The 144,179-nt window shown below is 41.3% G+C and overlaps 2 protein-coding genes across 4 annotated transcripts in view; one reads left to right on the forward strand and one right to left on the reverse strand.

Annotated features, from left to right (window-relative positions):
- Positions 1 to 5,225: 5,225 nt before the first annotated feature.
- On the reverse strand, positions 5,226 to 62,865 carry zgc:162331 (CCP domain-containing protein). Of its 3 annotated transcripts, XM_036132414.1 has the most exons (6): positions 62,778 to 62,831; positions 62,146 to 62,691; positions 15,792 to 15,983; positions 15,451 to 15,604; positions 15,186 to 15,371; positions 5,226 to 7,264 (listed from the first exon to the last, which is right to left on the reverse strand). In XM_036132414.1, the coding sequence occupies exons 2-6, from the start codon at positions 62,444 to 62,446 to the stop codon at positions 6,934 to 6,936; spliced, it is 1,164 nt and encodes a 387-aa protein (XP_035988307.1). In that variant the 5' UTR covers positions 62,447 to 62,691; positions 62,778 to 62,831; the 3' UTR covers positions 5,226 to 6,933. The 3 variants fall into 3 exon arrangements, with proteins under 3 accessions (XP_035988307.1, XP_035988308.1, XP_021167656.1); XM_036132415.1 differs by having other exon boundaries at positions 15,186 to 15,365; positions 62,146 to 62,865; XM_021311981.2 differs by having other exon boundaries at positions 62,146 to 62,865.
- Positions 62,866 to 96,715: 33,850 nt separating this feature from the next.
- slc13a4 (solute carrier family 13 member 4) overlaps positions 96,716 to 144,179 on the forward strand; it is a 47,688-nt gene continuing 224 nt past the window's right edge. The window contains exons 1-15 of the mRNA XM_012854931.3: positions 96,716 to 97,179; positions 112,845 to 112,973; positions 123,487 to 123,623; positions 123,750 to 123,925; positions 125,820 to 125,883; positions 126,934 to 126,973; positions 127,645 to 127,731; positions 127,830 to 128,014; positions 138,552 to 138,671; positions 138,841 to 138,942; positions 140,587 to 140,688; positions 140,841 to 140,950; positions 142,295 to 142,416; positions 142,569 to 142,730; positions 143,857 to 143,994. Of these exons, the coding sequence (XP_012710385.2) occupies positions 97,057 to 97,179; positions 112,845 to 112,973; positions 123,487 to 123,623; positions 123,750 to 123,925; positions 125,820 to 125,883; positions 126,934 to 126,973; positions 127,645 to 127,731; positions 127,830 to 128,014; positions 138,552 to 138,671; positions 138,841 to 138,942; positions 140,587 to 140,688; positions 140,841 to 140,950; positions 142,295 to 142,416; positions 142,569 to 142,730; positions 143,857 to 143,994 (1,797 nt within the window). The 5' untranslated portion in view covers positions 96,716 to 97,056. The remainder of the gene's footprint in view (positions 97,180 to 112,844; positions 112,974 to 123,486; positions 123,624 to 123,749; positions 123,926 to 125,819; positions 125,884 to 126,933; positions 126,974 to 127,644; positions 127,732 to 127,829; positions 128,015 to 138,551; positions 138,672 to 138,840; positions 138,943 to 140,586; positions 140,689 to 140,840; positions 140,951 to 142,294; positions 142,417 to 142,568; positions 142,731 to 143,856; positions 143,995 to 144,179) is intronic.

A 144,179-nucleotide genomic window follows, 5' to 3' on the forward strand; every position in this document is an offset into this window, starting at 1 on the left:
AGAGCTCTGATATATGATGGAGTTTGATTATTAAGGGCTTTATACGTTAGAAGAAGAATTTTAAATTCTATTCTTGATTTAACAGGAAGCCAATGAAGGGAAGCTAAAATTGGAGAAATATGATCCCTCTTGTTGATTTTCATCAAAACTCTTGCTGCAGCATTTTGGATCAGCTGAAGGCTTTGAACTGCATTTTGTGGACTTCCTGATAGTAAAGAATTACAATAGTCCAGCCTTGAAGTAACAAATGCATGGACCAGTTTTTCAGTATCACTCCTGGACAGAATGTTTCTAATTTTGGCGATATTCCAGAGGTGAAAAAAGGAAACTCTGGAAACCTGTTTAATATGGGATTTAAATGACATGTCTTGGTCAAAAATAACACCAAGATTTTTTACTTTATTACCAGAGGCTAGCTTTTGATGTCATCAAGACATGACTGCAGTCGAAGTAATTGATTGGATTCATCAGGATTTATGGATAAATATAGCTGAGTATCACCAGCATAACAGTGGAAATTAATCCCATGCTGTCTGATAATTTTGCCTATCGGAAGCATATATATAGTAAAGAGAATTGGTCCAAGGACTCAACCCTGTGGTACTCCACAGGTGACCCTAGAGTTTGAGGAAGATTTATTATTAACATGAACAAATTGGAATCTGTCTGACAGATAAGATTTAAACCAGCCTAATGCTTTCCCCTTAATCCCTACAGTATGTTCAAGTCTTTGTAGGAGAATATTGTGATCAACTGTATCAAATGCAGCACTGAGATCTAACAGGACAAGTATAGACACAAGTCCATTATCTGAGGCCATGAGAATATCATTAGTGACCTTCACCAGAGCTGTTTCAGTGCTATGATGAGCTCTGAAGCCTGACTGAAACTCCTCAAGTAGGTCATTACTTTGTAAATGTTCACATAGTTGATTAGCAACTACTTTCTCAAGAATTTTAGATAAGAAAAGAAGATTAGATATAGGTCTGTAATTTACTAACTCATCTTGATCAAGAGATGGTTTCTTAAGTAAAGGTTTAATAACAGCTACTTTAAAAGCCTGTGGTACATATCCATTTACCAAGGATAGATTAATCATGTCTAAAATAGGACCACTGATCAGAGGGAATACCTCCTTAAACAACTTGGTTGGGATTGGGTCTAACATACAGGTAGAAGGTTTCGAGGAAGCTAAAATTTTAGATAGCTCAGAAAGCTCTACTGCTTTTAAACAGTTCAGACACTGCGCAGGTTCTAAGGATTCCTCCAATGCTGCCTCACTTACTGAGGACGAGGTAATCATGTTTGGGAGGATGCCAATTATTTTATTTTTAATGGAATCAATTTTATTTATGAAGAATCCCATAAAATCATTACTGCTAAGAGCTAAGGGAATGGATGGATCAACAGAGCTGTGGCTCTGGGTAAGTTTGGCAACTGTACTGAAGAGAAATCTAGGATTATTCTTATTCTCCTCAATTAATGATGAAAAATATGCTGCTCTAACTCTGCGAAGGGTCTTGTTATACAACAATAGACTGTTCTTCCAGATTAGGTAGGATTCCTCTTGGTGTGTAGAGCGCCATTTTCTCTCCAATTTCCTAACATTGTGCTTCAAGGAACGCAGCTCTGAATTAAACCAAGGAGCCAGCTTCCTGTGAATAATCACCTTCTTTTTCAAGTGAGCTACATTGTCTAATGCAGAACGCAATGACAAAGTCATACCGTTTACAAAGACATCTATTTGTGAATTGGAAGAAACAACATTGCTGCCATCTACAGGGCATTTCTGCAATACGGAGGATATTAAAAAGGGGACAGACTCTTTAAGTTTTGATACAGCATTATCCGATAAAGATCTACTATAATGGAACCCTCTTTTGGGGGTGGAGAACTCAGTTAGATTAAACTCAAATGTTATTAAAAAATGATCAGATAGGACAGGGTTGTGAGGAAATACTGTTAATTCTTCACAATCAATGCCATATGTCAGCACAAGGTCTAAAGTATGGAGCCAAGAGTGCGTCGGTTTGTGCACATTTTGAGCAAAACCAATTGAATCTAGGATAGTTTTAAAGGCTACACTAAGGTTATCACATTCTGTGTCAACATGGATGTTAAAATCACCCACTATAATAGCCTTATCAGTATTTAACACCAAATCAGATAAGAAATCTGACAACTCATCCAAAAACTGAGTGTAAGGGCCTGGTGGACGATACAAAACAACAAACAGAAGAGGTTTTATTGCTTTGCAGTTTGGATGAGGGAAACTGAGGGTTAAATGTTCAAAAGAACTGTAGTTATTAATTGGCCTGGGACTAATTAATAAATCAGACTGAAAGATGGTTGCCACTCCTCCTCCTCTTCCCACAGATCTGGGAATGTGGAAATTTGAATAATTGGAGGGAGTTGACTCATTTATACTAACGTAGTCCTCTTGTAGCCAGGTTTCTGTGAGACAAAACAAATCAATCTGTTTATCAGAAATCAATTCGTTAACTAACAAAGTCTTTGGAGGGAGAGACCTTATATTTAATAGACCACATTTAATTGTTTTATCTTTAGGTTCAAGGTGAACCGTATTGATTTTTATTAGGTTTTTATGATTTGTTCCTTTTAGATAAGTTTTTGATCTGTTAAGTTTTGGCCGTGGGAAAGACACCGTCTCAATAGGATAATGGATGGGTAACAGTACAGAAGCTGCAGAGAGGTGTGTTAAACTACGGCTCTGCTTCCTGGTCTGGACCCTGGGTTGTCAGCATTTAGGAGGACTAATAAATCCGGCCAGATTTCTAGAAAGAAGAGCTGCACCATCCAAAGTAGGATGGATGCCGTCTCTCCGGATCAGACCAGGTTTTCCCCAGAAAGTTCTCCAGTTATCAATGTAGCCCACGTCGTTTTCAGGACACCACCTAGACAACCAGCGGTTGAATGATGACATGCGGCTAAACATGTCATCACTGGTCAGATCAGGCAGGGGACCAGAGAAAATTACGGAGTCCGACATTGCTTTAGCAAACTCACACACCGAAGCAACACCAACTTTAGTGACCTCCGATCGGCGTGATCGGGTGTCATTACCGCCAGCGTGAATAACAATCTTACTGTATTTACGCTTATCCTTAGCCAGCAGTTTTAGGTAAGATTCTATGTCGCCCGTTCTGGCCCCTGGCAGGCATTTAACTATGGTCCCTGGTGTCTCTAGTGCCACGTTTCTGACTATTGAGCTCCCAATAATCAGGGTCGGCTTCTCAGCGGGTGTGTCGCTGAGTGGGGAAAATTTGTTTGAAACGCAGACGGGTTGGTGGTGAACTGGGGGCTGAAATCTAGAGCTATGCTTCCTACGAACTGTCACCCAGCCGGTCTGCTTACCCGGCTGCTCGGGTGCTTCTGGAGGATCACTAAGTGAACTAACGCTAGGTCTATGTGGCTCCGCGCTAGCAAAGGGGCGGCTATCAGCTGGTCTTTCCATAGCACGGAGCCGGGACTCTAATTCTGACACCCTCGCCTCCAAAGCTACAAAAACACTACATTTATTACAAGTACCATTATCACTAAAGGAGGCAGAGGAATAGCTAAACATCTGACACAGAGAGCAGGAGATAAGGGGAGACTTAGTCAGAGACGGAGAAGCTGAAGTAATAGTAGGAGAGGAAGCCATTGTGGAGCTAAAGCTAGGCTAGGCTAAAGCTAGGCTAGCGCCCTTCTACCACGCCAAGAGAGCAAACCGTGAAACACGAGGAGTTCCCAAGCGTGATGTGCAGCAACAGAAAATGTTTTAAAAGTGCTTATGTGTTAGAAACAGATGTTACAGCAAAGAGATTAAAGATAAAAGCGAGAGAATCTGGAGCAACAAACCGTTGCTCACGCAGTGAAAACAGGAAGTGATACAATACGCCTTACCGCAAACAGGAAGTTTGAAAGGATAATTTCTGATTCTCATGGACTTGTAAGAAGAGTGTTTGTTAAGAGCAAAATTAGTGTTTTGGAAAAACAGTTATGTGTTTTGCTTGAGATGTAGGTGCATAAGTATGGTTACATTATTTTTCTCACTCTACTGATTTCTACTGTTCTCCAGTTTTGCATTGCATTACATTGAAATGACTGTTGTCATTTCAGCTTTTAACTTTCTGTTCTCTCTCTTTTTCTTCATAGTAGGTACACCTGGTCTGACGTTCTGTTTTCTGTGACATCATCCAGAGAAGACAGATCACCCGCTATTACCATCTAATGTAGAACAGATTACTGGATCAATGTGTGCTTCTGTGCTTTTTTGTCTCTCTTGTTGTGTCTCTGCTCTGTCTTCTGTAACCCCCAGTCGGTCGAGGCAGATGACCGTTCATACTGAGCCCGGTTCTGCTGGAGGTTTTTTCTTTCTGTTAATGGGTGGTTTTTCTTTCCACTGTTGCTTCATGCTTGCTCAGTATGAGGGATTGCTGCAAAGCCATGGACAATGCAGACGACTCTCCCTGTAGCTCTACGCTTCTCCAGGAGTGAATGCTGCTTGTCGGGACTTTGAAGCAATCAACTGGTTCCCTTATATAGGACATTTTTGAGCAATCTATGATTGATTTTGACTTTGTAAAGTGCCTCAAGATGACATGTTACATGAATTGGCACTATATAAATAAAATGTAATTAAATTGAAAAATTGAATTTCCAGTAATGTTACTGATGTAAAAGTTCCAGCCAAATAAATCATTCAGTATTGTTTATTTTAAGACTCGTTTAGTTGCTATTCAGAAATCCAAGCTCTACGATGTATGTAAATGATGTAGCAATAGTAATTGCCGTTTTTATGTTTTGAGAAGTAATTGTTTGCTGCACAGTAACAATTAGGGGTTGGAATGTAAGCACCATTTGATAGGCTATTGGTTTAATTAAGATTTAGTTTAGTTATCTTGCGTATTTTGAGTAGGATTTTTATTGTGGCAGCCAATGTGGCTTCCGTAGTTCAAACAGGAAGTGATGTTGGAATGTCAGAAGTTCCTTTAATAAATAAGCAGATGACGGGGCCACACATTTTTTTTATTTTTACCGTTGTCGCTATTATTCAACACGTAAGACATCGTCTTGTCATCCTTTGAAAGAATTGAGATTGAAGGTAAATAGTATGAATATAGACATCTTTATGATTCGGCCAATAAAGATCACTGTGATCAACAAATGAACAATTTCTGGACAGTAATTGCCATCACTCTTGGAAGAAAGGAAGAGGCTTTAAAATGTTGGAAACAGAAGACCATAAACACACGTGTATAGAAACAAGCAAACCGAGTTTTATTTTTTTGCAACTGATTGGCCAGGTAAGAAAAATATCAATCATAGAAGCAGCCGAAAGGCCCTTGGTATCTTTGGAGGAGTTGCAGAGATCCACAGCTAAGTTGGGAAAATCTATATGATTATGAGCCAGCATGGCACAAACAGAACTTTATGGAGGAGTGGCAAGAAGAAAGGCTTTTTCACAGCACGTGTAGGGCAGACAGGAAACGATGAATAAGTTACTCTGGTTAGACTGCAGAAAACTAATACTGCACATCAGTCTGAGTAGCCCCATGCTGGTGGGATGACCTTATTTTGCAGGGACAGAGAAGCTGCCACATTTAAAGGAAAGATGGATGGAGCTAAGCACAAGAGACTGCTAAAGACCTGAAACTGGGTGGAGTTTCACATTCCAGCAGGACAATGACTCTGAAAACGCACCCAGAGATACAATGGAATGATTTAGATCAAAGCATTTTTATTTCTTAGGTCAGTTAAGTCAAAGTGCACACCTAAATCCAGCTGAGAATTTGTAGCAAGAGTTGAAAACTGCTGTTCATGGACGTTCCCAATCAACCGAACCGTCTTATGCTCAGAAGAACAGACAAATGGCTGGTAAACACCCCAAAAGTCTCGCTGGTGTAAACTTGAACAGTGTTTCGTTGCAGCTTTACACACAAGCTCAGGTGAGTTTACAATGCATCAACAATAGATTTGCATTCTTTTATACAACTTGAATTATACAAAACCAGAAATTTACTTAAAACAAGTATTCCTTTAACATAAAAGTTACACTTTAAACCCTGGTCCAATAGGACCCGCTGAAGGCTCTGTGTAGTGGAACCTAAGCAAATCAGTAGCCCTTGTCGGACAATGCTACAATATCTAGTCAGCAAAACGCTCGACCACAGACTTTTGTAAGATAACACAAAGAGAAAACAAAAACAGAACTGTTTTGTTGTTGAAGATCAGTTGGGAAGCATCTCTATTTTTCAAAATCCATACAAACAGTACAATATTGACTTGTTTTTGTGCCTGGAACAACAGCAGCATTTCAGTCGGTGTTTGTGCCAGTCAGGTCCCAAAAGTAACAGAATTTGATAAAAAAATAGCTCTAGTCATGTACATGCTCACAGTTCTGCTCAAAATGGCCTTTACTTCCAGAGGTTAAGTCAATACTCATTTCATTCAGTTAAAACTTTATTAGATCAGCAACACCTAGAAAAGGTAGATTAAATGGCCGAGAGCTGCCTAAACACATCTACTATGGCAGGTTTCTCTTAAGAATGAGGTTAGTGCACAAACGGTAACCCAACCCAAAGTTCTTTGTTCGCTGGCTTGATAGAGCATGTAGAAAGCAGAATTTTCTCTGATGACCTTCTATTTATGCAAATATTGCAGCAGCAATTCAGGAAGAACTAAAAAAACTCAATTGTTCTAGCGACTGGAGAAGTGCATCAAATATGCAGTAAAAGGGAGTGTTTTGTCGTTCTCTGCATGTCCTTTATGTCTGCATTGGAGCGAGCTATTTTCAGACTTCTGTGGAAGAAAACAGGGATAAGATAGATTGAAGGGACCTCTCCAGAACATGACTCTGACCTTTTCTTTCTTTGCGCTTCTGTATATTCGGCTGGAAAACCCTGAAGAACAGGAAAATGGATGGCAAAGCTACTGCCACGGCCTCTGAGGTGGAGGATTAGGGTTGGGGTAAATGGGAGCTGGTGTTGGGTGGGGGTAAGCAGGCACACCTGAGTTGGGTGGATATGTTGGCGTGGGGTACTGTGTTATGATCCGTGGCTGGCTTTGGTTAGTGGTGTGGGCGGGGGAGGAGCCTGCTGAAGAAGATGGGGGAAGGTGGAGATACAGAGGAGCCGATGGAGCAGAAGGAAGAGAGGGCGCAGTCGGGGTCGGGACTCTCTGAAGAACGACATGTGGGTACAGCTGCGACTCAGAACGGTAAAGTCCGGGCAGAGAGCTCTTCAGCAGACTCTCCTGACTCCTGAACAGGACAAAGAAAGAACAACGAGAAGAAAACTGTCAGATACATTGTTGAAACAAGCAAATGCTGGTGAAGCTTCTCAGTCATCCAGGTCATGATCAATTGAAAAAAAAGCTTAAAAAACAGAACAACTGGACTTCAATTCTGAAGCTGAAGACGATTTGCTTCCCATCCAGGAAGCTTTCTCAATTCAAAACGTCTGGAGTAGTGTGGAGTTCCAAGCTTTACAGACCTGCCGGCGAGGCCTCATGAGAGCTTGGACTCGCATGTAGATCCACCTGATCGCCCCTCTCAATGGAGAGTTGTTAGGCTCATCGTATGCCTGGCTCACAGGAGAAATGTTTTGGTGGCATGTTTTGGTGAATCAAACCTATTGTTGTGTTTTACATTTTTAGGTTATTTTTTCTCGCTTTATGTCAATGGCTTCCTTCACCCCTCTCTCAAACCATCTGTCTTCTCTGTCTAAAGAGTGTCCTTTATCCTCGGGTGCAGGTGGACGGCTGAGTCTTGTCTTGAAGAGGTAGCTCTCCACTCTGGTTTCTCCGTTGTGAGGGGTGATCAGTTTGAGGTTAACCTACATGCGAATCAAAGCTCTAACAAGGCCTTGCCTGCCTATAAAGCTTGGAATTCCACACTACTCCAGATATTTTAAATTGAGAAAGCTTCCTGGGTGGGAAGCGAAATAACTTCAGCTTCAGAATAGAACTCCAGTTGTTTTTTTGGAGTTACAAGAGAAAGTTGCCCAGGTTCCAGCATTCAATAATATTTGAACATAGAGTCTCATTGGCATTTTGAGGCCCCACCACTGTGACATTCCTTCCAGTTCAAGCATCTGCCCAGGAATTTACAGTGATGGTGCCTTAAAAGCATTAACCCTAAAAGGTGCACAACCTAAGCACTTAATATCTATTGTGTGCAACTTTTTTTCTCATTTACAAAACAATGAAATTGGCTACGATCCTGGGGACAGGTTGTCCAAAGCAGGACCTGTACCTGGAAATCAGGGATGTCACCCTAGTTAAGGTGTTGGAGCTATGATGATAATAGGGCTTGGGCGTCATGACGTATTACTTTGCGTGGCCGCCATGTTGATTGCCTCCGCCGCCGCTACTCAGACTACTGCCTATGACTACCGCGTACTGTACTCCCTCTCTCAGCCGTGTTTTAATTTGATTAATTTCACCTTAACTTGATTTCAACCATGGTAAACCGTTGCTGTATTGTGGGCTGTAACAGCGCAATACATGATCGCCATGGGAAAAACATAAAAAATGGGTTAACTTTCCACCGCTTTCCTGCCTGGAGGCGCAACCACGGAGTCGTCGGCTCGCTTGGATCGCAGCTGTAAGACGACCGAACATAACTTTCCACAGTATCCCGATGTCAATGAGAGTGTGTTCCCTGCATTTTCATTCTGGTGAGTTAAAGATGCACGGTTTTATTTTATAGCCTACATTGTTTCTTTCCTTCAACCGCAACACCAAATTCATGCACATAAATACTAAAACGGCAGCGGGAAAAGGCTCAAATACCTGAGAAACCCGGAGGGTTTAGGGAGGGTTGGCAGTTAACGTTACTAACTAAACCTTTGAAACACATAGCAGCTAGTTAAAAGTACATTAAATGCTTGAGTGGTTGTTAGCACTAACGGTTAGCAGGTGCCAGAGCCCGTCTGAGCACAGCTTACCTTTGTACGAATTACTGTGTTCCCACTGTTTGCTGGCTTTATGATCTGCAGCTCCTGAACCCATCCATTCATGAACTGCACATGAGACTCCAAGGACTTGTAGCTTAGGAACTGTTCTGAAGTTTAGGCGCTCACACCACAAACAAGGTAGCCGAAGACGTCCGATATGCAAAACAGTGGCAACAAGTCGTCGTCGACGCTCCACTCATTGTTTGGAACTTCATATGGATCCAAATTATTAATAATGCTGATTTTTGTCAACATACCGGTCCCTGGCTTCTCTATTTAATGCAGACCTCTCAACTTTTATCAAAAGTTAAGAGTGAGATTATGCTAATTTGGGGGCGGGGCTTGTTTGGGGGCGTGGCTAACAGGACCCTGGAAGAGCCGGTGGAGCCATCTCCATCTCATTTTTATCCCACCAGACAATGAAGTAGACATGTATTACTTTTGTTAAAAAGAGAAAGAGACGTATTAATACTTTATTGTTCAGTTAATGGATTAAGACATAAAAAAAAATACACAATTGTTCAAATAATACTGAATAAAATTAAGTAGTTTTAAGTTATTGACCGAATTATTACACTGTTACACATTCATCTATGGGTTGTTTATCATTGTAAATCTATAACCTGATTGGTGAATCCGGCTGAGTTTCATCAAGCCTTTATGGTCAACAATTTCCCCTTTAGCAGCAACACTGAAGCACACAGAGGTTCACGCTGCGTCTTTACGCACGATCCAGCTGCTGATGTATCCCTCTGTTCAGCTCAATGCACTTCTAGACTGTTACAGTTTATAACATTCTCATCACCTTTCACAGTGACAGGTTTCTCAGTCAGTCGCCGCGCTGATCAGACGAATCTCTATTGCTCTCGTCAGTGCGCTCTGGGCGGTGAGGTGGGCGGATTTTACCTCCGTGCGCTGCGTGCGACGGATAAAGAATGGGGAAAATGCATAATTACTGTAAAGGGCTCCTATAAAGGGAACAGGGGTACTGACAGGTCTAAGATGAAGCCACTGATGTTACAAGTTCTTTAAAATGACCCTTAAAAGTGCGCACCTGAATTAAAGCGCGAGGCAGCACGCCCACCGAAGCGCCACTGATTCTATGTTGTTAGAAAAAATAGCATAAAACACAGCTACTAACTCTCCTATTGACTTTAACTGGCACACGTTGCTACCGATGTGAGGACATTAAACGTAGTGATTCACGTTTTGAATGGTGAACGGTGATAAAAGCACCTGCTCCGAGGGAAAGGAGGGGGGAGAGGAGCAAGCGCGGAGGCACAGAAATACGGTGCATGTAGTTAAAAAATGCAGAATTAATAAAAACGAAACTTATAAACAGACCAAGTGGCGTTTTAAACTGCATCTGGTTAGCAGAACTGTTTTATGATCCAGCATGCAGCCATGACTGGTTCTGAATGAACAGGTCATCTCGCAGCAGCTCCGCCCCCTCCCCTCCTGTGTACGCGGTACAGGACCTTACCGGCTCACTTTCACCACTGTTAAGACTAAAATTATTCATAACTCTGATCGCTCTTCCTGCTGCTCTGTTAACATGAACTGCAGCAGGAATTACTGATGGCCACAAACTGTGAAAGAAGCCGAAACATCTCAGCAGGAGGCGGAGTTTTTATCGTCCGCAGCCCAGATGGGCTATGTGATTTTTATGCGTGAGAAATTCCATGTTTGCGTGTGAAATGTCATGTGTTGCGTGTGAGCGTGTGAAGTTAGTGAAATGCGTGTGTCACACGGTCAATGCGTGAGAGTTGAGAGCTATGATTTAATGTGTCCCGGTAAATTTCAGATCCTTTTCGGGATTTTAACATATTTTTTCTATCTATTATTTCTCAACTCTACTTCTACGTCTCTTTGTTCAACAGCGTTATGTCAGAGGTATTTTAACGTTCGCGTTGCCATTAACATGGCCGCCACGTCCCACAATGCAACGCGGATCCCAAGCCCTATATCAAGAACAATGCAGCCTGACATGTCATTCAATATGTGTCAGTACTCGCAATTAACACACAAAGGACATATTAGGTTGAAATGAACCGGGACAAAATTAAACACTTGATCAGGGCAGTCATAAGTAGCCGGTCAACGGCAGCAAATCGCCGTCTATAGCAGCTCTTGCCGACGCCTACTTTTCCCCGATTATACATCCCAAAAATCAGCTTAGCATCTGTCTCCACTGAGAGCAACATTAACGATTGATTGGGTTCCTTGTTCCAACCGAGATGCTACTTTTCCGATCAAAACACAGATCGGTGTTATGCCGAAAAGTGCAATAAAACCGTGAGAGCCGACGTGAGTTTTGAAACTGCAAAGCTTTGTCTTAAGCGGAAGATCCAACGTGCACAGCACCGCGTTCATAGACCAGTGTGATGCATTCAGAAGCGTCAGAAAGCTATGGTGCATTCAGGAGCATGGGACATTTCAAACTTACAAGGAAAGAGGCATAAAACGGAATAGAACTTAACTCATACAATAATGTATTTATCCAGAAACACTGTGGGCTTTCTTACAATACCGAATGCTCTATAATTGTATTTCTGAAATTTTTTGATTATGCACATCTGTTAGCTTTTTATTCTGAAAAATCTATAATATTACATATAATATAATATAATATTACAGCAGCAAATTATTAAAGTTTTTCAGGGGATGCATTTTGTGTTCATCTCTAGAATCCTCGGCAATGATATGATATTGTGTGTGATGAGTGCAAGTGAAATTAAACTGAGATAAGAGATTTCGAAAGAGCGATATGACTGAAATAAATTCAACATGTAAATTCAATTTCAAATTCCAACCCTGTATTTTTATTATAAAAATTTGACTTTGTTTGTGAAGACATGTTACGATCGTTTTTAGAACAGAACTGTGAATAATCATAATAAGATGACTAGACCTCACCTAATCTGATCTGTTTTATGTGGTGCTAGTAATTCAAATTAAACAAATTTTATGCAAATGGAGATTACCTTTCCTTGTTAAAACATGATGATAACATCATGTGAAAAAATAATGTTTTAAGAATAATAATAAAAAAACAAAGGTTGTTTTTGAAGAATTGATCATTCACTTCTTTTTTCGCCTTTTATTCAATTTAAAACATGCACTCTGATGCTATTGTTTAAATAATCACCTGTCTTAAAAGCTTCTAAAATACATCAGGGAGACTCTATTTTTTCAAAATTCTCCCCTCCAGGGCTCGGGCACCGGCATAAGTGCACCCTCCTACGTGATAGCGTGTGGCCTGCTACTGTAAAAAAGTTTGACTGCCCTGCTTGATCTCAGCCTTAGGTAGTTTTACCAGAAGCTAATGTCACCTTATTGAGTTGCAGCTAATAGGCAGAAAACTGCAGTTTAGCTTGTTATAAATGAAATCAGTAGGAACACATTTTTTGGAACAAATTCTGCATTGCCAAGGGTTTTTGGGCTTTAGGAATCAAGGAGGTAAAGGTAATATTTTAGCAAATGCAAGAGATTGGTGGGCCCTGAAAGCCGTACCCTGATATTTCTCCACATTGTGATCAGAATTGTAAGATTTTCTGGCCAGCATATGTAACATACATCATCTTGTTTAAAAAACTGAAACAAGGATTCAAACTACCTTAACGACTAAATGAAAGCAGTACCACTTTACTGTTTTAATCAAAACATTCCTAAAATCTGGATTATAGCATCCAAAATCGTCTATAATATTAAAAGTGGCGACACATTAGCAAATTGGATCAGTAGGCAAATTGTTCAAAAAGCAACTCATAAGTATGCTTTAGTTGGTTGACATGTTTGCTAACTCTTTCGCAGTCTGGTAACCCTGATGGCTACATTATGACTATTCCTTCGGGTCAATATTTATGAGCCTCTGATAGGGTAGCAAGCTTTGTGTATTCACAGGTAACATTTTTATTACACAGTAAAACCTATCCCTTCAATACAGATGATTTGGAGATCAAACCTCAGCCCTGATCCCTAACTAAGACAAGGAATAACCAGTACGAGTCCGATCTGTGGTGCTTCTGACAGGAAATGCAATTGCTAGTTTAATTTGTAGTCAGTACTCTGGTTGACTCCTATGTCAATAATCGTCTAATGCATACATGCCAGTGGTTTTAATTCGCTTCAAAAGTAATGACATTTTGAGAGTTTTTTGCGATAGTAAAAACCTGCCGTGGTCTGGGCCTCACTCTGTCTGACCATTAACCACACTGAGTGGGTTAAAGGGTATTTGATACGAACTGCTAATAACCTCATTCATAGCCCTACAAGCTCAAATTTTTAATGTCTTGTTTATAAATCTTACTGTATGCAGAAAATAGTTGACAGAAATAAGCATAAAACATAGGCTAAGAACTAGCACACAATCATATTGTAAATATTGTAAATGTCTTTTTTTCAGCGTCATCGTAATTTATTTGACAGCTGCAGTCAGGCTTTATAATCTCTGCTGCTCACAACAGACTCAATAACTGTTTTCATCATGCTAATGGTTGCACAGCTCTGATGCGATCATAAACCGTTTACACTGTCCCCAGATGCTAAGTTAACTTGCACATGCATTAGCTACTTTGGGATGCTGTAGCAATATCATGAGCATTGCATATCATAGTATTGTGTATGGAGTCTTTTCCCCTTTTGAAATAATTTATTTGATCACTGTGCAATATTTATATTTACAGTGCCCTTCACAATTATTGGCACCCCTGTTTAAGATGTGGTCCAGGACTTCTAAAAATTCTCCTTTTTTTTTTGAAAAACATAGAACCCAAATGCAAAAAAAGAGAGAAAAATCCAAACTTTGGACTTTGAGTTTGTGACTGCTGAACCATTTTTGAGTAGATTTTTCCACGTTTTGGATCATTATCCTGCTGAAAGACCCAATGACGACCCATCTTCAACTTTTTGGTAGAGGCCATCAGGTTTTCATTTAAAATGTCCTGGTATTTCAAAACATTCATAATGCCATGCACCCTAACAAGATTCCCAGGGCCTTTGGAAGAGAAACCGGCCCACAGCATAACAGATCATCCACCATACTTCACGGTGGGCATCAGTTGCTTTTCGGCATACTCATCTTTTGTTTTATGCTTAGAGTGTTGCCAAAAAGCTAAATCTTAGTCTTATCTGACCAAATCACACAATCCCAGTTTAAGTCCCAGTGCCGGTTAGCAAACTCCAGACGTTTAAGTTTGTGAGTGTTAGTGAGAAAAGGCTTTTTCCTTTCATGCCTTGCATTGCAGCTTGTTGGTATATAGAGAGCGTCTGATGGTTGTTTTGGAGACTTTGTGACCCCAAGATTCCTCTCTTTGATGCAATTCTGTGACAGTGAGCTTAGGAATTTTTTATACTTCTCTTACCATCATCCTCACTGTGCGTTGTGTCAAGATAAACTTGGGACCTCTTCCAGCCTTGTTTGTCACTGTTCCAGTTGTTTTAAACTTCTTAATGATTCCTCTGACTGTAGATATGGGCAAGTTAAGGAGAGTGGCTATTTTCCTGTAGCCATTGCCTGACTTAGGAAGGTTGACACATAATCTGCCTTACTGAAATGGTGTGTTCTATTGTCTTTGCCATGTGACAAATAGGTAAGAGAATTAGGCCTCTGTCATGTCATATTTATACCCCAGGGAAACAGGAAGTCATGAATTACTAATTAAAAGTTCCTAGATACCCTGACCAACTTTAGCAACTATAGAAAAATATATTTATAGGAAATCAATAATTTTTTTTAGCAGAATTGATAGGGGTGCCAATAATTGTGGGACATGTGATTTCATGTTTTTTTTATTTTCTAAATGTGTGGTTTTATTTTTACCGCCAAAGTAATGTACTTAAATAAAAGGTTGAATTTTTCTCTTTTTTTGCATTTGGGTTCTATGTTGTTTAAAAAAAGGAGAATTTTTAGAAGTCCTTGACCACATCTTAGACAGGGGTGCCAATAACTGTGGAGGGCACTGTATTTACTTTGGTATTTTCTTTTTATGTTCTTCTCTTAGTGTTTCTTTAGAGCTAATTTTATATTAGACTAGTTTGTTCTATGTTTCTTCTTTCATTGCTGATAACTGCATCTAACTATCTGTGTGTTTGCCACTGTCACACCCAAATCTCCCCGTTGTGGGACAATAAAGGAATTCTTATTTTATCTTATATCTTTTTCTGTAATCTTTGCAATACAAAGCAATTCCTCTGTCCTTGATTTGGTTTATTATGACGATCTACCTTTGATATCCTCTGTTCTCATAGCCACCGAGGCCTCCTGTTAGGTAGAGTGGACTGTCGGGAGCCAGACGGGGGTTCATTCTTTGAGACAGGTGGAAGATCTTGGGTGGAGGGAAAGCTTCCCACTCTCCTTCTTCTGTCTCCAGCCAACACTCACTGCGGCGGCTGGATCGCTTCTCTCTGCGTCTGACCAAGATAAAGCCTTATCAGCCCACTGCAACTAAAGAACAACCAACGGGTCTCGCAGCCCTGTTTTCCGGCCCACCTGCTCCGGCACTCTTTCTTGGCACGGTCCTGGCTAGATCGCTCCTGCAGGCAGCAGACAAGGAAGGACAAGGACATGGCAAAAATGACGATGCCACTCACAACTGATGCCAAGACAGCCACCCTCAGTCCACGATCCTCTGGTCTGGGGATTGCTGTGATGAGGTAAAACATGTTCATATTAACATGTCTGATTATTTTCTTCCAAGCATTTTTCCACCTGAGCTATAATTTCTGAACACAGAAAAAGAACCATCAGCGTCAAGCTTAAGATATAAGAAAAAGCTATAACATGGTCTACGCATGACTAGATAAAACCCATTCAGAGATAAATCTATACACCTTCACAGACGGGGAGGTAGTTGCTCCACTGCGCTTTGCCTCTTCTGACATGGCAGGAAATTCTGTCGCTGCCGACCAGCTGGTATCCCTCTCTGCACCAGAAGGCCAGCACACTGCCAACCGACATGCCTGTTCCACTCTCCACATAGAAGGAACCCCGACGAGGGGGCAGGACAGGGACGCAGGACAGACCTGGTCAAGAAGGGACAAAAACAACTAAGACTAGGTGTCATCAAATGGATTTATCCTAATCCTGGGAATTATTAACTTTACTACGCAAGATACACCGGGGTCCTCATAGCATGATATGAGAGAACATGCAGAGATTTTCAAAGACTATTTCAAAAGTATTTCTTTGAATATAAAAGCTAAGTTTAAGTTCATAACAGAAACATTTCAATATGTCAACATGTACTGAGGTTGCTAAGCTAATTTAGAGAGAATTTATAGAGCAGGGTCCCTCAATTCCAGTCCTTGAGGTCCGGTGTCCTGGAACTGTCAGATGTGTCCCTGATCCAACACACCTGAATCAAAGTATCAGCGTTCATGTAATTCAAATCAAACAAGCTAAGGTAAGAACGAACCAATAACTGAAAATAATACAAAGTTAAAGCCCAAACATTTACAACTGTCTTATTTTTCACGAGGGAACAATCTGGACGAAGAGACCGTGACGAGCCTGGAGTGCTACCTGGACGAGTGTTTTGATAGCATCGTGATGGGGAAGGCCCAAAAGCCTACGGCTGCTAGCACACCGTCACTTAAGCGCACTCGTTCTAATTCCACCAGTGCGTCATCTTCATCCACTCTGTCTCCCGACAGGAACTTCAGTGACATCTTGGAATCCATCGACAAGAAGCTTACCAGCCTTGACGCGCGTCTCGCCTTGGTAGAGGTTCTACATAAGGAGTTTCAGTCTCTGAGAGAATCGGTGGAGTTTAGCCAAGCCCAGCTAACAGCTATGGCCGCCGAGAATGACGCGCTGAGGGGGAAGGTTACGGAGCTGACCGAAGGGATTATCCAGCTTTCCGGTGAAAATAAGAAAATGAAGGAATTCATTCTGGACATACAGTCGCGAAGTATGAGAGATAATCTCGTCTTTGCAGGCATTCAGGAGCAGCAGGGAGAGATAGCCGAAGAAAAGGTCCGGAACTTTCTCCAGCAGAAGCTAAAAATCCCGGCGGATCAGGTAAAAAACATCACTTGTCATCGAGTCCACCGGCTCGGAGGTAAGAAACCCGACAAAACCCGTCCTCGCCCGATCATAGCTAAATTTGAGCATTATAAACAAAAAGAATTTGTTAAAAGTTGCGGCAGGGAACTGAGAGGGACAGACTTTAGTGTTAATGATCAGTTTCCTAAGGAAATCCTAGATCGCAGGCGAGTGCTGTTCCCAATCAGGAAGAAATACATAATGGACGGCGTTAAAGCCACCATATCGGTTGACAGACTTTATATTAATGGACAGTTGTTCAGGGATCAGAAGATCACCCCTTGGCTTTATTAGTTACACCACAGGTGGACTTAAAGCATGTTTCAATGACTTAAAATAAATAAATAAATAAATAAAAAAGGCGCACAGATCGGTACACGGTGATAAATGAAATACACGCACAGCTCAAGAACACGTTGGTATGTTTGTTGTTCACGGTTGGGTACACAAGGCACGGGCTATGGTTTATCCCTTTTCACACTCTCTTACTCTTTGCACTTTTTTATTTTTTTGTGTATTTCTATCTTATTTGTCTGCTTCTTTCCTGATCATCAGTCAATCACAAGCACATCATATGATGCTACCTGGGTCTATGTATGACTATTTTCTCAAGGGCATGCACCTTCTAACTTCTCACTCACATCTATGGCGAATGTAAAGTTTGTGACATGGAATGTGCATGGGGCTGGCACCAGAGAGAAAAAAATAAAGATCATTAACCAGCTTACTAGATTAAAGGCAGATGTTGTCTTATTGCAAGAAACCCACAAATCAGCTACAAATGCAAGTGAGCTTAATTCACCTGAGTTCCCTAATGTGTTTGCGGCCTGCTATAACTCTAGACAGAGAGGTGTAGCAATCTTAATCCACAAAAACGTTAGTTTTAAAATATTAGATAAAACTATAGATCCTGAAGGTAGATACATAATAATTAAAATAGCTATCCATAACCAGAAGCTATGTATTGTCAGTATATATGGTCCAAATGTTGATGACCCCTCTTTTTTCCACCAATTCTTCCTTGCACTTTCAAAACACGGGGCGTGTTCACTAATTATAGGAGGTGACTTCAACTTTGGTTTAAATAACGATATAGACAGGTTGAATAAAACAGGGGCTCAGCGTAGTTGGCAGTCAGTAAGTGTAGTCAAACAATACATGAGTGATTTTGGTCTTTGCGATGCATGGCGTTCTCTTCATCCTATTAGTAAAGAATACACTTTTTTCTCAAATGTTCACCATTCGTACTCTCGTCTGGACTACTTTCTAATAAGCAGCTCAATGCTGTCGGTTGTTTCAGAGACGGTAATTCATCCTATTGCTATCAGTGATCACGCTCCTGTTACTCTCACCTTAATTAATAAAAAAATAACCACACAAAACAAAAGCTGGAGATTTAATACATCACTGCTTAAAGATGAAGAATTTATAAAATTAATTAAAGAACAGTGGGCCTCATACTTAGAATACAATGATCAACCAGGTACATCGGCATCGATATTATGGGAAGCTGGAAAAGCAGTGATGAGAGGTAAAATAATTTCTTTCTCATCTCATAAAAAGAAAAAAGAAAACAAAAAGATTTAGGAATTAGAAGAAAACTTAAGTTACTAGAATCATCTCAAGAAGAAGGAAAGTTAGGTAAAATCCGTGAAGTACAATTAGAACTAAACCACTATATTGAAAAGCAAAATAGATTTCTAATACAAAGGCTCCGAATAGAAAATTTTGAACATGGCAATAAGTCAGGAAGCTTTCTAGCTAATCAGCTTAAAATTAATAAGGAAAAAACTACTATATTTGCAGTTACAGATTCAATTGGTAATACAGTAAGTGAACTGGAGTGTATAAATAATACCTTCCGCGATTTCTACAAATCTTTATACACACCACAGATAAATCCATCAGAGAAGGATATTAAGCAATTTCTGGATAAAATTACACTTCCTAAATTATCAGATAACCAAAGAATGACACTGGATTCCCCGATGACAACAGCTGAAACCCAGGAAGCTCTTAAAAGCATGCCTAATAAAAAGGCTCCAGGTCCAGATGGATTCCCCACTGAGTTTTATAAAGAGTTCTGGAATATTCTAGCTCCAACGTTCCACAGAATGTTGCAGGAAATACAGGAAAAAGGTAGATTTCCAGCTAATATGAACTCTGCCACCATCAGCCTTCTGCTCAAGCCAGACAAAGATCCTGTGTTGCCCACTAGTTATCGTCCCATATCCTTAATTAATGTGGATATTAAGATAATCTGTAAAGCTTTTGCAAAAAGATTAGACAAAGTAACTCCTCTCATAATACATCCAGATCAAACTGGTTTCATCAGAGGAAGGCAGTCATCCACAAATACACGCCGATTACTTAATTTAATTGATTATTCCTACAGTAAAAACATTAAAACCAATATATTGTCTTTAGACGCAGAAAAAGCATTTGATAGAGTAAATTGGAAATTTTTATTCGCTACTCTTCATAAATTCGGTTTTGGCGATTTATTCATAAACTGGTTAAAAAGCTGTAAAAGGTATAAAATGCATGAAAATAGAGCACAAGATTAGTCTGTATGCGGATGATGTATTACTTTATCTCCAGCATTCAAATAATTCTCTTTTACAAGTAATTAGAATACTAGAATCTTTCTCTAAAGTATCAGATTACTCGTTAAACTGGTCTAAATCTACGGTACTGTCAATTAATTGCTGTCTCGAAAACTCCCTAGATTTACAAATGCAATCAGGAAATATTAAATATTTAGGTATTACTGTGTCGAATAAATTAACGGATTTACTTAAACTTAACCATGCCCCACTTTTAAACAGGATAGAAGAGGACCTTGAAAGATGGAAATCGCTTCCAATCACACTTATGGGTAGGGTAGCTTCAATAAAAATGATGGTCCTACCTAGAATTAATTATTTATTTTCAATGGTCCCCAATAAACCATCATCTGACTGGTTTAAATCTCTAGACTCTGCCATTTCTAAATTTCTTTGGAAAGATAAATCCCCACGTATTAGCTTAAAGACAATACAGAAGACTAAAGACAGGGGAGGAATAGATCTGCCTAACTTCCATAACTATTACTTAGCAAATAGGCTACAATACATCTCTAAATGGATAAAAAATAGTCTTTTAGATGAGCCTTGGTTAGATATAGAACAGGAAATGTGCAATAATATCATGATTTCAGATCTGCCGTTTATTAGCTCAAATATAAAACGCCATACATGCTTCAAAAATATCAACATTAGTTCTACTCTGACAGCATGGTGGGAGTTCCTTAAAATGACAAAGTCATCCCTTATCCCATGCAGTCGTACACCTATCTGGAATAACCCTGATATCCTACAAAATAATAAAATGATAAACTTTACATACTGGAAGAATAAAGGTATTAAATATCTGGAACATCTACTTGACGGAACCGAGTTCATCAATTTTGCTAAACTAAATATGCAATATGGCATTAGTAAAAATAAATTCTTGGAATATGAACAACTTAAATCTATAATTAAAAATAAATATAAGCATATTAATGGTGGTTTACAAGTCCCAACTAATATATTAGAGTTCCTAGATTTAACCCCCCCCCCCCAAACTACTGTCTAAATCATACAGGACACTGACTAAAATAGATGATTCGATATCTCTTCCTATAATGAAGTGGGAAAAGGATTTATCAGGCACCTTTGAACAAAATTTCTGGGCTCAGACATGTCTAAGAACTTTCAAATTGACTAGAAACACCAATTTACAACTAATACAATACAAAATCCTTCACAGAGTACACTACACAGGACAAAGATTATTCAAGATGGGGTTAGCACAATCTAATATCTGCCCACACTGCATAGGCAATCATCCTGATAATTATTTTCATGCGTTATGGTTATGCACACCAGTCCAGAGGTTCTGGACACAGATATGTAAGGACTTATCAAAGTGCTTGAGCTGTAAAATTACACCTTCCCCATCAGTTTGCTTGCTCGGTAATTTTGAGGAAAGTCCTCTGAAAAAAGAAATAGTTTACATGGTTTTCACTGCTTTATGTATCGCAAAGAAAACTATCCTCATGAATTGGAAAAGTAAACAAAATCTCAGTATCAATCAGTATAGAGATCTTTTGTTGGATCATATTAATCTAGAGACAGCATCTGCTTCCACATCTGATTGGTCTCTTTGGGCTCCTCTGATCAACACCATTACTTAGTGGAATAGGGGGCGGTGGGTTGCTTCCTGCAGGGCGCAGTGGCTGGATGGAGGGGTTCCTGGGGCCCTGGGGGCACTTGGAGTAGGGCGCCTGGTGGATCCGGCTCCGGGGTCTGTTGCCCCCATCTGGGAGGAGCTTGGGAGGCCTACGGGTGGCCTACAGCAGCCGCTTGCGGCGCTCTTTGGGAGCTGCGTATTGACGGACGTGGGTTACTGACCTGGTAGCTGTGCTGCCGCTGGGTGGGGCCGGGGTGGGTCTGGGGTCCCTGGGGCGTGCCGCCCTCGGGCGGGGGCCCCAGCGGGGCCTCGGGGGTTCCGGTTCCGGGGGGTGTGCCGCTTTTGGTGTGGGCCGGCGCGCGCCCGGGTGTCCGCCCCTGCATGGGGCCTCGGGTGCGCTGGGGGGCCTCGGGGCCCGTTGAGCTGGTAGGGGGGCATGGTCATTAACATCTCTGGGCAGATGCTCTTCTCCTTCATTGGATAGGCACTCTGCCAGTGGGGGGAGGGGGAAGGAGGGGGAGTAGGGACCTACCCAGCCTGGATGTCTAGTGTCGAATGTATGGTGAGTTGTTTGAACGTTAGTGTTGGGGAGGGACTAAATCTACGGGTGGGGGGGTGGGGGGGGGGTGGACGTTCTGGTGGGCTTGTGTCCGGCCCCCTGTCCTGGTCCGGGTCCGTGTCGTCTTCCGGTGCGGGTTTCGCTTGGGGGGTGGGGTTTGGGGTGGCTCGTGCGGGCCGGCTGGCCAGGGTCCCCCCCTCTTATTTATTTATTTATTTATTATTATTATTAATATTATTATTATTATTATTATTATTATTATTATTATTATTTATTTATTTATTTAGTTTTTTTTTTGGGGGGGGCCAGTAGGCTTGGTGGGTGGGCTGGGGGGGGTTGAGGTGTTGGTCCTGGTGGGTGGTTGGCTGGCGGGCCCTGCGGCCTCTCCCTGGCGCCCGGGCTACGATGGTGCCGCTGGCGAGGCCCCCTTCTCTGGGTGGGGCTTTCGGGGAGCGGGGGTGCCTATTGGAGTCAGTAGGGGAGCTGGCTCCCTGGGATAGCTTCCCAGTCATTTGCTCCCCATCCCCGGACTCCTCCCTCTGCCTGCTCCATCACGCCGCCACACATGTAGGTCCTGGGGGAGGGGGCGTTACTGGAGGTTGCCACTTTCTGGTGACGCCCTTCTCCCCAATTTTATCATGCATCTTAGACACTTTCACTTCAAACATTTTTCACATCGCACACTCATGTAGGCCATGGTAGGGGGGGTGGGGGGAAGACGTCTGGGGGGAGGCTTATGTTGTGTGAGCCTCACCTCGGACGGCTCCCTTCACCTCCTCTCCCACTTAGACATTGAGGGTTCTGGGCAGTCGCCCGGAGGGGGTGCGCTGGCAACAGCTTCCTTCCGGAAGGGGGGTGGGCTGTGCCGTGCATCCCCTTCGGCGCTCCCAGATTTTAAACGCACTTGAGAACAACATGCAACAACACAACATCTGAGCAGGCGTAGGGAGGATCGGGGTCTTCTGCACACCCCCGTTCTCCGATGGCGGCGGAGTCTGGGGCCTGGTGGAGGTGCGGGCCACTGTGTCCGGGGTCTTGGCGGGGGGCTGAGGTGTGTAGTCAGCGGCTTGCCAGGTCTGGGGCTGATGCCTTCGCTCCCCCCAGGAGGGGCGGGGGGCAGGGATGGCAAGGGTAAGGTGGGGGTTTATTAGGTATTTAGGGGTTGAGGGGGGCTCTGGCCGGGTGGCTCGTGCGGGTCGTGTTGGCCCGCCCTCTTGGGGGGGCCCGGTCCGGGGGGCGTCTGGTCCGGGGCCGGGGGTTGGGCACAAGCAGTCGTATAGTCGATTTGGGGGGACCCCCCCTCTGGTCAGTGTTGGATGTGAGTGTTATGTGGGAATGTGTGTACAGCGTCTTTTTTTTTTTTTTTTTTTTGTGTGGTGAGTGGGGCACAAGGGAGGGATGGTGTGAATGAGTTTTCTATTTTATTTATTTATTTATTTTTTCCAGGTATGGGTGTGGTCCGCTCCCTCTCCCAAGAACATCTCAAGTCTCCGCTAGGTGCGGAGCCCATCCCCCCATGTCCTGCCCTCCTCCACTTCGTTGGCGGGCGCCTTGGCCCTCTGGCGCATTGGTTGGCTTCGGGTTTGGGGCGGGTTCCCGGGCGTGCGCCGGCCCACTCCCGGCGGCCTCTTCACGGGGCCTGGCCCCCCGGGGGGCGGCCGGGGCCCCCGTCGCAGGGGCGGGGCGCCCCTGGGGCCTCTGGCCCTCAGGGCCCATGGCCGGGACCACTTCAGCGGGGCTAGCTGCCGGCGGAGCCCACGGGCAGCCCATTCCATCAAACATGTAGCTGCTAAAAAATTTCACATCCATGAAATGTTTAACAAGCAATTTGTCGAAAATTTTGCTTCAAGGAAGGTTTTGTTAATAGAGGCATTCGAGTCACTCCAGGAATAGTTTTAGACCGGATGTAACATTCTCAGTTGAACAACAAAGATTTTCCACACTTTACATGAAAATTGCAGGCTTTTTAGACACATATTTCCAGAGTGTGCTGGTCGTTCTTAGGCCATCTGTAATAACAAATTTGAACAATCTCTGTAAATCTATGGCAGATATTCCCACAGTATTGGCAATGTGTCCAGGGTATAACTAGGGGTAATTTGCAAAACATGCCATTTTATTTTTATTTTATTTTGCAATCAATTTTTCAAACAAAAATAAAATTGACACATTAATATGAGATATACCAATGCAACTGTGGCTAAAAAACATTTGTTATTCAAGGTTATTTGAACAAATCGTGATATATATCGTGTATCGTGATATAGCCCAAAAATATCGGGATATTAGATTTTCTTCATATCGCCCACCCCTAGGTATAACCTGAGTCTCTTCCAATGACCACTGGAGATTGGCACCAGCTGCCCTGCAACACTAGATAGAAGAGCAGGTCTGGACAAATGGATGGGTATTTCCACAAACTTTAAATATGCAACCTGAAAAAACTCTGTTTAGAAGGAAGGAAGGATGGATCAATGGACAAAAAGATGGATAGATAAGAAGGGAGAGATACATGGATGATGGACAGGTATCATGAAACAACGAAGAGCTACACTCAATTTCGGGGAGGAGACAGGAAGCAGACAGGTGAAATGAACAGTTTACTGTATAAAGTAAATTCAAAAACTAAAGTCCAGGGCGATTGAAAACAGTCAACCACAAGAGCAACACAGGGAAACAAGCTGATTGGAATAATGGGATGATCTGACCTTGAATAAAAAAAAACAAGATGGATTTAAACTAGGCAGCTTGATTACTAGAACGGCAGACAGGTGAGGTAACAAGCAGATAGGTGGAGGCAGCTGAGACATTGAAGGACGCTTCAGGAGACGAAGACACTAACAGAGATAAAAGCCAGAAGTACACAGAAACACAAACACTACAGATTGTGACCCAAGAGCTAACAAAGAAACAGGAAATCAAGAACTAATACCCATCAAATGCAACTAAAGTCTCAAAACAGAATAGAAAGACATATGAAATAATAAAGTACAAAATAAAATAAAGCAAAACACACTACTCAAGTTCCAAAGATTATAACAATGAATGGATGGATGGATGGATTGAAATCCATTTATTAAGCCAAGCTGGCCCACCTAGCTACATTGCAGACATTACAGTTTTGTTAAATTTGTTTATGAACAACATCTGTAAAAGTAAAATCTAAAACATTTCAAAGCTGCGCAAAATGTCCTTATTTCTGGTAGAATTTGTTACTAAAATCTTTCTTGTGTTTTCAGATGTGGTCATAATGAGAAACTGCCAGAGGGGTGCAGGATACGGCTCTGTGATTTACTGTCAGCATTGGTGTAATCTGTGTGTCTGTTTGCGTGTGTTTATGTGAGTGTGTGTGTGTGAATTTGTACTTGCGGCTGAGTGAGTACATATTTATCGTATTTTACCACCAAAATGAGGACTTTGGGCTATGGCTTAGATTAAGGACTAAAGTGTCAATTAGGGTTAGGTTCGGGTTTAGGGCTAGGGTAAGCCCATAGAAAGGGTTGAAAATTAATGATAGTCAAAGGAAGTCAAGGAATGGCCCTCACTAAGTATTTAAAACAAGGATGTGTGTGTATGTTTAGTTGGGGGGAGGGGCGTTGATGTCATCCCAGTGTAAGACCCTGTGAACAGGCAAGCTGCTCTCTGCTGATTAGGAGTGACAGATGGGTGGATTTCTGCAATGGTAGGGACAGTGAGAGAGGCGATCCTGTGATCTTGTGCAAAGATGATGACATCCACATCAAAGCAGACACGTGAATATAGGGATACAGGGTACTATTCAATTAAATTTTATTTATATAGCACCAATTCACTACACATGCCATATCAAGGCTCTTTACAAAGTCAAACTCAATCAAATCCTCCAGACAGATTGTTCAAAAACTTCACAATGTGATTGGTGGTGAACCTGGGGACGCAGTCGTGTGTCATCAGATTGAACATCAGGGGGCTCAGGACGCAGCCCTGAGGGGACCCCGTGCTGAGGGTGATGACATCAGAGGTGTTCTGTCCGACCCGGACCGACTGAGGTCTGTTGGTGTGGAAGTCTAGCAGCCAGTTGTGAAGGGGTGTGCTGAAGCCCAGATGTTCCTGTTTTCCACCAGATGCTGTGGTATGATGTTTTTTTGTTTTGTATGATGGTATGGTATGATGGTATGATGGTTTTGAACACTGACCTGAAGTCCACGAGCATTAATAACTACTTGCAATTCTAGTTTTGATGTTGTTTCTTTTTTTTCTTTAGGTTCTGAAAATCAAACAACTTTAATTAAAAAAAAAAGAAAAGGAAAAACAGTTGCTTTGAAAGCCTTTCCAGACCTATACGTCAACTTGATTGCTTTCGCATAGAAAAAAAAATTAACTACCTTTTGTGTGTTGACAAGTTTTCTATCTCAAATGTGTTAGCAGAACTGTTTCAATCAATCAATCAATCAATCAATCAATCAATCAATCAATCAATCAATCAATCAATCAATCAATCAATCAATCAATCAATTTTATTGTCAACTACAATTCGCATTGCAATCGAAAATTCAGTTCCAGTACAACCGTCCATCACATACACTTAAACATTTTGGGGGAACGATTGACTGAGGCCTTGCGTTGCCAAGGAACGCAGCCAGTCAGCCGCTGCTATCAGCGCAGCCGTTAGGTGCGTTCCTCCAAACTGCCCCGGACCTCGCCTTACATGGAGTCGAGGCCCTTGAAATCTGTAGAAGAAAGATTTTACTTGGGGGAAGTGGAGGGACATAAAACAAGACAGGTGCTTCACAATTTATGTTTCCACATATACTGTGGAGCATCCGACAAAAAACCTCATTGCACGAGAAGCACAAATAATTTCGAGACACATATATCAGGGCAGTCAAACTTTTTTACAGTAGCATGCCACACACTATCACGTAGGAGGGTGCACTTATGCTGGTGCCCGAGCCCCAGAGGGGAGAATTTTGAAAAATAGAGTCTCCCTGATGTATTTTGGAAGCTTTTAAGACAGGTGATTATTTAAACAATAGCATCAGAGTGCATGTTTTAAATTGAATAAAAGGCAAAAAAAGAAGTGAATGATCAATTCTTTAAAAACAGCCTTTGTTTTTTTTATTATTATTCTTAAAACATTATTTTTTCACATGATGTTATCATCATGTTTTAACAAGGTAAGGTAATCTCCATTTGCATTAAATTAGTTTAATTTGAATTACTTGCACCGCATAAAACAGATCAGATTAGGTGAGGTCTATTCATCTTATTATTATTATTCACAGTTCTGTTCTAAAAACAATCGTAACATGTCTTCACGAACAAAGTCGAATTATTATGATAAAAATACAGGGTTGGAATTTGAAATTGAATTTACATGTTGAATTTATTTCAGTCATATTGCTCTTTCGAAATCTCTTATCTCAGTTTAACTTCACCTGCATTCATCACACACACGATATCATATCATTGACGAGGATTCTAGAGATGAACACAAAATGCATCCCCTGAAAAACTTTGATAATTTGCTGCTGTAATATTATATTATATGTAATATTATAGATTTTTCAGAATAAAAAGCTAACAGATGTGCATAATCAAAAAATTTCAGAAATACAATTATAGAGCATTCGGTATTGTAAGAAAGCCCACAGTGTTTCTGGATAAATACATTATTGTATGAGTTAAGTTCTATTCCGTTTTATGCCTCTTTCTTTGTAAGTTTGAAATGTCCCATGCTCCTGAATGCACCATAGCTTTCTGACGCTTCTGAATGCATCACACTGGTCTATGAACGCGGTGCTGTGTGCTGTGCACAGTGCACGTTGGATCTTCCGCTTAAGACAAAGCTTTGCAGTTTCAAAACTCACGTCGGCTCTCACGGTTTTATTGCACTTTTCGGCATAACACCGGTCTGTGTTTTGATCGGAAAAGTAGCATCTCGGTTGGAACAAGGAACCCAATCACTCGTTAATGTTGCTCTCAGTGGAGACAGATGCTAAGGTGATTTTTGGGATGTATAATCGGGGAAAAGTAGGTGGCGGCAAGAGCTGCTATAGACGGCGATTTGCTGCCGTTGACCGGCTACTTATGACTGCCCTGCAAATATGCAGAAAGGTAAACATTTGGGACTGGTCGCTTGTTCATCTGTGTTATGCCATAAGCTGGTTGAATATGCTTATTATTATTATTAATTATAATTTGGTATTATAATTTAAATAATAAATCATTCAACTCAAATTTCCGCTATAACAAATATAGTTCAAATGGTGGTGATGTTAGCTATAAGCTTGTAAGTATTTATACCACTAATGCATTAGTTAATTTGCTGTTATGAACTCATTAATGCTGGAATAAATGATGTGGTCGGACTGTTAACCGACCAGGTTTATCCAGCAGGCTGTGAGAACCCCAATGTAACTGCAATTAGAGTTTAAATCCTTATTCCTTATCACCATCCAATGATATTGTCTCTGTATTAATATCAGATGTTAACTCCAAAGGAGGTTAGCTCTGAATTCTAAATACCCAGGCAACTGTGAATTGGACTGAACACAAAACAATGTCTATTCCGCAGTCGTTGGTTTTATTGAACCAAAAGCAATTCCCTGTTACAGTAATTCTCTGATTCAACAACTTTGCAATTCTTACTCATTACTAAACTAAAACATGCAAAATATATGTGGAAATAAAGAACAAAACAAAAATAAACAATGGATTAAAATGAGCGGTTAGCAGATCTTAACTTAACTCAAAGTTGTTTAACACCGCCCTCGAAACACCGGCATTCCACGTATCAGCATTGATAGACAGAACAGCTTCGGGAATCTCACTGGACGCTTTGATGTCTTACACAAAAGCTAGTTCAGCTAAGCTCCCTACAGTCCAGATACACGTCACCCTCCCAAGATGGCTGCTACGATGACGTATGAGGGGAGGTCCTAATGACGTAACCACGCTTACGCTGATGGGATAATGCCTCGCTTCGACAGGGCGCCGCTAACTGGGAGTTTAAAGCAAAGCCCGCGACTTGAGCTCGGACAAAGAGATTAAACTGATAAGAAGAAGCGAAAAGAGAGAGGGGGGAAACAGGGAAGAAGATGAAAGAAATGAAGCAGTAACCCACGGCGGGGTTCTTGATGGATCACAAATCAACACAGTAAAATCAATTGTAAAATGCATGCACATACAAAGAAAATGTTCAGCAAAATAATTCCAACTGCGTCGTGGAATAAAAGCATTAACCAACACCTACAAAGTTCTAACGCCTGCCCAGGCACTTCTAAATACCCTGTTGGTGAGACAGAAATAAAAGGGGAGACCCCGTTACTTTGAGGTGCCTCGGGGCTGGTCCGGAGCGCTCCGAGTGTGGCTTTCTGGACGCGTCTTGACGAGCGCAGTTTTCCGCAGGCTGCAGCGGGACGGGAAAAAAAACTCCTTCGTTTCTTCCACCGGGTTCACAGTCGCTTTGTTGGCCAGACAAAGCGGGGTCCTCTTCGATCACTGGGAGATACGGCGTCTCTCAGTCTTTTGATCAGAGGGAATTTAAAAGTACTTATTTTAGTCGACCTCCTGTTATACAAAGCAGTGAATAACCGTTGCGTCGAAAAATCTCGGTCCAGCGAGCAATCGAACACGTGGCGTGGGATCACCCCAACGGAAACAGCTGTGTCTTCTCGGGTTGGCTAAAAGCCAGGGAAGAAGGAAGATTGTCGTGTGTGATCGGCTTTTATAGCCATCACCATAGCAACCTTATCTTGATCGGCGGCCATTTTGCCGTGTTGCGTGATGGGAGTTGGTGGCCATTTTGACCACATTGCATCATGTGTAACGCAGTCCGTTACGTCCCGAATTGATGCCCGCTTTTTTGTCACGTATGAACTGGCACAACATCTGTATTTGTGAGCATCAGTTTATGTGCTTGGGTGAAGTGTTTATATTTCTGTGGAAGTTCTCCAGAGGCCATTTGTCCTTGATGTTATCAGCCGCCCAACAGTTCAGAAAACATCCACAGATGTCAGCGGAGAAGGAGGGGGCGGGGGTTGTGCGATCTCGCCATAACAACTCAGGGGAGAATTTAGATTGTGGGAAGTCTGGTTAAAAACAGAATTTGTTGTGAGAACAAGCTTAACCCAACTTTTTCTTCAGCTTTTAGAGTCTTTTCGTTGCTGGCTAGTTAACGTTCACACTTCCAGGTTTTATCCCATCTCACCTCTGTGTACTACAACCGTAGTCAGCTTATCAAGCCGTCCGTTTTGTTCATTCATCGCCTTAATGATCAGGTTGACTGCCGCCAGCAGCTTCTGAAGGTGTTGATACATTAGATATCCTCCGAGACCAAAAAAAAGGAATCCAAGTATCGTAAATCCAAATAAGTAGACATCTTCGACGTCCTCAACAGAAAGAATTGAGAGGCACAACGTGGACCATTTCTCCCACGGGTCCAAGATGTATCCTGCAAAAAAAGTTCAGTCGGGACAGGCACGTTCCCCGGTCCTTTGCTTTCCAGTTTAAAATTTTTTATCAATAGCGTTGATCAGACTTGAGAAAACTTGTATGCATATCGTTAGGGTTACATATGGACGCCTTTCCTGAACTTAAATCAATGAACAAGATTAAATTCAGTTTACCTTCTCCTTTGTGATTGTCCTGCAACTGTCCCAGATTTTCAATCAACACTGTATGTGTGCTGACAGCACGTAACCAGGAAATACATTTCATCATGGGTCACATAAGGTAACCTTTTATCCATTTTTTATGTTTGCCAAATGTTAGAAATTCATTTTTTGTCACATGTGCCACCTTCATCCAAAACCACAGGCTTGCCTTTGTAATAAAACCTTGTTTAAACCTGGTTTTTAATAACCTGACAACAGCCAGCTGTATGTCTCGCTCCGCCTAGCTCCACTCACATACATCTGGGACACCGCTCATTGAAAGTGATTTCCCCAACCAAATTTATGGTCTGGCCAATCAGGACGCAGGGCGGGTGTTTCCTGGATGTGACGTAGTGGAGAAGTTACCGTGAGATTCCAACAACAATGGCGGCTCGCATCGAGGAAGCAAGCGTTAGCATTGATGCTGCTATTTCTTCTGTGTTGTCCAATCTATCTGATATTGTTTCATTAAAAGAACATCAGAGAATGGCTCTGAAGGCTTTTGTTGGTGGAAACCATGTTTTCGCCCTTCTCCCGACCAGATTTGGCAAGTTTTGTCCGCTGCAGACGCGGACGCGCCCCGGAGCGGTTAGCGCGAACCATATAAGGAGGCTTATTAGTCCTCAACGCGGTCGGCCCGGGATCGACTCCGACCCGCGGCGCTTTGCCGCCTGTCTTCCCCCCTCTTCCTGTCAGCTCACTGTCAATAAAATGCGTGCCACTAGAGCCGCAAACACATAAAAAAATAAAAAAAGTTTTTTTTTTCCTGCGTCGGTCTCATCAGCGTCACGGGTTAGCTTCGGAGTGAGTGGTTAAAATAGCACGTCGATAAACATGACAGACAAGTGGCTTATCCAATCATATGCAAGGAGTTTTGATAAGGCCCAGCCTTCAGTAAAGGCAATTCCTATCGCGGTGTCCCAGATGTATGTGAGTGGAGCTAGGCGGAGCGACATGCAGCTGGCTGTTGTCAGGTTAGGTTTTTAATGCTTCTCATGGGGATCATTGATCATTCTTTCATCATTTCAGCAAGGGTGTTCAGCCTGCATCCTGTATGTTGAACAATGCTTTTAGAAATGGTGATTTATAAGTGTTTGCACAGGTACATGACATTACCAGGAACACGGGTTAAATGGGTAATAAAACATCATGACATCAAGAGTTACACGTTCCTAATTCATTTTCAAGGGTTATGCTGTTATTTTTAAAGTGAAAAACATTTCATAATGTTTTCCTTTTTAAAAAAATTAAGATGAGAAATAATCAAGATGATTATGTGTAGATGTCAAAAATCTTTCTTCTTACTCAAGTAAAAGTTGAGTGTACTTTTTGCCTCCATAACTGTTGCTGCCAAAAAAAGATTAGGACTGTCTTTCATGCGTTTGGCCATAGGGATTGCCTTTACTGAAGGCTGGGCCTTATCAAAACTCCTTGCATATGATTGGATAAGCCACTTGTCTGTCATCTTTATCGACGTGCTATTTCAACCACTCACACCGAAGCTAACCTGTGACGCTGGTGACGCTGATGAGACCGACGCAGGAAAAAACCCCTTTTTTTTTTTTTTTTTTTTTTTTTATGTGTTTTTTTTTTTTTTTATGTGTTTTTTTTTTTTTTATGTGTCGCTGCGCGAGCCGGTTCGCGGAAAACATGTCGTCCACCCCCCGCTCCGCGAGCCGGTCCGCGGAAAACGTGTCGTCCCTCTCCCCCCCCCCCCCCCGCTGCGCGAGCCGGTTCGCGGAAAACATGTCGTCCACCCCGCTCCGCTCCGCGGTCCGCCTCGCATAAGCAAATTCCTGCGGGAAACACTTTAGTGGCACACCTTTTATTGACAGTGAGCTGACAGGAAGAGGGGGAAAGACAGGCGGCAAAGCGCCGCGGGTCATAATCTAAAACCAGTTCAAAGGAATAAAAGTCGGCAGAAATCTGCCTCTGAATCAGATCAGGATTAAACTGAAGACAGTGATCTGAGCGAGTTATAGGCCCACTCTTTGGCATTTAGAGATCTCATGTATTCTTATCTGATTGTGCAATGAATTCCCCTTTATTGTTACTGTCATGTAGACTTTTTTTGGATCCATCATCAGAATGTTGCATCTAACAAAGAACAAAACCAACAGAGATAATTACATTTAAAGTCATGGTTGTAAAAAAAACCCACCCTATTAAATTCTATGGTTTTACGTCTTTTGTTCATATGGGGTGTACTTAGGTTTTTTTACATTGGCTTAGAGTATTTTTAATAAACATTCACTTGATGGAATCTGTTATTTAAATTAACATATTATGATCTTTTTTAATCATACTTTGAATCATACTCTACTTATCCCTAAGCTGCTGCCATGATATTTATCTTGCCACATTTTATATGGTAAATGGTAAATGGCTTGTACTTGTACAGCACTTTAACTAGTCTTGACGACCTCCAAGGCGCTTTACACTACAGTTCAGTCATTCACCCATTCACACACACATTCACACCCTGACGGTGGTGAGCTATGTTAGTAGCCACAGCTGCCCTGGGGCAGACTGACAGAGGCGAGGCTGCCATGCACCGGCGCCACCGGTCCCTCTGACCACCGCCAGCAGGCAATGCGGGTTAAGTGTCTTGCCCAAGGACACAACGACAGACACAGACAGAGCAGGGAATCGAACCGGCAACCCGCCAATTGCAAGACAGACTCCCTAACCTCTGTGCCACATCGCCCCACAAAGGAATATTTTGTGAAATACTATAGGTGACATCACCATGCCATTGTTCTTATGCTTTCTGTACTTAATCATTGCCTGCAGATTTGGGGTTGAAAGTTTGATTCTTTAGAAGCAGTGATAAGGGATTCCACGTGGTTAAATAATTATTTGCTGAATCAAAAAGCAGGGTGGACAATATAGAAAAAAAATATATCGATAAAATAGAAATCATATTGATCTATATTGATAATTATCAACAAATTCAAAACATATTTTAATTGCAGTCCTGGTCATTTTAAGCTGTTTCCTAGCGACCTATTTCTATATACAGAACACACAAACACTGAATCCAAACTCAATCATTTACTCAACCAAATTTTGATCAAAACTGAAACATTTTAAAAAGAGAAAACATGCTCTCTGAACTCTTTGAAGAGGGTGGAGCTTGGTGACGGAGTGATCCTGGGTCTGCATTGTGATTGGATGGATTTAATGACTGTAATAAAACATTAATATATAATATTAATTTACATGACTAGAAAGCAAAAGGAAGGAAAACTGTTATTCTGTTGAAGTTTTTATTGACCATTTTTTTGTATCGTCGATATACATCTATCGTTCAATATATATTATTGAATTATCGTCCAGCCCGAAATGGACCGCTGCCAGTTGATGGACTTCAAGGGCTCCACTTGTCGAGCTGAGTGAATCTTCATTGATACAGACAGAGCATCTACATTCCATAGCATGAGATTAGAAATGCTTGTATCAAATAATTGCTGTTGCTTTGAGTAGCAGTTACACCAGTTATGTAGTGGATTCTGCTGGAGCCTGGCTCAGACAGAAGACACATTAGGCATGATTCAGCATCAGATGCATTGGAAGGCAACAGTTAAGCTTTATTTACTTGGAAATAGGGCTCTTCTAGCCAGATAGTCTAGTTTTCTGTTTGCTATTTGATGTACTGTTAATAGCAACTGAAATAACTAAGTTTGGGAGAAATTAACAATCGTAGAAAACAATTTTAAGTGAGAACATAAAAAGCTGTGTTTTATTACGTTTTTCTTTATAATTAAAGTTAGTCTTTAAACACTCTGTGCCCAATTGTCTCATGACAAGGTTTTACATAAAAAAAACAGAAACAAAAATAACAAGTTGGTTTGGTTCGCTTTTGCTATCCTCTTTTAAAGCAGATTAATCTGGATAGAAAGTACCATGCATTTGCAACAACTGCTCATTGGGTGTGCAGTAAGATGTTGCTCTGCACATGAGACAAAAGCATCCGTTCTGAAAAAAGTACTGCAGCCAGACACAGGAAAAGAAACTTAGTCATATAGAAGCTCACTGTAGAAAACTAGGTTCAGCAAGGTTCTGGAGGCAGTGGAAAAGGATGTAGGGGTCCAATGTGTTGCAGGCTTCCGATATGGGGAGAAGAATTTGTGACCATAGCTGTTTCAGTGAGCAGTCAGAAAACCAGACAAAGACTTGTCCAGAATTCTATTGTCCTGTAGGTTTCTTGGATAGAGACAGAGACAAATTGCTACAATAATTGAGCCTCAGTTGAGTTGATTATGTAACAGTGGTGCACGTGTGCAACACATGGTGCAGGAGAAATCAATACCTTTGCTAACAGTGTGACTTCCTCATTGCGTTCTGCATTAGACAATGTAGTTTCCTTGAAAAAGAAGGTGATTATTCACAGGAAGCTGGCTCCCTGGTTTAATTCAGAGCTGCGTTCCTTGAAGCACAATGTTAGGAAATTGGAGAGAAAATGGCGCTCTACACACCAAGAGGAATCCTACTTAATCTGGAAGAACAGTCTATTGTTGTATAACAAGACCCTTTGCAGAGTTAGAGCAGCATATTTTTCATCATTAATTGAAGAGAATAAAAATAATCCTAGATTTCTCTTTAGTACAGTTGCCAAACTTACCCAGAGCCACAGCTCTGTTGATCCATCCATTCCCTTAGCTCTTAGTAGTAACGATTTTATGGGATTCTTCATAAATAAAATTGATGCCATTAAAAATAAAATAATTGGCATCCTCCCAAACATGATTACCTCGTCCTCAGTAAGTGAGGCAGCATTGGAGGAATCTTTAGAACCTGCACAGTGTCTGAACTGTTTAAAAGCAGTAGAGCTTTCTGAGCTATCTAAAATTTTAGCTTCCTCTAAACCTTCTACCTGTATGTTAGACCCAATCCCAACCAAGTTGTTAAAGGAGGTATTCCCTTTGATCAGTGGCCCTATTTTGGACATGATTAATCTATCCTTAGTAAATGAATATGTACCACAGGTTTTTAAAGTAGCTGTTATTAAACCTTTACTTAAGAAACCTTCTCTTGATCAAGATGAGTTAGTAAACTACATACCTATATCTAATCTTCTTTTCTTCTAAAATTCTTGAGAAAGTAGTTGCTAATCAACTTTGTGAACATTTACAAAGCAATGACCTACTTGAGGAGTTTCAGTCAGGCTTCAGAGCTCATCATAGCACTGAAACAGCTCTGGTGAAGGTCACTAATGATATTCTCATGGCCTCAGATAATGGACTTGTGTCTGTACTTGTCCTGTTAAATCTAAGTGCTGCATTTGATACAGTTGATCACAATATTCTCCTGCAAAGACTTGAACATACTGTAGGGATTAAGGGGAAAACATTAGGCTGGTTTAAATCTTATCTGTCGGACAGATTCGAGTTTGTTCATGTTAATAATAAATCTTCAAACTCTAGGGTCACCTGTGGAGTACCACAGGGTTCAGTCCTTGGACCAATTCTCTTGTGATGGCCACACCTGCAGCCACACAGTCGGTAACCCCTCAAACCACTTTTTCATTTTAAGTTTTCACATACCGAAGTATAAATACATTGATTTGTTTGGTTTTTAGCGTAACAATGTTAAAGTACATTAGTTCCAATTGTAGCGCGCACATTTGGTTAACTTTTGTATATTTAATTTTGTTACATGCTTAACATCTGTTTGTTTTCTTTTTTTTGGTGTTGTGGGGAGTGCCTTCAACTGGGTAGAAGCAGAGGACTCTGGCTGGCACACTCCAATCCCTGATTGACTCACTGATTGGGTGGTACCATCTGGAGTTCCACTAGGGGGGAGAAGACCATGGAGTCCTTATTTTAATTCTTTGGCATAATCTTTCTTTTGCTTTTGCGATTTATTTATTTTGTTAATTTTTAGTTATTAGTCATTTAAGTTTAATCCTTAAACCAACTGTGTTTAGTTATCTTTGTTGTTGCGTAGATGTTCCCTTTCCCTCTTCCTCAGTGTGTTAGTCTGGTCTGATCAGCCAGTATTTAAGCCCCCTTTGTTTGTTGTATGTCAGGTCAGTTTGTTTGTTTGAGCAGTTAGTTTGAGGTTTTTGTTATGTTTAACTTTGATATTTTTGGCTTGAGTTAGCTTCTTTATTTGACCTCTTTTAAGGGCCCTATAATTATTGTTTGGAATCTTTGTTACTTTGGGGAAATAAAACCCAGTTTTTTGAAAGTTATAACTGTGTCCTCATGCTTGACCGGCTCGGTCCCTCACATCTCTTTACTATATAAATGCTTACGATCGGCAAAATTATCATACAGCATGGGATTAATTTCCACTCTTATGCTGATGACACTCAGCTATATTTATCCATAAATTGTGATAAATCTAATCAATTACTTCGACTGCAGTCATGTCTTGATGACATCAAAAGCTGGATGACTTTAAATTTCCTGCATCTAAATTCTGACAAGACCGAAGTTGTAATCTTTGGGCCAGAGTCCTCAAAAAATAAACTTCTTAACCAATCACTTAATCTGGGTGGCATTAACTTGGCCTCTGGTAATAAAGTAAAAAAATCTTGGTGTTATTTTTGACTAAGACATGTCATTTAAATCCCATATTAAACAGGTTTCCAGAGTTTCCTTTTTTCAACTCCGGAATATCGCCAAAATTACAAACATTCTTTCCAGGAGTGATGCTGAAAAACTGATCCATGCATTTGTTACTTCAAGGCTGGACTATTGTAATTCTTTACTATCAGGAAGTCCACAAAATGCAGTTCAAAGCCTTCAGCTGATCCAAAATGCTGCAGCAAGAGTTCTGATGAAAATCAACAAGAGGGATCGTATTTCTCCAATTTTAGCTTCCCTTCATTGGCTTCCTGTTAAATCAAGAATAGAATAAAAAATTCTTCTTCTAACGTATAAAGCTCTTAATAATCAAGCTCCATCATATATCAGAGCTCTGATTACCTCGTATGTTCCTAACAGAGCACTTCGCTCTCAGACTGCAGGTCTGCTGGTGGTTCCTAGAGTCTCTAAAAGTAGAATGGGAGGCAGATCCTTTAGCTATCAGGCTCCTCTCCTGTGGAACCAACTCCCAGTTTTGGTCCGTGAGGCAGACACCCCGTCTACTTTTAAGACTAATGTTAAAACTTTCCTTTTTGACAAAGCTTATAACTAGAGTGGCTCATGTTACTCTGAGCTACCTTTATTGTTTTACTGCTATAGGCTTAGGCTACTGGAGGACATCAGGATCTAATTTTCTCACTCTATAGAGTTCTACTGTTCTTCAATTATGCATTGCGTGTCGTCATTTCTGCTTTAACTTTTTGTTCTCTCTCTTTTTTCTTCATAGTAGGTACACCTGGTCTGACGTTCTGTTAACTGTGACATCATCCAGAGAAGACGGCTCACACGGCTCTTCATGCTTGCTCAGTATGAGAGATTGCTGCAAAGCCATGAACAATGCAGACGACTCTCTCTGTGGCTCTACGCTTCTCCAGGAGTGAATGCTGCTTGTCGGGACTTTGAAGCAATCAACTGGTTTTTCTTATATAGGAAATTTTTGACCAATCTGTAAAATACGATTGAACTTGACTTTGTAAAGTGCCTTGAGATGACATGTTTCATGAATTGACACTATATAAATAAAATTTAATTGAATTGAATTGAAATTGAATTGAGAACTATGGCGCTCATGCAGCTGAACATTTCGACGTGTCCGAAGTGATCCATGGCAATCAGATTTATCTTAAAGCAAACATGCAGTAGTGTGAGCAGGGTATGAAGGCTTAAGGTGGATTGCAACATGGAGAAATCTATGTATTTAAAATCAAGAAAAAATATTCAGTTCACATCATTGATTAAATTAGCTATCACATTACCAATTTCATAACTCTACCTTCAATGAGGTACAAAGACCTCATTATAGGTAGAGCAAACAAAACATTCCTGTTGGGGAGCAGCAGTAATAAAAACTAAACTTCATGCCAAAATCAGTTAAAGACTTAAGCAGGGAAATACTGTATGTTTGTGTCAGTGACAATAGCAAGTAGCCGAAATCAGCTCAGCTCAGTGATAGGCATGTGTTTAGTTATGTGTGTGTGTTGACTTTGCTCTATTTGGTTAATCCTCCCTGCTCCACTAATACAACTCTGACACATCTGACCCTGGCAACCCAGCCGTACCAACCAAGCATTCACTGTGTTTTCTTTCATCAATCACCCTACTTCTCTCTCTCAGTGGAATCACTTGGAATGGTAGGTGATTAAATAAAGATTAGTCCCTTTTCCCACACACCTTTTACATGTAAACCCAAGGTTTTGTCAAACCCACAGGACCTTTTTTAAATTTCTTGCATGTAATTTTTTTACATGTACATTTTATGATGTTAGCCCACCAATAACTTTTTTAATGTTGGTGGGCTTTTATGTGACAAACCAACAAAAAATGGGGGATCTTTCTTAATTTGAAGGGAAATTATAGTTTTCAAAATCTCTTACAAAAAAAAATGTGAAAGGCATGGTTTGCCAGTTGACAATGTATTGGTATATATCATGAAGTCCTGCAACTTGTACTGTAATTATGTCATTAGGAAAACTCTTTAAAACTTGACTGCATGTTAGGGAGGCAATTCAGCCACATGAGTAAGGTATGATGGACTAAGGGACACGTCTAAAAGTTGTAGGACACTTGCAGTTTAACACTCCTGGTTTTTCTCAGATATTAGAATGGTCCGGTCAAAGTGCAGACTGAAATTCTTTAAAGAACATGAGGCAAGACTTAAAGATTGCTTTTCAGTTATTTCTATGCATTCTGTCTGAACCTGGGTTATTTTGCTGACAAAAAAGGGCAAAAACAATTATTCTGTAGCTGAGACAAACCCCAAAATGCTATCTGCAGCGAGGGGGCTGAAAATGTATGCATGTTTTCAGGTTTTGTTTATGGGTGAGAAGGTTTGAAATGTATGCAATGTCACCCTTCCAATTTACAGTTATGAAACAGTTTGTATTGGTCTATCATAAAATCCTCCTGACATCCATGGAGTCCTGCAATTGCAACATAAAACAGTGAAAAACCTAAGCAATGTACCTTGGCTTACGCAGCTCTGTCATCTTTTTTTGTTTTGCTCTACTAGAACATGTTTATATCCAGTTAAAGTTTTAATAAATGTGGCGTATTAGATCAAATGCATTCTAAAACGTTTAATTACCTTTTCTCTGAAAGAACACCAAAGCTGTCAAGTGGTTTCTCGAACTTCGACGTCAGACTGCAGAAACCACTGAGCTATACAATACACTGGAGTGCTGATTTTGCCGAAAAACTGAAGTCACTGGCCGTCATCTTGCTACTCCCTACTCTCACAGAATCCCATAGGATTTGCTTGCAACAACAAGCAGTTTTCTGGCTGTGGGAAAACGTTTCACAGGTAATCCTACAGTCAGTGGATGTACTAACACTATCAACTACTAGGAAATTAGGTGCTGAAATATTTTACATGTTATTCAAAATAAATATATATATATATGTATATATAACTATGTGTATATGTATATATGTATATATATGTATACATATATGTAAATATGTTTTTGTATATTGTTATTTATATATTTATAAATGTTCTATATATATATTTAAATAAATAAAATGCAAAATATTTCAGCACATGACTTTTTCAGTACTTAACAGTTTTAGAACATAACATAAAAGTATATGGCATTTGACATTTTAAAAGTTTTAAGCCCCCTGAACATGAGAAAATCCTCGTTATTCGATGCTGTAGCGCACATATTCCCTAGTAACTGGGGGAAAATAGGGAGTACCAATACGGCGGTTGGTGGCTTCAAAGCGACTTGTTCTAACAGCGGGCGATTAGCACTCCAGTGTATAATATAGCTCAGTGGCAGAAACACACTACGTCTTATGTGCTTGGTCTGTTTTCCCTGATTAAACAATGCCCTAAAATACGCATCATCTGAGTCAGTCTTTACTAGATGCTGAAAGTCGAAGCTCAAGTTAATGAATAATGGCATTTGTGGCTGATGGTTAACGTGCCCCATCCATGTGACTCTCTCCTTTGCTTCTTGAGCTTTCGTTTTCCCTCTGCTCCAGATGCTCTCTTGTGCGATCTGACCTCAAACATCATTCCTCCGTGTCCACTCCATCCTCATATCTATTTCTGTTGCAACTGGCTGATGCGCTGTACGTCAACTGATTACCTAATCCCCTCAGCTCTGTCTCTTCTTGTGTAGTAGTTGCTGTCAGCTCTACAATTTCTCCTGTTTTCATCGTTGAAAATCAAGCACCATTTAGCAAAAACCTAAAACTTCTTGTAGTTTGCCTCCTTTCATACACGGAAGTAAAAAGGTACCTTCTCTCTCCATTAACAAACAGCTTTGGCTTCAACTAAAATAAGATAATCTGCCTAGGTAAATAGAGCACGGCCTAAAAAGCCAACATCACAGTTGCAGCAGAATGGAAACATGACCTGGAGCTTTAAATTAAGAGTAACCAGTAGGAATATGGACTAAGTTTACCCAGGACCCCCTCCAACAATGATTTGTAAGCTAACCAAAGTCCTCTGAATCTACTCTGCATACTCAGAACCAAACATGGAGAAGCAACATTTAGTTTTTATGCTCCACATATCTGGAACAAACTCCCAGAAGACTCCTTTAAACCAAGGTTAAAAACCTATTTGTTTGGAGTTGCCTTTGAATGTTAATGTTGAAGTTTGTAGTCCAACTTGTTTTACAACGCAAGTTTGTTATATACTCCACAAGAACAGAGAAGTATTTTTCTTGTAGTTGGGCTGGAAAGAACACAAAAAAAGTTTGTTTTGGCTCTGTCTATTCATACTGCACAAAGGACATTAAAAAGATCTTTAGATCAATAACCATTTGACAAAACAGTCCAGACTAACCTACATTTCATGAGAAAGCAAGCAAAGCTGTTGCTAGCATTCAGTAGCAACAGCTATTGGATACGGATGCCATACTTCTGTACATTCGGGTGGAGTATAGGGGTATATAGTCAGTAGCCTTTTTTACAAAACAGTTTTGTCATACAGCCGTAAAAATTAACTCATCTCTTGGCTGCCTCTGGAGGTCGGTATGTCAAGTCAAGTCAAGAGTATTTTATTGTCACCGTGTTACCGTGGCGGAATTTCTCTTCGGCCAGATTGGTCACATTGTACACATTACACATAAAGAAAGCAAACTGACAAACAAACAGACAATGAACAATAAAACAATGGTTACAGTTTTTTGTAGTGTTCAGGAGAGTCACAAGATAACAGGTAATGAGGTAGTAAGGTGCTTATTGTGCAGTGATGATTTGAGGCGTCGTTTACAACAATGTGCATTTAAATATTCTGAGATGATAGTGGGCTAGTAGGCAATAACATTATGGTGATTGTAACATATGAAGGTGTTAGTAACAGTGAGGTGATTTTAAAGCATTGGACTACAGTCTCCCATCAGGGGGCGACTGCCCTCACAGCTCTTGGGAAGAAACTGTTTCTAAGTTTATTTGTTTTGGCTTTGATGCTTCTGAAGCATTGACCTGATAGGAGAGGGGCAAACAGCGCATTTTTGTCTCGGTGGGTGGGATCAGTGGATATGCGACTGGCCCTTCTTAGAACCACTCTGTAAAATGTTATCAACCCTTTTGTTGCATAATAAATTTACAGTGATTAAACTCCTTTTTGGTTCAATTTTCCTCACCTGAATTCTGCTGGGCCTGTAAAATGATGAACTTACTAGAACCTGTCTGACAACATGAAATAGGATAAAAGTTGTCTAAAAGCAACACATCATGACCCGAAACAAAGTCCCTGATAACTATCAGTCTTGTAAGGGTTACAAAGTAATTTCTGAAGCTTTGGAACCCCATCAAACACACCAAGAACCATTATCCACAAATGGAGAAAACATGGAACATGGGTGAACTGATTAAACCAGCTTTTATTGTACTAGAAGACCAACCTGTTTGTTTCATATAAAATGCCGTCGGTGGATAGCAGAGTGCTAGAGTGGGCACCCCGATACAAAAACTATCAATTCTCAACCTTGCCATTAATAAAGTATTTTTGAATTTGAATTGAATTTGGGGTTGGATTCCAGACCGTGGCCCTTTTGCTGCATGTTACCTATCTGAAAACTGTGAAAAAAAGGCCACTAGCACTACCAAATCTTACAATCACACATATGGACCTTTATCGCATTGTGCTGTTTATAAAAGTTTTTCGAGAAACTGTTGCACTAGATTCCTCGCCGGTCACTGCCACCCAAGAAAAGATTATCAGCATTAGTAAAAATGTTGGACATAAATTTAGGGATGATCCCACAGTTGCTGCAACTGTTGTGTACATTCAGTCCATCAGCCTAACTCAGATAGCAGAGGACAATATATTTGCTAAGGTAATTTTGTCCAGTATGTGCTGTGGCATTAAACAGAACTATTTACATATTTCTACGTAAATATGTGTTTAGTGTTCCATAACTTTACTTTCCTGGACACAGCCCTACATTTAATTTCTCACTGCTTCACCTAACTGAGGAAGGGCAAGTCTCGTTTTTGTCCCTCATTAAATGTCTTTGTTCAGCAGCCACTTTTAAACTGTGGGAAGGTAATAATGAAGTGGAGTCACTGCCAACACTTGTATTGGATTGACAGACAGCAGACAGAGGGAAGTCTTTGTCCGAAGCTCTCCAGCCTTGCAAGGCCCTGAAGTTGGGCCAGAGTTAGCCGCTGACAGAAATACCTCTGGCTTGGTTGGGGTATTTACACCGGTGTGTATTTGTATCCAAAGACATTCTACCCACCATTCATGCTGGGAGAAATCCCCACTTATGTACCTGTATGTAGAAAATTTAGCTATTTTACTAAAAAACATATTTGTAGGAATACTAACTTACTAAAACTCACAATACATTGAACTGCCACTAGGGATGTCCTAATTAAACCCGTTGGATAACAGGCCACTATCTAAATTCAATGTTTTGATTCTTGCTGATGGATTTCATTTGCTGCTCCCCAGTGAGCCATCTGGATATCTGTCTATCTTAGCATGCAGGGCTTCCAAAGTTATAGACATTATACATGGTATTTTGTCAATCTAACCAATGAGGGTTTGGCTGCTGCAGCTTTCTGTCTGTCTGGGTCATGTCACCTACTCTGTAGTGTGCAACAGGATATGTCTGCAAAAATATACACACCACACTACGGACCAACAACCCTCAAAGCCTCAGTTCAAAATCCCTGTGTGCATGATCTTTCTTACTCTTCTGGTACATGGATAGGATAATTAACAATTTATTAATTCAAAACTCAAGGTTAGGCTTAGATATACCTGTGTGCGACAGTTCACTTAAGGGTAAACGAAAAGTTTGCATGTCAAATTGTCCACGTAGATCAAATCTGCCGCTGTTTGAATATGATTATTATTATTAATTATAATTTGGTATTATAATTTTTAATAATAGGTCATTCAAACTCAAATAGTAGCTATAACAAAATATGGCTCAAATGGTGGTGATACCAGCTGTAAGCTTGTAATAATTTATAACACTAATGCATTTATTAATTGGCTGTTATGGACTCATTTATGCTGGAACAGGAGGCCTGATCTGATTGGTTCCTGGCCGATGTGATTTATCCAGCAGCGTTGATAACTCAAATTACAACTGCGATTAGAGCTTAAACCGTTACTCCTTTATCACCAATCCAATGATTGTGCCTCTGTTTTAATGTCAGATGTTAACTCGAAAGAGGTAACTTCATATTCTGAAAGACCATGCAGCTCTGAATTGCAATGAACACAAACAATTACTGGTAATGAGGTAGTAAGGTGCTTATTGTGCAGTGATGATTTGATGCTTCAACTTGTGCAAACAATCATTGCACAAGTTGTTGCTTTTATTGAACCAAAAGCAATTCCCTGTTACAGTAATTCTCTGATTCAACAACCGTGGAACTCTTCTCACTACTAAACTAAACATACAAAATAAATGTGAAAATAAAGGTAAAAAATGGATTAAAATAAGAGGCAGCAAATCTTAGTTCACTCAGTTGTTTAAACATCACATTCAAGACGTCGACACTGACGCAGCAGCATTGAAAGACAAACAGCTTTGAGAATCAAGCTAGACGTTCTGTTTTCCAACAAACTAGCTACACCTTAGCTAGCTGCACCTTCCCAAGATGGCGACTATGACGACACGTGACCCTTACGCATCACCTTGCGTGATACATAAAGGAGGAGGTCTTAATGGCGTAATTAACGCTTACGCTGATGTGGGGTGGCGCCTTGATTAAAAGGCGGCCTGAATGAGAAATGCAGCGTGAACCAAGGTTCACAAAGAGATTTAACTGATAAGAGGACCGGAAAGATAGAAACAGGGAAAAAGATGGAAAAATCGGCTCTCGGCGGAGCCACTTATAAGAACCACAAATAAACAGCCAAAATCACTTACAAAATGCATGCACATACATCAAAAAATATTCAGCAGTTAAAACAAACTCCGTCTTGGTGTAAACAAGCATTAAACTAAAATCCTATATCTGCCCAGGCACATTTAAATAACATCACCTTGTGGATGAAAGAGAAATAAAAAGGGGAAAGTCCCCTTGTGTTGTTTCAGGGGTGTCCCAGCTCCAAATCCGCGGGCGTCCTGGAGTGCTTCGGCGAGCGCAGGTCCGTCAGGCAGCAAGGAAAGGGGGGTCCCCGAAGTCTCTGGGCTCTTCTGGTGCTTTGTTTGGCCAATACGAAAGTGTGGTCCCTTTTACGATCACTGGGAGATAAACGGCTCTCAGTCTTCGATCGAAGTGGGTTTGAAAGTACTTCTATTAGAGTCGACCTCCTGCATCTGCAGTGCAGGGATGAAGTTGCTTCGGTAAATCTCGGACCAGCGAGAAAGTCGACCAAAGTCGGGGGTGACCCCCCCCCCCCCCTTTGGTCAGTGTTGGATGTGAGTGTTATGTGGGAATGTGTGTACTTTTTTTTTTTTTTTTTTGTGTGTGGTGAGTGGGGCACAAGGGAGGGATGGGGTGAATGAGTTTGTTTTTTTTTTTTTTTTTTCCAGGTATGGGTGTGGTCCGCTCCCTCTCCCAAGAACATCTCAAGTCTCCGATAGGTGCGGAGCCCATCCCCCCCACGTCCTGCCCTCCTCCACTTCGTTGGCGGGCGCCTTGGCCCCCTGGCGCATTGGTTGGCTTCGGGTTTGGGGCGGGTTCCCGGGCGTGCGCCGGCCCACTCCTGGCGGCCTCTTCGCGGGGCCTGGCCCCCCGGGGGGCGGCCGGGGCCCTCGTCGCGGGGGCGGGGCGCCCCTGGGGCCTCTGGCCCTCAGGGCCCATGGCCGGGACCACTTCAGCGGGGCTAGCTGCCGGCGGAGCCCACGGGCTCGTCTCCGCGGCTCTTGAGGGCGTCGGCATTGCGGTGGCTGGGGGATTTCCTCGGGGTCGTCTCTGCTCCTTCCTTGGGGGGGGGGTTGCAGATATCCTGTGTCGGCCCCTCCTGGGCGACCTGCTTTAGGGACCCCTTTGGGAGTCTGGGGTTACGGGTCCCCTGACGCCTGCATCTGTGCTCGGGGAAGGTGGGTCTTCGGTTCTCCACAATCACTATCAAGCTATTTCTGGATAATCTTCACCTAAACTAGTGCACTTTCACATCTCCCACAGGTGCTGGGTCCCAGGTATTAAGTGTTCACTTATATACAGTAATCTTATAATTTATTTATTTATTTATTTATTTATGTTTTTTCACTTTCTTTTTTCAAATATCACATTACACATGTCAGCTTACATAATATATATGATTTAGCAATGGCATCTAGGTGTTATTCGAGTGTATCTGTTGCTTTATGTCTGTTGGTTGTGCTGTTCTTTTTGTGTCTCTTTCCAGGTGATGGAGCAGACAGAGGACGTTTTATCATTCTCTTCCTTTTATCTCCTCTTTCTTTCACCTCTACTCTTTTTTTTCTTTTCTTTCACTCTTTGTTCTTCCTTTACTCTCCCATTGTCATGTCCATATAATTTGAAATTCTCCTTGCAGGAATCATAATAAAGCTATTTACAAGCATAAATCAAGTGGAGCACTATGGCGAAAGCTGTTTGCTCCACTTGTAAAAGCAAAATCTGTCGAGCTCTATCTGGCATTGAGATATCAATTCATATTGCCATATTGCTAGACAGGACACTGGGAAAAAAAAAAAAAGAAAGTCGAGCACGTGGCGCATGGGGTGGAAACCCACGGAGTGAAACAGCTGTGGTGTCTTCCCAGTCTGGCGGGGTGCCAAAGAAGAAGGCAGAATCCAGCATGCGGCTGCGTTATATTTCTTTCCATAGCAACGTTATCTGGTAACTTCGTCGTTAGGGTCGGCGGCCATTTTGGGCCATGTTGCATGATGGGAGTTGCTGGCCATTTTGACCACATTGCATCATGGTAAATGTAGTCTGTCACGTCCTGAACTGGCGTAACAACAGGCATACACTTGGTGTTAGATGTTAAGATTAGGGTGAGGGAATAGCGCTTTTAAGAAATTTATAAACTAGAAAATGCCTGAAAGTGCTCTGAGAACAACAGATACTTGTCAAGGTGGATCCAGATATCTGCAGCTACCCATGAGAGAGCATCTGAAAAGCTAGTCATTCAATTTTAAGATGTTCAAGTCAAATCACAGAGTTCATGAAACAGGGGATAACCTTCACTTTAAGTTTTGCTGTACACAATGAATTTGAACAACATTGAGATATGTTAGGAGCTGAGAATGAGTCATATCTGAACTAAGAGTAGAATGCTAAGAGTTCAGAAGTTCAGCTAACTGATCTGCATAAAACACCATCAGCAAGAGCAATGTATGAGCTTATTGTAGAATGTAGTTGTTTCAAGTCAGATTGACATTATAGTTTTCCCAACCTGTAGTGGTTAACCAGCTGCAAAAACTCAGGGTGGGAAAAAATCTAGGGTTGGAGAGACTGCAATGTTTGGGCCGTCCTGCACTAACGCAGAATATGCAATAATGATGAAATGTATCATTGTTTTAAGGTATTCTAAAGCAGCTGAGGTTTCAAGAATATGCATAGCATTGATTTTATTCATTTTAAAGTAGTACTGGACTGAAACTGTAGAAAAGGTGCCATATTGGGGACAAAAAATCTTTATTGAACCGTCCTTGATTTCAGCTTGTGAATGGGACAGAAATAATCTCCTGATAGGCTTTGATCTCTGGAACAAACTTTTATTAATCAAAGGAAATGGCTACAAGTTCAACTACTCCCAGCCAGTAGATGGCACACTCGCCAGCTCTCATTCCAGCCATCAGTTGTACCGTTTGCCAGCTGGTTGTCAGGTCCTTTTTTTAGCATTAGCAAACTTTAATTTACATGTCCAGAAAGAAAGCTGCAACCTCTGCCTTATTCTTATTCTACACCACTCTAGATGTGCTGTGAAAGTATTATATTTCAAAAATAAATTGTTTTTCTGAAAAAGTTGCAGTTATGACCTTTGATTTTAAATAGGCATTTTGAGTTATGTTGCAACAAAATTGTTAGTTTCTTATTATGCATGCACCACATCTTGCCTCAGCAGCAAGAATAGAAAACCTGGAATGGACAAAAGTAATTGGCTTTAGCATACATCTGCTTCCAGAGACAAAATCCCACCTGCTGTGTTTAAGCATGTCAGCAGGATTGGTAGTACTAGAAATAACCTGGAATAGAGAAAGCTAATTGGCTTTACACATAAACTAATTAGACTGAAAGCCTAGCATGAGGTTAAAGTCTACATTTTAGGCTTTTGGCTGACGATCTTAATGGATTTGGAGTGAAAATTAAGTAGCTTACTGTTATGCGGATGTGTCTAAATCTGAACTCTTTTATTTTTACTAAGTATGCGTGGTACGACTAAAGCATTCAGCTCTTAGCCGCAGAGCTGCCAATTGTATGATTTGTCATGCTTAGAGTCTATTGGATTGGCATCTATTAGAAAGGAGGAAGGTGGTTAATATCTGGAAACAGAAAAGTACTGTCTCAGAAAACCTGATTGTAAATATAAAGTAAAAAGTACAAGATAGATGAGTTATGAGTAAACTGCTGCTTGGACAGATTGAAGATAGTTCAGTTAGTGAGAGTCCTCCTGTGGAATTACAATGTAAAGGTCAATAGGTCGTGTTACCGTGTTACTGTTGCAGCTTACGGTGTCGCTAAAGCTGAAATAAATACTACTTATCAGAAGTTTGCCAGCTACTAATCTCGTACAACAAGACACCAAGCAAACCACCACTGCTCCTCACTCTGTAAACAACCAAGCCTTCAATGAAGCAGGTATTCACAAGAAACTTCTACAGAGTGATGCAAAATAAAGAAACATGCCAAAAGACTGGAAACCCTACAATACCTTGCTTTTCGCATTTGTGCCAAGTTTCTGCTCCCTTAAAGATTTGAGCTTGACATACAAGATTTTGGGTGTTCATTACCACGACATTGGTCAACAAGAGAGGTCTCCCACTCCAGTCTTCAAGAGTTGCTGTCAAGAAACCTTTGAATGCATCCCTTCTCAAATGAATTTGAATAGTATGGCCAAATCACCTCTCTAACATCTTGTGTCGCTCTGCTCAGGCCTGCTAATAAGCCAGAAACAGGGATGCATCTTCTGAGTTGCATGACAGTGCCTCTTGAGGAATTTTTTTTTGGAGACCCCAAGTCCATCTGCCCATCCGTCAATCTCAAGGTTATCAAAGTCAGACATCCAGATGTGGTACATTGTTTTTCCTGTGAGTTCTGGGTCTGCTCACAGTGGGATGTGCCTGGAAAATAAGGTGACCAGATTTCTAAAATCAAATCTGGGGACATTTCTTGCTCGTGGATAAAAATCAATACATCTAATCAAGATGAAATTAGGAAACGGGGACAGTAATGGTTTCATTTATTTTTACATGTTTATTAATATTTAAACAATAAAAATCAAGTGTAAAAGACAGGAATGTGCCTCTCCAGACCTTTAGTGCATCCTAAGATTAATAAAATCAATAAATAGTGTTATTAATAGAAACTAGAACTGTGTCTCTGGGTTGGGGCAAAGTGGTGGGAGTGGAGGGGTCCAGAGTGGTTAGCAGGGTTTTCCAATTTTGTGGGGCTCAAAGAGCTCTGCCACCCCCTAAGGGGAAAGTGACATGAGAAAAAGAAAAAACAGTAAATACAAACATTTAGCCGGTGGCTCTCTGTGAAGACAGAGCCCCCCAAATTAAAAAAAACTGCAACAAATACTCATTCTGTTCACATCTACATACCTATGAAAAATAGGTTTTTCTGCGTTAACATCAAAAAGTAGCAGTCAGGTCCGCTGGTAAAGGATGATATATGTTTCTTACTGTCAACTGACCACATAAGGGTTCTGTGCATCACAAAGCAGATTTATTTCTCCCATAATGGGCTATAAGCACATAGAGCACATAGTGCATAGAGCCTGTTTGGAACAAGACATTGTCCAATGGATTGTGGTGATGTGAGGTGAAACAAAGGCACAGACTTGGAAAACCCCTTGACATGGATGCCAGTGATTTTGTGTGTAGTGCAGCATGAGCATGTATAAACTTACATAAAGTGTGTATAACTACATTATATGTATGTGTATGGTAGTAGCTGATGTGTGAGTATGTTGTTTGCTCCTTTAAGGTGAGTTAACTCCGGTCAGTGAGTCGCTAACATGAGATCATCTCTGGTTTCTTCAAGGCCTTCTGTGTCTGAAGAGCATCAGCCACGGTATCCAAAGGTCTGGATAGAATAAGAGGAGAAGAGGATATATTATGTGCACAACAGAAATTTTTAAAACACAAGAAAAAAAATAAATAAACTAAACTGCCTCTTTATTGTGCCCCAGCTAGGGAAGTGCAGTGAAACTCATGTTCAGTGCAGAGACTCAGAAAGAGTTTATATCCTCAGAATATTGGGCTTCTCAGCTCAAACCTGAGTATATCATGTCAGAGCTTTATCACTTGAACTTTATTAATACTCTAAGTAAATATTTCTCCCTTCTCCTCAATCATTCTTTACATCAATATTCCTATTTTCCTCCACTCTCATTTAATCTCCTTTCTGTCTTCCTATCTTTTTCCTCTCTCCTCTTGTATCAATCTTACATTATTCTAAAACAGAGACATTATATATTTAAAATCACTTCCAAAAACATTAGAATGTACAACATGAAAACGTCCTATTATTATTATTATTATTATTATTATTATTATTATTATTATTATTATTATTATTATTATTATTATTATTATTATTATTATTATTTCCTCTGATTAAATACAAAAAATGCTAATTACCACAATACTAGGAGCTACAAGCAAAAACAACATAATAAATTAACATTAAACAGGCAGTTATCTCTTCCTCCATCATTCTCAGATCATGCAGATCTTGTTTCATTCAGTTTTCCTGTTACTGACTCCTATTTTTTCATGAGGAACTTTCATAAATCCAAACTGAGCAGTAGAAAAGCTAAACCTAAGCCTGGAAGTCTATGCTCATAAATCACAACCATAAATCAGCAAAACAACTTGAAATAACTCTACTAATAACTAACTATCTGAAATATAAACTAAAGGTCACCAATCAGTTCTAAAACATCTTTAGACGAACCCTTGTTGATCCATGGAGAACCACCGTACCAGATTAGCGCCTTACAAAGAGTTTTCAATCATTCTGTTACATTTTATCTGAGTGTCTTTTACTCATGTGAGCAGCAACTCGTGGTCTTGTCTTACTTTTTATTGATTATTTTTTAACCTGGAAAAAAAAAAACATTTCTCACAGGATCAGCTTGATCCAAATAAAATGAATCGATTAACACACTTACCATAACACAGCAGCTCCCCATCAGTTGCCACCAGTTGACGGCTTTTCACTTCTTCTTCTTCTGTTTTAAAAGTGGTGCGCTCGTCTTCTTCTTCTTCCTCTTCGTGTTTTAATGGCATCTGACATCCAAAAGGATCATTACCGCCATCTAGTGGTGCGCTCTGTTCCTAGTCTTTATATTATCAGCAGCGCAACCAGCTACCGCAACACATATTCCCCTTCGGTAAAATCGGGGACATTTCCGGGGACAGCTTTAGCCGGGGACAGGTGGTCCAAAACGGGGACAGTCCCCGGAAAACGGGGACGTCTGGTCACCCTACTGGAAAACCTCCAAAGGGTGGAACCCAAGAAGCAACTTGTTCACACGTCCAAACTACTTCAAATTACTTATTTTGATGCAGAAGAGCAGCAGCTGCGCTCTGAGTCTCCCCCAGATTATGGATATCACCTGTCTCTAAGGATGAGTCCAGCCCCCAAGTGAAGGAACCACATTTTAGCTGCCTGTATCTGGGTTTTCATTCTTTCACTTATGATCCATCTCTTGTGACCATAGGTGAAGGTCAGACCACAGACAGACCAGTAAATTGAAACGTTACTTTTAGGCTCAGCTCATTCTTCACCATGACACATAGCAAGTGCTTGCATTGGTGGAGATGACACTACAAACTGCCTGAGGCATAAACTAATTCTCAGCCAGGAGGGCAAGGTGTAGCTGTTCAACGATTGAGAATCATGGCCTGACACAGGATCAGGATTTTTACTGACAAGTCAGAATGGCTGAGTTCTAAATTGGTAAATTAACCAGCAGCCTCTGTGAAGTCTGTATTCACACTTGGAAAGGTGGAAGTTTCTCAACAATTCATCAGTGTAGCTACTGTTGTTATGAGGCATAATAATAGCATTAGAAACAAAAACTTTATATGCAGTTCTGTTAGGTTGTATCAAGGTCTATCAGTTGCACACCTAGCATTGAACCATATGGACTCAATATATTGTATACAGAAAAAAAAATACTTTCAGTTTATAGTGCCAATAGTTGCTTCCCTAATTGCTGAGCCGGCAAATTGAAAATAATCTCATTTCTAGATCTATGTTTAAATTTCCAATTCTCCCCAAAAAGCGTTTTATATCTGAGGTACATTTTATGTAAGCTGACTCTGCCAGATAGATTTGCTTCGCATATCCATCTGGAAACCTTCCATTGAAGTAATTTTGGGAAGGGGCGAAAATACTGGTTAGCTGATTGGCCTATGTTGGTGATAGACAAGCCAAATAAACCAATCAGATCAACGAAGCATATGACGTACTCGTCAACATTCAAAACACAACCACAAGCCAAGCTACTCTTGCTGCTGCAGGTAAAGGCTCGTTAGCTCAGCAAAGAAATACTCTGTAATTCCGATAAAACTTGCTCGATAGCCACGCTAACGCTAGTTTCATCGGCTGAAGCCGCCATGTTCTTTAGACTGAACTGTCGCGCTTCCCGTTGCGTCACCTCAACCTGCCTCAAAGCCAACGCTGATTGGACGTTCGTTTGGTGAACTGCTCCAAATTTTCTTTAACGGAGAGTAGCCAGACTGATCTGCGAGTGAAACCTTGAAAGCTCGCGAGATCAGGATGGTCTCACGAGGCTACATTTTATGTGAGTTCTTGTGAGAACTCTGACATGGTTTAATCCACAGGACGCACAAGCCCTCACCTCGCCCATCCCTCCTCCTCCATCCTCCTCCAGCAGCCAAACCCTTGCATGTTTTTGTGAGCCTAGTATTCATTTAATTTGATCACCCTATTTGATGTGTATTACTTTTAGTTAGTTCAAATACTACTGCATATCTTACTACGTTTTTTAATCTTATGGATAAATTTGGCATCAGGTGCCCGTTTTCTCACATGAACACCTAACCCCAAAAAATGTCTGCGCGTGCCTGTGCCTCACTATCGTCAATCGATGGATTCTATGACTTTGTTTCTTAGCAGCTTATGAAATTCCTTGGATCAGAAGATTTGTTGCTTCTTGAAAACTCTGAGCCTAATTCATGCTGTTGGACAGGCTCGTTTAACTGATCTGGTAATTCTATTGGACAGGCAGTAGGTTTGGTCAATCACACTTAATTCATTTTTTAATAAAGGGAAGCTATTTCTTTCCAACAGGTCCAGATTGGAAAGCCCTTGTGAGAGATTTTTTTTTTTTTCAATGGTCTGAAACATTAACCCTGACATACAAAAGAACAAAATAAATCTACAAGGGAGCAATTGATCGATTGACATATGGCCCTATGAAGACTTTTTTTTTTTTAAAGCTTAGGGTTATTAAATAAAGTAGTTCCCTCACTTGGGCTTGGAAAGACAATGCTCAGACTGCCTTTCATTTATTCACAGAATCCCTGGGATCCAGGGGTGAAAAGGCTTTTCTGACAGCCTATTTAATTGGACCGAAATGTTCTGTACATGACAATTATGACCGCCGTTCTACTCAGAAAGCCAAATCACAAACGACAATGATGTCCAAAACACAAACACAACGTTGCTGCTGTAATCCAACTCTAACGGCAAAAGTCAAACAGGATCAAACAAAGCAAACATAATCTGGTGTGCCGCCTTTATTCATTTTAGAACTGGAAGAAGTCAAGGCAGTTTGCTGTCATGCAAACACTTTGATATTAATCACACCTTCACGGTTTTAAGCTTTTGGAAATGCTCTCACAGCAAAGCCCTGGTCTGGCGTAATTCATACATGTGGGGCAATGTGGCAAGCCAGCTGATCCCCTGTGTGTTGTTTAAGCATAAAGTACTTACTCTGGCTTGGTTAGACGAAGAGCTGCCGTTATGAAATAAGCAACTGTGTTTAGGCTTTAAACCTTTAAGACGATTGGTACATTTTGGGCCAGGTGCGTCCATTTCTTGCGGTTGTGTAAGAGTGGGGGGAGTAATGTGTGTACCAGCCAGGCACGTGAGGGTCGCATTTCTTTTGATCCGTTCAACCCATTCTTGCAGATACGTGACAATGTCGCTGCTGAAAAGGAGGCTATGATCAAAAAAGGAGTAAACAATGAAAGAACAGAAAGTGGGAAGATGACACAGTGACAGAGATGGGAAAAGAGAAAGAGGGATGTGCGTTGGGAAAAGGAAGGAAGGAGAGTGGCATCTCACGCTCCAGTGGAAGTGAAGTCATGCGAGCAACGCTGCAGCTTTCTCTTCAGCATGAACAGCTCTAGTTAGAACGTAATGAATTGTTTTTAACAGCAACACCTGAAGCACACCACCACTGACACGAGCACGATAGAAGCACGCAAGCCCCAGCCCCTCACCAACCCCAACCGGCTTTCAGCTGAGCGAAGATGCCAGTCCAAGACTAAGACAGAGCTTCATTAAGAAATAAGAAGAACTCTGGTTTGATTCCACGCTAACTTGTTATTTGCACACAAAGCTGTCCCATTTAGTGGGTAAGCAAGTGCAAGAGCAAGTGTTCTTACATGTCCAACATTAATCTACTGACATGAATGGTTGCTCATGGAAATTAAACTCACTTTGCTGTCAGGTTTTGATGGGAGGGTCAAGAAGCTGTTTCATATTGTACATGTATCATTATGACAGCATTAAAAAGTAAAGGAGGTGTTTTAAAAACAGGCATATCTCCTGAGCCTCTTACAAGATATGCTTGATTTACTTTCACGGACAAGAGTCATTTTAGCTAAACTCTTATCTTTCTGAGGCATTCTTTGTTTTTAAAGAAATCCACGTTCCCAGATTTATCAATCATTTCAAGTTAGATTCGTGGTTGGGTTCTTAGAAATATGCAAGTTTTTATATAAAACTTCAGTTTGTGTTTCACTTGTATAGTTTTGATAAAAGCCTCTGTTGTTTCCAGGCCAAGATAAAAAAGACATAAAATAACAAAATGTTTATGTTTATTTCCATCTCAACACACACCAAAAAATAATTTTTTTATGGGCTTATGGTATATGTAGTACCTATTGTTGTGCTCAGGAAATCAGACACCCCGAAATTCAAGCCGGACGTGGTGTTGCTTTTAAAGACTTAGACTTAGACATCTTTATTTGTCATTTTGTATGTACAGAGTGCATACAGAACAAAATTTTGTTGCATACAGCTTGTAATTAAAAGTAAACAATTGAAATGTAAACAATGCAGGAAAATTGCAGCAGTGATTAAAAAGTAAACAATTGAAATGTAAACAATGCAGGAAAATTGCAGCAGTGATTAAAAAGTGAACAATTGAAATGTAAACAATGCAGGAGAAGAGAACAAAGAAAACCGTTTGTATGTGCAGAAATTATGGTGCAAAAATGCATTTGGAAACAGCATTTGTAATGCCAGATAAAGATGCAATGGTGCAAATGTGCATCAAGCCTATGGTGCAACATTTTTCCCTCAGCTGCAACACTTAAAGCACACAGGGGTTCGCGCTGCGTCTTTACCCTGATCCAGCTGCTAGTGACGAAAATTCATAAATGAAGACTGTAAAGGGCTCCTTTAGAGGAGAGAGACGGAAAAATGGGTCTGAGCTAAAGCCCCTGATGTTACAAGTTCCTTAAAATTACCCTTAAAAGTGCAAACCCAAATTACATGTAACGTAATTTTGCGCATCTGAATTCAAGCGCAAGGAACCACGCCCCCCGAACTACCGTTGGTTCTGTGTCGTTAAAAACAAGAGAGCATGAAAAACAGCTACTGACTCTCCTATTGATTTCAATTGGGACATTTTGGTACGACTGGAAGGACATTAAACGTAGTGATTCACGTTTTGAAGGCTGGCCGCTGATAAAAGCACCTGGCTCCGAGAGGGCGGGGGGCGCAGTAAGAGCGGTGAAGCACAAAAACACAGCGCACGTAGTTAAAAAAATGCAGAATAAATAAGAATGAAACTTATAAACAGACTAATTGGCGTTTTAGTCTGCTTCTGGTTAGCAGAACTGTTTTCTAATCCAGCGTGCAGCCATGACTGGTCCTGAATGATGGCTTTATCTGGGAGCTGCTCTGCCCTCATGCCTCCTGCTCCGCAGAAGGCGGAGTTTAGACTGAGCTCTGGATGGGTTTTGTTATTTTTATGTTATTTTTAATTTATTTGGTCCAAACATTTACTCGCCATGTGGCAGCTAGCCCTCTGAAATTCACTCGCCAAATGGCGAGTTTACTCGCATTTGGCGACTGGTGAGTGTTAATTTCGGACCCTGCTGGTGGACCTGCAGCGGATGCTGCGGAACCTCTTCCAACAGGGCAACAGCAAGAATAGTCCATGGTGGGGGTGTGAGGGGTCCCTGATGATGTTACGGGCTAGGGCCATGCAGCGCTCAGATGAAATGTCCTTAATGGAGGGAAGAGGAGCCCCGGTGATCCCTTCTGCTGTTCTCACCACTCTCCTCACGATTCTTCCAGTCTGTGGCATTGCAGTCTCCACACCACACAGAGAGACAGCTGGTCAGAGGTCAAGCAGGGCTGTAGACAGGGATCTGGTCCTGGAAGCAGGCAGGCTGATACAAGGTGGGGCAGGCAAGAGATGGCTGACAGGTCCGAGGGGCTTGCCTAGGATCGTGGGTCATGCAAACAGTTCAGGACGTGTCCAGAGAACAGAAGCCGATGAGGTGTTTGAATGACGGCAAGGTCAGAACAGGAAATCCAAAGAACAAGAATTTGATCCAGAACAAGGCAGGGCAGACAAGGCTGGCCATTTACTCACAACAATGGTTTGCAAATATCCTGGTGTTGACTGAAAAGCTGGAGTGTATAAGTTAACAGACACAGTTCATTGTTTTTCAGTATGGTGGATAACAGGGTAAGGGCTTGATTGGTCAATTAAAGGAGAATTACATTTTAGGATTGCTAATGTGCTTCTTCTCAAGGATTGCGCATTAGTTGGCGTCCTATAAAAGTGTGCTAAAACAGGATGGATTAGTGGATTTCAGCAGTGGCTACTTTTATCAGAAGTGTTGACGTTTCTGATGAAAACATTTCCATTACTGAATTTTTAAGAAGATAACTGGGTACCACAGTGTTCAGTGTCATCTGGTGGCCCAGCAATGTTGGTGTGGATTACTCTAAAAGTGATTGTGGTGTGTTTTCTGACATGTCTGCTGTTGAAGATGTGTGTTGTTCTTTGGAGTTCCTCTGAGCAGAACCGTCCCACCGTCCCAAGAATAAAATTTAACTATCTGGAAAAAAACCCACTTTGCACTATATATATATATATATATATATATATATATATATATATACATACACAAACACAAGGGGTAAGACAACCTGCCCAGTTACCGCAAATATGCATGACTGTAGAGTTTTCACCAGCAACAAGTTTGGAAGTCGAGCATCTTGCACCATGCAATGTGATAGTAGTTATAATCATATCAAGCTCATTCAGTGTGCCATGTTGAAGTCTTGTATTATTTTAGATATCAGACAAGATGTGCTGGGCTTTAGACAGCCTTTAGCCATCCCTGTGTGTTTCCTGAAAGATGACAAGCCGGATTATAGTCCACTTGTCACCTCTGACACACAAGGTAAACCATTACCATATTTGGTAATTTATGTAACAGTTATGGCTACAATCAGCTGGCCAGTAAATAAGAGGTAAAGCACCTTGGGATGGTCTGGGAGTGGTGCATCACACTCATCATTTCTTAACATTAACACATATCTGACTGGTTGCACTGAAGTATGCTGAGACCAAACAGACATGTAGACCTGGTCACCGAGTTTCACTGTGTTCTATCTTTTAGCCATGATAGATGTTGGTTTCACAATTAATGCATAAAACTCTGTATGGGCCCTGTTGAGTAGATTGTTTTCTGTATTTTGTTCCATGAGACTGGCTACAATACAGATTTATATATACTTGCTCAGTGTTTTTATGAACATCAGTTCACAATTTTTCAGTTCACAATTTTTTACCTTTGCACAGCAGCTATTGAGATGGAATTCGGCTGTTGAGAATGCCCTTTTTAACTTTTATATCTCTGCTCGAGGCACAGCTGAGGTGCTGCAGTTATTTTTTGAATTGTGGATGGTGCTTCAGGTAGAATCTACCTTTAATCAACAGCTGGTAGAGGAGGAGACTTACAGAGGAGGATCTATTACAACCCCAACTTCAAAGTTTGGCCTCAGAAGTCAGAAATCTGTCATCTTGCAATACCGAAACAAAAACAGACAAACTTTTGGACTCTATCTAGCAACTCTTTTGCAAGTGAGACTCACAGTTAGGACCATAAAAAGAATGGGGATGTGCGAGGCCAGCTGAAATGACAGGACCCTTTTCTACAAGCAATGCATGTCAGTGTTAACCTGACCCAAGCCAGATTGATATCTCTCCACCTAGCTTCACTCACATCCATCTGGGACCTCTCCCATAGAGAGTGATTTCTCCAACCAATTTTATTTTCCAGCCAATCAGGACGCAGGGCTGGAGTTTCATAGATGTGACGTAGTGGAGAAGCGACCGTGACGTGAGGCTGTTTAGACAGCAATGGCGGCTTGCATCGAGGAAGCAAGCGTTAACATTGATGCTGCTATTTCTTCCGTGTTGTCCAATCTACCTAATATTGTTTCATTAAAAGAACATCAGAGAACGGCTCTGAAGGCTTTTGTTGGTGGAAACCATGTTTTCGCCCTTCTCCCGACCGGATTTGGCAAGTTTTGTTTTCCGGGGCGCGCCCGTGGCGGAGCGGTTAGCGCGAACCATGTTAGGAGGCATTTAGTCCTGGACGCGGTCAGCCCGGGATCGACTCCGACCCGCGGCGCTTTGCCACCTGTCTTCCCCCCTCTTCCTGTCAGCTCACTGTCAATAAAATGCGTGCTACTAGAGCCGCAAACACATTAAAAAAAAATAAATAAAAAAGTTTTGTTTTTTCCTGCGTCGCTCTCACTGCGTCACGGGTTGGCTTTGGTGTGAGTGGTTGAAATAGCACGTCGATAAAGATGACAGACAAGTGGCTTATCCAATCATATGCAAGGATTTTTGATAAGGCCCAGCCTTCAATAAAGGCAATTCCTATGGATCAGTCCCAGATGGATGTGAGTGGAGCTAAAGAGACACAGATCAAGGCACAAGTGAATAATGTGAGGAGGTAACAAGCTGGGGTAAAGTGCAACAATGTCTGTATGGGCAACACTATACAGAGGACAGACTGCTAGTTGGCATTGGAAATGGCCAGTGTTGTTTAGTAATGGGAATGGCAGTTATTTTGAGTGTACACTGAACTGAGTGTACTTTTTCTGTTCTCGCTCGTTTCTGTTCTCTCTCTCTTCGGAGATGGTCGCTTTTCTCTCTGCTCTGGCTCTGCCACCCCCCTCCTGCTGCTGCTGTGTCTTGTCTTTCTGAGCACTGTCTTCATATCACCCGAACTCTGAAACTATGGATTTAGTCAGCTGGTCTCTCAATGCTATTGATCAAATTTTTTCAATGGGAAGTCAGGGTCCTGCCCAGATGGGACGTCCTGTCCAGATGGGACACATTTCATGGGATACACCCTAGATTCTTGGAACAGGTGGAAAATGGTGGTTGTTCGATTTTGTCAGTCGAGGACGTGGAAGACATGTTTGGATTCATGATACTTGGATTTCTGCTAATTGGATTCTGTGGATTTTTGATGTATCAGCAAATTCAGCGGATGTCGGTAGCAATTATGGCCTTGATTAGGCTACCGGCCGCATATGATGCGATCACTAAGGCCGTGAACGAGCTGACCCGTAAGTTGGAGGAGCAGAGCCGCAAGCTGGATGCGCTGGAGTGCAGACTGGCTTTGGTGGTTGAACTCAAAGGGGAGATGGGATAAAATCTGGATGTGAAACGCAGAAAAAAGCCCAACAAATGTGGGATATTGGTTCGCCACATGAAACCAGCGATGAAAGGACTTTAAAGCTGACAGAAAAGTTGGTGCAGCTTGTTCACATATCAAATTGTGTATTTGGATTATGCCTCTCCTATCAGTAAAACTCCCCTGGATGTTACGGCGAGAGGGCTCAGAGGTGCTCCCCTGCTCCCTCCTCCCCCGAGGTCATCTGTTGATGTCCGCGGGGGAGGAGGGAGCTGTTCTGAACTGTGGCGCTTTTCCATCATATCAAAGACAATGGCCCTTCTGGACAGCGTTCATGGAAAAAAAAAACTTTCACCCACACACACAACCACACATAACTAATGCTCACAACAACATACAAAGTTCATGCGACTAGTCTCCAAGGTTAACCCCCTGCATAAAGGTCTCGTATTATGTGCTTTTCTCGTGTGAGGTTTTTTTGATATCTCAAACTGTATCCTGGAATAGGATAAAGTGTGAAATATGTTTTTTTTCCTCTTCCTCCCCAAATGTGGCTCCTATCTTTCCACAGAGTTAAAGGCAGCACCCTATGGTAACAGCGTCAGATGGGGTCCTCGGCAGCAAGGCCTCAGTCAATCGTTCCCCTGAAATGTTTGTGATGTATGTATGGTTGTGCTGGAACTGCAATTTCCCTCTGGGATTATTAAAATATTTCTGATTCTGATTTCTGATGCTCTAAATCACTAATATCAGTTCATATAAAATGATTTGTTACAAAAGATTTGTTCACCAAATCATTCAGTTCATTCAATTACATTTTCATGGCTTAGGTCACAGTTTTTGTGCTATTTAAAGAGCTCTAAATGGAAATAGAAACAGGAAAAAATATAACTATGACTTTTGGGGCAAAAATCTATCACTTGTATCACGTTTCATACAATGTGTCACATTGTATGAAACGACAACAGTTAACAATGTGTCACATTGTATGAAACACTGTAATACCAGATTATATCAGAAAAAAATCTATTGCATACATCATGGTATTATCTATCTCAAATCACGTCCGTCCTATCTTAGTCCATTAATGTAGTATGTGAGTAAATGACCGCCACTTTCAATACGATTTTTGTACTGCACAAATCAGGGCATGATTTGTTCACGCTGCAACACAGTCTTAGTGACAGTGCAACCGAATAATGACCCGTTTCGTACAGTCTTATAAACTGCATGAATCTGTCAGAGCGAACTAATCAGGTCCTGACTCTTGTACTGCACACATCAGGATGAGTTTCATTCGCACTGTGACACAGCACCACTGTCAGCAGCAGCACTGCACTAGTTGGCAAATCACTCAGTGGTAGTACTTAGTTTGTTCATTAGGTTCACACATCTTGACTCAACAACAACGTGAACAAATCATATACTGATTCGTCCAGTATCAGAGTGAGTTAATCAGCACCATTTCTGGCACAGTATTAGTTGTTGAATCACTCCTCATTCCTTTTTCTGTGTCCTCTAAATAGGTGGACACACGGCTAGCTAACAGCTAAGGTTTGCTTTGAGAGGCAGATTGTGTAAGTCAAAGAATGTGAAAAGTTCAACTCCTGACCAACTCACACTGTCTTTAACTGAGAAAGTAACAGATCAGTCGGTGAAGTGATTTGATTCAGTTTGTTCACACAAATTATTCATTCATTTGAAAGGAACACTTATAAACGACACAACACTAGTGTTGTTAGGTTGAAGAAAAAGTCAAAATATAAAGAAATGTTCTTTATGAATGTAAATGTGTATCAAAATTTCATATAGGGTTTGTTTGCAATGGTAGAAAGCTTTTTTTCTTTGCTCAACTCTCTAATTAGTACTTCCTTGATTTTCCAAACTGACAAAGTGTCTGCTGTCTGCTGCTGGTTAACAATTTGTCACATCAGTACCATCTTTTTTGTATGTGAGACTCAAAAGCCATGACACATTTTAAAGTAATCTTAAGGTAAGTTTTCAAAGTTAGGTCATTATTCATCCTAAAGTTTATTTCAGTCTAAACTTTTAACTCATAAGTAAAAGTTACACACTCTCAAAAATAGTAAGAGAAAACACAAAATGAGTGGTTGAGTGGTAAATGGCCCAACCTGTATAGTTGTTGGTGAAGACCTGAGTCTGCAGCTCTGTCAGAATCTCCATCTGATCTTCTGTTGGTGCCTCCGCTGGCTCCTCTGTGGGTGTTTGAGCTACAGTCTGCAGGTCTGGTTGCAGTGGGACTGTGGTGCTGCTGGTCCAGTCCTCTGGCAGCATCGTGGCAGCGGTGGACTGTGAGTCCTCTGTGCTCAGAGTGGAGACCCGTGCCAGGAACAGAGAGCAGAGCAGGGGGAGTAGCATCACCCAGAGGTGGCAGCCAGAGCTGTTGTTGCTTGATCTAACCCTCAGTGACATGGTGTCAGGATATGAAGAGCTCTTCAAGAGGACGAGGACAGGTACTCACAGCCTCAAAATCGGGCCACAAACAAATTGAAAAATCCTTTAGAGGGGAAGTTTGTTGCGTTCTTCTTATTGTCTTTCCTACAGTCGTTCCCTTGTCTTTTGTTTCCCACTGTTTCTTTATATTCTTCTTAATTTACTTCTCTTCATACCGTTTGTAGATGGAAGAAAATAGTATCTCCCCTCATGATCTTGCAGTGCTGCATGAGAGAGATAAATTATGTGAGACAGTTGTACGTACGCGTATGGGCTGCATCCAGCTGTAATCTGCCTGCTCTCAGCTCACTTGCTGTTATTCTCTCTCCAGCCTCCTCCTTTCCGTCCCTCAGCTCACTCATTCACTCGACTGCTTACTCTCTCTCCCTGATCTCCAGCTGGGCGGACTGAGCTCTTGCGTAACACCTACTCATTTGCTGAGCTCATGTAGCCTTAAATCCAGATATTCCTGGTCAATGCGCTTTCCCTCTCTAGCCTTACAATTGTTCTCTCTTGGAGTTTGAAAGCAGGGACTGCTGCTTGTAAGAAATATTTTAGATTCCTCAATGAAGATGCAATCTCACCTGGTAGAAGGAGGTTTTTAAAACTTGTATTCAGAAGAAAACTATGGTGGCCCTGAAGTGTAAACTACATCAATAAGTCTACAATCATCTACAAATTAAAAGTGACAACATTAACTAAGCACATATACAAATTAAAAAACAACATATTTTAAACCACAACAGCAAATTTAAAACACAACATTAACTTGAAACAAATACAAAGTAAAAAAAAACAACTAACTATTGAAGTACACAATAACATAATGAAAACACAACAACATATTAAAAAAACAGGACTACAAATCCAGAACACAACATAAAAAACCATAATGACATTAAGATATCAGAAATATCAGACTTCGCTAATTGGACGACAGCGCCATTTGGCTTTTGAACTGGAAGTCACCGATAATATTCATTTTTTTTTTTATATTTCAACAAATGGCAAATATACAACAAAAAACAATTAAGTATACAGAAGAACACAACATTTACATAAACAAACATCTAGGGGTGTAAATTAGACAAATATATGCAAAGCCTGACACATGGAAATAGTCTTGAGAGCTTTTTCATTGGTAGAGTCCATTATTGATTTACGTAACATAACACATTCATGTAACATTCATGTTTTCAAATACCCACTAAAGGCAGAATAACTTACGGTTCAAAAGTCAAAGACTTAGACTTAGACTTAGACTTAGACTTAGACTTTCTTTATTGTCATTTTGTAGCACAGAGTGCATACAGAACGAAATTTCGTTTTTTCATACAGCTCAGAAAGATTGCAGTAACTCTACAGGATACCTTGCAGTGAATTTACAGTACAGGATAAGAAAAATGCAGTGGTAAATCACAGTCGAATACAGGATAACTTTCAATTAACTTTCGGATAAAGTGCAGCAGTGAGCAGTAGGCAGATTGAAATGTAAAAACAATGTAAGCAATGTAAACAATTATGCAGTAAGGTGCAGCAGTGATTTAACAATAGGCAGTTGCATTGTAAACAGTTTTGCAGTACGTTTCCGGAAAAAGTGCAGCAGCGATATGATACATACAAATGTGCAAATTAGCGGGTCGAGTGTGGTACACAGTCCGTTTTTATACTTCAGCAGTTCAACAGTCTGATGGCAGCAGGGAAAAAGCTTTTGCAGAACCTGGTGGACCTGCAACGGATGCTGCGGAACCTCTTTCCAGAGGGCAGCAGGGAGAATAGTCTATGGTGGGGGTGTGAGGGGTCCCTAATGATGTTACGGGCTCGAGACACACAGCGCTGCGATGAAATGTCTTTAATGGAGGGAAGAGAAGCCCCGATGATCCCTTCTGCTGTCCTCACCACTCTCCTCACGTTCTTCCAGTCGGAGGCACTGCAGCCTCCACACCACACAGAGAGACAGCTGGTCAGAATACTCTCTATGGTGCTTCTGTAGAAAGTCGTGAGGATGGGCGGGGGCAGGCGGGCTCTCCTCATCCTCCGCAGAAAGTACAGTCGCTTCTGTGCCCTCTTCACCAGTGACATGGTGTTCATAGTCCAGCTGAGGTTGTCCGTGATGTGCACCCCCAGGAACTTGGTGCTGCTGACCACCTCCACAGCTGAGCTGTTGATGAGCAGTGGAGCATGGTGAGGCCGGTTCTTCCTGAAGTCGACGATGATCTCCTTCGTCTTCTCCACGTTCAGGATCAGGCTGTTGTCTCTGCACCAGCCCACCAGCTGCTCCACCTCCTCTCTGTAGTCCTGGTCGTTGTCGTCTCTGATCAGGCCCACCACCGTTGTGTCGTCCGCAAACTTCACAATGTGATTGGTGGTGAACCTGGGGACGCAGTCGTGTGTCATCAGAGTGAACAGCAGGGGGCTCAGGACGCAGCCCTGAGGGGAGCCCGTGCTGAGGGTGATGACATCAGAGGTGTTCTGTCCGACCCGGACTGATTGAGGTCTGTTGGTTAGGAAGTCCAGCAGCCAGTTGCGAAGGGGTGTGCTGAAGCCCAGATGCTCCAGTTTTCCCACCAGATGCTGTGGGATGATGGTGTTGAACGCTGAACTGAAGTCCAGGAACAGCATCCGCACGTGCGTGTTCTTCTCCTCCAGGTGTGCCAGGCTCAGGTGAAGAGCAGAGGAGATGGCGTCCTCAGTGGAGCGGTTCCGTCGGTAGGCAAACTGGAACGGGTCGAGTGTTGGGGGGAGACTGGAGACGATGTGTTCCTTTACCAGCCTTTCAAAGCACTTCATCATGATGGGAGTCAGTGCAACAGGCCGGTAGTCGTTGAAACAGGTGACTTGAGGTTTCTTCGGCACCGGAATGATGGAGGCAGACTTGAAGGATGCTGGCACTGTGGCTTGGTCCAGCGAGGTGTTAAAAATGTCTGTGAGGACACCAGCCAGCTGACCTGCACACTCCTTGAGCACCCGCCCAGGTATGTTGTCGGGGCCTGGGGCCTTTCGCGGGTTGACTCTCCTCAGAGTCTTCAACACGTCGGCAGTGTCAAGGCAGAGGACCTCCTCTTCCTGATGGGGAACAGCTTTCACTGCTGGAGTGCTGTTTAGTGCCTCAAACCTCCCAAAGAAGTTATTTAGTCCATTGAGGAAGTCAGCATCAACTTCACCCACCGGGGGGGAGGGCGTGTTGTATTCAGTGATCGCCCGGATGCCTTTCCACATGCTCCTGGTGTTGCTGGCATCGTGGAAAAGCTCCTGGATTTTCTGGCTGTGGTTCCGCTTTGCAAGCCTGATGGCACGGTTCAGGTTGGCTCTCGCTGTCCTCAGAGCCTCCTTGTCACCAGACTTGAAGGCTGAGTTCCGTGCTTTTAGCGCTTGACGGACCTCCGCAGTAATCCAGGGTCGTTGGTTGGCTCGGGTGATGATGGTCTTGGTGGTGCTGACGTCCTCAATGCATTTGTTGATGTAGGCTGACACGGTCATGGCGTACTCATCAATGTTGATCTTGTCCTCATAAGTTGCTGCAGCTTTGAACATGTTCCAGTCAGAGCACTCAAAACAGTCCTGGAGCGCCTCCATTGCTCCTTCAGTCCACACCCTCACCTGCCTCGCTGTAGGTTTTGCTCTGATCAGCAGGGGCCTGTATGCAGGAATTAGCATCACAGAAAGGTGGTCTGAAGAGCCCAGGTGGGGGCGGGGGGCTGCTCTGAATGCTCCTTTTATGTTTGTGTAAACTAGGTCTAGAGTGTTCTCTCCCCGAGTTGCAAAATCCACGTGTTGGTAAAAATGAGGAAGAACAGTTTTCATATTTGCCTGGTTAAAATCCCCAGCAATGATGAAAACACCCTCTGTGTGTGCAGATTGCAGCTCAGAGATAGTCCGATAGAGAACAGTCATAGCCTCTTTAGTATCAGCGCTGGGAGGGACGTAAACCGCTGCGATGATAACAACAGTGAACTCTCTAGGCAGATAAAAAGGTCTGCAGCTAATAATCATAAGCTCAATGTCCGGAGAGCAGAGACTTGTGACTAATCTAGCATTTTTACACCAGGTGTTATTGATGTAAACGCAGAGTCCGCCCCCTCGGGTCTTACCGCAGAGTTCTGTCTGTCTGTCGGCGCGGAAAGTAGCTAGCCCCTCCAGGCTAACGGCGTTGTCTGGGATTGATGATGAAAGCCATGTTTCGGTCAGAATGAGAGCGCAGCAGTCCCTGAACTCTCTCTTTGTAGAGAGCTCGAGTTGTAAATGGTCCATTTTGTTGTCCAGTGAGCGAACGTTGGAAAGCCAGATGGATGGTAGCGGCGGTCTGAATGGGTTAGCCTTTAGCCTCGCTGCTAAACCTCCTCGGCACCCGCGCTTCTTCAGCCGGCTACACCGCTTCCGCGTCGCTCTCCTCCGGCGTGAGCTGCTCGTCGAGGCCGCCGCTTCACAGGCCTCCGGGGCTGGTCTCCGTAGGACGCCACAGTCACGTAAGCAGACGAGCGTGGTATTTAAAAGTCCAAAAACACAACTTGATCGCAACTCCAACAGGCGCTCGCGGTCAAGTACTGATCGGCTGGGTAGATGAGTGGTTTCCAGCGAGTTTGGCGGCATTTTTATGCATTTTTATGCAAAAAGTCCGCGAGTTGGTACAGAGCTGTGTTCGGCTGCTGCCGCCAGGGGCGCCGCCGGAAGTCTGTGTCCGGCGGCGCGTGCTTCGGTGGCGCATTGGTTAGCTCGCATTACCCAAGGCCTTAGCACTTGATGCGGCCGACCCGGGTTTGACGCCAACCTGTGGTCTTTTGCCGCATGTCTCTCCCCCCCTCTTGTACCCCCTTTCCTGTCAGCCCTCTATACAAAAAACTAACCACTAGTGCCGATAAAAAAAAGTCAAAGGGTGGTGTCCAATTAGCGATGTGTCATGTTTCCCACTGGCACAGGGGTCGGGAACGTATGGCTCGCGAGCCAGTTGTGGCTCTTTTGATGATTTCATCTGGCTCGCAGATAAAACAAAATATTTAATTTGGATGGATTAAAACCTGTTTTAATCCATGCATCGATTTTCCACTGCTCATGTCCTGTTCAGGGTTGCTATTGGCTGCAAGAGCAGTCCATTGTTTTAATTGGATGATAATAGCCTACATTGGCTGTTGCTGGGTAAACAGGTGCCCCCTTTTGAATCAGTCTGCTTGGGCATTAGCTCAAAGCTAACCCTTCAACGAAGAAGATGGCAAAAAGAAAAAAAGGCGAGGAGTATCGTACATTTCAGGACGAATGGACCGAAGAATTTGCCTTTGTGGAGAGAGCAGGTTCTGCGGTGTGTCTAATTTGCAATGACAAAATTGCATCGATGAAACGGTCAAATGTAAAGCAGCACTTCGACACACGCCATGCTACCTTTGCGTCAAAATACCCGGCGGGAGACAGCAGGAAGAAAGCGTGCCAAGAGCTACTGAGCAGCGTGCAGGCTAGCCAGCAGCAGCTCCGCGTATGGACCCGACAAGGTGACTATAATTCCGCTAGCTTTGCTGGATCTTTAGCAATAGCGATGAACCAAAAACCATTCACAGATGGCGAGTATGCTAAAACGTTCATGCTGGATGTAGCCAATGAACTTTTTGATGATCTTCCGAACAAAGACAAGATAATCAAACGGATAAAAGACATGCCTCTGTCAGCAAGAACTGTTCATGATGGCAAACCAAGTGGATGAAACGCAGGTGAAGGACATAAATGCAGCGCTGTTCTTTTCCCTGGCTTTGGACGAGTCAACAGACGCAAGCCATTTGTCACAGTTCAGTGTGATTGCAAGATATCCTGCTGGTGACACACTGCACGAAGAAAGTCTTGCTGTTCTGCCAATAAAAGGGTCCACAAGAGGTGAGGATTTATTCAAGTCTTTCATGGAGTTCGCTCAAGGAAAAAATCTACCTATGGATAAACTTCTCTCAGTGTGTATTGATGGTGCTCCGTGTATGGTGGGAAAAAACAAAGGATTTGTGGCGCTTTTCCATGAACATGAAAACAGACCCATCCTAAGTTTCCATTGCATTCTACACCAGGAGGCACTTTGTGCTCAGATGTGTGACGGGCAGCTTGGCGAAGTGATGTCGCTGGACATTCGTGTGATCAACTTTATTGTTGCCCGAGCCCTAAATGATCGCCAGTTTAAAACACTGCTGCATGAAGTTGGAAATAACTATCATGGTCTGCTTTTGCACAGCAATGTGCGTTGGTTGTCAAGAGGGAAGGTACTTTGCCGTTTTGCGGCTTGCCTGGACGAAATCCGGACTTTCCTTGCAATGAAAGGCATCGAGCATCCTGAGCTAGCCGAAACTGAGCGGCTCCTGAAGTTTTACTATCTCGTGGATATGACTGAAAATCTGAACCAGCTCAACGTGAAAATGCAAGGAATTGGAAATAAAGTCTTATCCCTTCAACAAGTTGGTTTGCTTTTCAAAACAAGCTGGAGCTCTTTATCATGGATCTTGAAACATGTCGTTTACTACATTTTAAAAAATTTAGACATTTTAAAGATGTACGCACAGCAAGTGAGCCCACTCAAAACTTTGATCTCCGCCAGCTAGCTGGCTTCACATCCAGTCTGCTACAGTCATTCAAAACACGCTTTGGAGAATTTCGTGAGCACACTCGTCTTTTCAAGTTCATCACCCATCCAGTCTTCACTGAACAATGCCGACCTGAGTTACATTCCTGGTGTCTCCGTCAGCGATTTTGAAGCAGAAGTGGCTGACTTGAAGGCCTCAGACATGTGGGTGAATAAATTCAAGTCACTGAATGAAGATTTGGAAAGAATTGCACGACAGAAAGAAGAGTTGGCGAGCAAGCAAATGTGGGCAGAAATTAAAAAAACTTTAACCCGAAGACCAGCTGATTATCAAAACTTGGAAAGTGCTTCCTGTCACATACCACACACTGCAGCGTGTGAGTATTGCTGTATTGACCATGTTTGGATCTACGTATGCATGTGAGCAGTCATTCTCACATCTTAACAACATCAAGTTCAACCTACGATCACTTTAAAGGATGAAAGCCTCAATGCTTGCATGAAGCTTAACCTTACCAAGTACCAACAAGACTACAAAGCCATCAGCAAATCCATGCAGCACCAGAAGTCGCATTAATGGTGAGTATTATAACAACATTATTTAAAAGAATAAATTCAGAGGCTTATCATAGTCATATTTAGTTGAATTCAGTCTCAAAATATGTTATATGGCTCTCACTGAAATAAATTTCCAGATATTTTGCTTTCATGGCTCTCTGAGTCAAAAAGGTTCCCGACCCCTGCACTGGCACCTACCTCTTTTGACAGGTTGATTTGATTGTGTTTTTAAGATGTTCTTGTGGGTTTGAAAATTTTGTAATGTATTTATATGTTGTTATGCTTTTAATTGTTGTTTTGTTTTTTTTAGATATGTTGTGCTGTCGTTACGTCATTACACACAATATTTTGTTGTGTTTTTAATTTGTATTTGTTTTAAGTTAATGTTATGTTTTTCAAGATATTGGTGTGGTTTTCAGGGCCACTGTAGAAAAAAAAGCTGATATTCACATATATTTAAGTTATTGTGGCTGGGAAGTCTGAGGCAGTTTCTGTTTCCAAATACGATGACTAATGACATAAAACACAAACATTTATTTTTCAAAAATACATTTTTTCAAAAAAAATTTTTCCAACTTAGCTCTAAGTGAAAATTTGAGAAGTGGTAACAAGTGTTTTTTTACATCACATCACATCACATCATATCACAGGAATTTTGGCCCACTCTTCTTTGCAGAACTTTTTCAAATGAGCAACAGTGAAGTATTTTCCCAGCATGAATGACCTGTTTAAGAGTATGACACAATTTCTTTGGTTGAGAGCAAAACTCATGATGGCATAAATAACAGCAAGTCATCCAAATCCTGAATAAAAACAGCAGTAGACCATTTCACACTACCCACATGTTTGGCTGTTGGTACAATCTTTTCTACTGAAATGCTATGTTACTTGAGGTTTTTTTATGCAAATGTGAGACCAGTCTATGTGTTCCTTTTGGTCAGCAGTGGCCTTGGAACTCTGTGACCATATACATCCATCCATCGTCTTCCACGGAGTCGGGTCGCTGGGTAGCAGCTTCAGTAGGGAGGCCATGAACAGAATGAACAGAATCGGTGAACAGAATCGGTGACAAAGGGCAACCTTAGCGGAGTCCAACTTTCACCGGAAACGAGTCCGACATACTGCCGGCTATGCGGACCAGACTCTGACACCGGTCATACAGAGACCTAACAGCCCTTATTAAAGGGCCCGGTACTCCATACTCCCGGAGTACCCCCGCAAGATACCTCAAGGGACACGGTCGAATGCCTTCTCCGATCCATAAAGCACATGTAGACTGGTTGGGCAAACTCCCATGCCCCCTCCAGGATCCTGCTGAGGGTGTAGAGCTGATCCAGTGTTCCACGGCCAGAGTGCAAACCACATTGCTCTTCCTGAATCCGAGATTTAACTATCCCATGGACCCTCCTTTCCAGAACCCCAGAATAGACCTTACCAGGGAGACTTAAGAGTGTGATTCCTCTGTAGTTGGAACATACCCTCCAGTCCCCCTTTTTAAATAGGGGGACCACCACCCCAGTTTGCCAATCCAGGGGAACTGCCCCCAATTTCCATGCAATGTTGCAGAGTCACGTTAACCAACACAGCCCCACAACATCCAGAGCCTTAAGGTACTCAGGGCAAATCTCACCCACCCCCGGGCCTTGCCACCGAGGAGCTTTTTAACCAACCTCAGCAAAAGAGATGGGAGAACCCGACCCAGAGTCCTCAGAGTCTGCTTCCTCAATGGAAGACGTGTTGGTGGGATTAAGGAGGTCTTCCAAGTATTCCGCTCACTGACGCACAACGTCCCGAGTTCAGATCAAGTAAGCCGTTCCTCCCAACCACGCCCCTCCAGGTCCCACTGGAGGGTCTCCAAGTCCCCCAGCAAAACGATGGAGTCCCCAGGAGGGGCACTCTCCAGTACCCCCTCCAAGGACTCCAAAAAGGGTGGGTAATCCGAACTGCTGTTTGGCGCATAAGCACAAACAACAGTCAGAACCCATCCCCCCAAGTATGCGGAGGGAGGCCACCCTCTCGTTCACTGGGGTGAACCCCAATGTACAGGCACCGAGATGAGGGGCAACAAGTATGCCGAGTGCAAACCACATTGCTCTTCCTGAATCCGAGATTTAACTATCCCATGGACCCTCCTTTCCAGAACCCCAGAATAGACCTTACCAGGGAGACTTAAGAGTGTGATTCCTCTGTAGTTGGAACATACCCTCCAGTCCCCCTTTTTAAATAGGGGGACCACCACCCCAGTTTGCCAATCCAGGGGAACTGCCCCCAATTTCCATGCAATGTTGCAGAGTCACGTTAACCAACACAGCCCCACAACATCCAGAGCCTTAAGGTACTCAGGGCAAATCTCACCCACCCCCGGGCCTTGCCACCGAGGAGCTTTTTAACCAACCTCAGCAAAAGAGATGGGAGAACCCGACCCAGAGTCCTCAGAGTCTGCTTCCTCAATGGAAGACGTGTTGGTGGGATTAAGGAGGTCTTCCAAGTATTCCGCTCACTGACGCACAACGTCCCGAGTTCAGATCAAGTAAGCCGTTCCTCCCAACCACGCCCCTCCAGGTCCCACTGGAGGGTCTCCAAGTCCCCCAGCAAAACGATGGAGTCCCCAGGAGGGGCACTCTCCAGTACCCCCTCCAAGGACTCCAAAAAGGGTGGGTAATCCGAACTGCTGTTTGGCGCATAAGCACAAACAACAGTCAGAACCCATCCCCCCAAGTATGCGGAGGGAGGCCACCCTCTCGTTCACTGGGGTGAACCCCAATGTACAGGCACCGAGATGAGGGGCAACAAGTATGCCCACTCCAGCTTGGCGCCTCTCACCAGGGGCAACTCCAGAGTGGAAGAATATCCAAACTCTCTCAAGGAGACTGGTTCCAGAGCCAGAGCCATCCGTTGAGGTGAGTTTGACTATCCCTAGTCGGAACCTCTCAACCTCGCGCACTAGCTCAGGCTCCTTCCCCACCAGAGAGGTGACATTCCACGTCCCAAGAGCCAGCTTCTGCAGCCGAGGATCCAAACGCCAAGCTCCTCCTGGCCCCTCCTATTGGTGGTTAGCCTATTGGAACCGGGACCTATGTCTCCTCTTCGGGCTGTGTCCGGCCAGGCTCCACCTGGTGCTCGCCAAGGTGCCCCACCTCCAGGCCTGGCTCCAGTGGGGCCCCGGTGACCCGCGTCCAGGCGACGGAACACGGCATCCATTTTTGTTGCTCATCATAAGGGGTCTTTGGGCTGCTCTTTGTCTGGTCCCTCACCTGGGACCTGTCTGCCTCTGTGACCATAGTACCAACTAAATGTTGTAGCTTTTAAAAAGCTTATTGCAAAAATATTAAATATTTTTACTGCTATCCTCTTTAAAGAGAAAAACATTTCTAACAAGCTTATTTCAGGTGGGCAATTAGTCATGCGTCCTGTCAGTCTACAGTCAGCTGCTTAACAGGCATGCATCTTGTAACCAGCTGGCAGCAGTTTTTAATAGTATTGATGGGTGAAAAGAGAATGACAGAATGACATTCCTTGTTTTTATACCTGAAAACATTTCCAAACTTTCTTTTCTTATAAGCAAAAGGCTTAGTAGCTTCCCTTCAGGCAGCTGACCAATGGTGCTCAGCAACAGGTGGGAGAGGGGCAACGTGGCTCCCCACAGCATAAAGGTGGAGAAAACTGAACACTCCAGCTCCTACTAAGGCATTACTTTAAAATAACTTTAAGCCATAGCTGCAGTATGATAGACATTTTTAGTGGTTTGAGACTGTATGTTTTTAAAACTTTCCTTTATTTTAAAACTGTAAATTTGCCTAGTTCCATTATAGGCCCACTGCAACATTTGTACACCCAAAATTCCAGGGAAAAGCAACTTGGATCAGGAATACTTACAGTTGGACTCCATATTAGTTGGATCAGCAATCTGATAGCTCCCTAAAATGTGTACATACACCTCACTGTACTAAATTACCTCCAAATTGGACCATTTCTTCTTCCTTTTGTCAGACACTGCTGTTTGACAAAGTGTCTGAACTTCTTGAGACAAGTAGCCGTTCAGAGAGGGAGGTATTTGGTCACTGTTTTTGTGAATTTTTCTTGTTTTGGTATCTTTGGCACTAACAGATAGCATGTAGCTCTGGAAAGTCCTTCCTTGGCACATCACCTTCAAATTTCAACATTTCATTGAATTTAAATGCATCTTTTAGTCGTTTTTGGAGTGTACTTCATTTTGCTCCATATTTTCCATTTTAACTTCATACTTGTTTAATAAAAAATTAATGGTGGAAACTGTAGAGTGTGGATTTGTAGACCTTTAAATAATTTAAGAACCTGATGACGACCACATTTATTAAAATTCTGTAGCTGTGCTATGGTGTGCCTTCTTTTAGCATGTTTTTAAAAATCACAATAAAGTGATGAAAATTAATTTATCATTACCAATTTATAAAAGCTTATTTTATTTTATCCATGTGGTGAAAAACGTGACTACAGCACTTTACTTTCTCTGGCGTCCCTGAGGGTGCACGCATTTTGCATTTCCCAGCTGCAGTGTAGCTTTATATGAGCCTGTGAGTACCAGAGGTGGATGTTCAAGTGTAATGTGATGACCCACAAAGCTTATGTTGATAGCTTTCCAGCCTGAAAGTCCGCGCAAAATTTGTCAATAATTTATGCATCTTGGACCAAAAATAGAAGAGAGACGGACGGAGCGAAAAGGAGGCAGTCACAGAGCGAGAGGAGCAAATATAGTGAGCGTCAACACAAGAGCAGGGGGAAGACTACAAGAGGGGAAAAATAAGACAGAGCAAGATGTTTAAAAAAAGATAGGCAGATGAAGAGAGAGCTAACTCTTTTACACTGGAAATAAAATACCCATCTGTTACGTTAGGCCTGTAAATGGGGATGAAGAAGGATCTGCTGAAGCAAACTACATTATTTACATCCATAGCCTTCCCAAAGTGGACTTTGAAAAAACCACAAAGTAGTGATTCAGGGTTTTATTTTAAGCCCTCAGATGACAGTTTCTTGGACGTTTTCACATTTTGCATGGCTATGTCTGAAGTGTCTTACTTTTGTTTTCAGCTCCTTTTACTTTAAAGAGGACATATCATGCTTTTCAGTCGTTCCCTTTTGCATTGAAATCATACAGTTTTGGTTTAAATAAAGTGAAATACTCTGGTCTGAATCCATTGTTAATTTACCCCCACATTCCCCCTTTTTACCCCTGTTCTTAGGTGCATCTGAAAGCAACTCGTTTTGGTGCTGTTTCTTTAAATGTAAATGAAGCACTTCAGACCTCGACCCCCTGCAGGTTGCAGAGCGTTACTCTTCACCCCATTCGGACATTTTTGCTGTCCCTTGTAGGCCTGTTGTAGCTTCGGCATGAGGAATAAAAATGGCTTGATTCGTGATACTGATATGCTGGAAGTTCGTGACCTAGAGTCTCCAAGTACACAGGAAAATTAATTTAGGGGTTAAAAAATGGGATTTTGCACAATATGTCCCTTTTAATATACCTACAGATGATATAAAAAGTTCAGGAGTGTCATGCAGGTTTAGATATTTTCTCTCCCTTATATATAATGATAATAATATAATCATTTATAAACAGCATTTTATTTAACTTGTGTTGTCTTTGATTAATATTTAAAGGTGCATAGCCACATTATTTGACTTTTTTATTTCTTTACCTAAGAGGAACAAGACTGGATTGTTGCTGGGAATACGGTATGTTCACTGAAGTAGATACTAGACCTGCCGATTGCTCAGATGTGACAGCAGAGTTGGTTGACGTGAGTAAATGTTCTGATATGAGGCTCTTAAACTTGCTGTAGGTAATAATGGTTGGTCCTCGATCACACTGAGCTGCTGCTTTACTGCAAAGCATTTCAGAGAGTCATGCTCACATTATTTAATTTTGATTTATTAATTAAGCAAACCGGCATTATGATAGTTCTGCGATACTGTCGCAAGATGGCACCACATCTGTTTATATCTACTAACTGCACCCAGCGCTGGGGCTATATTTATCCACAAAAAGGACCATCAAAACATTGTCAGGATGGAGGCTTGGTGTACTGTATATAACCTTATTTTATTATGATCAAACTAGTTTTTTGGTCTTTTCTTTAAAGTATATAATGTGACTATATACCTTTAAATCTTTAATTCTGCAACACTAAGTGTGACAAACATGCAAGAAAAAAAAAGAAAAACAAATCTGGATGGGTGCAAACACTTTTTCTCATGTAAATAAACAGTTTCAAGCCATCTGAACTTTTCAGTAAAATGTAATATGAATGCTAATTCTTGCGGGGGAATAAATTGCGACACCCATGAAATAAACTACACTTTTAAATGGCTAAGATTGCATTTAGGCATTTCACATTGTGTGCACAGGATTAGATCATCATGATCCAGCATTTTAATGGAGGTTTGTGCTGTTAAAAACTTTAGTATGGCGTGCTCCTGATTGTTGCATAAAACACTTTTGCCACTGCCGGCAATCCAGTCCTTTCGCGTTTCTTTTATGATTTTATCCCATTTCTTTCGGACCTTTTGATCCACTGGCCAAGTATGTCGCGATACTTTCTGGCCTGCACTAGACAGCGGTGAAGTTGGTTTGACATTGGACATTCAAGCTCCGCAGAGTCAGCGGAGCACTCTTGAGAAACAAAAATCAAATCAGATTTGTTGACGGTCCCATCGCGTATGGGAGAAGGGAGCAGCTGAGACACGCTAGCCGAAATCGGAGTCCTTCAACCGGATCAACCGTGAGCTAGATCCCGCTGACTCCGCGGAGCTTGAATGTCCAATATCAAACCAACTTCACCGCGGTCTGCACTAGGCCTATAAGCGACACTACAGCCACCAACTAGGCACCTAGAAGGCATTTTATCTTGTAATTAGTTTGGCGATATTTTTATAAGCGCTTGCTCAAATACAAGTGGATCCGCAGATTTGCTGTGTGAAAGAAGATCCCGGAAAACATGCATATATATCCTGGTTCGCCGTACCGGTTGTACAATGCAAACCATGGGTCTTCAACGTTTCCCAGGCCTAGGACCCCCAAACTGGCGGGGACCCCCTAATTATATATATATTGTATAAAATTGTGTTATATCAAACTGGTCCTATAGTGCCATGTGCAAATGTACCTTGTTATTGTGCATTCAATACTAAGATACTCAAATAATACACAGGTTCATATATTTATGTTTTTATTTTAAACATGTGCGAGGCACAGTGAGTAGGGTGGCCATGCCACTGCCATTTTAAACACAACATAACACAATAAACTGATACCTGCCAAGATCAACAATGTCTGTCAATTGCATGTAATCATGCATAAAAGCTATTTAAATTGACATTTTTAAAACATAAATGTGAAAAGGAAAATAAGTGATGCTTGTTAGTGCCACTGGCATGCATAAACATACCTGTTATATTGCATACAATACTGAACTATTAACATAACTGACAGATTCATGTTTTAATTTTAAACATACACATGGGAAGTGAATCCTCAAACCATCTATGGATGGCATACATACTCCCACATTAGTGAGATGTCTGACCCTGATGAGTAGCACACAACTTGTCTAACCTTGGACGTATGGAGGTTGTAAGGCAGAGAGTCATATCAGCCTCAGGCTGCAGTCTTGACCTGTATTTGTTTTTCAGGTAGGTGAGTGAGGAAAATCCACTTTCACAAAGATATGTTGTAGCAAAGGGCAACAGGCTCATCATTGCTTTTGCTGCCAGTTGTGGAAAGTCTTTATGGCAAGATATCCAAAACTGGGTGAGTGGTTTAGTTTCATAAATGTTTCTGAACGTGCTGTCAGTGGACAGTTCAATGAGCTGATCCTCCTCTGTCACTGTCAGGAGTGTGTCGTCTGCTGTGTTGTCTCTGAATGGAAACTGTATCCATGTCTTGTCCCTGCGCCAAGAGTCGGCCTCAGAAAAGTAGGTCCTAAATTGACCATGGATCGACTCAAAGTGCGCAAGAATCACGTGTGTTACGGGAGACGAGAGCACAGCAGAATCTCCCAGCTCATCCACTGATGGAAACATGGAAAATATTCCCTCTCCGACACGCTCCTTCCAATTTCTGATTTTTTTTAACGAAGCCTTCCATCCTGTCATACAGCTGAAAGGCATATGTGTTGCGACCTTGCATAGAACTGTTGAGTTTGTTCAGCTCAGCGAAAATGTCAGCAAGATATGCAAGTTTGGTGATGCAGACACTGTCGCTGAAAAGTGCAGGTAGCTCTGTGCGCTTTTGGAGAAGTAAGAACTCCTGAATAGACGTGCGTAATTCTAACACACGTGCCAACACTGTTCCACGTGAAAGCCAGCGCACCTCAGAGTGGTACAGTAGCCCAGTGTGCTCCTCTCCTTCAGCAGCGCAGAGATTAGAGAAGAGTCGTGTTTGCAAAGCACTCTTCTTGACTATATTCACAATGTCCATGACATCAGACAGTTCAACGCTCATGTCCTTGGCGACAAGTGACTCTCTGTGCAACATGCAGTGCGTCCAAATCACCTCTGGAGCCACATCCCTGACAAGTGCGATTAGGCCACTTTTTAATCCAGCCATGGCTCTTGCGCCGTCGGTGCACAGTGCAACACATTTTTCCCATGAAATGTAATTTTCTCTGAAGAAAGCGTCAATCAATTTGAAGATTTCAGCACTTGTGCGTTCAGGAAGGCAAAACAAAAATTCCTCCTGCATTTCATTCTGATCCACAAAGCGCACAAACGCTAGAAGCTGCGCGTCCTTTGACACGTTGATTCATCCAGCTGTAATGCAAATGCATCTGCCAATCTCAGCTTCTCTATCAGTTGCACCCTCACATCTGATGCCATCTCGTCAATACGGCGAGCAATGGTTGTCTCCGACAATGGAACAGTTTTCAGTTTATTAATGTCAATATCGTTCCCATACATTGTTTAACACATGTCAGTTGCTGAAGGCAATATTAAATCCTCTCCAAGTGTGTATGGCTGTTTCTTTTGGGCAATCCGAAGAGCAACTTGATAAGAGCATTTCAAAGCTAGCTCACCAACTTTGGCTGATTTTTTCATCAATGTCTGTTGGCCTTGGCGGGATTTGAGACAAGTTTGGAAGTATTAAACGGGTCTGTCTTTTAAGTGGCTGTGGGTTGTCTCCAAGTGACGCTGCAGCTTTGATGGCTTCATAGACTCGTTTGACAGCACAGTAGAACAAATGACCCACATTGGAAATTCAATGTCATCTGTCTGCTTGAAGGTAAACCCAAACTTCAGGTAATTGTCTGTATATTTTCGGGTCTTCTCTCTTTTACGCTTACTTGCTACAGCTGCGGGGCCTACAGCAGGCAGGCCTACATCGTCACTTTTATTTTCACCTGCGGTTTCTGAAGTGGGGGGTAGGCCTCTCTCTTCTGTACTTGTTTTTTTTTTTTTTTGTCTTGTCACAAAACGATCCATTTTTAATTTTTTAGATCCAAACATAAGCACTAGCCGCTAGCATAATAAGAATGGGCTCTCGACCAATCACAGGGAACCTGACAGAGCCAGCGTGTCACATACGGCCTCGTGATTGGCAGAGCAGCAATAGGGGCGGGAAAGCTGTTACAGCCTTTGAGTTTGCTTTTTTTAACTTAACTTTTGTTCTCTTTTTGTTCGTTCTTATTTGTTCACTGTAACTCTGTGAAGTCCTGCCCTCTCTAAAGATGTTGTTTGAGAGGGTCTTCGTGTTGTTTTAATGCCGCTTCCACACACTGCCGTTTTTTCCACCTGCCTTATTTGTAATCCGCAATCACTTCCTGTTTGCGGTAAGGCGTATTGTGTCACTTCCTGTTTTCATAGTGTGAACTGCTGTTTGTTGTTCCAGACTCTCTCGCTCTTATCTTTAATCGCATTGCTGTAATATCTGTTTCTAACACATAAGCACTTTTAAAACATTTTCTGCTGCTGCAGAACGTGTTGTGGTACATTACGGATAAATACATATATATACGGATATATATATATATATATATATATATATATATATATATATATATATATATATATATATATATATATATTCTTAATATATGTAAGTAATGTCTATTACATATGGAGTAATGTAACAAAAGTAATCTCGCCCTGGGATTATTAAAGTATTTCTGATTCTGATTCCTCATTGATGGGACAGGTGTTGTGAATGAAATGGTGCCCAGCTTGAAAGAGCTCCTGTGTGTCGCTGAATGTGTGCATTGATGACTGAAAGACATCTTCTGCCTCCATTTATCTGTTTACTACAGTGTGTTGAATTCATGTTAATGTGTATTTAAAGACATTTCAATTAGTGGAAAAAAATTGCAGGGGGGGGGGTATAAAAAAATGTCTAATCAACCAAAACTTTCGCGACCCCCATGCAGTACCTCCGCGGACCCCCTAGGGGTCGTGGACCCCCTGTTGAAGACCCCTGATGTAAACAATGTGTGTTTCTATGCAAGTTCGATTCGCGCATTCTCTGTGTTCTTGAACTGACGTCACACTGTCGGAAATGGCCGATCGTAAACGGAGGCAGCACTCAAACGTGAAATACCATAATTGGTGTAAAAAATTTGCGATATTTCATATTTAAACTTCATTTGAACACTTTTGATACATGAAAATTTAAAGTTTACCTTGTTCTGGAAGTTATTCAACGGTTTTCAGGATATTTTTTCGGTACAAGACTTAGACTTTAAGAGTTAAGGGCTGTGGACTCTTGTTAAATTTTTAGCAACAGTTGGAATTATACATTTATCTAAATGTATTGTTTGTATTGGCCTCTGAAATTCATTCGCCAAACGGGAAATTTACTTGCATTTGGCAACTGGCGAGTTAATTTCGGACCCTGTGTGTGTGTGTGTGTGTGTGTGTGTGTGTGTGTGTGTGTGTGTGTGTGTGTGTGTGTGTGTGTGTGTGTGTGTGTGTAAATCCATATATGATCAAATGCTGCCATCTACAGGAATTTTTAAATCCCTACATGGCCACATTTTCTGATATATTTTATTCCATTATTCATAAAAAATTAATTAAAAATCAACAGTTTGCTCTAAAATTCTGAAAATATTCATGGATCCCAAAGAGTGCTTTCTCTAACCACGTTATTTTTTTGGCCTTTGAAAAAAGCGTTTTAGAGGGGAAAAAATTAAACTTTATAGTCTTGCACATGTAAATTTCAATGTCTTGTAAAAAGTTCACAGTTTGGATTTCTACCAAACTGAAATGTACGTTTAGTCTTTATGTGATATATAAATGTGCAAATTTACATTGGCGGCCAGTTAACGCAGCCAGGCCTCACTTGCCATCATGGAAAGAAAAGAAAGTATATAATAATGATAACATAATATAAATTGTGATTCACTCAATCATTTGTAATAAAAGTTTTTTTTATCTAATTTCCTAATTTTTGATCATATTCTCTTCAAAATCGCAGACGTTTTGCTATTTTTCATGTAAATCCTTGGTGGCGCTTGATTGCGAAGCCGGTGAGGCCCCAGCGAGCTTGGCCTCCCCTAGGATTGCGCAATACCATGTTAACTGCGCCAGCTTTTATTCTGTGAATGCATCTTCCTGTTTCTAGATCATAAATGAAACTGTGCAAACAGTTATGAACTGATTTTCCACAATCTAATGTATGTGGATTACAAATTGTGTTTTGGTCATCAAACTGTATGCACTGGGTGCGATTGGCTGGGGGGGATAGGGGGGATTTACCCCCCCTCTGTTTGTGACGTCCCCCCCTCTGGTGATTCATGTTTTATCCCTGGGGGGGATACATATTCCTTTCCCCCTCTGGTCTGAATAGGTAATATTATGGATTTTTAAAACCGTATATAAATTAGGGCTGTCAGTTTTAACGCGTTATTAAACGCATTACACCACAACGGTGTCATTGTTTTTCTGTCACCGTTAATTGCGCGTCAAAACACACACACCGTTCCCTAATGTTTTTTCCCAACCGTGCTCTCCGGACTGAGGTTTCTTTTATCCTCGGCGCTTTCCAGAGTTTCAAGAGCGCTAGAGACTGTAGCAAAACAGACCCGTGCTCACTGTTGCACAGATTGTTTATTTCATGCGACTTTAGGCTTCTTTTTTTCTAAAGGCACTTGTAAATTTCATGAGTCACGGGTTGGGGTTTTTTTGGGCACGTTTCTGAAAGGGAAATCGCTTATTTGGGCTCTAAAATAAGTGACAAAACAACGGTTATTAAGAGACCTGCCTCCACTAGACACTTTGTATCCAGCTGAAATATCCCTCCGCCATAGGAGCCGACGGTAGTAAAGGCAGACAGAGCAACTCTGCACGTATTTTCTGCAGTTTACGGTGCGATAACCGGTGATAACTGCTGAAAGTAGATTACTTGGTGCAGATCACCATTTTGAGCAGATATTGGTTCTGAAGATGAGTTTTTAACATGCTGATAACATTGCAGAAACCCAACCCATAAACCATACTTTAATGTTTATTAATTAATATTTTGCCATATTTCGGCCAGAAAAATCAACAGAAAAGGTAAAGAGTAGATGACGTGACGAACAGCCATGGTAATGTTACAGGACCAACTTTGGTGGATGATGAAGATTTGCAGGCAGCGTCACAAGACAAGAAGCAGCAGCAGCCGATTTGTCCACCCTCCCTCCCAGGACAGGTTGGAGGCTGTCTCCAGCCAGACAGCATGCAGGCCACATAACCTTGTTGTTATGTTCATTTATAAAACACTTGAAATGATCCCCCCCTCTGTTTTTTTTTTGCAAATCGCACACTGTGTATGCAGGTAACATGTTTTCGAGCTGCTGCGCGATCATAAACAGCAAAGAACTAGTTGTAGGTGAGGCCGGCAGTTCCTTGGCCTCTAGGCAGGGGGCGCTCAAGGAGCACCTTGCTCGTGATCCCAAAACTAGAAAGTGACAGCAAGTTATGGATGTTTCATTAGCGAGTTTTGCTAAACAAGTAAAGCACTAAAAAGACTCAAAACATACAGCCGGAGCAGGACTGATGAAGGAAGGCTTTCCTCCCTGGCAGTGAGCTCCACTAAGACTGAGAGACTTTTAAAACTAAAGAAGATACTTACTGGAAACGGTAAAAGTCAGTGCCTCACCAGCTATGAACCCTTTCGCACGTCACTGGCGTGGTGTTCACAGACCAGCTGAGGTTGTCTGTGATGTGCACCCTGAGGAATTTGGTGCTGCTGACCACCTCCACAGCTAAGCTGTTGATGAAAGGTGGAGCGATGACGATGATCTCCTTCGTCTTCTCCACGTTCAGGATCAGGCTGTTGTCTCTGCACCGGCCCACCAGCTGCTCCACCTCCTCTCTGTAGTCCTGGTCATTGTCGTCTCTGGTCATCAGGCCCACCACCGTCGTGTCGTCTGCAAACTTCACGATGTGATTGGAGGTGACCCTGGGGACGCAGTCGTGTGTCATCAGAGTGAACAGCAGGGGGCTCAGGACGCAGCCCTGAGGGGAGCCCGTGCTGAGGGTGATGACATCAGAGGTGTTCTGTGCGACCCGGACGACTGAGGTCTGTTGATGAGGAAGTCTAGCAGCCAGTTGCGAAGGGGTGTGCTGAAGCCCAGATGTTCCTGTTTTCCTACCAGATGCTGTGGGATGATGGTTTTGAACGCTGAACTGAAGTCCAGGAGCATGCTCAAAGGGGTGGGGCCTGGGTGGCATTGGAACCCGTTAATAACTGCTTGCAGTTCTAGATTTGTTTGCTTTTGTGTTTTTATTTATGTTATCACCACTCCAAGCTGTAGTACAATACAAGAAAGATGAACTGTGATCCAACCCCGGAGTGCACAGACTGTACAAACCATCACCGATCTGCAACTGGGAGCCACGGAGAAAAGCAGAGGAGGAGGACTGGCAATCTATATTCACAACACCTGGTGCACAGCAGCATAGACCATTGGAACCTTTTGCTCATCTGTCCTGGAATACCTTGCAGTTAAGTGCAGACCATTTAAATTGGCTAAAGATCCCAGTTCTGTGATAACCATTGCAGTATACATCCAGCTGAAAGTTAATGCTAAGCTATCTCTGGAGCAGCCCCACTGCTTTGTTACCGGCCAACTGAACAATAACCCAGAGGCCGCTGTGATCATTGCTGGGGACTTTAACCATGTTAATTTAAAGGCTGTGCTCCCCAGGTTCCATAAATTCATTAAGTTCCCAACCAGAGACAATAATACATTAGATCAAATTTACTGGGGCTGCGCAGTGGGTAGCACTGTTGCCTTGCAGCAAGAAGGTTCTGGGTTCAAATCCAACCCTGGGTCTTTCTCCACGGAGTCTCCCTGTGCAGGTGTGGGTTCTCTCCGGGTACTCCGGCATCCTCCCACAGTCCAAAAACATGACTGCTAGGTTAATTGGCTTCTCTAAATTGTCCTTAGGTGTCAGTGTGTGCGAGAACGGTTGTTTGTCCTGTTTGTCTCTGTGTTGTCCTGTGACAGACTGGCGACCTGTCCAGGGTGTACCCCGCCTCTCGCCCAGTGAACGCTGGAGATAGGCACCAGCAACCGCCGCGACCCCATGAGGGATTAAGTGGGTCAGAAAATGGATGGATCAAGTTTACTATAACTTCTCAGGAGCATACAAAGTTGCCGCAGCCCCTCACTTCGTTTCATCAGATTACATGGAGCTGATTCCTGCCTACAAGCCACTGATCTGCAGAACCGGTGATAAAAAACGTTCAGGTTTGCACAGAAGAGGACTACTGGACTGTTTTGGAATCACTGAGTGGGATGCATTTAAAGAGGGCGCTGATGTGTAGTTTTTTGTGCTTTCCTGTATACACTTCTGCACTGATGCTGTCCTACCCACAAAACCAGCAAGAGTGTTCCCTAACCAGAAACCATGGGTGGAGAGCTCGGTGCGGTCCCTGCTGAAGGCCCGGGATGCAGCGTTCAGATCTGGACACAGACTGGCCAGGCAGGCTAGAAGTGAACTTAAAAAAGGCATCCAGAAGGCAAAGCACAGATTCAAGCAGCACATCGAGGACCACTTCAGCAGCAACAATCCACATGACATGTGGAAAGGCATCAGAAACATCACGGACTTCAAGCGCAGCGACCAGCAGCCCAGCAATGACCCGGCTCTCCTTGATACCTTAAGCAGCTTCTTCGCACGCTTTGAATCTCTAAGCTACAGGGAGCCTGAACAACTTCCCCAGTCTGAAGAGCACCAGCCTCTTTTGCTAAACAAGTAAAGCACTAAAATTACTCAAAACATACAGCCGGAACAGGACTGATGAAGGAAGGCTTTCCTCCCTGGCAGTGAGCTCCACTAACTGCAGCCTCTCATCCTGCAGTTCCACTAATTGACCTTGTCCCAGAAAAACGAAAACACCAACAAGGCTGCAGGTCCAGACATGGTGTCTTTCTGGACACCTTCAACCTCTCCCTGCAGCCCTTCACAGTTCCTGCCTGTCTGAAATCTTCAGGTAAATGCTTCAGAAGCCTCAAATCTAAAACAGATAAACTTAGAAACAGCTTCTTCCCAAGAGCTGTGAGGGCAATCACCCCCCTCATGGGAGACTGCAGTCCAACATTAAAAATCACCCCACTGTTACTAGTCCATCATCATGTTACAATCACTTTAATGTTATTACTTACTTGCTTTCCGCTGTCGCTCCATGCTTGCTCAGTATGAGGGATTGCTGCAAAGCCATGGACAATGCAGACGACTCTCCCTGTAGCTTCTCCAGGAGTGAATGCTGCTTGTCGGGACTTTGAAGCAATCAACTGGTTCCCTTATATAGGAAAATGTTTTGACCAATCTGTGTAATATGATTGAATTTGACTTTGTAAAGTGCCTCGAGATGACATGTTTCATGAATTGGCGCTATATAAATAAAATTTTATTGAATTGAATTGAACTTGCACACCATTATCTCAGAATATCAAAATGCACATTTCTGTAAATGAAGCCTCAAATCGTCATTGCACAAAAGCACCTTCTTACCTCATCACCTCATTATCTGTTAACTGTGACTCGTGAAGGAAGACTAGTTCATACAAACTTTTGAATCTTCATCTTTTTCCTTTTTTTAATCTTTTGAACGCGATAATGATAATAATAAAAAAAGACAACAACACTGTAACCCTTGTTCATTGCATGTTTGTTTGTCTTTCTTATGTGTACTCTTAGCCAGAGTGGCCAAAAAGAAATTTACATCTGGTGACTCTAAAGAATCTTTGAATTAACCCATGTGTTCATGTTGTGCACTCCTTTACTTTAAATTGCCTCATAGGTGTAGGATGCTTTTGTTCCTTGTACACTCAAAGTATTTAATATGATATGGTAACCATTTTCTAAATCTGTCTTTAAAACCTCTGTTTTAAGGGGGCACAGTTTGAACTGTGGCCATATATCTCAGATGAAAAGGGACAAAGATGTGACAAAATAAATAAATAAAAACTATATATTAAATAATTGAGTCAAGAATTAACAGTTATTACGTTCCAAATACAGTATGCTATGAATTACAACATAAGTGAAGACAATGTTGTGCATAAATGAGAGAAAAACGTCAAATTTCTGAGTGGGCTTTTATTTTGATAAACATGGCATGTTTGGGTCATGATACAGCCAGGTAGTTTTATATTGGGAACTGAGGTAAGCTATGTTGTTTTGGTTCTGCCTTGAGTCATTTAGTGAAGCATTCAGTTAAAGAAACATATGTGTGAATATCATCATAACTCCAAAGCAAAGATGAACAGATTGTTCTGAACAATTAACTATTAACATAACTGACTAAAAATCAATCACACCTTTAACAGGTAAATATGCACGCATAACCTGTCAGAGCTGGAATCTGTAGCTTACATACCTGCATGTTTTTACTCACAATTACATTACCATTTTCAACAGGTTTTGAGTCTCAAACTCCAAGTCTAGGTCAAGTGCTTAGGGCACACGTCTAGGTTTAGTGTGCTGCCTTAGTTTTTTTTTTAAATCAAGTGCAATTTGAGTATGAGTTTCGAACTCAAGTTTCCACCTCTCTCTTGGTGATGGTATGTATATTGTGGTCTGCAATGTCGAACTGTAATTATAGTGGCTTTCCTGTATTGTAATTGTGCTATGAAAGTCTGACTAACACAATCTACTTTGTTTCTATTATTTTTGTTCCAGCACCAGGTGGCAGTAATGTTCCAAGTTCTTTACCATCTGGCATGATGCTGAAAAAAGACTTGTCCTGGCAAGCATGCACAAATTAATAGACACTATTAAAATCTGTATGAGCCTTGAGGTAATGAAACCAAGGTCAAGTGAAAACGATGACAAGTTAGCAGTCACGTGAGAGAAAGCTGATCTCTCACGTCTTCTTTCTAAAAGAAGGCTTCAAAGTAAGCCTGGATCTGTGTCTGCCATCAGAATCTGGTCTGGTGAAGATAACGTAAAAACTTTGGTCACGACTGAGCCACATCAATAGAGGATTATTGATGCAGCTCAATACAAGGTGATTATTCACAGGAAGCTGGCTCCCTGGTTTAATTTAGAGCTGCGTTGAAGCACAATGTTAGGAAATTGGAGAGAGAATGGCGTTCTACACACCATGAGGAATCCTACCTAATCTGGAAAAACAGTCTATTGTTGTATAAAAATACCCTTTGCAGAGTTAGAGCAGCATATTTTTCATCATTAATAGAGGAGAATAAAAATAATCAGACATTTCTGTTCAGTACAGTTGCCAAACTTACCCAGAGCCACAGCTCTGTTGATCCATCCATTCCCTTAGCTCTTAGCAGTAATGATTTTATGGGATTCTTCATAAATAAAATTGATTCCATTAAAAATAAAATAATTGGCATCCTCCCAAACATGATTACCTCGTCCTCAGTAAGTGAGGCAGCATTGGAGGAATCTTTAGAACATGCGCAGTGTCTGAACTGTTTAAAAGCAGTAGAGCTTTCTGAGCTATCTAAAATTTTAGCTTCATCTAAACCTTCTACCTGTATGTTAGACCCAATCCCAACCAAGTTGTTTAAGGAGATATTCCCATTGATCAGTGGTCCTATTTTAGACATGATTAATCTATCCTTAGGAAATGGATATTTACCACAGGTTTTTAAAGTAGCTGTTATTAAACCTTTACTTAAGAAACCTTCTCTTGATCAAGATGAGTTAGTAAATTACAGACCTATATCTAATCTTCTTTTTCTATCTAAAATTCTTGAGAAAGTAGTTGCTAATTAATTATGTGAACATTTACAAAGCAATGACCTACTTGAGGAGTTTCAGTCAGGCTTCAGAGCTCATCATAGCACTGAAACAGCTCTGGTGAAGGTCACTAATGATATTCTCATGGCCTCAGATAATGGACTTGTGTCTGTACTTGTCCTGTTAGATCTCAGTGCTGCATTTGATACAGTTGATCACAATATTCTCCTACAAAGACTTGAGCATACTGTAGGGATTAAGGGGAAAGCATTAGGCTGGTTTAAATCTTATCTGTCGGACAGATTCCAATTTGTTCATGTTAATATTAAATCTTCTTCAAACTCTAGGGTCACCTGTGGAGTACCACAGGGTTCAGTCCTTGGACCAATTCTCTTTACTATATATATGCTTCTGATCGGCAAAATTATCAGACAGCATGGGATTAATTTCCACTTTTATGCTGATGACACTCAGTTGTATTTGTCCATAAATCCTGATGAATCCAATCAATTACTTCAACTACAGGCATGTCTTGATGACATGAAAAGCTGGATGACTTTGAATTTTCTGCATTTAAATTCTGACAAGACCGAAATTGTAATCGTTGGACCAGAGTCGAGTCCTCAAAAAATAAAGTTGTTAATCAATCACTTTAATCAATCATGGGTGACATTAACTTGGCCTCTGGTAATAAAGTAAAAAATCTTGGTGTTTATTTGACCAAGACATGTCATTTAAATCCCATATTAAACAGGTTTCCAGAGTTTCCTTTTTTTTTTCAATATTCTGTCCAGGAGCGATGCTGAAAAACTAGTCCATGCATTTGTTACTTCAAGGCTGGACTATTGTAATTCTTTGCTATCAGGAAGTCCACAAAATGCAGTTCAAAGTCTTCAGCTGATCCAAAATGCTGCAGCAAGAGTTCTGATGAAAATCAACAAAAGGGATCATATTTCTCCAATTTTAGCTTCCCTTTACTGGCTTCCTGTTAAATCAAGAATACAATTTAAAATTCTTCTTCTAACGTATAAAGCCCTTAATAATCAAGGCTACTGGAGGACATCAGGGTCTATTTTTTCCACTCTATCGAGTTCTACTGTTCTTCAATTATGCATTGCTTGTCATAATTTCTGCTTATAACTTTTTGTTCTCTCTCTTTTTTTTCTTCAAAGTAGGTACACCTGGTCTGGCGTTCTGTTAACTGTGACATCATCCAGAGAAGACGGCTCACCCGCTATTACCATCTAATGTAGAACAGATTACTGGATCAATGTTTGCTTCTGTGCATGTTCGTCTCTCTTGTTGTGTCTCTGCTCTGTCTTCTGTAACCCCCAGTCGGTCGAGGCAGATGACCGTTCATACTGAGCGGTATGGGTGTTTTTTCTTTCCACTGTCGCTTCATGCTTGCTCAGTATGAGGGATTGCTGCAAAGCCATGGACAATGCAGACGACTCTCCCTGTAGCTCTACGCTTCCCCAGGAGTGAATGCTGCTTGTCGGGACTTTGAAGCAATTAACTGGTTCCCTTATATAGGAAATTTATGACCAATCTGTATAATATGATTGATTTTGACTTTGTAAAGTGCCTCGAGATGACATGTTTCATGAATTGGCGCTATATAAATAAAATTGAATTGAATTGAATTGAATTGAATCTCCGACAGACTAGAGCATAACCCCCAGATTCCACATCCTCCATGCTTGCTCCGATCCGTTCATGTCCATTCACGTCTGACCAACAGAGCAAGTACATTGTTATGTTAATTAATGAGAATTGTTCCACCAAATGATGGACCCGCTCTCCGTCATTCACCGTAAAACTACAGAAAAACTTTTGATATTCATAATAAAATGAACAATCTTATTTAAATATCGGATGCAAACCACTCTTTTTGCACCAAATAAAGAAGCAGATTTGTCATTTCAACATTTCATTTGAAATGTGGCAATCCTCTCCAAGTGGATTTGCATTCTGCTTGTAATGACGATGATTGCACATATGTCCTCCTCGGACTCCAAGGAACTCCGTAAGAGAGCTTGATGGAGTAATCAAGGATGTAGTAAGCTTTGCTTTTCACGGATTCATGGAGGCGGTGTGGAACGGAACGGACAGGTACAGGAGCAGAGGATGTAGAATTACAGGGTAATGCAAATTCTAAAATTCTAAAAAGAGACGTCTGGCTCCGCTCTGTCCTGTTGACGAGTGATTTCATCATTGAGGACTGAAAATTGCGAGGTGAAAAGATGGTCCTATAAGGATGTTTCCTGGGTTGCTTTATGTGCACAAATTAAGGTTTAGCAATGTTGAAATGCTGCATGTCCAGGTTGTTCCACCAACACATTTCTTTCTCCCCTGGTATTAAAGCCATTCCCAGTTTGCCTACCGACGGAACCGCTCCACTGAGGACGCCATCTCCTCCGCTCTTCACCTGAGCCTGGCACACCTGGAGGAGAAGAACACGCACGTGCGGATGCTGTTCCTGGACTTCAGTTCAGCGTTCAACACCATCATCCCACAACATCTGGTGGGAAAACTGGAACATCTGGGCTTCAACACACCCCTACGAAACTGGCTGCTAGACTTCCTCACCAACAGACCTCAGTCAGTCCGGGTCGGACACAACACCTCTGATGTCGTCACCCTCAGCACGGGCTCCCCTCAGGGCTGCGTCCTGAGCCCCCTGCTGTTCACTCTGATGACACACGACTGCGTCCCCAGGTTCACCACCAATCACATCGTGAAGTTTGCAGACGACACAACGGTGGTGGGCCTGATCAGAGACGATAACGACCAGGACTACAGAGAGGAGGTGGAGCAGCTGGTGGACTGGTGCAGAGACAACAGCCTGATCCTGAACGTGGAGAAGACGAAGGAGATCATCGTCGACTTCAGGAAGAACCAGCCTCACCACGCTCCACTGCTCATCAACAACTCAGCGGTGAAGATGGTCAGCAGCACCAAGTTCCTGGGGGTGCACATCACGGACAACCTCACCTGGACTGTGAACACCACGTCACTGGTGAAGAGGGCACAGAAGCGACTGTACTTTCTGCGGAGGATGAGGAGAGCCCGCCTGCCCCCGCCCATCCTCACGACCTTCTACAGAAGCACCATAGAGAGTATTCTGACCAGCTGTCTCTCTGTGTGGTGTGGAGGCTGCAGTGCCTCCGACTGGAAGAACGTGAGGAGAGTGGTGAGGACAGCAGAAGGGATCATCGGGGCTCCTCTTCCCTCCATTAAAGACATTTCATCGCAGCGCTGTGTGTCTCGAGCCCGTAACATCATCAGGGACCCCTCACACCCCCACCATAGACTATTCTCCCTGCTGCCCTCTGGAAAGAGGTTCCGCAGCATCCGCTGCAGGTCTACTAGGTTCTGCAAAAGCTTTTTCCCTGCTGCCATCAGACTGTTGAACTGCTGAAGTATAAAAGTGTACCACACTAGATTCGCTGATTTGCACATTTGCACATTGTATCGTATTCTGCAAAATTGATGCTGCACCTTAACCGGAAACGTACTGCAAAACTGTGTACAATGCAACTGTCTACTTTTAAATCACTGCTGCACCCTACTGCATATTTGTCTACATTTGGTTTACATTGTTTACATTTCAACTGCCTACTGTTCACTGCTGCACTTTATCCGGAAGTAAATTGAAATTTATCCTGTAAGTGACTGCGACTGATCACTGCACTTTATCATGTACTGTAATTCACTGCAAGGTATCCTGTAGAGTTACTGCAATATTTCTGAGCTGTGTGAAAAACGAAATTTCGTTCTGTATGCACTCTGTGTATACAAAATGACAATAAAGAAAGTCTAAGTCTAAGTCTAAGTCTAAGATAATAATCTCAGGATTAATCATGATCAAATTATGAAGAGTGTTTCAGGGAGCAATGAAACCATATTCACAAACAAACGAGGGAGTCCAGATTTAATCCCTGCTGGAAATCGGTGGAATGAAGAAACTTGAGGGACATTTTTGCAGTTCATCTTGAATTTATGCTTTGATCGAGAAACTCTAAATAAGTGGATATGTCTGACTCAAATCGGCCTCAACTTCAAATCTTGACAAAACTAGTCATTACTCTAAGACTTTAATTTGGCTCTGATAGTCACATCATTATAAAAACATTAAGGAAATCTCAAGGTCCTGCTGGTTCACAGCAGGGGTCTCTGGACTGAAAAATCTCCTCTAATTGAATCCATGTTTCCCTTGCCTTAAAACTTGTTTTCTGAACACCCCCTGTATCTAAAGCTGCTGACTGACTCCTGCTGCGACAAGCCTAATCTGACCCCAGCAACGGAAGGCACAGGCCAGTCGGGATGCAAAGGATTTCAAAATTTGGAGGATTTTGAGGGCAACTGGGAGTTGTCCGATCCAAATTAGAGGGCCACCTGGGAAATTACCCTCAACGGGAAAATACCATTCCATTTGTGGAAAGTAAACATAGCAATGTCTCCAACAAAGTACTGAAGCCTGAGGTTATAATTTTCTTTTTTTACCCCATTTTTGTGGGACTATGGCTTTCAATGAATATAGGCTAACAGGAAGGGGGTTGAGAGAGAGGGGAAAGACAAAAGTCCATGGGGCGGAGTCAACCAGAGACAGCCACACCATTGGCTTACCCATAATTTTACAACTCTTAATGGCCACTGCATGTGCACATCCTCATGAACCTCTCCAAATTGAAACACGGAACTGTATGTTAATCTGCTGTCTGATGATTTGGGTAAAGATCCTGGCTTTGAGTGATTCCATGCAGCTTTGACATTGACTTGGAAGGCAATCAGCCGCATCAGATTAGTCATAGGCAGCCAGAAAGGGGATAACAGACGTAGGGTGCGACGGGGTGACTTGATGGCCTAGAATGTGAACATTGTTTTGGTCCAAATCATTCAACTGCAGCTTTGGCGGCATAATTGGGGCTGCAGTCCTCCTAGAAAGATAGCCTTTGCTCCAGCCTCAGGTCTTCTTACTTTGCTCTAACCAGCTTTTCTTTCTTGGCAGAAAAAAAGCATCCCCTGAATATGATGCTACCATCGCTCCGTTTTAACTATGGGATGTGTGTTGTTGATACTTAGTCTAACCTGGCTTGATCGCCTTATTCCGCATGTTCAGTCTCTCTTCTACATGGCTTTTGGGAATGTCTTCTTTTGATCTTTTTGACCTATGGCGTTCTTCTTTACAGTCTTGCCAGATTTGTGAATTAATACCAGAAGTGGGTAGTAACTAGTTACATTTACTCATTTACATTTACTTGAGCAACTTTTTGATCAAACTTTACTTTTAGTAATAGATTTACCACACTGTAGTTTTTACTTTTACTTGAGTGATATTATCAGAATCACTACCCTTACTTGACTCAAATTTATGGATACTGTACACACTGTGAATACCATCATTGACTAAAAAAAACATACTTGTAACCAAAAATGTACCAGAGAGAAACACACCTACAGGTTATGTTAAAGTGAGACCTCTTGTTTGTACACAATCTCTGTTGTTAGATGTTATCTGCTGAGCTCACTGAGACATTTGGAAGTCAAGTGAACATACAGTAAACAGTCAATATTGTCAATGGAAGTAATTTCCACTGTTCTAACACGGTATATACATTAACTGCTGTATTGGTTTCTTAAGTTTTATGGAAAAAAAAGATTTTGAAATGTGTTTCTTCTCAAATAAAACGTTTGTTGATTTTTTTCTTTTTAGTCTTTTTAATATACCAGAATTTCTACATAATGTTTTAAAAATCATTTTAATATTACTTTTAATAGATTACAGTAGATTTTTTTCCTTGCACTTCACAGCTATCCTGTAATTTGTTTGGATTTTCAAAATAAAATGCTGTTCATTGAAGTTTGTGGTTGCAGCATTACAAAATGTGAAAAGGGCCAAGAACCAGATTCCACACCAGCTTCATACCATACGTCATCAGACTGCTAAACTCCCAATAATTCCCCCCTCCCCCATACAAGCAAAACTAGTCACTTTACATGGTCATTGTGAACTCTATTGCACTAACTGTACTATCTACATGGTAAATGTATATGCACCATTTATTATTTATACGCTCTACATCATCATATGGTCCGTTCATTGTTGCAATACATCCTACTGCTACATATGCTTGCACTATTCATTCTTACACATTGTCATAAACTGTTCTGTTGAACCCGAATTCAGCTACGCACAGACTTTCGTCTTCAGCAGTTTATTGAAAGAAGATGAATAGTGGATGAGGTGAACCAGAGAGCTGAACTGGTCTGGAGCAGGTGGATGATGGCAGCGGGAGCGAAGGAGCTGGAGGACCGTGGGTGATGCACAGAGTGGATTTCTACAATCTTTAAAGATTTCCAGTCTCAAATCTTATGGCATTGCTCGTTTATCGACCTTAATTAGTGTTGCACTGGATATTTACAAGGGATGCATCAATATGAGAAATTTGGGTCAATATGGATATGGACCGAGTAACTGTCTAGTATAAAAGTCTGGTGTTACAACAGCAAAAAAAAGCACGAGCAGCTTATGTTAGTGCTCTGTTGACTTTTACACTGCTTGAATTTAGCAGTAGCAAGTACTGCTGGAAAATGAAATCAGCATTTCCATAAAGCTGGTCAGCAAAAGGAAGCATTAAGTGATTTTGTACTTAACTCATGAAGAGTTGACCGCAGACCTCAGAAGACCCAGTGGGCCAACACTAGCTGATAACATGGCTCCTTAAATCAGCAGTCAGGTCTTTTCTCCAAGCCCAGGGCGACTCTTCGGACATTGTCTATGGTTCACGGGCAGCTTGACACAAGGAATGCAACATTTGTAGCCCAAGCATAGGATTGGTCTGTGTGTAGTGAAACTTGAAGCACTGGCTCCAGCCTCAGTCCACTCTTTGTGAAGCTCCCCCAAATTCCTGATTGAATTCTGCTTGAGTATCCTCTCAAAGCCTCAGTTATCCCTGCTAGTGGTGCACTTTTTTCTTCCACTGATCTGTCAATGAATATGCTATGACTTTGTCACAACATTCAAATTTTCTGAAACACTGAGTGTTGAGTTTTTTATTATCTGTAAGACACAATCATCAAATTACAAGAAACAAATGTTTGATATATCTCACACTATGTGTAATGAATCCATAAAATAAATTGAGTTTCACTTTCTGAAATAAGCGACAAATATATATATATATATATTTTCAAGATATTCTAAGTTTGAACTTGTAGTAATATGTTTGTTTCTTTAATTTTATTTATTTGTAATATAACCTGTAACACTTTGCGTAGCAACATACCAAAATGTTTCACAAATAAAATATATTAATTATATAAAACAAAAATATGGGTGACTTTTTAAATGTTAATGTTCTTATCCTTCTCTCCGTATTCTAACAGTAAAAACTAGAAGTAAAGCTCACCTAAAGCTCCATTAGGTCAGATGATAAAGGCATCATAATTTAAATGACCAAACACAGACAGAAAAATTCGTTTATATAAAAGTTTTTAACTACCAGGATCAAGGATATCACACAGGAAAATTCTCTATAGAATGTCCTTTCCTGCACTGACTCTGTTTATCCTCCAGGAGGTGGTATTGTTTCATACTGTTATTATAGAGTTAGAAGAATGTTGTTTTTAATTTAAATGCATGATACCTTAAAGAACTTAGAAATAAAATGATCAACTCATATTTGGTTTTTGTGAGTAGATCAATGTAATTAATAGTGTTAGATGGGCATATAATATCACATTATATGGGCAAATATCATGTCATCCAAACAAAACAATATCATATTGTGAGAAAGCTGGTGATTTACACTACTATTGAATATGTTGTTGGCACATGTCATAATGAGTATTGATTGTTTGGTGAAGGACTGAGGAGTGAAACTGTTTTTCTACCAAACATACCAGTTAATGTTTATATTTGATTTTTTTTTGTAAGAAATCTCTGAGAATATTTCTACTATTTTTATAAGTAAAGAAAACACACCTTTTGAAACTAGAAAATTCTCCACGAGTGCTTTTTGTTTGGATTGAGTCAAAAAACCTCCTCCTAAGAACAAATTTGAGATTTTTGGGAACTTATTATGATGCAAGAGTAGCCGTAACAGTACTTATGACTGACAGTAGAACTACAGCATAGTTGTGACTTATTTTCAAAAATATGCCAGGCTATCTGACAATTACCAAGTGATCTCTTTATTTGGTTGGTCAGTCAAAAACACTGTAACTTGGTCAGCCATTAGTCATGGTACAATTTCTTGTGGCTCTGATGGACAAAACTTAGATTATGATGACAAACATGGTAATAAAAACTTTTTTTAAATATCCATCAAACATAACACGTTAGATGGGCAGGATAACTTTTATTACTAAACAGCTATAAATCTTATGTGCAGCATGTTTTTGTTTTTGGTCCTCACTTAATACAGAAAGAAACAACAAAAGTACTTTTCGCCTTCAGGCTAATGCTAACTTTATATGTTAGAAGTCTCTAATGTTTCACTAACTACTCAGGTTTCTTGGTCTGTCGGAACAGATCAGGCTAAATGCTAGGATGCTTTTTAAGCAAAGCAGTTCAGTTGGAGACTACTTTGGTGAAACTGTCAATATATCCGGTAGTCCGAGTCAAAACTTCCTGCAAATCTTCACAGCTGCCAAAGGCTATATTATGTATATTGTTTACTGCCTAAAGCATTTTCTTAAATTGTAAAAACACAACAGTACTGCAATGAATTGCAGTGTTCAGTCTACAGACAAATTTGATGCAAGAAAGTTGTTGCTGCTGGCTTCCCTGTTAGTTTGTAATCTAGGGTTTTCAAAACGCTAACAGTTTGTTACTCTGTTTAACAATTTAACAACTATTTTCTCAAATGCAGCAGCATAAAGGGAGCTTTTTTGTTACAATGCAGACCTTGCACACTGCCATAGACATTCCTTCACAGCTACCCTGATTGGCGAGGTCTCAGTCAGGGAGGGTGGGGCAAAATGGAGAGTGATTAGCATACCCATCCAGCCTAATAAATGCGCCAGCAGTTTCACCTGGAGTCTGTGAGAGTGCCAATCCCTCCTAGGAGAAGGGGAAATCCCGAGGCCAGGTGCAAGGAGAGCTAAAACAATCACCAGCGTGCTCAGACGGGTAAGCTCACCTCACTGGGAAACGCACAGGTCCAGCCACCGCCAGAGATCTGTGCGTAAATGCGCACGGCCAAACCACATCACAGGTGGACCGAGGCTCAACCCGTCAGCCGTTCTAGTGACGCACACGACCGGTTCCCGCTGACCTGTGTGCGCTCCGACCCAGAGCTCCGGGTGACCCATGAGGCTGGAGGCTGCAGCCAGGATGGATGTCTTCAGGAAGCTGTGGAGGGCGAGGAAACTGATTGTAGTGGTGTTCATCCCGCTTTCCCTGCTGCCCCTGCCGCTCATTCACCCCACCAGCGTGAGTACGAGTTTAATCTCATCTGTAAACAGGTGTAGCTTTTGAAAATAAAACCATGTCAAGGTGCTTCCTTTATACATATTTAACTCTCAGTTAGCAATAAGAACATTCTAGATGAAGAATGTAACCCTTCGTACATTCCGGTAGAATTAAGTTTTTAACTGCTTATTAGATATCGCAATAAATCCATAATCTAGGATTTAATAACTACCTGCTGCTGGCTGTTTCTGTTCCTCTAGGCCGCTGCACATGGCTTCAGAGTCCTTATGGGAGTTTAGTGTGTGTGTGTGTGTGTGTGTGTGTGTGTGTGTGTGTGTGTGTGTGTGTGTGTGTGTGTGTGTGTGTGTGTGTGTGTGTGAGAGAGAGAGAGAGAGAGAGAGAGAGAGAGAGAGAGAGAGAGAGAGAGAGAGAAAGAGAGAGAGAGCAGGAACAGCTTTTTCTAAATTTTTACTAATTTTACTAGTAAAGTGATGACTTTGATGTAAAGTGAGGACTCTTTTCTGGGCTAGGGGTTGGGTTTAGCACGAAAATGTCAACTAGGGTCAGGGTAAGGCCATAGAAAGGCTTGAAAATGAATAGAAGTCTATGGAAGTCAAGGTACGGCCCTCACTTTGTACTTAAACAGGGATGTGTGTGTGTTTGTCTGAGTGTATGTGACAAAGACAGAGGACAGAGAATCAATCAAAAGGGACACTGTCCTCCCACTCTGCTGTCCTCAGCTGATGAGGCCTGTGTGTGCAGGGGAGACGTCTCCACATGTTGATTAGATTGAGATCAGTTGTGGGCCTAGAAATGGGATTTAAAGGAGCTTGATATTGATCTTATTTCTTGGATGCTCTACACTTAGGCAAATGTTTGCATTTGAAAAAATTATTGGATAGCACTTCAGATTAAACATGGTTCTGAAACTGATCGGTTTTAAGATTTAGTATTGTAAGAGTTGGACCGTTTTAATCAGTGAAAGCTCGCATAGTATATCCCAAGAGATCTACTGACACTGGACCCCTAATTATATTTTAAAAGGTTCTTGTCAAATCTTTCTGTAGACTCATTGCTTTAAAAAGGTGTTTTATGATTAATTTGAACTCTTGTTTTTTTTCCCCCCAATAAGAAATTAGTGTAATTTTCAAAAACAAAAATTGTGTACATAAGTTACAAAAGAATAAAAATGGAGAAATCCAGATTCCCTAAAGCTTCTCGATCTTCTTCCATAATCACAGCGTGCTCAGGGTGGAGGATTATAACATGAAGATCTGACGAAATGAATTGGCTTCCACAGATTAGACAACCATTTCTGTAGTTTACTGACACTTCTTGTACTAAACTGTTTTAGAACTAAACTGTTTTAGTCTACAACTAATGAGATATTAACTGGACCTGATTGCTTGTTTTCCATGGCAATGAAATTGAATTAGAAGAGTAAAATAAACTGGTAGCTAACCAGATGACCACAATAAATGTATGACTGCATGATTGAATACATTTTTGGTTCGATTCAGTCCTTTGTTGAGGAAGAGTTCTAAGATCCCCCAGTCTAAGCGCTGCACAAATAGTCCAAAGTTCCATAGTTCACGGTAAAAATCGCTGTTCCAGTTCCACTGTTTAATCATGAAATATTAAACGCTGCTGCTCTCACCACTCCCTGCTGTGAATACTTTGAAAAAATTATTTGGTTTATAAACCGCATTTATCAACACTCCTGCTGTTACTGGAAAAGCTCTTTTAGCCGAATTGGACCACACTTAGTCTTCTCCTATAATATTCCCAAAGATAGGGCTCTTCAGAGAGGCCTTTAAAGGACAACCAGTCACACAGCAACTACGATCCTCCACCATGCTTAATAGTCGACATTAGCTGCTTTTCCACATTTGTGTCTTTACTTTTACACCATACCCACCTGAAGATTGCAAAGGCAAAAAAAAAAGCTCAGCCTTAGTCCCATCAAAGTTTAGTATGTAATATCAACACGTCTGTCTTGCTAGAGGGGCATGTTCTTTTGTCTTTCCCATTTTGAAGTGTGAATGATGTAGAGGAAAGGGCCCATTGTCATTTAATTTTTTTAACCCTAGAAACAGGAAGTCATGGACTTCTTAATAAAAGTTGCTAGGCCCTCTGATTGAATTAAATAATTTGAAAGCTTGAGCTTCATTGACATTTTTGTTGGAACTGCTGGAGGTGTTGTTAAAACAGTTTTTCCTTAACATGGCATTTTTTATGTTTATGTAAGGTTTCGGTGGCATGACATTAGGGGGATTTATAAGAAGACTTTTCACCTGTTATTACCAGAAGAGTGGTATATTTCAAATCTGTAGTTTAAGGTAGCTTCTATACAGCAGGCGTCCTGGTTGTTGATGTTGAAAAGAACTGCAACTTCCGTACATGTTGTCCTTCATTCAGCCAGAGCCGTTACCCAAGGTTCCCGTTGTTATGTCAGTGGTGTTGGAGGCTTGGCATGAGTTAGGGCTCCAGGATATGGCCATTAAAGCACAGAGGGGAAAAACCTCACGACAAAGGAAAGGGGAAAAAAATAATTTGCGCAATTAAGTTATATAATCAACCAACCATCATGCTGGATTTTGGCCTCCATTTGGCTTTGAAACAACAGCAGGGACCTCAGGCTGTGTCAGGAATGCGACAGTGATCCTTGCTTGGTGTGTGTGAATGTGTGTGTGCTTGGAGTGGTACTGTGTCCAGCTGCAGAAGAACAGAACATCTGTAGGATACAGTCAAAGGAGGTCAAAAAGGCACAGAATCAAAGAACAAGCATTTGATGCTTGAATTTGTGCCATCAGACGTTATGAACTGCTTGGCTTTACCCTAAGTGGTAATTAGGAAAAGTAGGGATGAAATATCTTGCTCATGGGATGAGATGATAAACAATATTAGGGTTGAGTAAACAAGAAATAAAATAGGATTTTAGCAGTATTTTTGGTGAAACCAAAAATATTCTTTTTCTTTTTTTTGGCTCCATGAAACAATACAGGTTTTTGTTGATTAGAAACTTTGCTTTAAAGGATCTGTAGTTTTTGTTGAATAATTCAGTTCAGGCTTGCCACTCTAAATGTCACCATTTGTGTGCTTGTTTAACTCAGATGTAGTCCAAATACCAGAACAGCTTTGGAGATGGGCTGATTGACCTGAAATATATGTTTTTTTGTTTGTTTTTTGCATTTTCATATGTTTTGGTTAAAGCTGCACAATATATTAAACAGCAGAAGTAGTTTCCATTTTAATTTGTGCAATGTATGCAGTTGTAAAGTCTCTTTGGATGCATTATTTGCACAATTACAATGTTTCAGGCAGTGAAACTGCTTGCAAATAATGTATTTGAATGGTTAGAATGGCCTTTCTGGTACATGACTGAAAAAAAAGATATTAGTGAAGCTGCTAAAACTCTTAGAGTGGAGCGGACATTCTGATGATGGGGGAGTAAGGAAAATGTGGCTTGATCAAACTTACTGTCATCACTGGAATCTTCATATTCTCCTCGAATCATGCAGATCTTGTTTTTTTTTTCTTCTTCACGGCTCTAGTGGCTCACTTTTTAACACAGTAGGCTGACAGGAAGGGGGTTGAAGAGGGGGAGAGACATGCGGCAAAGGACCGCGGGTCGGAGTCGAACCCGGGTCTACCGCGTCGAGGACTAAGACCTCCGTACATGGGGCGCCCTACCCGCTGCGCTAAAACAGTGCTTTGCCTTTCAAAGGTGCTGCTTATTTCACTGCTGCGCTAATTGGAGTCTTCGTACTTTTGGTTCTTTTGGATCTGACAGTTATCCAAGAAATGGATCCGTCTGCCGCTTGATATTTCCCGCTAATTCATGATCAGCAAGACGTTTTATAATTCTTTTGACAGAACAGTACTCATAGTACTGACTGATAAATATCTCCAAGCAGAAGGCCACTTGGTTTTATGTGTCGGTTGCCTTTAAACATTTTACATTCAATTTATGGGCACGATCATGATGTTTCTGTCTTACTGTCAACACCTACTTTCAAATATGCTTGTTGATGGAGAAACCCATGTTTTTCTGTTTCACTGCTTCATAGACCCTGTTTACATCACTATTTTTAAAACTCTTTTCAGTCGATATTCAGAGATTTTTAGAAACTGTGGCATAGAGGGTCCCATGTTCACATGCCCACTATCATTTTACTATTCTTTTACTAAACAGAGAAGCCTTTTTTACATTTCTCACCCACTGCTGACCTACATTGTTGTGAATTTGTTTCCAATAAACTCATCCTAACCCAAATTAAACCATAATGATTTTAGGAGAATCTTTAGCCTGCTACATCTTTAGTCATGCTAAGGATTTTTTACTTTGGAATTTTGATGCATTTAATTCCCATCCACTACAAAAACATTACAGCATTTATGATTGGAATCCCACAGACTACATAGTGCCAGAGTTTCTTTAAAAAGAACGACATTGTTTATTTTTTTAAATTGCAGAATAATACCGATACCCTAAATTAGGGCCCTTAGTAGGAGATTACATCAGTAAATTATTTGACTTTAGTACGGATGTCTACGTAGGTACCTCTGACTACCTACTATGGGTTGTAAATTCTAGCTTGCAGCGGTGTCAACGTTTTTGTACTGTCTTTTAAATATACGGTTGCGGTGCTCTGTTGCGTAATTGCTTGCTATGTTTTGCCAGTTTGCTTCTTTATCTGGTTTTACTCATAGAGTGAGATAGTGTATTATCTATCTCATCCCTCAGAGGTCTTTAAACCAATGTGTGTTTGTTCCTTTGTTCCCATTTCCCTGGCAGTATCTGGATAACAGTCAGCTGATGAGATAATCAATGGGATATTCAGGTGGAAATTGTTTTAAGACAAAGTCTTGGGTTTAGTAGATTGATGTAAATTTAGGACGGTTACCTCAACCTTTTATTTTTAAAAAAGTTTCAAATTTCATTCAAATATATCCTTCAAAAAACATTTTTGTTTAATTGCGTTTTTATAAGCAGATAAACCATTTAGATACTAAAATTGCTGCTACAGTGCTTTCTATATTGCCATAAATGCCCGAGTGGGTTGAATTGTGAGGAATATATGGGATGTTATGGAACATGAAGTCTCTTCTAGTCTTTGAAATATGTCGCTATGAATGTCTCCCTTTCTGAACAGCAAATCAGAGTAGGGTACATTATCATCACTGTCTTGCTTGTTTTTTTTTAAATGTATATTAAGTGTCAACTGAGAATAAATTGTATTGCTTTTTGTGCCAGAATTTTAAAACATGGCAGCCTTGCTTATCTGGTGATCACTGTATGTATGCTATACTGTTAATAGCACAATGAGGGGATTTTGTCCCCCACCACTGATGAAACCAAATGCAAATTTTCAATAGTGTGACAGGAGTATTAGAAATAATGTTATGTATCAACCCACATTACATAGTAGTTCAATAATACGTACTAGTTTCCTGCTTTGAATGTGCGTGCACCATCAGCACTTAGCAAGGTATTTTCTTTTTAAATGTAAAAAAAAAATTATAAATGCAAATTGTTCTGTTGAATTGATCACATATTTGTATGACTAAGACATTGTTATTTTTCAAAGGAAGTCTGTAGCAAACCACATGTGACATGAAAGCAACTCTTTACTTAGTTAACCTGTATTAACCTTTGCACCTGACACGTCTGGATAAAGTCTGATTATGGCAAGGGGTTACAGCATTTAACTTGTGAAACTAAAGCAAATCAAGTCAGTGATTATAGAGGAGTAATCAGGACTGCTAATCAATAACCAGCGAATTAATCTACCTCTTTTTATTCTTTTTTGTAGCATCTTTCTGTCCCAACATTTCTTAGTGGTTCACGTGTCAAGATTCAAAACAACAAGAAGATGGAAGCTGCCAAAAAATAAAATCTTTGCAAAGCTGGGTTGTGTTCTGAAGGGATTAAAAGTTTAGTTGCACATTTGCGTGTGAGGACGATTTTGAGCTCCAATCTCCTTGTTATTTTTTCAGCTTTTTTCTAACGCCTGAAAGTCTTCTGTGCTCTTTTCAAGTGAAAATCTGTTAGAAAGATTTAGATTTAGTCTCCTTATAAAACAGCCCAGAGTCATGCCACAGCTAAATTTTGCAGATAGTTGAAAAATAGACTTATTTCCATTTTTGTGGTAGAATATTTCTTAGGTTTACCACATTTTGTCATATTAGGAACCTCAATTGATTTTACTTGGAGTCCAGCATTGGGCAAGGTACACCCTGGACAGGTTGGGAGTCCATCATAGGAAACAATCATGCAGGCACACACTTGTTCCTAAGAGCAGTTTAAAGTGAATGTTTAATCTAACTATCATGTTTTTGGGCTATGGAAGGAACTTGGAGTACCCAGAGAGGACCCATGGATTCACAGTGAGAACATGCAGAGACCCCAGCCCGGGATTTTAACCAAGGACCTGCATCATAATTTTTGCTAAGATTGACCAATAGAAATCTGAAGTGTGGCACTTTTTTTTGTTTTGTCCCTCTATTCTAATACCCTAAAATAAACTTGTGTTAAAGAATATTCTTTACCAGTTAGCATATCGAGAGTCCACCTATTATTAATAATAATAATAATAATAATAATAATAATAATAATAATAATAATAATAATAATAATAATAATAATAATACATTTTATTTAAAAGGTGCCTTTCTGGACACTCAAGGTAACCGTACAAAAGGATAAAAAAACAGAATGTCAGAAACAAAATCAAACAAAAAACATTTAAAAGATACAGAGGCTGGGGCAGGGGAATTGATAATTAAAGAGAATAGGCAGTCTTAAATAGATGAGTTTTGAGTTGTGATTTAAAATGGAGAAGTGAGTCCGTGTTTCTAAGTAGGGGTGGTAGAGAGTTCCAGAGGCGGGGGGCAGAGCGGCTGAATGCTCTGCTCCCCATGGTGGTGAGACGGGCAGAAGGGACAGACAGGTGTAAAGCAGATGAGGATCTAAGAGCATGGGAGGGGGTGGGAATATGCAGGAGGCCTGACAGATAGGGGGGGGGGGCAAGTTGGTGAAGGTTGTTATGATGTGAGCAGCTGAGTTCTGGACCAGTTGTAGTTTATGGAGTGATTTATGAGGAAGGCCAAAGAGGAGAGAGTTGCAGTAATCCAGTCGGGAGGTGACAAGGCTGTGACAAGTATGGCAGCAGTGTGTGGGGTAAGGGAGGGACGGAGGCGGTTGATGTTTCTTAAGTGGAAGTAGGCAGACCGGGTAATCTTATTGATATGGGATTGAAAGAATAGGATGCTATCAAGGATGACACCCAGACTCTTAACCTGGGGGGAGGGGGAGATGGAGGAACTGTCAATAATAAGTGGGAAACAGTCATTTGGTGCCAATGAGGAGAACCTCAGTTTTACTACTGTTTAATTGAAGGAAGTTGTTGGTGAACCAGGCTTTTATTTCACAGATGCAATCTGTCAGGGAGGTGGGAGGAAGAGAGGACGATGGTTGCGTGGAGAGGTAGAGCTGGGTGTCATCGGCATAGCAATGGAAGTGGATATTAAATTTGCAGAAGATATTGCCAAGGGGAAGGAGATAGATGATGAAGAGGAGGGGCCCGAGTGCAGAGCCCTGGGGCACAGTATAAGTTTTGGGCTGAATACAAGTGTAAGGCACATTTCTTTCAGAAAGTCATTTCTTAAAATTTAGAAAAACCTCTTATTTTCCTTACACTTCACAACTGTGCAGCACGCTGCATAAAATCCCAATAAAATACATTCAAGTGTGTAAATGCAATGGGAAAAAATATGGAAAATATCAAGGAATATGAAAAGGTACGCATTTCAATGCATTTAGGTTGGGTTTGTTAAAGGGCCCAGTGACATACTTTGACCATAAAAATAAAACGCACAAAAAACATTTATCTTTGAATTAAACAGTACCTGCCAAGTGTTTGTCCTGATGGTGTTTACCCAGTCCTTTTTGAGTCTGAAAGGCACTTTTGCACCAGGCACGATCAGCAGACGTAAACATTGCTGTGCCATCTGCTGACAGCGTCATGAAACTTCCAGAAAGATGGCAACAATTGACACAGCTACTGTAGGAGTCAGACTGCACTGCAATACCTTGCAGTAAAGTGATAACTCTTTGTGGATGAAGACCAACCTGATCTACAGGGTTAGGGTTAATTAAGCTCCGTCTTTTCACAGCTCCATTGGACGTTACTAACTCACTCAGCTCCAATGATACGTCGTACTTCTGGTCGCTCTGTATACAACAGTCCTTCTTTTACTAACAAATGGAGCAAAAATAAATAAAATAGTGTAAATGCAGCAATAAAATATAATAAGGGCACAATATTTAATCGGAAAAACAGTGAGCTACTGGCATAGAAATTGGTAAAGTCGTAGTATGTGACTAGGCCCCTTGCAAGATAGGAGGATGTTTTAAGAGGGCAGTAATATAAAGTATAATTGCATACAACTAAAACAAAAAAAGGAAAACAAAACATTCCTGACGTTAGATAATTTCACAAACCTTTATGATAACATTGCAGCTATTTTTAACAGGTAATCAGGGTTACCAGATGTTTAAAACCTTACAGTAACTTTAAAAGAACAGATTTCTCTGATAATGTGTTGTTGTTAAATGCCTCTCTTAAATCTCAGAACAAGCTCACATTATCCCAGGATTGTTACTAATCCTTAATGATGACGGTTATTACTAAATCTCCAGGGCCTAACGCTGTCTGTGGAAGCACACCGTGTGCTTCCTGGCTTAGTGAAGTTTTTTTTACTAAAACAAAAGGGAACTAAGTTATGTCTAACCATTTGCATCCCTGGTGGGGAGGATTTTTCAAAAATGCCACAAGGAAAGTAGTTTTTAGCAATATAGATGATCAGTTAGACCTCTCCTAGTTGTTTAGCAAGTGGATAAAAATGTTTATCATGCAAGAGAAATACAGGCTTCCTATGGAGTCTGGATAACAACCTGGATAACAATGCAAAAGCAAATTAGAGTTTGGAATATGAAAATATGGGGTGCTGTTTATAAAGTTTAAGCAGTCCAAAATTAACAACAATATTTTGGGTTGTTTAGCCTGTCATAAAAGGAAAATAGGGGTTAAATTTTCAAAGCCAGATTTTCACAATATCATTTATACATTTAGAAATGTCACATTTTCAAATGAAATATTTCGCTTGCTATCTAAATATTTAGGTCGGACCTAAATGTTTAGCTAATATGCAAATTAATTTGCAGATAATCGGAACTGGACTACCAAACCCAGAGCTGGGTCTTGCGAACCTCTATGTAAACTCCTGCTGCTGGTGAGACTGAACTGCTTCAGTTATCGCTCATGTAACTTCTTTTTTCCCAGCTAGGTCACAAACATATGGTTGGTTGTGGCTCTGTGGCAGCTGTTGGTGCTATTGCTGTAGATTAATGAGTAAATATCTCTGTTGTCATTAAAACAGCTCATCCTATGTTTTCAGCAAAGATGTTGGACACGTTGAAGGGAAAAAAGGGTCAATGATAATAGAAGCGGTTCAGTCTCTCCAGCAGCAGGAGCTTATATAGAGGTTCACAAGAACCAGCTTTTGTTTTGTAGTCAACTTCCGCTTATCTGCAAGTGAATCTACATATTGGCTAAAGACTTAGTTAACAAGCTACATATTTAGCTCTGAGCAAAGTATTTAGTTTGAAAGTCAAATGTTTAGTTTGGAACGTAAATGTTTAGTTTCCTTCCTTTCTTTGTGTACTTTTGCCCTTTTTATCTGTTCTTTTGTCTTTCTGTTCTTCCTTCCCTAAGTCTTTGTCAGTCCTTCTTTTTTTTCTTTTTTTCCTTCTTTCTTTGTGTCCTTCCTTTTTCTGTCTTTTTTCCGGGTTGCATATTTACAGCCTAAACTCTGTCAAAACAATGCAATAAATTCTTGTCGATCTAATTGAATTTATTATTTAAGAATGGCTGAAAAGGACTGAGAACTGTAGGTTTCGGTCTGGAAGAATATGGAACATTTACATAAGAAATGTAACTCTGAGATACTCTGGAGATTGTTCAAACACTGGGAGCAACTAGAAGAAAAAGATCAATATGAGGATTTTATTTTCAAAAGTATTTTAACCTGGCGCTTATTTATCTTATTACATTCTTAGTTGTTTTGTTTTTAAATTTTTTTTGTTACCAGAATCCAGCAGGTTTGTCCAGATGGAAAATGTTGTATTGCCTCCTGTGTCTATTCATTGTGGTGCTGACTTGTATGTAGGTCAGTCGACTCCTGTTAAATATGACTTATAATGACCCTGATCAAACAAAATAATGGATATAATTAATTATAGTTGCATCTCCCCTCCCAGTACAGTAGATCACCTCACAACACTTTATAAGAAAAATGGATTGAAGTCATACCCACAAATATATCAATGCAATCCAGGTGAAAAGTTTTCTATCTAAGGAAGCTCAGCCTTCTAAACGGTCATGTGGGGAATGTGTAAAAGAACAACCTTGTTTAACAGGGATAAACCTTGATCTGTCACAACCAGCTGAGAGTTTGAGGAAAGGACAGGCACACAAATTACAGCAGCACTGGTCCCGGAGGGCTACCTTTGCTAAAGAAAAAGAACAAAGAGAATGTTGCAACAGTAGCTCCAATAATTCTGTACTGTCTGAAACAAAGACTGGTCCAGCATTGGGTACACTTATTTATTTAGTTATTTATTGCAGAAGCTTAACTTACAATTCAGAACATCTGTCTATATGTCTTTAGTTGTCTGAAATACTATTTTGTTTCTTTTTTTTTTATCAATTTGACTTCTTCTCAGTTTGATGGTTCTAGATAGAAGTTGTCTTTATAGCGTAAGAACAGCAACCGTGACTCTATTTTCCAACATTGTTAGAGCAACACTTTATGTCACACTGCCTAATAAGTTATTAGGCAGTGTGACATCACCCTCTCAGAGGAACTCCCAACAACGCCTCCAGGCTGGTGTTAGAATCGACCCAAGAGAAGAACTAGTTGCTATTTCCAGTTAGTTGCTCATTGTGTTGGACTATTAAATATGTACACTGTTCTTTCCAAATAGTTGCCTGTAAAGACACAAAGGCCTTTGTCATTTCATTAGTACTAATCAATGGTCTTCATCAAAACTCTTGTTTAAAGTTTTTTTTTTTTTTTTTTTTTTTTGTAGGTAAGTTGAGGAAAGCAAATAATGAAATGATCAGTAATTTTTATTTATTTTTTACTTTTTACAATTAGTGGTCATAAAAGGTCTACACACGGTCACATACGCTGCACTGCCTGGTCAGCCAGATTGACTTGTGCTATGTGTATTCAATACGCAGCTTGTCAGTCTGGACAGGATCAGACTCTCCGGTCTAAAATTTACCAGACCAATCACAGCGTGGAAGTTTACGATGCATCACTCTTTACCCATAATGCAGCAGCACTTTTTTGTAACCATAACAGTCAAGATAGCAGCCACAACGGAGCAATGTTTTAATGATGCCCTTTTATTATGTCCTGAATGAGCTGGGTATATCTTTAAAAACTCAACAAGTGGCTGCTCTAAGAGCTACAACAGAGCCTGTTGCCTGGAGTTTGCATCACATCCTTACTTATCGGATTGATTCTGACCTGTTTCTGCAGACCCTGTTAGTCCTGCCTTTAAAATCTGGCTCTACCAGTGGCTTTCCAGACTAATATGCCGTGTTTTACGATGTAAGTCAGATAATTTTGGAGCTAACTTTTTGTTCAACACATCGTTCACACTAGGTTTAGAAATCATTTGTGGTTAGTGTCCATTTTAGTGGGTTTTGATACCTGTAAGTATGATAACATTCACAACAAGATATTCATCCGCCATTTACGTCACTGTCCAGGTTTGAAATACACGTCCACACAGACTTCTCCGCAGCAGCTGTCAGAGCTCCACAAAAAAACGTTGTTAAAAGCGGTGCTGTTCTTATCTTTATTCTTCTTGTTATTTTGGTCAACTCCCATTGCTCAAAAAGAGAGATGGCGGTATCCTTTTTTTTCTGTAAGTAGTGCGCTGCGGTATGACCCTAACTCTTTAATTGGTAGTGTAACCAAGCTTTGTGGGTTTGTTACCAGCACTGCTGGAGGTTGATTTAGACTGGTCTCGGAGCTGGGCTTTTTTTTTTTTCTTACAACATTTCCATACAAAACGCCGGGCAGCTTACTGCCTGGCTGCCCTATGGCAATCCTTGAGGGACATTCAACCAACATGTATAAAATACGAAAAATTAGTTTCACCACAGCAATGACGAAACCAATTTTTATTTGCTTTTCAGTTCAAAAATAGTGCACAGTAAATATGATATTGTTGATGTAAGTAATATAAATAATAAGCAATCCAAAAAGTCATGATTTATTTTACGTTTGGTAATGAGTGATGGCAGACGGGAAAAGAGACCTCCAGAAACACTCAGCACTATGTTCCAGGGTTCCAACAGTGTCGCAATATCCGCTTATTATCAGCGAATTTGGGCTTGTTGATTTATACTGTTTACAAGGTAGAGGTAATACAGCTGGTTGCTTGTTTCTCTTGCAATAACTGGCAACACTGAATTGGTTTCCTGACACAATTTTTTCTAAATCTAACCCTCTGGGCACAGAGGAATATGAAACCAAAACTGAACTATTGGTGCAAAAACAACACATTACATACCAAAGGTGCCCCCACAATGAAATATGGTACAGTATTAAAGTTTTTTTTTTTTAAAGCAAACAGACAGATCATGATGCAAGGCAGAGTGGGCAATATGCCTACCAAAGAAGACTGCATGCTGACATTTGCTATTAAATTAACTCTAACAAAATATTTATTTAGGGGGTGTTTACTTATGCAAGCATGTATTTGCTGCTTGTTTTAAAAAATGTGTATAAAAAGGCTAGTTCCCCTTTCCATTGAATGTTGAATGATTTATCTTGGTCTACCATTTTAATAATGCTGTATAAATTTTGGAGAGTCACTCTCTCTGAGCAGTAATGATGCAAATCTATTGTAAAAACGTTTTTGATTGTCCATGGTATACAACATATTATAATTTATAATTTATTTAACAGTATTAATAGCTATAGTTGCAACTAGTTTGATTGTGTAAAAGGCATAGTCACCAGGTTCATCACAGTGGTTTTACTAAAAGATTTTCATATCAATTTATTGATGTAATTTGAAACAAAAATGTGCATTGACATAAACGGTGAGCAATCTAATTAAATCTGATTTAAGTTCTTAATGTAGTGCTTCCTAGTGGTGAACCACAGGGCCGTACACCCTACAAGTTTGAGATGTTTTTCTGCAACAGCAGCCCTGATTTAAGTTGATGGGTGATTGCTGGCCCTTAGACGACATGCTGTAGGATTAATCCTTTCCTATGACTCAGGTACAGTATGTTGCCCAGGGAACATGGTTGGGGAACCACGCCATCCTGTCTGAATGTGACTGAAGGCCATTGATGTGCACTGTACAGGTTTATACAGCTACGGGTCGTCTAACGGAGGCCTGGAATCTTGAGGGTTCTGTGCAGTATCCTAGTACTGTATTCTTTTCAGAGGTTGCTCCTGGGATGTGGTGATGCCATTCTCCTAATTTGGGGTTACATCCTTGAGTTTTCCTGTGGCTCTCTGTAACTTTAATATTTTCTCACCTAGCCTATGGTATTTCTAAAGCTTCTAATGGCCATTTTCATGATGTTGCCATCTTTTTGGATCACTATATTTAACATTACTGCCATGTCTTTTTTTTCTTTTTTTAATACCTTATTCAATCCTTCAATGCCTACTGAGCCCTCAAAGGGACATTGAAGGAGGTAAAAACAAAACCCTTTCTCGTGTGCAGCAGATACACAAGAAAGTATCTCATGCACACCCGAAAATTTTAAAATAAACATTTCCCTTCAATGTCCCTTTAGGGGCTCCGTAAATACCTGATTGGATAGCCATCTCTTGTTTAAAAGCCTGGACCAGGAAGTCTATCATTCTCTTGGTTTCTCCAACTGTTACTATGGGGCCTCCAGCCCATACTCGTGTGAAGGTTCTGTTGAACCTTTCAATCCTCTTGGTTATGATGTTTCCTTTATGCTTTGTCTGTCACCATCTTACTTATCCTGCTTATATGCCCGAAATAGTCTCAGGGGCATTTTTGCAGAGCCTGCATTAGGTCTGACTTATGTTGAGGAGCTTTTTTGTGCCATAATTAGTGCTTCTGTGCAGTCTTACCTGTCTAGTCTTTGTAAGACTTGCCAATGCCAGCAACATGCCATAAGTATGTATAGCTTTCAATAATGGTTGCTCCCAAATATCTTCTTGCAGCCAGCAGTTCGTCACTAGGGCTCATCTGGCTGGCTTACTCCAGCATTTTAGTTTTTTCATTCTCGATAATGGCTCAGATGCTTAGTAGTCCTCAGCTACAGTCTCAGGGTTCTGGACAAAGGGGGACACCCTCAAAGCCTAGGGGCTTTTTTGTGTCTTGATTTCACTGGCTTCTATCTGGTCCTTTGGCCTTTCAGTTATGCCATCGGGGTCTCTCATGACTGGCATGGTGGATGTACAGATGTCTTACCATAGAGCTGGTTTTCACCACCTGTTTTACTCTCTCTTGGTACTTTGTTGAAGATTTTGTTGTAGCTTTCCAAGTGGCCTAGTAACTTGGTCAAGTTCAAGGTGACATTTTCTAGGTTGTCATTTGCCTGGAGTATTTTAATGTATTTTCAGCTGTATAAAACATCTGCAGATTTGGAAATGAAGTAAGAGTGAAGAAGGAAAGACAAAGGAGACAAGCAGGGAAATATAGCAGAAAAGAGATGCTATTGGTATATCCCTTTGGGATCAAAGCAAACCAAGCCATAATATTTCTACTGCCTTCTCGATTGCGTTTAGCACCTGAAAAGACGTCTTTATCCTTCTTTGAGGCTGTCTGTTTCACAGAGGTTTAAGGCATATCAGGGGACAACAGTATCTCAAACTCGGTTGTCAGGATCATAAAAAAGTTTTCAAAAGTTGTCTTGTTCCTAAGAGATGATCTACAGCATTGCTATCTTTTTCTGAGTCAGTACTTTGAGAAAGTATAAGCTATGACCTGTTCTGGACATGTCACATACTGCAATCATTTACACACACACCCAGTCAAGTCTGTTGTGATGACTTGCTATGGAGACCCCTGACTATAGGAGAAGTTGAAAGGACTTGCAAACAACTGACCCACAAAAAGATATACTCAATGCTACTCTAAAATAAAAGTTCAAGCTCACAAAGCATGTGTTGGTGGCAGGAAACTGCTCATATTTAACACTAATCTTAGCGGCAGTACATAGCATTTGCTTCACAAATTTTACTTATAGCAAATTTATAATGACATCATGAATTCAAACTTATTTAACAAACCACAATCGTCCACTCTGCAAGGTCAATGAAAGTAATTAGTCATGTTTTTTGAAAATCATAAGATTTTGACTTAGTTTTTAGGACTGAAGAGCCTGGTAGTAAGCCTGCTGATGTTTCAACAGAGTGCTGGCCTTGCATGTTGGCATCTGTGATATTAAAAGGAAAGTATCAAGCTTGTTTGAAATAATAAAATCCACACACAACATGAAACCAAGTAATAAGTTGTATTATTATTATTATTATTTTTAAACTTGATAACTTGTTTCTATGTGTTGTTTCACAGAGGTTTAAGGCTTGTGCTTTCTGGTTTGCAGGAAGCATGCTGTGCATATGTGTTGATGGTGACAGCCGTCTATTGGGTGTCTGAGGCTGTTCCCCTGGGTGCGGCTGCCCTGGTCCCGGCCTTCCTCTATCCGCTCTTTGGAGTTCTCAAGTCCAGTGAGGTGAGGCTGTCTGATTAGTTTTCCGCTAACCAGCTTCAGTTCTCTGAAGCTTTGTAAAAATGTCATACTGTTGCTGCTTCAATCTTCCAGGGTTTTCAGTTCTTAACATCAATTTCAAAACCTAAACTACATGAGTTCACAAAAAACAGTTGCTAGGAGGGAGGGAGCAGGAGAGCGAAGGACTGACAGAGTTGAGGAAGGAAGGGTAGAAAGCAACCAAGGGATGATGTGGGAATGAAAGGACAGAAAGCAAAGAAGGGATGATATGGGAAAGGAATGGAGGTAGAGCACATTTAACAAAAAGCACAAAAGGAAAGACACAAGCAACAAAGGTAGGACAGAAGGAATGGAGGTAGGGCACATGTGAGGAAAGAAAGCTAAGAAGCATAGGAAGGAATAGAGCCACTGTTCCCATGAAGCTGTGCACACTACATCGGTATTCAGCCCGCACAGAAAAGCAAATCTGTTTATATGTTTCTTAAATCATGAGCGCATTCCTTAGGACTACAGCAATATACAGGGGTTGGACAATGAAATTGAAACACCTGGTTTTAGACCACAATGATTTATTAAGATGGTGTAGGGCCTCCTTTTGCGGCCAATACAGCGTCAATTCTTCATGGGAATGACATGTACAAGTCCTGCACAGTGGTCAGAGGGATTTTAAGCCATTCTTCTTGCAGGATAGTGGCCAGGTCACAACATGATGCTGGTGAAGGAAAATGTTTCCTGACTCGCTCCTCCAAAACACCCCAAAGTGGCTCAATAGGGGGTTTTCACTGACGTCACTGGCCAACTTCCGGTCCGCCATATTGGGTGGCACACTTCCTTATCTCTAGTTGTCGTACACGTATTATCGTATCGCGAATGGATAAGTACGCCAGCACGCTAGAGCGACCAGATAAGGACGTATATCTGAGGAAATGTTCCGTGATCGACCATATGGACCCCTATGCCCTCCACGGTGCCTTGTTTAGCCGTAATCCAGATGATTGGCCAAATGTAGAGCACGGCGACATAGTGCATTACCTGGTGTTCGGTGAAAACCCTCTGCACACTCTTGAGGAAATGAGAGCTTACAAGGGTCTAGAGGCTCACAACCAGTTCACATCTGGTTATGTACATCAAGGAAATCGCCATCATACATGGACGGGTGAGTTTTAATAAGATGGTAAAAATGTAAACAATCCGACGCAAATGTGTCGCATGCTTCTGCGGTGGCTGACGGCCGGCGGCGGGCGGTGCGCGAAGGCGCTTGGCTGCAAGGCCAATCGACGCTGCTCGCGGCTTTAATTATTTAAGCAGAACAATGACCAGTGAAAAATTAAGTTGTATTTACCGTATTGGCGCCGGTAGGAGCTGCAGATCATAAAGCCAGCAAACAGTGGGAACACAGCAACTCGTTCAAAGGTAAGCTGCGCTCAGACGGGCTCTGGCACATGCTAGTTTAGTAGCTGCTAACCGTCAGTGCTAACAACCACTCGCGCATGTAATGTACTTTTAACTTGCTGCTATGTGTTTCAAACGTTTAGAACACACTCTCATTGACATCGGGATACTGTGGAAAGTTATGTTCGGTCGACTTACAGCCGCGATCCAAGCGAGCCGACGACGCTTTGTTATCTCTGTAACTCGTTCAAAGGTAAGCTGTGCTCAGACGGGCTCTGGCACATGCTAACCGTTAGTGCTAACAACCACTCGCGCATGTAATGTACTTTTAACTTGCTGCTATGTGTTTCAAACGTTTAGAACACACTCTCATTGACATCGGGATACTGTGGAAAGTTATGTTCGGTCGACTTACAGCCGCGATCCAAGCGAGCCGACGACTCTTTGTTATCGCTAACAGTTGTTCTCCGTGGTTGCGCCTCCAGGCAGGAAAGCGGTGGAAAATTAATCTGTTTCTATGTTTTTCCCATGGCGATCATGTGTTGCGCTGTTACAGCCCACAATACAGCAACGGTTTACCATGGTTGAAATCAAGTTAAGGTGAAATTAATCAAATTAAAACATGGCTGAGAGAGGGAGTACAGTACGCGGTAGTAATAGGCAGTAGAGGCGGCGGAGGCAGTCAACATGGCAGCCGCGTAAAGTAATAAGTCATAACACCCAAGCCCTATTATTAATATATTCTTCTTACATGTTTTAAATACTTAACAGTTAATTACCTGTGACAAAGTGAGCACCGCAGACTCTGGCGTATTCCAGCTTAACACCGTCCAAATCGGACCTGGATATCCGTGTCAGCCATAGGTGACGGCGTTGTTCAGACAGCTGTTTTGTTTTTTCACACTGATTCACTATCACGGCTGGTAGGCGATAGAAAGAGCGTTGATCTCTACCTCCACGGGCCGTGCAACCAACCATTAAACACGTTTTCCCCATTGTTCACTTCCAATACTGCCTAAGGCGTCATACAACGCAGGTCAACGGTGCAAAACGACTGCCACCCAATATGGCTGACGCGCTGAGTAGTCACGTGAGCGTGACGTCAGCTGAAAACCCCCTATAATATTTAGATCTGGTGACTGTGCAGGCCATGGGAGATGTTCAACTTCACTTTCATGTTCATCAAACCAATCTTTCACCAGTCTTGCTGTGTGTATTGGTGCTTTGTCATCCTGATATACAGCACCTCCTTCAGGATACAATGTTTGAACCATTGGATGCACATGGTCCTCCAGAATGGTTCGGTAGTCCTTGGCAGTGACGCGCCCATCTAGCACAAGTATGGGGCCAAGGGAATGCCATGATATGGCAGCCCAAACCATCACTGATCCACCTCCATGCTTCACTCTGGGCATGCAACAGCCTGGGTGGGACGCTTCTTTGGGGCTTCTCCACACCGTAACTCTCCCGGATGTAGGGAAAACAGTAAAGGTGGACTCATCAGAGAACAATACATGTTTCAAATTGTCCACAGCCCAAGATTTGCGCTCCTTGCACCATTGAAACCGACGTTTGGCATTGGCACGAGTGACCAAAGGTTTGGCTATAGCAGCCCGGCCGTGGATATTGACCCTGTGGAGCTCCCGACGGAAGTTTTGGTGGAAACAGGAGAGTTGAGGTGCACATTTAATTGTGCCGTGATTTGGGGAGCCATGGTTTTATGTTTTTTGGATACAATCCGGGTTAGCACCCGAACATCCCTTTCAGACTGCTTCCTCTTGCATCCACAGTTAATCCTGTTGGATGTGGTTCGTCCTTGTTGGTGGTATGCTGACATTACCCTGGATACCATGGCTCTTGATACATCACAAAGACTTGCTGTATTGGTAACAGATGCGCCAGCAAGACGTGCACCAACAATTTGTCCTCTTTTGAACTCTTGTATGTCACCCATAATGTTGTGTGCATTGCAATATTTTGAGCATAACTGTGCTCTTACCCTGCCAATTGGACCTTCACACTCTGCTCTTATTGGTTCAATGTGCAATTAATGAAGACTGGCCACCAGGCTGGTCCAATTTAGCCATGAAACCTCCCACACTAAAATGAGAGGTGTTTCAGTTTCATTGTCAAACCCCTTTATATGTCAATTGCTTGTACTTTTATAGTACAAGGTGCCCGGCTGCCCAAGGTGTTCCCAGGGCAGCCGGGAGACATAGTCCCTCCAGCGTGTCTCTTGGGTCTTTCTCTGGGCCTCCTCCCAGTGGGACGTTCCCGGAACACCTCACCAGGGAGGCGTCCAGGAGGCATCCTAACCAGATGCCCAAGCCACCTCAACTGGCTCCTCTCGACGTGGAGGAGCAGCGGCTCTACTCTGAGTCCTCCCCGGATGACTGAGGTCCTCACCCTATCTCTAAGGCAGAGCCCAGACACACTACGGAGAAAACTCATTTCAGTCGCCTGTATCCGGGATCTCGTTCTTTCGGTCACAACCCAAAGTTCGTGACCATAGATGAGGGTAGGAACATAGATCAACCGGTAAATCGAGAGCTTCGCCTTTTGGCTCAGCTCGCTCTTCACCACAACGGATCGGTACAGCGCCCGCTTCACAGCAGACGCCACACCAATCCGCCTGTCGATCTCCCGCTCCATCTTCCCCTCATTTGTGAACAAGACCCCAAGATACTTGAACTCCTCCACTAGGGGCAGCACATCCTCCCCGACCCGGAGAAGGCACTCTACCCTTTTCCGGCTCAAGACCATGGTCATGGATTTGGATGCACTGATTCTCATCCCGGCCGCTTCGCACTCGGCTGCGAACCTCTCTAGTGAGAGCTGTAGATCACGACCCTGATGAAGCCAATAGGACCACGTCATCCGCGAATAGCAGAGACGCAATCCTAAGGCCACCAAAACGGATCCCCTCAACACCTTGGCTGCGCCTAGAAATTCTGTCCATAAAAGTTATGAACAGAACCAGTGACAAAGGGCAACTTTGGCGGAGTCCAACTCTCACTGGAAACGAGTCCGACTTACTGCCGGCAATGCAGACCAGACTCTGACGCCGGTCATACAGAGACCTGACAGCCCCTATTAAAGGGCCCGGTACTCCATACTCCTGGAGTACCCCCCCACAGGATCCCTCGGGGGACACGGTTGAATGCCTTCTCCAGATCCACAAAGCACATGTAAACTGGTTGGGCAAACTTTCATGCCCCCTCCAGAATCCTGCTGAGGGTGTAGAGCTGGTCGAGTGTTCCACGGCCTGGACGAAAGCCACACTGCTTTTCCTGTATCCGAGATTCGACTGTCCGACGGACCCTCCTTTCCAGAACCCCTGAATAGACCTTACCAGGGAGGCTTAAGAGTGTGATTCCTCTATAGTTGGAACACACCCTCCCCAGTCCCCCTTTTTAAATAGGGGGACCACCACCCCAGTCTGCCAATCCAGGGGAACTGCCCCCGATGTCCACGCAATGCAATGCTGCAGAGCTGCGTTAACCAACACAGCTCCACAACATCCACAGCCTTAAGGTACTCAGGGCGAATCTCATCCACCCCCGGGGCCTTGCCACCGAGGAGCTTTTTAAACAACCTCAGCACCAGAGATGGGAGAACCCAACCCAAAGTCCTCAGGCTCTGCTTCCGCAATGGAAGACGTGTTGGTGGGATTAGGGAGGTCTTCAAAGTATTCCGGCCACCGACGCACGACGTCCCGAGTCGAGGTCAGCAGCACACCACCCCCACTATAAACAGTGTTGGTACCGCACTGCTTCCCCCTCCTAAGACACCAGATAGTGGACCAGAATCGCTTCGAAGCCGTACGGAAGTCTTTCTCCATGGCCTCTCCGAACTCTTCCCATGTCCGAGTTTTTGCCTCGGCGCTAAAACTCATTGTAACAAAATGTAAATAATTTAATTACAATAAAATTTTAACTGTGAAAGATGTGCATATCTCCCAGTTCTTATTTCCTAATATTCAAAGCACCTATTTCCATTTTTTTAAAGATATACTTAAACAAGCAGTGTCAAATATTAAGCAGCTTGAAAACAGCATGCCTGACTTTATTAAGCTGACAACACAATTTTCAATCCCAACCACAATTTGAATTTAAAGAATATATAAAATATTGATGAAATGTTATGCATAGATTTTTCATTGGTTAAAATGGAATCAAAATGTAGGTGTTTATGTTTTTAGACATTTTTCTTGAGTAAAACATCCCAATTAAGCTATTGGATCAGATCGCTTTTGAGAGTCTGAGCTAAAAATTGAAAGTTCTTGTTCACAGATGCTTTATTTTGGGAAAAAAAATAGAAAAATTAATTCCTGAATGCTTTTGCAGGGTACTGTGCAAAAAGCAACATAAAGCAACAAGCAACAAGTCTTGGCAGAAAAATTGATATTTGATTATGAATAAAGGTAGAGAGAAGGAAAGACTGATGTAAATAGGCAGGTGTCAAGTGTTTCTAATGTGTCTAATAAATCCAGACCAGAGAGAATTTGGGTGAAAGGGCTTTCTCTGTTCAGTCGGTTCCAAGAATTCGGCTTTGCGTGCATTTTTCTCAGATCTCTCCCAGTATCTCTGCACCACATATTTATTTGAGTGACGCAGAGCCCCTCGTCATAAGCAACTGTCCCCAACTACATAAACGCAGGACAAATGTTGACTGATGTTTTAATACCAATTTTCTTTTGTTCTCCACATTCCTTATTAGCCTTACATAAACTGTGAGCTGTATGCCTCTTGTGACCAGGTTGGGTTTGTCCAAACGATGAGAAAGCTGCTGCTACCGAGCTGTACTGTAATCCCTCCAGTATTATCTAAAAAGGTGTCGGTAGAGATTTATGCAACCTTTTCAGACTATTATTGTCCTCAGTGTTTGTTGTCAGCTGAAAGGAGCAGCATTAGCGGAAATGTAGACTTTGATCTTCTAAGTCTACGAAGTTTTTCTATGGTTGAGAAAGCGGACAGCAGAAAGCGGAAGGGGACAGCTAGAGAATATCCTTCATACCCTTCAAAAATGTGCTAGAAGGGATTCTGTCTCAGTTAAACATGGTATTCATGCTTCACTGCTTCCGTTTACATCAGTCAGCACTGGGAATATTTGAACCTGTCTTAATTCTCTTTAGTTGACAACTAACTTTAGATGGAGGAACTACACATATTTTTTTTCCTTTTTCCTCAGCTGGCAAAAGCTGTGCTTGGTAGAGAGTGAGAGAAATGGGGAAAATCTGGTCTTGGTTTGAAAAATTCAATAAACAGCTGTAAATATATTTGTCAATATGTGTACAGAAAATGCTGCTAAGTCAATATGGAACTAGACAAATCCTTCAAAAACAGAATTTGAAAATACTTTACAATCCTTGGGCTTTTTTTATATTTCAACATGTATCTGGCATATGCTGGTGAAGATTCTCAGTCATCCAGGACATGGTCATTCCAAAAAAGTTTTTTGCCATGTATCTGGCGGTTTGCAGCTTATCTTTAATGGCACTTTGTAAACCTTTCCCAATTAAATAAAAGGACATTTATGTTTGGACGATTCTTCTCTTGCAATAACACTCAAACCACTGGAAAGTCAGCTTATGTCCCTTTGAATGGTGCCACGTTTATAAGAGAAATGCAGAAACATTCCTGACACTCTCTGCCATTGCAAACAGCACATTCTGCTAATAGCTGAATGGTCTCAGTAGTCAGTAGGTGAGCTGTTCACAGCCACCCCCTCCGCACACTGGTCACCAGCCTTTTGTGCCAGTGTGTCCTGCTGAATGCATTTTTCATAACAAACGTGACACCATTCAAGGGTAAATAAAGAGGCTTTCCGACGGTATAAAGTACAAGATTTATTGTTTTTGTATGTTTTTTTAATCATAGTCATTTATGGGATTTTTCCCAACTTTTATATTAAAGAAAACACTCATTGTGAAAGGAAAACATTAGCTATTAGAAGCATGAGCCAATTTAAGACATTTACTCATGCATCTTATGAGCCTTCACAGCTCCTGTCTGAGCTGGATAATCAAGAGCCGTAGGCCTTTGCATCTCTCCACACTTTTCTAGTCATAAATGTTTAATGAGTAGAGTACATTTGAAAGGTTAAATTTTACAGTAGTAATATTGCTTCTATGCTTTTTTGTGTCTTTTTGTGTCTTTCCTCTCTTTTCTCTAACTCCCAGTGGGTCGAGGCAGATGACCTTTTACACTGAGCCTGGTTCTGGTTCTGCTGGAAGTTTTCCTCCCTGTTAAAGGGAAGTTTTCATCTCCACTGTCGCTTCATGCATGCTCAATATGAGGGATTGCTGCAAAGCCATGGACAATGGAGACGATTGTCCATTGTAGCTCTACGCTTTGAGGAGGAGTGAATGCTGCTTGTTAAGACTTGATACAACCTGCTGGGTTTCCTTAAAGAAGAAACCTTCTGACCAATTTGTCTGGATCAGGGATGTCAAAGTCAAATACACCGAGGGCCCAAAAAATTAATTTGCTACAAGCCGAGGACCAGACTGGTTCAATGTTTATTAAAACATATTGAAATGATTTAATTTAATTGTTTTTAAAAACAAAATATGTTTCTTAATATCAAGATAAATACATAAATAAAAGTGCATGCATTATAAACTGAAAATGCATTATTGTGCTGCTCCATGATCCTAACCTGACCCTAGCCATATGGATGTCGCTCCGCCTAGCTCCACTCACATCCATCTGGGACTGATCCATAGGAATTGCCTTTTTTGAAGGCTGGGCCTTATCAAAAATCCTTGCATATGATTGGAAAAGCCACTTGTCTGTCATCTTTATCGACGTGCTATTTGAACCACTCACACCAAAGCTAACCCGTGACGCTGATGAGAGCGATCAGGAAAAAGAACAACTTTTTTTTTTTTTACTGTGTTTGCGGCTCTGGTGGCACGCGTTTTATTGACAGTGAGCTGACAGGAAGAGGGGGGAAGACAGGCGGCAAAGCGCCGCGGGTCGGAGTCGATCCCGGGCCGACCGCGTCCAGGACTAAATGCCTCCTAACATGGTTTGCGCTAACTGCTCCACCACGGGCGCGCTTGGATGCGTAACTGGGGCATTTGTCATGAACGAGAGACTGATTCAGGACCCAGTATTCAGGCCGAACAAACAGGGTGAATGAAAAAGCAGGTTTAATGGAGGCGATCTTAAACAATACAGGGGCAGGCAAAACTCAGTGGTCAGAAATACAGTCCGAAAAACCGGTACACAGAGAGGCAGTCCAAAAACAGGCAGAAAAATCAGAAACAGAGCAGGAAAATCAGGATCAGGTATCAGGTTGGCTCAGATGTCAAAAAAGGCAGTTGGGTTAAATCTACAGACAATAGGGATGCTGGACAAAACTCACCAAAAGCTAGTTAGACAATGATCTGGCAGAGTGCAGGAGACAGAGGCAGGTATAAGTAGAGGAGTGAGCAGGTGAACTGAGTAGAAACTAATTACAGGAAAACAGGTGGAACTAATCAGAGGCAAGGAAGAGACTGACAGAACCGAACTGATAGGTTGGTGACTGCTGACAGGGGAGTGACAAACTGATTGGGTGAAAACAGGGAGGTGAACAGAACTGAACTAAAAGCTTGCAGAACCCTGACTGATAATATAAAATAAAGAACAAAAGCAAACCACAACAAAACTCAAACTATTCCATAAGTCAAAACAGAACCTAAACCTAAGACAGAATCGGTAAAATAGAAAGAAGTACAAAATAAACCAATAACAAAAACCCAAATCATGACAGCATTGTGTCGGAGATGAAACGTTTTTGTTGTGCTTTTCATGTTTGGATTGTTTTGTTTTTTGTTTTTCCCCTTTAACAATCCAAGCACACTGGGCTAATTGCGCTCCGCAATTGCTGCACGCAGGTGTCAGCAGAGGCTGATTGAAGCCAAAATTAAAAAAGCCTTGGTGGAAGGAGAGGGAAGCTGATCCTGCAGGTGACAGAGACAGACATGCTGCAGAGTGAGGGGCAGGTGGGATCAGCACGCCAGGCACAGAATACCAGGAGGTGAACAGACGGCCCAGTACCGAGGATCAGGGATGCGGGCATTGGACTTTTAAAAAAGGGTTTTATTGTGCCACTATTACATTGGCTTTGTTGGAATAAAACATTTTGGACTTGATTGTTTTGCTGTTTGGGTTTTTGAGTTGCTTGCTCCCCCTTGTGTCAAAGACGGGGTGTGGGGCCATATTGGTCACAAGTGCAAAACGCCAGTGGGCGGCTATGGCCTGTGGGCCGGTTCTAGTAGTAATTAAATATCATCCAGGGGGCCACAGATAATTGATTCAGCCCACGTGCCTTGACTTTGACATATGTGGTTTGGATGATTTGATTAAATTTGACTTTGTAAAGTGCCTTGACATGTCGTGAATTGGCACTGTATAAATAAAATTTAATGAAATTGCTATAAAATGTTCTGTTCACTGAGATTTAGTTCAAGTTGGATTAGTCTGTTTTAGATATTAATGTAGAATCATGTCTGGATCCCTTGAAACTAGCTGAACTAGCTCCATCGTGAGTAACTTTGATTCTCAGCCATATTTTCTAGTACTTGCCCCGAGCACAACCCCCACCCCCCAAGCACTTTGCTGCCCTACGGCGTGATGCTGCCCTGGACAGAGAGCCCACCACGTATCAAATTACTCCACTAGAGGGGTTTATGTATTTTTCCCATCCACAGAACCCCTGTAAAGATTTGTGCTATTGGTAGCCCTTGTAGTGAAAGGAAACAACCTAAAAAGCCTGTGATTTCTGAGTAGTACAGCCCAGCTGGAGAAAATCCGGCTAGTTTTATTGGGGCAGAGGTAAGGCGTTGTGGGCTTATACAGTGCCATGAACACAATGGGTGGCAAGTGGAGCAGATTAACCAGAACAACTGCAAATTGTAAATGCTGACCTTCAAAGAGAAAGGCAATTGGTGGAATAAGGGAAACAATGAAAGACACTGTCGTTATTTCAGGATTCCTCAGATTTCTTCACATTTTTACCCTAAAGCAATTTTGTGCCATCTCCAGTTTCATACAGCAGTTCTTAAATTAACAGCTTGCATCAACTTGTGAAATTAACATGAAAAATGTTTGCCCCTGTGTTTGTGTGTGTTTAGGTAGCATCAGAGTACTGTAAAGACACCACTCTGTTGCTGATGGGAGTCATCTGCCTGGCAGCCTCCATAGAGAAGTGGAACCTGCACAAACGTATCGCTCTACGCATGGTGATGATCGCAGGGGCAAAGCCTGGCATGTAAGTAATATACTTATGCTTTTTAACATAAAGCATTAGCAAAAGACTTGTATATTTCCATCTAAAGCACAGAAAATTACTTAATCTTTGGTTTTTGTGACCTACCTGCCCCTTTTTCTCAACCAGGTTGGTGCTGGGCTTCATGTGCTGCACAGTGTTCCTGTCCATGTGGCTCAGCAACACATCAACCACTGCCATGGTGATGCCAATAGCCGAGGCCGTCCTTCAGCAGCTCATCTGCACCGGTCTGGCTGACTCCCACCATGACTCGGAAACGGTAGATTCTCCGGAGGAAGACAGCGGTAGGTTGTTTGGGTCTTTCCCCTCCCTCAACTTCCAATTAAAGTCGGTAAAAGTGATTGTTTGCCTATTGCTGTATACTGTGTCATGAAAAAGTATTTGCAACCTTACAGCTTTTTTTTGCTTTTTTAATCCCACTTAAATGTTTTAGATCATTAAACAATTTTTTATATCAGACTAAGATAAACTGATAAAATACAAAAAGCAGTTTAAAATTATGGTTTCATTCAATAAGAGACAAAACAACAACAACTTGGTCGGTCCTATGTGAAAAAGTAACTGCCCCCTAAACCTAATAACTGACATTAGCTGCCAACAAGTGTCTTTATTGCAGAATTAGTTTCATTTGGTTACATCGGAGGGTTTTGGATCATGAACGGTCTGACTGGTCATTCTGCAGCATCTCATTTAGATTTAAGTCCGTGCTTCGACCGGGCTACTCCAAAACCTTCTTTTTTTTTAGGCACTCAGAGCTGGACTTGCTGGTGTGCTTTAAATCATTGTTCTGCTGAATAACTCTAGCACATTTGGCCTTAAGGTCATCTCCTGACATTCTTCTGGATTTTTTGGCCGGAGAGCACAAATTATGGTTCCATCGATTAGGACAGAACCTAAGTTTTCTAGGTCCTGAAGCAGCCCCAGGTCATTACACTACTACCGCATTGCTCGAGTGTCATGTGTTTTTGTCTGAATTGTTGTTAAACCAGATGTGAAAAGAATGATATATTCCATAAAGTTCCACTTTTTTCCTGTCAGTTTTGGGGATCATTAAGATTTTTCTGGCAAGTATGAAGTGTTCCTTAGTGTTGTTTTCTAGTCAGCAGTGGTTTGAGCCTCAGAAATCCCCATGAATGCCATTTTTACCCAGTTTCTTTTTCGTATTGAATACTAACACTAACCGTAAACAAGAAAAGTGAGGCAGCAGTGCTTTAGATGTCTCTCTGGTTCTTTTGTGAGGTCATGGTCAAGTCATCAATGCAGTCTTGGAGTAATTATGGTAGACCGGCCACTCCTGGGAAGGTTCTCCGCTGTTCCAAGCTCTTCCTGTGGTTCTCTGGAGATCCAAAGCCTTATAAGTGGCTTTGTAATTCTTTCCAAAGTGATATACAGTATGTCAGTGACTTTGCTTCTCTGTTGTTCTTAATTTAGTTAAGCTTGGAGAAAGATGTGTGGCTTTTGGGGGATCTTTAATCCTACTTGGGTTAGTCGGACAGGTTCTGTAATATTCTGATTCTACAGTACTGAGAGTATGCTTTTTTATATCTTATTTCCTTTGATAGATGGAATCATCAATTAAAAATTAGTTTTTGTATCAATATAACTCACATTATCTTTGTCCAATAATACATTAAACAAAATCTGAAACGTGTCATATTCAGGTGTGGGGAAAACAAAAATAAATTCTGTGGGAATAAATAGTTTAATTTATATTGAGGATGTCAAGAACAAAACAACAAAAGACGATATAGTAGAATATTGCTACACAATGAAGTAGAAGGAAAACAATTAAGAATAGACAATTAACATAAATGTCCACACAGCATAATGTATGCAGATGCTCGAAAAGGAGTGGGAAGAAGTAAATCTTAACGAATTCCACTCCAAAAATAGTACAATCACAAGTCAACAGGTCAACTTTTTGTTCTTTTTTCCCTTATTCCTCCACTAAATAAACCTCCATCAACTGCTAGTATTATATGCACAGGTATAAAACCACACATACATTTTTAAACGTATATGTATGTATATACTGATTATTTATGACAAGTAACAATGATTTACAAATACCAACAAAAAAGAATATCACACAACAGAGAAATACTTTGCTAACTGTATGTAACTAAATATTGTGCAGGGAAACCTTTTGATTAAGTTGTCCATATTTTCATATTGCAGCTATTTCTACTAAAGAGGAGAACCTGGATAAGAACCAACTAGAGCTGCTCTATCAAAATGAACAGTAAGTGTGAATGCACTTATTTTACATGGTACAAATTCTGTGCTCTTTATTTCTCCCTTTTCCTTATTAATTCCCCTTTTCTTCTTTTAATTTTCAAAATGTTTGTCTACCATAATTCACTTTGTATTTTATATGGGAAGCATAATTTGGCCTCTTTATTGATTGTGTTGCATTGCATCTCTGTATTTTCCCTCTCGGTTTTATTTAATATAGTCTTCTTTCACATCTAAGGCTTTATTTATGTTCAGTTATAGTAAAATAAATATTGTGTGGCGCAAAGTAAATATGCAATTTAGATTTTCCTCCTAAATTACTTGATGTTTTATCTATTGTCCTCTTTTGTTTGCAGGCAATTTTCTATCATAATAATAAGCATTATTTTTTTATGATGATTTATGCTGCCACCTGATCTCTTTGCATTTGCTTGAAGAGCTTTTAACAAGGGTTTTGATTATACAAATAAACCTGTGATTTGTTTTAACAAATTCTTTGGCAAATAATTCCTGTAACATTTAAGAATTAACATATTTCTGCTGATTAGTGTTATCTCTCTAAGTAACAAAGCCCTAGACATATTTATTGACCGTGTCAATTTTTTGTGTTTTGTGTTGTTTCCTTCCTACCTGGGTAATGTGTCTAATAATGTGGTGTATGTACTTGTTCCTATTGTAAAATGGTATTAGTGACTTATAAAATCTTAGATGGCTAAATTTAGTTTAATCAATAAGATGTTGCTCCCCTCTCGCAGTGACAAAATTTGAGGCTACTTGATTAGGATTTTCTTATGTTGTCTGATGTTAAATAGAATAAAACTTAATTAGTTTAATAAGCTAAACTTAAAAAAATGTAAATCAAACGATCTTAGTCTTCATATTTTTTTTAAATAGCTCATAAAACAATTCTGTTAGTATTTAAGTATAGTGTTGTAGAAGTAAATCTGGCTGTCCTTCTCATTGTACTGTTATATTTTTGCATTTTTTTTCCTGCAAATCCCAACCAAGATATCGGATATCTGTTTCTGTTTAATGTTTAATTTGTTTCTCCTCTCAGAAACGAATGTACCAAACAGGAGCTCTGTGCATTCACAGAGGTAAGATACAGTTTTTTTCTATTACTGTTAGTGAGATGCAGTGCATTGAAAAATGTTTCACACCTCTCCTCCTATTACGGACACAAACTTCATTATATTTGGATGGGGGGGCTTCTTGGCAAATACAAATCTAATAACTTGTCCATGCATTTACATGAATTCCCTGAGAATCAATACTTTGTAGAAACACCTTCCTTTAAGTTCAGCCTGCTAAGTTCAACTTCAGGGTGACTGTTTTTTATGATGGTGCAATTCTCTTTGAGAAGATTAAAGTTTAGGGTATTGTTTTCTAACATCAACCTGCTTTACCCCCTGACCTGTCTGATATCATCTTGAGCTTCAGGATGTGGTTTTCACTAGAAAAATACAGATAGATGTATACTACTTACTAATGGGGTGTCTTCTAAAGACGATGGATGACCTGGATTGCAGTAAATTTGCCTGAATACAAATGCGTTCCACACTTTTATTTAAAGAATTTAACAAATCATGCATCCTTTTCCTTCCACTTCCCAACGATGCTCTACTTTGTGTTTATCACTTATTGGTTTTTGGTTGAAATGTGACAAAACATGAGAAATACAAAATAGTCAACAAATAAAAAAATACAAATAATAAGCTACATGTTGGTGAAGTCTATCTTTCTCCTTGTGGTTTTCTTTCGTTCTTAGGGAGAGGCAGGTGAGGTGAACGGCTTCGGTCTTCAGCCCGTCTTGAACAAGACGTTTGTTAGACAAACCAACGGACACCTACCGCAGGTTGGCCTTATATATATAGCTTCTTTAAACTTTCTTAGAGGCTTCATGAAAGTTGCAATGTGAAATTGAATCAGAGCATTCCTCTATTTCCTGTTTAGGTTGCCATAGAGATTCCAAATGTGAAGCGGGTGAAGGCTAGGAGAGACTCCCAATATCCCACAAAGAGGGATCATATGATCTGTAAATGTCTGTCGCTGAGCATCACGTACGCAGCAACCATCGGAGGACTTATCACCATCACTGGCACGTCGACCAACCTAATCTTTGCAGAGCAGTTTAACACGTAGGTCCACGTTCCGTTTATACTGTTTGCACTGTCTGTTGGAAATTTTCATATTCAGAGGCTAAATTAACGACCTACTGACAGATTAGGAACCTGTCAGTCAGGTTCCTAATCGCCCAAATACTGTTCACTTAAAGCCAGACCTCTCAACTTTTATCAAAAGTTAAGAGTGAGATTATGCTAATTTGGGGGCGGGGCTTGTTTGGGGGCGTGGCTAACCTGACCCTGGAAGAGCCGGTGGAGTCATCTCCATCTCATTTTTATCCCACCAGACATTGAAGTAGACATGTATTACTTGTGTTAAAAAGAGAAAGAGACGTATTAATACTTTATTGTTCAGTTAATGGATTAAGACATAAAAAAATACACAATTGTTCAAATAATACTCAATAAAATTAAGTAGTTTTAAGTTATTGAACGAATTATTACACTGTTACACATTCATCTATGGGTTGTTTATCATTGTAGATCTATAACCTGATTGGTGAATCAGGCTGAGTTTCATCAAGCCTTTATGATCCCCTCAGCAGCAACACTGAAGCACACAGAGGTTCACGCTGCGTCTTTACGCACGATCCAGCTGCTGATGTCTCCCTCCTTTCAGCTCAATGCACTTCTAGACTGTTACAGTTTATAACATTCTCATCACCTTTCACAGCGGCAGGTTTCTCAGTCAGTCGCCGCGCTGACCAGACAAATCTCTATTGCTCTCGTCAGTGCGCTCTGGGCGGTGAGGTGGGGGGATTTTACCTCCGTGCGCTGCGTGCGACGGATAAAGAAGTGGGGAAAATGCATAATTACTGTAAAGGGCTCCTATAAAGGGAACAGGGGTACTGACAGGTCTAAGATGAAGCCCCTGATGTTACAAGTTCTTTAAAATGACCCTTAAAAGTGCGCACCTGAATTAAAGCGCGAGGCAGCACGCCCACCGAAGCGCCACAGATTCTATGTTGTTAAAAACAAAAGAGCATAAAACACAGCTACAACTCTCCTATTGACTTTAACTGGCACACGTTGCTACCGATGTGAGGACATTAAACGTAGTGATTCACGTTTTGAATGGTGAGCGGTGATAAAAGCACCTGCTCCGAGGGAAAGGGGGGGGGGGGGAGAGGAGCAAGCGCTGAGGCACAGAAATACGGTGCATGTAGTTAAAAAATGCAGAATTAATAAAAACGAAACTTATAAACAGACTAAGTGGCTTTTTAAACTGCATCTGGATAGCAGAACTGTTTTATTATCCAGTGTGCAGCCATTACTGGTTCTGAATGAACCGGTCATCTGGCAGCAGCTCCGCCCCCTCTCCTCCTGTGTACGCGGTACAGGACCTTACCGGCTTACTTTCACCACTGTTAAGACTAAGATTATTCATAACTATGATCACTCTTCCTGCTGCTCTGTTAACACGAACTGCAGCAGGAATTACTGATGGCCACAAGCTGTGAAAGAAGCCCAAACAGCTCAGCAGAAGGCGGAGTTTTGTCGTCCGCAGCCCAGAGGGGCTTTGGGATTTTTATGCGTGAGAAATTCCATGTGTTGCGTGTGAGCGTGTGGAGTTAGTGAAATGCGTGTGTCACACGGTCAATGCGTGAGAGTTGAGAGCTATGCTTAAAGCTGTAGTTGGTAATCCTGTTCAGAAACAGTTTTTGTTATACTGGGTGAAATGGTCCTTCCATCCTGAAAGTAGTCAATACATTATGTATTCAGAAAAAGGAGGTTAAAAACATCTGAGAGAGATCTAATTTTAGATCTCTGACAGAGAAAAAACTTTGACCAATTCCTACCGTTCGGTCCGAATGGCAGGGAGTTTTGGTTATGCTCTCATCCCCCTCTGTCCCTCAAGTTCCACGGGAATCGCCCTATCTATTGGTTGTCCCACATGCCATTCATTCTGACATCACGTAAGGGCAGTGTGCGTGCTTTTTCCTTGTTAGTTTCCGCCTGTTGGCTATTCTACTGTTTATGTATCCGGTTAGCTTAGCGGTTAGCTTTGGTGTTAGCCGTTCATTGTAGCTCCACTGCACACACCATATACTTTGAACATGGCTGAGAGTTGCAAGACGTGAACCACGTACAAGTTTATGAGATGAAGAGGAAAGCCTCAGTAGAAAGGAATAGGACCAGAGTAGATTTGGGAGATTATTTTATGCAATCCCCTTAAGGAGCAGAAGTAAGGTTGCCAACTCTGCACCTATAGAATACGGCAACAACACAATACCAATCATTTTAGTAGATGACAACGCCCGGAGAGCTTCATTTCAACATGCTTTACTTGAGAAACCCAGTGCAGCAAAGCTTTAATGTTGGTTGAAATGTAGAGGCCTCAAAATGAGCGGAAAGAAAGCAGTATTAGAAATCTCCTGTCGCACAACGGATCAAACATGAGGAAGAAATTCGCTGAATCCACATAGAATTACAGCTAATGCTAAGAATTTTTTTTGTTATTACAGGCCTGTGTTTTAAATTATTATAGAGCTTATTGCAAAAATAGACTTAAATACAGCTTCTTTTCTAAAGTTGCAAAGTCAATCATCTAATAGCAATAATCAGACACTAAGATCCCATCACACACACACACACACACACACACACACACACACACACACACACACACACACACACACACATATATACATGCATATTAGGGAAACAAGCCCAACAAGCAAACCACCACACTAATACAGAGAGCACTTCTAACCAAATAAAAGTCACTGGTTTCTGGACAAGTGTTGGCTCCTTGCCACCTAGGAAATGTAGAGAGCACATAGGTGTTTTTGGTCAGATTCCATAGTAAAGTCCTCTCAGTTACAAGCTCGTATCCAACACTGACATTTCTTGGCAATCCTCCAGGGTTTTGGAAAATCAGTGGAAAAAACTCCTTTCATCTGGCCACGATTCATCATGTCGCATGTCACTTTGGTAGATACCAATGCAGCTGTTTTGTTTTTGTGTCAGACCTGTTCTGTATTTGACTCATACAAGTAAATTATTCAAGCTTTACTGCTCACTGTTTGTATAAATCTAATATGCCTGTGGCACATGCGCATTGGGCTGTTCTAAATGTAACAATTTGATGTAATCTTATCTCCCTTCCCAGCTGTCGGAGATGCAAAGCAGCACCGGTCCTTGCATGCTTCGATTGGCATGGCCTTGTCAGACTGACTTTAGTCTCGCTTCGATACGGCTGAAGTTAATCTGGAACTGCTCCCATAGAGGGCATTTTCTGTGGCGGGGTTAAAAGATGTAAAGTAAAAGAAACTGCGGACGTGACGTAAAAAAGGCACAATCAGACTTCCATTGTCAACATTTCTCAATGTGGCGAGCGACAAATTATTTTGAAAAAAAGTCCCACATTACCCTTGTCTTTTTAAAACAGAAGAGAGCACACTAGCAAACAAATGCCGCCATAGCGTCAGCCATCTTGTTTTTTTTGGCTGAGGGATTCTTGGGCGCTGCACGTCACTCAACATATAAAGCCCGCCCATGCCTGTGATTGGTTGGTATCAGAAAAAAGGGCTCTATGGGAGCAGTACTAGACTCAGTTTGCTGTATAACAAAGCGAATGCAAAACTGAGTTTGGCTGGCCAGGCTTCAATGACACTTGCCTATGAAAGTCTAGGGAAGTAAGGTGTGGAGTGCCATCTAGTGTTTGTATACAAGCTGCAGGCTGCAGTCAAAACACGAGAAAATGAGTGTCAAAACCAGGAAAATTAAATTTGGCTCAAAATACGGGACGTCCCGCTAACATGGGATAGTTGGCAACCCTAAGCGGAAGAGCAGGTAAGACTGTCTTGTCCATGCGCAGTTATTCAAAAAGAGACTTGGGGAAACTTCTGAAAAATTGCAGACTCTACCTTTAAGTCCAGATGAGGAGAGAAGGTGGGCAATTACCAGAAACCTGCTGGTGGATGTTTTGGAAATCAACATTGGAAGTTTATCTGCAAAAACAAGCAAAATATTGAAAATGAGCAGATATTTTTCACACAGTTAATCTAACCGGCAACAAAAGAATGAAATGTTGATCTTTAATCTTAAATGATCTAATAGACGTAACCTGGGTCACATTAACCCAATGACAGATTTTGATTATTCACTGTTTTTTGTACAAGATTTGAAAATAGATTTGAAAATTTGTAGACATTGTTTAGAATCTTAAATCTGTAAACTGGTCAAATGTGAACTCTATTATTGGACACTTTACATAGCATCTTTAAAACACAATTTGAGATTTATGAAATCTTCATTCTAAATGTGCGACTAAAAGGTAGTATAATGTTTTTAGTGTTAGGACTAACTTAGATTGGGACAAGCATGATACATAGGCAAACTGGTAACACCTGGAATACATTATTTTAGACTACCTGCCGACTGACCGTCCATCCCTTTTTTTAAGTATGTTCTGAATGTGGGGCGTAAACTGGGATCAGTGTTGTGGAATTCAATGTTTTGTGGTATCATGACTAGCTACATTTCTTGTCCAACTTTATCTCCTCACTAATTGACTTTTTAATAAAAAGTCAATGCACTATGGGTGCTTCCAAATGGTTAGATGATTTTTAGCTGAAATCACCCCACGCGTCCTTCATGACAATGTGAGGGAAGTGTAAGCTAGGAGGAGAATAAATGAAGTGTTGTGAAATTGCTACAGTATTTGAGTTACAGCAGTGTCAGTTTTGTAGCAGTGGTGCCCATTTATGGTATTCATGGCATATGAAGCTCTGGTACCAACTTGGCAGAATTTTTTAGAATGACCGCAACATCCCTGGTAGGCTGATTTGGTGAAAAGGCAGCGATGGCATTTTTGTCTCCCACGATTCAACAGGTAGATATTCAATATTGTGATGGAGTAATGAAGAACCTTGTAGGACTCATTACCGTGAAGTTGTGTGACATTACAAAGCAGCGTTTTTAAAAGCGGCTAGAATGGAGCATAAATCACAGGATAATTGTTTTAGGCCAAATGTTTTCTATTATTTATTCCATTGAGAGAGCAAAACAATAATCCATTCTCAGTTTTCACTCTGAGGCTACCAGATATTTACACATAATGGTGTGACATTTCAAAGAGTTTATTTTGCATTGCACCCTGTCAAGGTTCCCGGGCCTTTGAAAGCTAAACATGCCCGCAACATCACACATCCATCATTGTATTAAAGACATGCTTTTCTTCACATTTATCTTTGGTTTCACATCAAACCCCCACCTGGAGTGTTTTTTGCTTGAAAGCCTAATCTTTTTTCTCAAAAAACAAAAACAAAACAGAAGTACTGTGACAGTCATAGTAATATATTGGTTTACAAGTAGCTTATGATGACCAAAGGCATCCTCTCTAGGTCTGATTTTTGAGCACATGCACAACTTGTCTTGGAGACCATGTTGCTGTGATTTAACAATGTGTGAAATCAGTATCCGGGGGCCTCATAGGGTCTTAAATCAAACTAATCAGCCTGTACAGCGCAAGTAGAGCCGATTTTCTCCAGCCAGTGTTTTAAGCCTCACAGAATGGCCTCCTTCATGTCACAGCTTAGTGGGCAAAGGTCAGATTTTTAGTGTGTGTGTGTGTGTGTTCTTGCACTTGCTGCTGAGTGAGTCCATTTTTGCACATTTTACAACCAAAGTGAGCACTTGGATTTGTTTGTTCCTCATTTCTTTTTGAGTTAGGGGTTAGGTTTGAGACTATGGTGTCAATTAGGTCTAGGCTATGGTTAAGGTTAGATATATACTGGTAAAGATTTAGGGTCAGGATGAGGCCATAGAGAGGTTGAAAATGATGAACGGTCCTTACTCTGCATTTAAAACAAGGATGTGTGTGTGTGTGTGTGTGTGTGTGTGTGTGTGTGTGTGTGTGTGTGTGTGTGTGTGTGTGTGTGTGTGTGTGTGTGCGTGTGTGTGTGTGGTAGACGTAATCCTAAGAATATACTTCTTAGGAGTGGCAGTCAACTAAGGAGGTGTGGAGAAAGAGAAAAACGGCAAAAAAAAAGTGGACGTGTAACTTTTGGGCAAATGAGAATATTTTGAGAAAGTTACCGTTTGCTAAGAAGAGGACTTGAGTGGTTTGGATATCTAGAGTGTGCAGTTGCTTTCCAAAGTGTGCAAAACCCCTAGTTAAAAGGCTGTATATATGTGATGTAAAATAACAATAACCTTGTTACATAAGTCTTTACAGTCTTAAACTAAAATTCTGTTGAACCACACATTTATTTGGTTATATTTGCCTGCGGTCTACTTTGCTAAAGTTCTCTAAATCTATCAGATTGTGAGGACAACTCTTGTCCACAGCCCTCTTCACGTGACTCCACAGATTTTAAGTCATTGCAAATTCTGAAGTCTGGTAAGGCAGTTCAAAAACTTTCATTGTCCTCACATGGAGTCATTCCCATGTGGATTTGGATTTGAACTGCTCATAATATCACCCACCTTGATTAAAAACCTCAGATCCGTTGCACACTACTGTCGGCTCCCTGCAGGCTGTTAATTCACAGTGTGCTAAGCATGTTGATGACCTCGAGCAAGTTACCACCGAGTGGACCTCAACACTAATGACTCTTGAAATTACAGTGGAATGTCTGAAATTAAAAGTGTGCAACTTGACTGGGAAGTGCTTGGACTTGGAGAAGTTTTTTTCAAGAGTTTTTTTATTTTTTCATTTGAAAGTCTTGTTTTCTGTTTGGTCCCACCATGGTTTTATGTTATTTCATTTGCGGTCTTTATCAGAGTCAGACTTGGATCCTTTAAGACTGGATGCCATGCCGGTTTGATATCATTTACACCATCATGCATGGTTAGTTTAAATAGTCTTTGCCTTGGGAGCGGGCAGTCAATTAAGTTTACCAATTGGAATGTGAAAGGTCTGAACCATCCAATCAAGCCATCCAATGTCTTAGCCTACCTTAAGTTCTTAAAAACAGATATAGCTTTCCCTTCTGAGACACATATATAGGGGTCTGGATGTATTGCTCTGTATTACTCTGCAGTCTTTTTGCAGTCCTGTGCTTTGATTGACCCATGGAGAGTTTTTAATCCCACAAATAAAGAATACTCCTTTTTCTCATCTGTGCATCACACCTATTCACACATAGATTATTTTTTCATACATAAAATGTTACTGTCTGTTGTAAAGTCATGTGATTACAGTAGTATGGTTATATTTGACCACGCTCCTGTGATACTGATTTTAAACCTACCCAACCATAAACCAAACAAATTCAGATGGCGGTTCAATTCTCTTCTTTTGTCAGATGAATGCTTTGTTACTTCTGTTAATACGCACATAGACATGTATTTTTGCCAACTAATTTAAATAATGAGACTTCCCCATCCCTGCTTTGGGAGACCCTAAAGGCCTACTTGAGGGGGCAGAATATTTCCCTTAATGCATCGATTCATAAATTGCAAAGGGCCAGACAAGTAGAACTACTTGATCACATCTCAGATGTAGACAATGCCTATGCAATAGACCCATCCCCAGAATTGCTTAAACACTGTGTTTTCTTACAGGCTAAATTTGACATGCTTTCATCTGGCCGGGCTGAATGAGCCATGCTGAAATCTTAACATAGGTTAAATGAATATGAGAGAAACCAAGCAAGGCTCTTACTTACAGTCTTGGGCACATTACCACTACTCATGTAATAGATCAAACTGAATCCGAGTCAGGACTGCTATCAGACCCAGAGGATGATAATAAACGGTTTTGTGAGTTTTATTCCAATTTATATACTTGTGAACCTCCTACTAATCTGAGGCTGATGAATAGTTTTTTGAAGGGCTGAATATTCCCACTATGGAAGATAAGTTTAGGGAATCTTTGGATAACCCCATCTCTTTGCAGGAAATTAATCATGCCATTTCATGTATGCAAAGTGGGAAAGACGGCTTTCAAGCTGAGTTCTCTGGGAAATCAGGCCCCTTACTCAAATATATATTCAAAGACAGTTTAAACTCCCAGTGTCTCCAACAAACACTGCACCAGGCATCTATATCCCTTCTCCTAAAAAAAAGCAAAGATCCTCATAGCTGCTCCTCTTACCGCCCAATTAGTCTTCTTAACGTTGATGTGAAAATACTGGCTAAGGTGCTAGCTCTTCCTCTTGAATCTGTTTTGCCCAGTCTTATTTCATCCGATCAGACTGGATTTATAAAGAAAAGACATTTATTTTTTAACATCAGATGTGTTTTCAATATACTTTACACATCATCCTCCTCTCAAAATCCAGAGGCGCTTCTGGCCTCGGATGCTGAGAAAGCATTTGATCGTGTTCAATGGAATTATTTGTTTTATGTTCTTAAGCAGTTTGGGTTTGGGGAAACCTTTATCCCCAAATTGTTGTATTCTTCCCCTTTGGCTTCTATTAGAACCAATGACACTTACTCACCATATTTTCTTCTCCAACATGAGACTAGACATAGCTGTCCATTGTCCCCTTTACTTTTTGCCTTGGTGATGGAGCCCTTAGCTGCTACTATTAGACAGTGTACTGACATTAAAAGGATCTTCAGAAACAACCAGGAACATAAAATCTCTTTATATGGCACGATGTCCTCTTGTATGTATCAGATCATCTCACATCTATTTCAGAGATTCTTAATATCCTTTAAGTTTTTGGTAATTTTTCAGGATATAAACTGAATCTTGACAAGAGCGAGCTCTTGTCCATTACTAAGGTTGCTGGTCAACTCCAACTTTACTCTCTACCTTTCAAAGTGACAAATGATAAGTTTAATTATCTTGGCGTGTGCATTACCAAGTTTCACTCCCATCGTTTTAAGGCTGATTTCACTTCACTTGTTGAGAGTGTCCGGCAGGAGAATTAGCATAATTAAAATTTCAATTGTTCCCAGGTTCTTGTTTTTGTTTCAATGTATCCCCTGCTTCCTTACAAAAACATTATTTTCAAAGCTTGATCGTCTCATTTCATCTTTTATCTGGAACAATAAGGCACTAAGGATCAGGAAATTGTTCTTGCAAAGATCTAAAATAGATGGTGGGATGGCCTTACCAAATTTTAAAATGTATTATTGGGCTGCAAACATAAAAGGTTTATTGTGCTGGTGATAGGACACGTCATTCCAAATTGACATTTTGATGTCTTTTAATCAGGTCAGAGAAGAATTCTCTTTACCTGCACATAACGTTTTCAGATATTTACAAGTCAGGCAATTCATAAAGAGTCAGTTTGTTTAGTTGCCCCCGATACCACTAAAGTCACCACTTGATTTAATTCTTGATAACAACTATACTCTAAAATATTTGAAATGGAGGGCCCTTCATAATCAATGATAAAAGATAACTGGGGGAAAAATATATGGATACAAATATAACTGATGAACAATGGTCTGACATACATCAAAGGATTCATTCTTCATCCGCCTGTGCAAGGCATAAGCTTATTAAATTTAAGATTGTACATAGGCTCCATTTGTCTAAGGTTAAACTGTCAAAGATCATTCCTGATGTTAATCCGGTTTGCGATAGGTGTAAACAAACACCTGCTACTCTCTACTCTCTACCACACACATTTTGGTCATGTCCAAGCCTAATGGCATTCTGGTCTTAAATTTTTTACGTTAATTCAGCAGTTTCTGGAGCTACCATTCACCCTTGCCCTTTCATTGGACTCTGGTTTATCAGTAAACAATATTTCCCTCAGTAAGCCGAAATTGAACTGTATGGCTTACTACTCCCTTCTGGCACATCGGCTTATTCTTTTAAATCGAAAAACGACCGCCCCCTTCATTTGGAAGATGTATATATGATGTGATGTTATGTTTTGTTTTTTAAATTGAAAAAATGAGATTCACACTGAATGGATCAGTGACTAAGTTTGATTTGACATGGCATCCATTTATCTCCCATGTAGAACCAGCTTTGCATTTTGACTCTGAATAAGATTTATTTTCTTCTTGAATGTCTTTTGGATAACCACAGTGGACTTTTTTGGTTTTGTTTCTCTTTTATTTTGCTTTGTGTGACTATAAGTATGTTTTTTTCCTTGTCACCTGGATCATATTTTTTTTGTTTGTTTTCCTCCTTGTGTTATTTCCTGTTTTTGAGGGTTTGCTGTCTTGTTTCTGTTTAAAAAAAAAAACCCTCAAATATACTTTGCTGAAGGAAAAAAAAAGCTGTGGTTGCCTATAGGATTTTACAGGGCAGCGGCACTCACACTGACTCCAGCTGTTATCTGTGTAGACTGTAGAGACTGAAAGCTGTTGGTGCACAGATTAGGCAGTGGGAATGACTACAGCTGTCATTCAAAGCAAACATGAGGCCGTGGCAGGGTTAAGGAATTATTGGGGTTTGAAGGTTATTTTAGGATTTGACTTTTCTCAGTGAAACTGGTGCAATTGGTAGCAGTGTTCCGTCATTTCAGCTGACACAATGGCTCATGTGGCTCTTCTCAAATGTTCATGTGATCCGAGTAGTTTTTTTTATCCACTAAAAGATCCTTTTTTTCCCAAGAAGCAACCCCATCCTGCAGCAGCCATATGCAGTGGAGTAACTCTCCCTGTCCCTCTGTCCGGATGTTTCCTTTTCTAGTCGATATCCGGACGCGAAGGTGATCAACTTTGGCACCTGGTTCATCTTCAGCTTCCCTATTGCCATCATTATGCTCGTCCTCACCTGGCTGTGGCTGCACTTCCTCTTCCTTGGATGCAAGTGAGTGTCCTTTTTTTCTGCTCATGGTCACATCCTGGTGTGTGATTAATGTGGTCGTCCTCGCTTTTGCTCACATTCACCTCTTATCATTATGTGATAATCCCTTGGTTTGTGTGGAGCTGGCACTGCTCAGTGCTCGCGCTGAAGTTGTTGCTGTCTCTGTCCTCAGCTTCAGAGAGACGTGCTCGCTGAGTAAGAAACGCAAGACCAGGAGAGAAATGATGTCAGAGCAAAGGATCCAGGAGGAGTACGCAAAGCTGGGGCCTATCAGGTGACTGGCGAGACTTCACAGGGCTCATCTCACATTTGGGCTGGAAAACATTTTATACGCCTTTTATCTTTTTTTTTTTTTTTTACATTTTGTTACTACCGTGTCTCTGTTGGGATGTTATTTGATGCCTCAACATAAAGTCGTTTAGAAATTTAAAATTAAAGGAAATTTTTTTTTGGAACACAAGCTTAGTCAGATTGGATGGAGAGGTTCTGAATAATTGTTCAGACTTACCATTGGACTCAGGTCTGGACTTTGACTGGGCCATTCTAATACATAAATATACTTTGATTTAAACAAGGCAGTACAGACTTTTTCTCTTGAGGGCCAAAATTGACAAGTCAAATGTGCATTATTGAAATTCACCAAATAAATTAGTCTTTTTTACTGTTGGAAAAGGATGTGTCTATCATTTTCGACTAAAATATTAAAACAGCTTTTGCATGTTTTCCTTATTAAAAGCAAGTCATCCAGTTTGCAATGAAAAAAAAGTACTCAACAATAAGAACACAATTTGGGTCAAATTTAATTAATTCATTAAAATCAGATTTGGCTGCACTAGAGTCGGCTTCTGACTAAAACTCACTGGATAGGTGCGGTCCTATTTACTATGAAATTATACAGAAGGCAAAAAGTGTGGTTATTAAAAGAACACACATTTATGTAAATTTTCAGTTGAACATATCTCACCATAAGAAGATTTTATTTTCTGTAATAATGTTTGCCCTAATTCTCTCCATCTGCATCAACCACCTGTGACGGATGAGTCATGGGCTCCATAAAATCAGTGCAGGGAGTGCAGTGCCATACTCTTTACTTTTTAGATGAGGGCCTGAACAAAGCTCTGTTTCAGACCTTGAGATATTATTTTAGAACCTAACCCCGCTTTCAACCTCTCTAGAACATTTCCCAGCGCGTTCCTTGATATTAGCGTTGCTGTTGGTTCACTAATATTCTCTAGCAAACCTCTGGGGCTTTCACAGGAATCGCTTTGCTAATTTGGAGTCATCTGATGGCAGCTTGTTGAGCTAGATCAGGGGTCACCAACATGGTGCCCGTGGGCACCAGGTAGCCCCCAAGGACCATATGTGGTGCCCACAAGCCTGTTCAAGAAATAGCACAACCTACCAGTGAGCTGCATTTAAATGCATTTTTATTCACTTGCTCTTCTTTTTAATAATACTTGTGTTTACATGGATTTAAAAAAGTCAATAGCATTAAAAACATTTTTAGATTACGTGAAGTTAATGTGAGCTTTGAGTCTTGTTGTTCAAACGTAGCCCAAGGTAGCCCTTTATATGACACAGTACCGATGAAGTACAATAGGTCTCTGTTTAATAAAGGTTGGTGACCCTGCGCTAGATTTTATTTAAAGTTTCAGACAAAAGTGGTCAGAATACAAATGTACTCCACACTTTTCAGATTGGTATGTGGATTTTTTTTCTTTTTGCATTTTCATGCATTACTTTTGGTTAGTCTTTGAAATAAAATCCCAAAAATTATACATTTAAGAAAAAGGGGTGTTCATATTTTTGCTAGGCAATATACAACATGTCCAAGGTCACATCCAGACATAACTAAGATGCACAATAGTGATGTCATGCCTGTAATGGTCTCTAATGTGCTTCTGTGGCTTTGTCCCAGCTACCCAGAAGTGGTGACGGGTATTTTCTTCATCCTTATGACTCTGCTGTGGTTCACCAGAGAGCCCGGCTTCGTGCCCGGCTGGACGTCACTCTTTGAAAAGTAAGCACTTATGATGTCGCAAGACACTCGCAAACACTTTGTCTGTGCCAGTTATTTGTAGCTTTACTGTCTGTGTTGCAGTAACAAAATAATCTAACTGGCCCCATTGCAGGATACCATGGATTTCATGTATCTTTTTCTTTTGTTCCCAGGAAGGGCTACAGGACTGATGCAACTGTGTCTGTCCTCCTGGGCTTCCTGCTCTTCCTCATCCCTGCTAGACGTCCTTTCTCATCATCCTCGCCCAGCTGCGAAAACACAGGTCAGATCTTCATTTGGACACTGATGGCCGTAAGATTGAACACATTAAACAATCTGCAGCCCTTTGGATATCTACAGGGATGATCAGACTAACAGTATAGTCAAGGGGGGTATAATGGTATAATGGAGTACAGGTTATCCCAAGATTCTTTGCTACAAAATAAAGCTGCTTGTAAATAATGCCGTTTCACAAAAAAGTGAAGTTAAATCAAGATTTGGGTTTGTATTTTAGCTACAAATTGTGTAGTTTTTTATTTTTTCCCTCTTGAATTTAGATATAGAAATCTTCATCTATAGAAGAAGATAAAAAATATCTCAGGTCTACTCAAGCCCAACTGTATCGAAGGTTTGTGATACAACCTTCAGTCCAAATTGTTTATTGAAAAGTCGAAATTAAGTAAAAAACATAGATTTTGCAATAAATACTGCGTATATGGTAGTTTTGAGAAACATTACACAGAAAACCTGTCTTGTTTTGCCAAGACTGTGAAACCTAAAACGTGCTAAACAGGTTCTTGACAGAGAGGAAATGGTACATGGTGCCTTTTCACTAGTTCAGGGGCGTCCAGCTCCAGTCCTCGAGAGCCGGTGTCCTGCAACCTTTAGATGTGTCCCTGGTCTGACACGCCTGAGTCAAATAATCAGTTCATTAGCAGGACTCTGAAGAACCTGACTGCATACTGAGGAGCTAATTGTGCGATTTGATTCAGGCATGTGGGGCCAGGGAAACCTCTAAAAGTTTCAGGACACCGGCTCTCGAGGATTGGAGCTGGACACCCCTGCACTAGTTGATGTGTCTGTTGGATTAATGCGTCCACCTACTGGTGTGACAATGGCATTTCAGCCTTTATGTTGGGAATCTTGCTGATTATATGGGCACTGGGCTTACTTTAAACATAGAAAAATCATGCATTTTCTGAAAAATATTTAACCATCTATTTGTTTCATGACAGATAAACAGGCCTTACCCTCATAGACGGTTGTTACATGTTTGCCTTAGACCAACACAGACATATACCACTCCACTAATGCTGATTGGTGCAACAACAACAAACAAAACAATTATCCCAGAAGCACTTTGCTGTCCTCTAGTGGTCAGGGTTATGCCAAATTCTGCTTTACTTAGCAAATTTCCAAGGCCAATACCTATTTAAATATATTGTACATGTTCTATTGAAATTAACAATCTCCACTTATTTTGAATAAATTCATCCATCAAGCGGTTTTAAATTACAATGTACAAGAATTTGATAAAGAATATACAGCAAAGACTTCGTAGTCACAAACATTACGGCGAAAAACACAGATTTTTTTTGTCTATATTATGTTGGTTTTGTACCCTCAGATGACAATTCAGAGTCTGATCCACTTGCCCCCATGATCACTTGGAAAGATTTCCAGAGACTAATGCCATGGGAAATTGTAATCCTGGTAGGAGGAGGATATGCACTTGCGGCTGGTTGCAAGGTAAAATGTATTCATATCTTTACATGATGTGTTGCTGTACAAGCAAATTCTTCCATAAAAATCCTGTAATACTACCAGCCCGATGTTTAGTTCATATTTAATCTTGACATTACTTCATTTGTGGACTTATCTGCAATATACTGTACTCGTAGGTGTCGGGCTTGTCTGTGTGGATTGGCAGACAGCTGGAGCCCATGAGCGGTCTTCCTCCCTGGGCAGTCACTCTACTGGCCTGCCTCCTGGTGTCAGCAGTCACAGAGTTTGCCTCCAACCCAGCAACTCTTACCGTCTTCCTGCCCATCCTGTCAGCTCTGGTATCGCCTCCTCTTCTTCACAAGCCACTAAAATATTGCATGAAGTCACTGACTTGTTATTGTTAACAGAAAAGAAAAGAGATTCAGAAAATGTGCAGAATCATTGAGCAAGGGCTGTTTTATCAGAATTCCTCCACCCAAAAACACAGTTAATGACATCAATAGCCACGTCAATTGGTGTGGAAGAGACACAGCTAAACATCGAAGCAATGACCCAAGGGTACATTCTATGGCAAAGGAAACCCTATAGTTAATATCTCTAGCAATAGCTGTATGTAGGTAAGAGACACAGCTGAACATAGAACTAGTGGGCTTTTGCATACAAAGATAAAGCAAGTCTACAAAGCTACTGTCAGTAATAGTTCTGTCAACATCGTACCCAGCAAATGGACACCATTCAACACAGAAGCATTGAGCCTAGAGTACTTTCAGCGGTAAAGAAAAAGTACAGAGACCACTAATAGTCAATAGCCATGGTGGTCCTATTGATTGCTTTATCAAGAACAGAGACACAGCTAAACGCACAGGCACAGAGCTAAGAGTATTAACAGGAGTATTTAACAGGAGAGAAAAACTTAGTACAAGACTACTGGTAGGTAATGGCAGCAAAATTTCTACTATTAGCTTTATATAGAAAGGAGAGCTGGGCTAACGTGCACCAGGGTAGATTTACCCTCCAAGGAGAAAGAAAAATCAGTGGACATCATTTATGTATTGTTATAGCTTTTTAATGTCAGGTTACACGCTGTAAATTCTACAGCTAAACTAGAGAATGTTCTGTAAAACCCAAATTCCATACCTTTAAATAACAAATGCCATAATTACTTTCCATGTATGAAAATTGGTTATATCTTTCTCATAGGAAAGATTTGCCCTGAAAAATGGGAGCTTTTTAGAGCTCTCTTGCTTGGTTTGTTGTGATTTCAGTTTAAAATACTAAAGCGCTTTTCTTACTTTCTTATGTCTCACCCCTGTTCTTATTTTCTTTTATTTTAAAACTTGTTCCAGTCTTGCAGGTGGCTCCTCCTGCCCTCTATTTAATTTCCCAACAGACAGCGTTTTCCTCACTCCCCGTTAAATGTTCCCTGACTGTATCCATGTTGTTCTCCTTCACTCCATGATCCAGTCAGAGACCCTGCTCATCAACCCCCTCCACACTCTGATCCCTTCCACCATGTGCGTGTCGTTTGGGGTCATGCTTCCAGTGGGGAACCCCCCCAACGCCATCGTCTTCAGTTACGGCCACGTGCAGATCAGTGACATGGTAGGTCTCTGTCTCTCACGCGCCCACAGATACACGCACACTTTGTGCACCTGCAGCATCAAGACGTCTAGGGTGCGTTGTGTCAAATTAGTCTTTTTGGATCTAAAATCAGAAAATGATTTTGATTTATTTCTTTAACACCGTATGTTCCTCAAAGCTGTTATTTTGCTTCTTTTTTGGTTAAG

Source organism: Fundulus heteroclitus, unplaced genomic scaffold, assembly GCF_011125445.2.
Source record: "Fundulus heteroclitus isolate FHET01 unplaced genomic scaffold, MU-UCD_Fhet_4.1 scaffold_50, whole genome shotgun sequence".
Taxonomy (NCBI): domain Eukaryota; kingdom Metazoa; phylum Chordata; class Actinopteri; order Cyprinodontiformes; family Fundulidae; genus Fundulus; species Fundulus heteroclitus.

What these genes read in the sequence shown, in the direction of transcription:
- zgc:162331 (XM_021311981.2), bottom strand. Translation starts at nt 62,446, where the DNA reads ATGTCACTGAGGGTTAGATCAAGCAACAACAGCTCTGGCTGCCACCTC. An exon ending in CTTCACCAACAACTATACAG is followed by an intron (nt 15,984 to 62,145) that starts GTTGGGCCATTT and finishes CTTCTTGACCAG; the next exon opens with GTCTGTCCTGCGTCCCTGTC. An exon ending in CTACCTCCCCGTCTGTGAAG is followed by an intron (nt 15,605 to 15,791) that starts GTGTATAGATTT and finishes ACCTCATCACAG; the next exon opens with CAATCCCCAGACCAGAGGAT.